Genomic DNA, 137,049 nt, shown 5'->3' on the forward strand with positions numbered 1-137,049 from the left:
GCAAGGGTCACAACTCCAGGGAAGTGGCATGGGGAGCAGAGCCCATTGTCACCCTCCTGAGGGACCACCGCCCACCCACTGTCCTCAGCACAGGAGAAAGAAGGCTGGCTCAGCTGGCGGGTCTGCCACCCTGATGTTGGTATAAGGCACAGCCTGCCTCTCTAGGACCTGAGAACTTGGGATGCCCAGGGCTTCTCTATATAAAGAATTATCTGGAGGGGCTTAAGGGTCCAAGGAGAAGTGGACCTGGTGTTTCCAGAGCAGCCTGTGCTGGGCCTCAGACTGGACAACAAAGAATGGAGGTCTGCCCCAGGCACTGTTCTGCTTCCTTACGTGCCTCAGTTTCCCCATGTGAGGCTATCCTGGGGCTCTGGAAAGGGAGCCTCTGCAGTGGACCCAGCCACTGCTCCCTGGATGTCCTGCCAGGCTCCCTCCCAGCACTGGCCTCCTAGGAATGTGCTTCTCAGCCCCCAATCTGGGCGCCTGCCTTATCGGCCCCCAATCGAAGGGGAGACAGACGCCCCTGTCGACAATGGTGGCCCCTCCTGTTAGCCCCAGCCTGACCCTGAGTTGAGGGCCAGCCAGCGCCTGCTAAGTGCCTGGAGGAGGGATACCTCCCCTTCCCCAGGCTGACATGAAATCCGACCTCCTGCACTGGCTCCTTTGTGCCCGCCGGGCGCCCGCCCTGGCGTCAGAGGCCCTGGGTCCCCGCCCTGCCTCACACTGCGGCTGCCAGGGTGGGATCTGCTCTGCCTGGCCTGCTTCCAACATGACCTTAGCCTGCTTTGTTGGAAAACGAAGGCTGTCTGTGGGAGTCCACTCAGCCTGCCCCCAGCCTCCAACCCCTGAGCGTCTCAGTTCAACCCCTGCAGTATGAGGCCAAACCTTCTCCTCACTCCTGAAGCAAATGCCCATCCTTGCAGCACTCCAGATTCTCCCTGTCTCCTCCAGAGCAGGGAGGAAGGCTCCTGAACCCACTCTCATCAGGCACTGGTCTCACCCCACTCCCCAGGGAACCCCTCTCCGTGCCCTGTGGGACCCTCATGCTGTTGGGATGCACCTGAGAACCTTTTCAGCCAGTCCTCCCTCTTGGCCAGTTCCAGTCTCCTCGGGGCACCTCAGGGCCCTGTCCAGAGCATCCCTTGTCTTCCATGCTTCCCTCCAAGGCTGCACTCCCCTTGCTTGTGAAGGCTCATCCATTTTCGTGCCTTCCTCTCCCTCCTGCCTGTCATTATCCTGGTTACCAGGAGCCTTGGCATAGCTGCAACTCACAGTCCCTTCCCTGGCCACGTCTCCCTTGATTCTCACTGCCTGGCTCCTGAAGCCCTTTCCTGGCTCAGCCTCCCTCGGCCTCCGCAGCTGGGGCTGCCTTCTCTCCCTAGCTACTGCATCAGGCTACCCAGGCCTGGCCTCTTTTCTCCATTGGCCCTTGAGCATCTCACACATGCCCAAAGCTGCAAATGCCTTCGATCTACTACTGATGACGGCACCCACATTTGGACTGTCTGCTCCAACCTCTACCCCAACATCACGTTCATATTTTTCCAAGAGATGTCATGCAGATGCTTCAAATTCAATGAGGCCATAACAGTACCCTCCATCCCCCTCACCTTCTCCCCATGAGCTCTTCAACTCAAAAAGACCACCACCATCCATCCGCTCTGTGGCTCAGGCCTCTGAATTCACTTGGACGCCCCTCTCACAGCCCTGTCCCATCTGTAGGCAAACCCACATCCCACCCTTCCCCATCCTGCAGGTTCCACCCTCCCCAAGTCATCACTGTCCGTTGAAGCCTCTCCCTGCTCATGGATTCCTCTGGCAATCCACTACCCTAACAGCAGACACAGAGGGTTTTTTTTTTTTAAGTTTAGTAACATACACAACATAAAATTTGTCCAAACTATTTTTAAGTGTTCAGTTCAGTGGTATTAAACATTCTTATGCAACCATCCCCAACATCCACCTCCAGAACTTGTTCATTTTCTCAAACTGAAACTGCACTCATTAACCAGTAACTCCCTGTTCCCCTCTCATGTAAGTGGAACCATATAGTATTTGTCTTTTTGTGACTTTTTTTTTCTTTTGAGACAGTCTCACTCTGTTGCCCAGGCTGGAGTACAATGGCATGATCTCAGCTCACTGCAACCTCTGCCTCCCAGGTTCAAGTGAGTCTCCTGCCTCAACCTCCCGTACATGGAAGAGGCCTTACGTACTCCCAAGTAGCTGGGATTACAGGCGCACGCTACCACATCTGGCTAATTTTTGTATTTTTAGTAGAGACGGGGTTTCACCATGTTAGCCAGACTGGTCTTGAACTCCTGACCTTGTGATCCACCTGCCTCTGCCTCCCAAAATGCTGGGATTACCGGCGCGAGCCACCGCGTACAGCCTTGTGACTGGTGTTGTCACTGAGCATAATGTCTTCAAGGGTCATCCATGTTGCATCATAGACCAGAATTTCACTCCTTTAAGGTTGATTAGTATTGTATTGCATGTATTCACCACATTTTGTCTATCACATTGGTGGGTGAACACGTGAGCTGCTTCTGCCTTTTGGCTATTGTGAATAATAGGGCCATGAACATGGTTGTATGAATATCTGTTCAAGTCCCTGCTGTTTATTCTTTGCATATGTACCCACAAGTAGCATTGCTGGATCATACAATAATTGTATTTTTAACTTTTTGAGTAATGGTCATATCGTTTCGCACAGCAGATTAACCATTTTATATTCCCACCAACCGTGCACCAGAGTTCCAATTTCTCCATACCCTCACCAACACTTATTTTATTGTTTTGCTTTTCACAGTCACCATCCTAATGGACACAGGGATCCTTGTAAAGGGACAATCAAACTTCACATCTTCCCAGAGGCATCCCAGGTCACCCCACCTAGCACTGCGGACCCCCAGGTGGCCCCACCCCTCACTTGGGAATATTTTCATCTATCGTCAGCACTAGCTCATTGTATTGACTGCCTCCTGGCTGGACCCTAAGAGACAGTGTCTTTTGCGGGATGCCGTATCCCCAGCATCTAGAACACTGATGGACATACAGTTGTTTAGTAAACTGTTGAATAAATGAATGAAATTTCTCTTTTCCACGAAAATATTGAGGCCCTCTCCTGCCTGTCCACTTGCTCTTGTGCCTCTCAACCGTCGAGCCCCACCCGGGGTTTCAATCCCCCAGTCCAGCCTCTCCCTCCGTGGGCACCGGGGAAGACCCCTGACAGGAGCCGGCACATTTGAGTGGGGCATTGGACGTTTGGGGAGGTTTGGACACTTTCCCGAACGCCTCCCTGCTGTGGGTTAGATGGGCCCGTCTTGGGTTCGCAGCAAGGAGAACGTCGTGGCTAGGTCGTTAGTAAGCTGGAGGCGGGCCAGCACTGTCAGAGCCGCCCCACTCCCTGCCCCGCCCCCACCCCACACCCACCCCTTCCGGTTTTGCCTCGCCTGCTCAGGTCTTTGCACCACCAACCATACACTCTTAGCCCCGCCCCCAAGGTGTCGTAGATCCTCACTATTGGTCCTCTCCTAGAAAGCCGCGAAGTGACCAATTCCTCATTGGCCACACGTTCTCCCTCTCCGCCACCGCAGCCACAACAACCGCCACGTGCTCAACCTTGGCGCCTGCCCATTGGCCACCAGACTTTACCCGCCCACTCCCCCTTTCCGCCCCTAACTTCCCTCTTCCTCCTTCCATTGGCTCAAGGGTTCTCTTTTCAGACTGGGGCGCGCAGCGTGTTGGACGCGGATTGGCCGAAGGCGGGGCCGGGAGGCGGGTTAAAGAGCGGGTTGCCGGCCGGACCACGCGTGCTTGAGAAGGTTCAATGGCGTGGCAGGGACTGGCGGCCGAGTTCCTGCAGGTGCCGGCGGTGACACGGGCCTACACCGCAGCCTGCGTCCTCACCACCGCTGCGGTGGTAAGCGGGCCGGGCGGACCGGACGTCGCCTTAGTTACAGCCTCTGGCGGGGGGTGAGGGTCGCCATGGTTACAGCGTGGCTCCCAGGCAGTTCTTAACTGGCCCCTGGTTCCACAGCAACTGGAGCTCCTCAGCCCCTTCCAACTCTACTTCAACCCGCACCTCGTGTTTCGGAAGTTCCAGGTGAGGCCGCCCCGCGCCGCGCACCTGTGGGCACAGCCTGCCCACCCCGCACCTGACCGTCCGTCCCCCGCAGGTCTGGAGGCTCGTGACCAACTTCCTCTTCTTTGGGCCCCTGGGATTCAGCTTCTTCTTCAACATGCTCTTCGTGTATCCTGAGCCCCGCGGACACGGGCTGGGTGGAGGGCAGGCCCGCCGGGCTGGGAGAGGCCGGGGCGGGGAAACTGAGGCCCCACCTGGTGGCACTTCCTATGCCGACGTCGTAGGTTCCGCTACTGTCGCATGCTGGAAGAGGGCTCCTTCCGCGGCCGCACGGCCGACTTCGTCTTCATGTTTCTCTTCGGAGGCGTCCTTATGACTGTATCCTTCCCGCGGGCTCTGGAGAACTCGGGCTGGGGACCCTCGAGGTTCCGGCCTGTGTTGATCCTGGGGCCTGACATGAACAGCCATGCCAGGAAGGGACAGAGTCGCTCTCTCCAGCTTAGTATGTGTTCAGGGTCCACCATGTGCTCAGCTGCAGGTGCCAGGGCTAGATCTTCAGTGCTGTATGCAAAATGCAAGGCGATGCACAGACGAGTCAGATGGGGTGACAGCCACTAGCTGAGCCCTGAATGCAAGCAGCCAGAGAAACTGGGGCAGGGACAAGCAGTGGTTGGGCCCTGGGATGAGGCTGTAGGTGTGCAGGGCAGATCTCATGGGACCTGAAGCCTGCAGAGTGTCGCCTTTATTGGGCAGGCTCATCTTGATGAGGGAATGGCACATAGGGGCAATGAGGAAGGGAATTCCAGGGGCTTAGGAAATCAGAGGGGACCCTGGGCATGGGCTGAGGCCTGCACTGGAGCACCTTGACGCTGGCCCAGCTGCTGGGACTCCTGGGCAGCCTGTTATTCCTGGGCCAGGCCCTCATGGTCATGCTGGTGTACGTGTGGAGCCGCCGCAGCCCTCAGGTGAGGGTCAACTTCTTAGGCCTGGTCACTTTCCAGGCACCGTTCCTGCCTTGGGCGCTCATGGGCTTCTCGCTGCTGCTGGGCAACTCCATCCTCGTGGACCTGCTGGGTGAGCCTCCCTGTACATCCAGTCCGCCCCAGGCTGGCCACTCCCCTCAGGACACACTGCTTATGCCCTGGGGTCCCCTCTCCCATCTGTGCTGGACCTCTCACAGCTGAACCTCTCATCTGCCTCCCTGCCCCATCTTCCTGCCCTCGCAGCTGCTATGCTCTTACAGCCCCTCAGCCCACAGGATTTGCATCTTCAGGGCTGATCTGCTGATGACTGCCTGGTCCTGATGGGGGTGGGGATGGGCGGGTCACGGCCCCATGGCTCCCACTCCGCCACCATTCTCAAGCCCTCCCTCCCCTGGGTCCTGACTGTTTCTGGGCCCTTTAAGCTTGTCCTTCAGGGCCAACCCTGGCCGGCCCTGGGCTGGCACTCCGTGCAAGACTTTGAGGCATTCATACTCTGGGGTCTGCAGGGGCCTATGGGCCTGATGGGGCCTCCAGGCTGTGGATGGGGGCCCAGGGCAGGCTCTGCTGGTCTAGGACTCTGGGCTGTGGAGCATGACCCCGCAGTCCATGGCTGTCTCACAGGGACTGCCGTGGGCCACATCTACTACTTCCTGGAGGATGTCTTCCCCAACCAGCCTGGAGGCAAGAGGCTCCTGCTGACCCCTGGTTTCCTGTGAGTGTTGAGAGCCCTCCCTCCTTCTCCCCGCCCTCAGATGGCTCCCCCACCCATGGGGACCTCTGCTGGCCTCTGCTCATCATGGGCCCCTCCCCACAGAAAACTGCTCCTGGATACCCCTGCAGAAGACCCCAATTACCTGCCCCTCCCTGAAGAACAGCCAGGACCCCATCTGCCACCCCCGCAGCAGTGACCCCACCCAAGGCCAGGCCTAAGAGGCTTCTGGCAGCTTCTATCCTACCTGTGACCCCTACTTGGGGCAGAAAACCTGTCCTAAAGGCTGGGCCCATTCAAGGACACACCCGAATAAACAGAATGACCTGCAGCCTTTTGGCCCACGGCACTGGTTCCCCACCTTGCCCGGCCACATCCTTCTATGCCTCCCCGTCCTCACTCAGTGTGGCCTCTCAGCCCAACTGTTAGGTGGTGGGATAGGGATGCCCATGGTTGCCCAGCAGAGCTTTGAGCTCACAGGTGACAGGCTCATGGTTCTCGTTCTGGCCCATCCAGGGCCTTGGGCAAGTCCTGCCCACCACAGACCTCTGCTCCCTGCCAGTCTTTGGGGAAGTTCACCAGATTTTGGCTGCCAGGGCCGGGACAGGCCTCTCCTAGGTTGTACCGAGCCAGCCTACAGGTGTCCCTGCCCATGGTGCCTTCAGGCTGATGCTGATCTAGCCTCTCCTGTCCCTCATCAGCCACCTGACAGGTGGGCCTATGTCTCATTTTTCATCTGGTAACACCAAGGCCCCAGAGTCAGGTGCAGGGGAGGGCCAGGACTGGGTCTTCTGCCCCTTCTATGACCCCAGAGCCTTGACGTTTTCACCTTAGCAGAGTCCTGAGACTGTGTGAGGCAGAGACTTCTGGAAGGTTCTGTTCCTGCCCTTTTTAGCTGAGGACCTGTGTAAGCCTTATCTGAACCCTGCAGCTCACTTTTCTCTTCTGACCTGGCAGCTTTCCTTGTTACTCTAGGCCTGTCCGTATGGTTTATGTCTGGATGCTCGGTGGCATGAGGGCTCCTCCAGCTACAGGTTATCATTTTCGTGGTAACAACACTGTTCTGTTGAGTCTGCCCTCCATGTTGTAGCCAGACCTTGTGGAGCAGCAGCTGACTCTGTGGCGGTGTGAGCTGGCGGTCAGGGGTGAGGGCCCAGCCTCCCAGGCACCTCCCAGCCAGGTGGGCCTGCCTGACCTGTGGGGTGAAGCCACCAAGGTTCCTTCCATCCCACCAGTTGTGGGGAGACACGGGGCTGTTTCACCCTTTCACTAACAAGGTTCCTGCCCCATGGACGAAAGGAACAAATACCTCAGCAGTGAAACCTGTTCATGTCCATGGAAGATTCCCCTTTGTTCAAGGGCCTTCCAGTAAGGCCCAGCTGTCCCTTGCTGGGGGCTCTGGGGAATTCCATTCTTTGATGGAGGGCAGAGGCCCTGAGTGCAAACTCCCTGGGAAGAGTCCCATGCTAAGGCTTGCTCAAAGGAGCTCCCATCTCACCTACATCCCAGTGACCAAGAACCCCAATCCCTAATCGGAGCTCTGTTTCTGCCCCTCATGGGGCCCTACCCGACTTCCAGCACAGCAGTCTCTGACCCTAGCCCTGCCCTGGCAGCAAAGGACCTGCCAACAGCTGAGGGTGGCCTGTGCCAGGGTCTGTGCCCATTCTCTTCAGTAAGGCTGGAGCTGCGAGCCAGTTTGCTGCCCTCCTAGATCTTATATCCATTTTAAAGAATGGGGACACCTCCATATTACAGATGAGAACACGGGGGACACGAACTCCTTGGAGACAGAGCTGGGAAGGGGCCCAGGGCTGTGTCTCCTCCCTGCACCATGTCAACCCCCAAGAGGTGGCACCAGGCCATAGCACCTGCTGGGGTGGGGAAAGGGCCCCAGTCGACCTTGCTATGGGCACCACTGGAGCTGGAACAGCCCTCCTGCACCCAGGCTGGCGACAGCCCAGCAGTGCCCACACAGGACCAGGCCTTCCACCGGGGACTCCAGAACAGCAAGGCCCCAGCTGGCAGCAGCCTGATCATCTGGACACAGCAGAAGAGCTCACAGCTCCTTCCTGAGGCTGAGCAAGGGGAGCAGGGCTGTTGCTGAAAGGCAGGGAGCCCCTGCCCTGAGCCCCACAGCCACTCTTCTCAGCTCTCTGGGTCTGGAAGGAGAACAGGCTGAGGGGACTGAGGTGCTACCAGAAGAGCCCCATTCACCCCCACCCCCCACCTGGGAATCTGAGGCAGACAGTGAGGCCTGCCTGCCAGCCTGTTCACATGCCACCTTTGTCCCTCCAGGCCCCAGCCCCGCTCCTGGCTCTCACTATTTTTATGCTAAAACTTTGAAGAAATTGAACATGACCTGTTGCCTTTTATTTAAAAACTGTAACTAGCCCTGCCTGGGGCTCCTATACAAAAACAAAACACAACCCAAAATCAGGTTTCTTCCTGACCCCAGAGACTGGGGAGGGGTGGGGGGACAGGACTGGGGCTCAGCAAATGGAATGTGTGCCAGGGAAGGCCACCTGGAAGCCCCCACTCCACTCCCACCCCAATCCTCAGGATGGTGCTGGGCTGTCCTCTTGCCTCTGTCCTTGCCAGAAGATGGAGGAGAGGTGGCCCGGTCTTCTGAGATGCTCCGTGGGAGCCGCGTGCTGATGGGCTGGTTACCAGGCTGGGGCCGTGTTGGCGAGACGCCTCATCCGCCTGGAGAAGGAGTTGGGGAGGGCAGTGAGCAGGGCCAGCTTCCAACCTGGGCACTGCCCTTCCTAAGGCTCTCCAGGGCAGCCAGGTATGTGGGGGTGGGAACAGAGGCAGGATGTGGGCCCCCAGCAGGGTTGGACCCAGCCTTCTCTCGGCCTCACCTGTCTGTTGCTCAGACCCTGCCCATCACTCCAGGGACCCTGAAGCCTGGATCTGGGCTGTGGTCAGATCCAGCCTGAGGAATTATGTTTATTCCCTGCAGGGAAACATACCCTGGGGCCTGGATGGGGCCTCATCACCCAGGAGCCTGCCTGCCTCTAGCAACACTAGAGGTACCCTCTCTTCCAGAGACCACAGGAGACTGGGAAAGGCAATGGCCCTGTCCCTGCCAGGAAAGCCAGGTGACTATGGGCAGAGCCGGGCCACAGGGCCAGGGGTACCTCGTGTTCCTGTCCTGGTCACGGATCTTCTTCTCCATCTCAGCATCTGTCAGAGTCTCCAGCAGTGGGCACCACTGGTCTGCATCGCCCGTGTTCCGGATGGCAATCTCCACCGTGGGCAGAGGGTTCTCACTACAGGGAGGGGAGGCAGTGAGAGGAATAACTTTTCCAGCTATGGATGAAGGGTCCTCAGAAAGCTCTGGCCAGGGGACTCTGGCCCCTGTCTGTGCCCTGCTTCTCCCAGCAGCACTGCTGGCACCCAGGGATGCTCCTGTCACCTGAACCTCAAGGGAGCTGCTGGAGGTGCCAGGCCATCCCCAGAACAGTGCTGCCACCATGACCCCATGGGCTTCCCTTCAAAGTGAACTTTCCACAAGCCCTTTGTGCCTAGCATCTGTCTCTGAGATGGGGGAGGGGCCGCTGGCTGTGGAGGTGGTCCTCCTTGACAGGACAGCACAGGCTGGGCCATGCTGATGCCACTGGGCCTCGGTCAGGAGGACTGTCTGCTCCACCCAGTGTCCAGAGCCAGGGCCCACCTATCAGGGAAAAGGGATGGATGGCAAATGGGAGCAAAAGAGTCTCCCAGAAGTCCCCAGTGCTCCACTACTGAGGCCACTGCACAGCCTGCTCCTGCTTGTTCCACACACTTGCCCCTCAGCCCACCTCCCGACCAAACCAAACCCCCAAGAGGCTGGTGTGTGCCTAGGGTCAGACGGCTGGCTGGCAGGGAGCTGGACTGAAGCCGTATCCCTGGAGCCACACTCCGCCCTGGGTCTCACAAAGACCACCCAACTCTGCCCCCAGGTACCCTCCTCTTGCCAAGAGGACACAGCGGAGGAGGGGGGCAGCACGGGCAGAGGCTACATAGGCATGGGGTGGGCGCAGGAGCATTGGAGGAGGGTGGCTGGCTGTCACCTCTCTGGGCCTTGATTTGCAAGTCAGTGTGACAGGATGCTAAGGAGACCACAGCTGTGGATGCCACAGGGCCCATGTGCCTCCCACGTGCAGTGGCTCCTGTCACTCCCACCTCTGAGAGAAAACAGCTTTGGGTGCTGACAGTGTTTCCCGGTTGAGTGACACCAAACCCCTGGCCTGGCAGAAAGCCTCAGCGTGAGGTCCTAACCACGACACCTGCTTCCCCTCCCCTCTAGTGGTCCTTTCCTTTCTCCTCCACTTGGGTACCTCACTTGGCTCTCTGTAGGCTCAGTTCCCTGAAGAAGGCCACCCTGCTCTCCCTCAGCCTGTGGCCCTGCAAAACACCGTGAGCTCGGAGGAGCAAGGGCAGGCTGGGCTCAGGGGAGGCGCCAGGCAGACACTGATAGAGTAAGAGAGGACAGGTCGCTGCAGACCTCATCTGGAATATGGAAACAACATTTACTGCTGTGAAAGGCTGTTGAAGGATGTTACTGAAGCAGCCAACACACATCCATTGAGGGAGCTTTCTAGGGGCCAGGGACCTTCTCACAGCCTCCCTGTAGCCAGTGCTTGAGGTTGTGAGACTCGTCAGCTGCAGAGGTCAGCCTGCAGAGCTCCAGCTCCCCACACCCACACCAGTGCACACACACCCAGCACCAGTAGCCTCGAGCCCTTTCCAGGTCAGGCTCAGTGCTGCTCTCCTCAGCCTGGGGTCTCATGGACTGTAAGCATGCAGGGCACTGGCTGCGGCTGGCTCTCCCTGCATCAGGCCTGACCCTCACTGCTGAAGCTCAGACTACCAGGTCCAGGCCCATGAGGCCCAGAAGCTCAAGCTCATGCTGGTGACGCAGAGGCCAGGGCCAGAGGCAGTGCCGGCACCCCACCCCTGTGGCCCTCTGGGGCTGACCCATCGTCAGCAGATCCTGACAGCTGTTCCTCAGCCAGCACCAGGTAGTTTAGCAAGCTAGGGACTGACCCAGCCTCAAACCCCAAACCTCATTCCTCACTGTGGGGGCTCCCAGCAGCCTTCCTTGGAAGGCAGACATGAAAGGCACCAAGCCCACACCGAGGGGAGCAAAACATGTTTTCCTCTTAACTTAAACAAGAGCTGGCGGGTGGGTCCCAGAGGCCCCTTTGTTTACCTCCCCTTGGCTCCGGGAAGATTCCACTCCAATGGGTTTGTTCTAAAATAAGAACTGTTCGAACCAACCATGTAAGAATGGGCCTGGAGCCAGGACTAACCTGCCTTGGGTTTTGGGGACGTGGGCAGGGAGATGCTGCCCTGAGTTCCAAAGGGTGTTGGGGGCCCTGGGAGTCACCGTGCTCCTGCTCCCCACTCCTCCCAGCGAATTCTGATTCATGGGCTTCAAGGCCACCAGGGACTTCTAGACCTTCCTACCACCCAGTGTCCAGGTGTGGACAAAGATACCCAGGCAGGGCATGGTCATGTCTGAAGTGACAGAGGAAGCCAGGACTGATGCCAGTGGAGTATCTTGAGGTTTACTTTCTTTTTTCTTTCTTTTTTTTTTTTTGAGATGGAGTCTTGCTCTTTCACCAGGCTGGAATGCAGTGGTGCGATCTCAGCTCACTGCAACCTCCGTCTCCCAGGATCAAGTGATTCCCCTGCCTCAGCCTCCTGAGTAACTGGGACTACAGGCGCATGCCACCATGCCTGGCTAATTTTTTGTATTTTAGTAGAGATGGAGTTTCACTATGGCCAGGCTGGTCTCGATCTCCTGACCTCGTGATCCTCCCGTCTCCCAAAGTGCTGGGATTACAGGCTTGAATCACCACGCCCGGCCAATGTTTACTTTCGATGTGATCTCACTTTCATAACCTTATGTGATACAACAGACAAGTAAATATCCCCATGTTACAAATGACAGAATGTAGACTTTGAGGGAAAACGACCTGCCCACAGCCACTCAACCAGGAAGGGGAGATGCCAAACTTGGTGTCACCTTATGTTTGCAATCAACAGCTCCGAGGCTACCAGGAGCCTCAACTGATTTTTACAAGGGTGCCAAGTCCACTCAATGGAGAAAGAGCAGTTTTCAACATGGTGCTGGGACAACATGACTCTGGACTGACAATGGATTCTTAGATATGAAACCAAAAGCACTAGCAACAAACTAAAAAAAACCTGGACTGCATCAAAATGAAAACGTTTGTGCTTTAAAGGGCACTATCAAGAAAGTGAAAAGGCAATCCCCCAAATAGGAGAAAATATCTACAAATCATGTATCTGATGAGGGACTTGTAGCTAGAATATATAAAGAACAATTACAACTCTACAATAAAAAGACAACCCAATTAAGAAACTGACAAAACACTTTGTCCAAAGAAGATAAACAGCCAGAAATATATGCAAAGATGCCCAATATCATCAGTCATTAGAAAAATGCAAATCAAGCTAGGCATGGTGGCTTACACCTGTGATCCCAGAACTTTGGGAGGCCAAGGCGGGTGGATCACAAGGTCAGAAGTTTGAGACCAGCCTGGCCAATATGGTGAAACCCCATCTCTACTAAATACAGAAAAATTAGCTGGGCTTGGTGGAGGATGCCTGTAGTTCCTGCTACTCGGGAGGCTGAGGCAGGAGAATCGCTTGAACCCAGGAGGCAGAGGTTGCAGTGAGCTGAGATTGCGCCACTGCATTTCACCCTGGGTGACAGAGGGAGACTCCATCTCAAAAAAAAAAAACAAAAAAACAAAAAAAACCCCCACATATTAGATGGTTCCATTTCTATGACGTACCCAGAATAGGCAAATCTACAGATAGAAAGTGGATGAGTGGATGCTTAGGGCTGAGAGATGGCATGGAGCTTCCTTTTGAGGTGATGGAGAAGTCCTAATATTGACAGTGGTGATAGTTACACAGCTCTGTGAACATATCAGAAACCGCTGAACTGTATACTTTGCATATGTGAATTGTATGGTTTATTAATTATATTGCAATAAAGCTGTTATAAATAAAACCTGGCATCAGGCCAAGGCTGGCGGGCAGAGCTTAGGGAGGAACCTCTGAGGTTCATACTCAACCAGCCCAATGTATCCCTGGCATCCCCCAATTTAATTCCTGATGCTGTGCCATCAGAGGGACACTGCCTGTCTGTCACTCACGCAGGCCCAGCTGCCAAGCTCCCTGACCCTTCGTCTCTCTTCATCCCCACCCTGTACGTGTAGGGCTGCTGGTGTGCAGAGCCCCGCCTTCCTTCTCGAGCACCTGCCTGTCCCTGGCCTCCCCTGGGTCCTTCCTACTTGCTGCAGTCCCCCGTCAGCACCTGCCCTGGCTATCCTCACCCCAGGTTCTACGCCCCCCACTGCCCTTCCTTATGCCCACAGCCTCCAGTGCTTTCTGTGGCGATGGCACACTGATGGCCATGCACATGAACCTGTCTCCTCTGCCAGACAGGGCACTGTCTCCTCTAGTCCCTGGCCAGGAACACAGGGTTGGCCCAGGGGAGGTGCCAGTAACTTTATAGGATCAACTGTCCTCAGAGGCTCTGCCTAGCCGAGCCTCCTTCCCCGTAAGCCCTGTCTTCCTCCTGTCACTGGCCCTCCATCCCATTCCACTGGCTCTGGGACGTCTGTGTCACTCTGGTCCCAGTCTGTCCTCTAGGAGCCTCGGGCTTCTGAGTAGTTTGTCACATGCCCTTGTTTCCCCTTCATGCTTGTCTCCTGTCTGTCCCACTGCCAAAGGGAGCAGCCTATTCTCTCCCCTGGTTCCCCTGACATGTGGGCATAGTGGCCTTGAGCACACATGTCCCACGGCCAGCAGCTTGCCACTGTGCTGTGGATCCAATGTCCCCATTGTGGAGGAGGGTATGGCAGCCAGGCACTGGGCTCTGGCTGGGAGAGATGGAGGCACTGGCTCTTGGGTAATCAAGAGTGCTTCCATCATGGGGTGACCTAGGCCTAGAGCTGAAAACCCTTCTTGGGAAGTCATGTGACACAGACGTTGCCAAGCTTTGTGCATGGCACAGAGACCAGGCAAGGACTCCTGGTCTAGATCTCTGTGGGGTGACTGGCCCCTGGCCCTGGGGACTGAGTGGCCCATCATTTCCCCAGGCAGGACTGACACTGGTCTCCTTGGGGACAGAGTTAAAAAAAAAGTCTCTCCTAAGATCCCATGGGGTGGGGTGGTGCAGTGGGGGAACATGGGTTGGAGTCAGGGATGAGCCAGCCCATCCCTAAGGTCCTGTCCTGTCCTTGCGGCTGTCTTCTAGTGTGGGAAGTGGGAAGACACACGCAGCCCTCCTAATGCTATGAGGCCACTCAGGACACTTCCCAGGTCCCCAGGCCCCTCCCACTTGGCTGCTGTGATGGGGACGTGTGCTCACCCTGGTCCCAGCAGGGTGGCCTTGCCTTTAACCTTAAAGATTTGAAACCTGCACACTCAGCAAAGAGACAGCAGGGGGCAGGGTCTGTGATGTCCCCAGGCTCCACAATTGGAAATCATTAAGTGGTTGCTAAGATAAAGAGGGCATCTGCCTATAAGTCCTGACCTGCCACCACCAGGGACTCCCCAGGGGACCTGCTCTGAAGCCACTCTGCAAACTGCAGAGAGCCCAGAGCTTGGCAAGGAATTTGAGCTCAGGTCACCTTCGGTTCAGAGAAGGAGGGACGGTGCTGTGGTGGCTGAAAGAAAGAATGCTTCGAGGACCTGTCAAGAGGCCCTGGGGAATTCAGCTCCTGAGCCCGTGCTGTGGGAACTGTCAGCGGCTGCAGGGCTGGTTGAGGGTCAACACCGTCAGCACCTGGATGCTGGGAGCTGCTAGTCTGCCACCCGCACCCGCGAGCCCAGAATGAGGGTTCTGACTGGATCGGCCTCTGGGGGAGGAGGTGCTCAGTGTCAATGTGCGCAACATCACTGTCTCCCGGGACCTCAGAGTCAACTCTGGTGGAGTGAGGCCACCCTAGACTGGCTCTCTGGCCATAGGGCTTGGCTCCATGCAGGGTGAATGGACACTACAGCTGCCCTCCCAGGCGGCACCCTGAGGGAACAGGGAGGCAACAGACACTGGCCCCGCAGCCTCCTCTCAGGGCTGCTCTATGTGTGAAGCAGAACCATGTGATTGGCAGGGCTGCTGGGGGCAGGTCACAGGATTTCAGCATGGCTGGCGCTTAGGCAGGGGCTCAGCTGTTTCCCAGGCCCGGGGCCCTCGAGCCTCGTGGGTGGCTCTCATTCCTTCTTCCTTGCTCAGATTTACGGGAAGTCATAGAAAGCTGTCTCTTGGGATGTCTGGGAAAACAAGTTAGACACAAACCTAACAAGCTCCATTAATTGTCATGGCTTTGCAAAACAGACCTTCCTATTTGCTCCTCATTGTAGCATTTTAAGCTGTCATCCCTGAGTGGTGACTGCAGATGTGGATGATGATAGTCTGATGAGCAGACTAAATCTGAACATCCTGTTTTGATGTAGGGATACTCACTGCACCCTCAACCCAACACAGAGGACAGGGTTAGAAACCACAGGGCTTCCCAGTCCTGGAGTCCTGCTGAGCCAGGAGAGCTCAACTTTGCTTTTGTTTTGTTTTTTGGAGACAGGGTCTCGCCCTGTTACCCAGGCTGGAGTGCAGTGGCATGATCTTGGCTCACTGCAGCCTCAACCTCCTGAGCTCAGGCGATCCCACCTTAGCCTCCTGAGCAGCTGACACTACAGGCATGCACCAATACGCCTGGTTCATTCTGGTATTTTTTGTAGAGATGGGGTCTCGCCATATTCCCCAGGCTGGTCTTAAACTCCTGGGTTCTGGCGATCCACCTCAGCTCCCCAAAGTGCTGGGACTGCAGGTGTGACCCACCGCACTGGGCCTTGACGTCGCTTTTAACTCTGAGTCCTACCTCCTACCAGGAGCAGGAGGGCCTCCCCTGGGTCCATCTCCACCCCTTGTACAGAGGACACTGGACCGGAATGTTCTGTCTGCACCTCCACCATCTCAGCCAGCCCGAATGCTACAGGCAGGGATCAAGGTGACCTGTCTCTATCTTCCAGGGCAGCCAGGATGGGGTCCAGTCCAGCGTGGTACTCATCAAATGCTCTCTGACTGACCGAAGGCAGAGACACTGCAGTCAGAAGGAGCTGCTAGGGGACCCCTGACTCTCCAGAGCTGGGGCGGGCCTTTGTGTTTAAGACAGAATGCAAGTTCAACAGATGAACCCTGGGCAGGGGCCATCCTGACCAAGTAACAGTCTGAGCAAGAGCACAGAGAGAGGGTGTGGGGCAGGATGGCTGAATGGTGGATGGCAAGGGTGGGCCCAGGGCTCCGTGGAGGTTAAGGACTTGAGATTCACCCTGACAGAGCTCCAAGTCTTTGCCAGCTATTGTGTTAGGTACTTCTAACCCTACTTGGCACAGTGGAGTACTGGTGAGACATACATGGTGATGGAGGACAGAGCAAACACACAGACCCCAGCCAGATCGTGCTGCGAAGCTTGAGAAAGCCTCGAAGGTATCACCACAAACACAGACAAGTCTTTCTCAAAACAATTTTGCAGGGAGATGAGGGAGGGAAGGAGAGACGCGTGCATGATCCTACCTGAAGGCATAGGTCTTCTGATGCCAGCTCAGCTGTCCCCGGATGCTGTATGCGATGGTGGTGACAAACTCCCCGCCCAACCCCAGCTCCGAGCAGAGCTTCAGGGCAAACTTCTCCGGTGAGTTCTCCTTCTCTGACATGTCCCACTCAAACTGGTCCACCAGGGAAATGTTTCCCACGTGGATGTTCAGCTGAGGCAACAACCAAAGGACACAAGTTAGAGCTTTCGGGACTGTCCCCAGCCCAGGGAGGCCGCAAGGGTAGGGGGGCCTGCCAGACCTGGGATGTGCCCTGCCCACCAGGATCCACCAGCTGATAACTGCAGGTAGCCCTTGTCCTTCCAGTTCCTCACCCCCAAAACAGGGCTGACCCCACAGCCCTCCTGTCTGCCACGAGGGGCTCTGGCTCACGGCCCAGCATGGTCACCCTCGAGAGGCACCAAAGTGGCCCCAGGAGCACCTGAGTCCCACCTTAACTTCATCCCATCCCCTCTGTGCCCCATGCTGGCGGGGACCTTCCTTTCTGCCCTTCACTCCTGCTGCCATCGGTCTTATGTGACTACACTGGCCAGACAGGGCTCAGCTAAGGCATCCCTAAGCCCTCTCTTAAGCCAAAGTCTATGCCCTTTACAGAGCTTTTCCCTCTCAGAAAACCCTGCCTAGCATATTCACAGATGCACTCCACCCTGGGCCAACATGGTTAGGCAGCAGGGCAGCCTTTGGGGAGCGCAATGCTGGGCCAGCTTCTCCCACACTCCCCAGAGGACTCCCGCGGCTTGTGACTCACAGCCAGAGGGCCCAGACCCCGCATGTGCAGTCAGGGATTTTTCTTAAGTGGACACCTGGGAAGCCAGCACCCAGACAGAGAGAACAGACTGTACCCTAGGATCTCCCACCTATACCTGCCCCAGAGACGGCACCATCTTGACTTTGCTCCCCATGAGTAGGTGTGGCTGTTCTGAATAGGATGGACCCTGGGGTCCAGTTTCATTCCCTCTGTGTATGCCTGCAAGGCTCCTCCCATTAGAGTGTGGGGCTGGAGTCATCCCTCACTGCTGTCCAGTGCCCCATGGGGCAAGCAGGTCATGGTGCACCTGCCCATTCACTGTTGGCCCTTAGCTTTGAAGTCAAGGATCAGGGTGGGCAGTTGCATGGAGAACTCACCACTGCCTCAGAGCCCAGCCCTTCTGAGGACTTCTGCCTCCTTTTAGAGAAATGAGGGCACCCCAATCCCCGATCATGTTCATAAAGCCCTGTGCCTCTGAGCCCTGCACACCACCACTTGCTAGAATGTTCTTCCCCTCACTGACAGGACCAGCCTCTTCTTAGCATCCTGGTCTAAGCCAAAGTGCCGGCTCCGGAGAACTCCCTCCCACCAGCCCCTTTCCATACCCTTCTCTCCATTTTCTCCCCCGTTTGGAGAAAGGATCTCACTCTGTCACCCAGGCTGGAGTGCAATGGCATGATCATGACTCACTAAAGCCCTGAACTCCTGGGCTCAAGAGACCCTTCCACCTCAGCCTCCTGAGTAGCTTGGACTACGGGCCTGCGCTACATGTCCAGCTAATTTTTTTTTTTTTTTGGTAGAGACAAGGTGTCTATAAGGCCCAGGCAATACATCAAGTGTTTTGGGTGGAGAAAAGATCTGTGGCTGAGCCCTCTGCTCTCTGCTGCCTCTCTGTGTTGCCAGGACTGGCCCCAAAAGATCCTCCCTTGACAGTCTCCTGAGTAGTCTGGGACTATATGTGTGGGCCATCATGCATGGCCCCTCTCCTATTTTCTTCACAGCACTTAGGACTGTCTGTTTTGCTTTGTTTTGTTTTGAGACAGAGTTGCTCTGTCGCCCAGGCTGGAGTGCAGTGGCGTGATCTCGGTTCACTGCAACCTCTGCCTCCCAGGTTCAAGTGTTTCTCCTGCCTCAGCCTCCCAAGTGGCGGGGATTATACACGTGCGCCACCATGCCCAGCTAGTTTTTTTGTATTTTTAGTAGAGATGGGGTTTCTCCATGTTGGTCAGGCTGGTTTCGAACTCCCGACCTCAAGTGATTGCCCACCTTGGCCTCCCAAAGTGCTAAGATTACAGGCATGAGCCACCGCACCCAGCCAGGACTGTCTGAAACAATCTGAATCATTTGCCTCCAGGAATCCTAGCACAGGCAGGGTGGTATTTGTTCTGGGAATCAAGGAATCCTCACACAGAGGGAGGAAGCCAAGGGGCAGAGCTACACACGTGTACCCTGCACACGGCACACTGCCAGGTAATAGGCTGCAGTCGAGCCCCCATGTCCTTTGCTGTCTCCACGTACACCCATGCCTGGTGATGAATGGAACTGGAGGCACTGGCCCTTCCAACTGGAATCTAATGCCAAGCAAACCACGTGGGTGCTGGGTCCAGCAAGAAAGTGCAGCAGCCAATAGCCCACGGACACACCCACCAGGATCCCATAGGACCATGGGCACATGGTTCCCACCCAGCAAGCCATTCCTACCCTGGGCTCATGCATGGGGTTGCCTGTCCCCTGCCATTCAGTCACTAACACATTCATTTATTCCAAAGTCTAGACTGTGTATCTACCAAGGAGAACCACAGGAGAGACAAATCTTCAAAAGGCTGCTCTGAGAAAGCTGAGGTGGTGCAATGCCTGTAGTCTCAGTTACTCTGTGGAAGCCTGGCTTCCACAGAGGTTGAGGTGGGAGGATCACTGGAGCTCAGGTGTTCAAGTCCAGCCTGGGCAACACAGCAAGACTCTGTCTCAAGGAAAAAAAAAAAAAAAAAAAAGCCGTGCTGGTGGGGGCAGTGACAGACACTAAGCAGGTTAAGTGAGCACATGGGAGTCAGACAACACGGGAGTGCCAGGGAGGAAAGGGAGGGAGGGGTATAAAGTCCGGGCTGGCCTCAGAAGTCAGGAGGCCAGGAAGGCTTCCAGAAAGGTGGGCTTTAGGAAGAACTGAATGTGCCCAGGGAGCAGGAATGTGGCTGCCTGGGGGAGAACAGTCCCAGGTGGGGGACACAGTGATGTAAAAGAAGCCAAGGTCTGGCACGTGGGTTGGCCCAGTGAGGGGACAAAGGGAGGAGATAAGGGTGGTGAGAAACTGTAGCAGAGGGCAGTTAGGGCCCTGAAGCCTTTGGATGGGCCTGGCTTCCACAGAGGGAATGTGGGAAGCTTCTGGAGTCTTAGTCAGAGAAGAGACACCGGCTGAGGTGCCATGCTGAGACCTGTAGTGGAAGGCGAGGAGGGAGGGAGCCATCTGGCAGTGGCCTTGATGGGGTAGTGAGGAGCGCTGGACTCCAGGTGGACTCACAGAGCCAAGGCAGGGCCAGGACTCCCAAGTGGGCACACAGCAGGGCCAGGCCCCTGCCCACCTTCCCAGTCTCGACTCACATCTCACCCCAGGCACTCTCCGGACACGGCCTGGACAGTGCCACAGGGTCTGATGGCTCAAATCTCAGCAGCAACATGTCCCCAACTTCCTCCCCTGTCCCCTAGCCCCCGCTGGAAATGGGCAAAGCCGACCTGGGCCAGGTCCCCTGGCGAGGGCAGCCAGACCTGGGCTTTGGTCCCAGCATTGCCAAGACTATCTGTAAGAAGCCGCTCCAACTGAAGGTTCTCTTTCTGAGCAGAGAGACACTCCTCACGTGCCATGGCTCCAAAGATTCCTGTTTTCCTTTAGCTGTGCTCCAGGATCAAGACAAAGAAGGATGTCCTTACAGAAACACCCAGCTCTGGCCAGGCGTGGTGGTTCATGTCTGTAATCCCAGCAGTTCAGGAGGCCAAGGTGGGAAGTTTGCTTGAGCCCAGGAGTTTGAGAGCAGCCTGGGAAACATAGTGAGACTCCATTTTGTTTTTCTTTTTCTTTTTTTTTTGAGACAGATCAGTGGGATGGGAAGAGCCTGTCACCCAGGCTGGAGTGCAGTGGCGTGATCTTGGCTCACTGCAACCTCTACCTCCCTGGTTCAAGCAATTCTCATGCCTCAGCCTCTGGAGTAGCTGGGATTACAGGCACCCATTACTACACCCGGCCAATTTTTTGTATTTTTAGTAGAGATAGTGTTTCGACATGTTGCCCAGACTGGTCTTGAGCTCCTGAGCTCAGGCAATCTGCCCGCCTCAGCTCTCCAAAGTATTTGGATTACAGACGTGAGCCATAGCGCCTGGCCGCGACTCCATTTTCTACACAAAATTTAAAAATTAGTCAGGCATGGTGGTATGTGCTTATACTTCCAACCACTCAGGAGGCCAAGATGGGAGGATAACTTGAGTCTAGGAGATCAACGCATGAAAAAAAAAAAGGAAGGTAGAAAGAAAGAAATACCCAGCTCTTCTGAGTTCAAGTTATAGATGGGAAACCTTGGGTGTGACCTTCTGTTCTTCACAGGCAAGACATGACACTGTTTCCAGGGTCACTGTACCCAGGATGCCTCTGGCCTGATACATGCAGACTGTCCCACATAACACAGGCTTTCCTGGACCTGCTGTGTCCACGCTGTGATACCTGGTCTGACCCAAAGGTCAGAGCAGGAAACCTGGCTGGGGATGGTCTCTCAACTTGCCAGCTGCCACCATACCCCAGGCAGGAATCACAGGTTAAGTCAGAGGGTCACTGGGGAAGCCTCGTCTGGTGGGGCAAGGGACAGCCCCAGGAAAATTCCAGCTGCTAGGCAACATCTCACATGGTTCTTCCTCAGGCCCCGTCAAGATAACAACAAAAATGGCCTCAATTCTGAGAAAAATGTCAGGGAAGCTGCTGGTCAGGCTCATTAGGACCCTGCGTGTGGCCGATCCCAGTCATTTCGACCCACATGACGGGGTGGGTTAGCCTACATGGCCTCATCCTCACCATGTTCATGTTTACAAGACAAAGACCAGCACAGAGCAGATCTCTCAGGGCTGCCCTCCAGAGCCAGCAGACCATACCCAGGACACAGGCCAGGTACCTGCTTCCGCTCCCACCCCCATCCCACTTCTCTCCTACCATCGTCCCCTTCTTTTCCTGCTAGCTGGCCACAATGTGAAACTGAAACAGGTTATGGGAAACAAATTTATATTCTTCTCAAAATGAAGGTATTAACAAGTAAAAAGACTGAATCAATAACCAAAAAAATCTCCCGACAAAGAAAAGCCTTAGACCTGATGGCTTCACTGGTGAATTCTACCTAAGATTTAAATAGGAGCTAACACACCAATCCTTCTCAAACTATTCTTTTTTTTTTTTTTCGAGATGGAGTCTTGTTCTGTCACCCAGACTGGAGTGCAGTGGCGTGATCTTGGCTCACTGCAACCTCTGCCTCCTAGGATCAAGTGATTCTCCTGCCTCAGCCTCCCAAGTAGCTGGGACTACAGGCACGTGCCACCACGCCCGGCTAATTTTTTGTATTTTTAGTAGAGATGGGGTTTCATCGTGTTAGCTAGGACGGTCTCCATTTCCTGACTTTGTGATCTGCCCGCCTCAGCCTCCAAAAGTGCTGGGATTACAGGCGTGAGCCACTGCGCCCAGCCTCAAACTATTCTTTAACTCACTGCCCTAATACTTAAGTCAGACAAAAAATACTACAAGAAAGAAAACTAAATACCGACACTCCTCATGAATGTTGATGCAAAAATCCTCAAAAAAATACTAGCAAACTGAATTCAGCAGCATATTCCATGGTATGGGATTCCATACCAGGACCAAGTGTGATTTATTCCTGCAATGCAAGGTTCAATATACAAAAACTGATCAGTGTAATATACTACATTAACAGAATGAAGGACAAAAACCAGGGTCAAAAATAAAATGATCATCTTAATTGATAGATAAAAAATATCTGACAGGCCAGGCACAGTGGCTCACATCTATAATCCCAGCACTTCAGGAGGCTGAGGCAGGCAGATCACCAGGTGAGGAGTTTGAGACCAGCCTGGCCAACATGGTGAAACCCCATCTCTACTAAAAATACAAAAATTAGCTGGGTGTGATGGCTGGTGCCTATAGTCCCAACTCCTTAGGAGGCTGAGGCAGGAGAATTGCTTGAACCTGGGAAGCAGAGGTTGTAGTGAGCCAAGATGGCGCCAATGAGCAAGATTCTTTCTCAAAAAAAAAACCATTTGACAAATTCATTACCTTTTTCATGACAAAAATACTCAACAAACTAAATAAATAAAAGCCAGAAATGGAAAACCCGCAGTAACATCATACTTAGTGGTGAAAGGCTGAAATGAAAGCTTTTCCTCTAAGATAAGGAAATAGACAAGGATGCCCTCTTATATATATTCAACATAGTATTGGACATTCTACCCAGTGCAATTAGACAAGAAAAAGAAATCAAAGGCATTTAAATAGGAAATAAAAAAAGTAAAGTAATCCCTCATCAGAGATGATATAAACTTATATGTAGAACCTCAAAGATTTCAAAAAAAACCTCTCAGAACTAATAAACAATTTCAGAAGAGTAGCAGGATACAAAATTAACACACAAAAATTAGTTGCATTTCTATATGCCAATAATGAACAATCTGGAAATTAACAAATAATCCAATTTAAAATAGCATCGAAAATAATAAAACAGGCCAGGCACAGTGGCTCATGCCTGTAATCCCAGCACTCTGGGAGGCTGAGGCAGGACTGCTTAAAGCCAGGAGTTTGATACCAGCCTGGGCAACAAAGTGAGATCTGTCTCTACAAAAAAAAAAAAAAAAAAAAAAGGGAATAAAATACATAAGAACTAAGGAGATATGATACTTGTACAACTATAAAACATTGCTGAAAGAAATAAAAGAAGACACAAATAAGAGATAACCCATGTTCATGGACTTGAAGACAATATTGTTAAGATACCAATACTAACCAAAGCAATCAACAAATAGAACGCCAGCACATATCAAAATCTCAATAATGTATCTTGCATTATTTGCAAACACAAAAATCTATCCTAAAATTCATATGGAATTTCTTTTTCTTTTTCTTTTTTGTCTCACTCCATCATCCAGGCTGGAGTATAGTGGCAGGATCATGGTTCACTGAAGCTTCCACCTGCTGGGCTCAAGTAATCTTCCTGCCTCAGCCTCCTGAGTAGCTGTAACTGCAAGCACACACCACCACACCCAGCTAATTTTTAAAATTTTTTGGTAGAGATGGGGGTCTCACTATGATGCCCAAGCTGGTCTTGAACTCCTGGCCTCTGGTGATCCTCCTGCTTCAGCCTCCCAAAATGCTGGGATTTTAAGTGTGACACCATGCCCAGTAGAATTTCAAGGAACCCCAAATAACCAAAGCAATCTTGGAATTTAGAAAAAAGTTGAGGCAGGGGAGTCTCACACTTCCTGATTTCAAAACTTACTACAAAGTTACAGTAATCAAAACAGTGTAGTGCTGGCATAAAGACAACATACAGACCAATGGAACAGAATACAGAGCCCAGGAATAAACCCTTGTACACATGAACAGATATTTCTCCAAAGAAGACATAAGTGGCCAATACACACATGAAAAGACATTCAATGTCACTAATGAATTAAGGAAATGCAAATCAAGATCACAATGAGATACTACTTTATACCCATTAGAATAACTGTTATCCAAAAAACAGAAAATAACATAAGTTGGCTGAGCGTGGTGGCTCACATTTGTAATCCCAGGTTTAGGAAGCCAAGGTGGGTGGATCACTTGAGCTCAGGCGTTAGAGACCAACCTGGCCAACATGGTGAGATCCCGTCTCTACCAAAAATACAAAAATTAGCCAGGCGTGGTGGCATGCACCTGCAGTCCCAGCTCCTACTCAAGAGGCTTAAGCAGAAGAATCACTTGAACCCAGGAGGTGGAGGTTGCAGCAAGCCAAGATCATACCACCACACTCCAGCCTGGTAACAGAGCAAGACTCTGTCTTAAAAAAAAAAAAAAAGAAAAGAAAAAGAAACTAACAAGTATCAGTGAGGATCAGGTGAAACTGGAATCTTGTGCTTTGCTGGTAGGAATATAAAAGGGTACAGCCACTGAGAAAAGCAGTATAGTGGTTCCTCAAGAAACTAAACACAGAATTACCCTACGACCCAGGAATTCCATCTCTGAGTACACACCCAAAAGAAATGAAACCAGAAGCCAGGTGCGGGGGCTCATGCCTATAATCCCAGAACTTTGGAGGCCAAGGCGGGAGCATCATTGGAGTTTGGGAGGTCGAGGCAGAGTTTGAGACCAGCCTGGCCAACGTGGTGAAGCACCATCTCTATTAAAAATCCTCAAAAATTAGCTGGGTGTGGTGGCGGGCGCCTGTAATCAGCTCTTCTGGAAGCTGAAGCAGGAGATCACTTGAACCTGGGAGACAAAGGTTGAAGTGAGCCAAGATTGCGCCACTGCACTCCAGCCTGGGCAACAGAGAGAGCCTCCATTTAAATGAATGAATGAATGAAAGCAGGGATGCCAATAGATATTTGCACACCCAAGTTCACAGCAGCATGGTTCACAATAGCCAAATGTGGAAGCAACCCAAGTGTTTGTCCTTTAGGGATGAATAAATAAAAATCTAATAGAGCCATACAATAGAATATTATTCAGCCTTCATAAGAAAGGCTGGGCACAGGGGCTCACGCCTATAATCCCAGCACTTTGGGAGGCTGAGGTGGGTAGACGGCTTGAGCCCAGGAGTTTGAGACAAGCCTAGGCAACATGGCAAAACCCCATCTCCACAAAAAAACACAAAAAATTAGTGGGGCACGGTGGAATGTGCCTCTAATCCTAGCTTCCCAGCTACTCAGGAGGCTGAACTGGGAGGATTCCTTGAGCCCAGGAGGCAGAGGTCGCAGTGAGCCGTAACTGTGCCACTGCACTTCAGCCTGGGCAACAGAATAAGACTCTGTCTAAAAATACACACATTTTTAAAAGGGAAGGACATCCTGACATGGTACAACATAAATGAACCTTGAAGACACTCTGCTAAGTGAAATAAGCCAGTCACAAAAGGACAAATACTGCATGATTCCCTTAGGGAATGTATACGAGCCACCTCGAGTGGTCAAATTCATAGAGACAGCAGAATGGTGCTTGCCAGGGACTGGGGGAAGGGAAATGGGGAGTTAGTTTTAACGATGATAGAATTCTGGAGATGGATGGTGGTGATAACTACACAGCCATGGATGTGAATGTACTGCCACTGACTTTACACTCAAGTGGTTAAAATGGTAAATTTTATGTTATCAATGTTATCACAATTTTAAAATATCAATCAAGAAAACAAAGTATTTAGGCCAGGCACAGTGCCTCATGCCTGTAATCCCAGCACTTTGGGAGGCCGAGCTGGGTGGATCACCTGAGGTCAGGAGTTCGAGACCAGCCTGACCAATATGGCGAAACCCCCATCTCTACTAAAAATACAAAAATTAGCCAGGCATGGTGGCAGGCACCGTAATCCCAGCTACTTGGGAGGCTGAGACAGGAGAATTGCTTGAACCTGGGAGGCGGAGGTTGGAGTATGTCGAGATCGCACCACTGCACTCCAGCCTGGGCGACAGAGTGAGACTCTGTCTATAAACAAATAAGTAAGTAAATAAATAAAGATATGTAGTTGTTCTCTACTTGGGGAAGTTGCTGGTGATTACCACACCTTATTTTCCAAAATCTTTGTAAAGTATCACAGAGAAACACAATGGGATGTAGCAGGCCCAGGCTCCATATGGCGGATGGGGCAGAGGCATTCCTCCTCCCAAGGCTCTTCCACTCCAAAGACTATTTTCAGGAACCCTTTGTAACATGGCTTTTATTTTTATACATCAATGTTTTTCTAAAATTGAAACCAAAGGTACGGCATCAAATCAAACCAAACCCCTGACCTTTTTAGGGTCATCACATGTGCCAATCTCACCTACTTCTCATATCCTCCTGTTTTCAAAGCTCCCCTCACCCTCAAGACACAGTCCAGCAGTGGCGGCTCAGCACAGCAAGGATTATGCTGCAGGCTCTGCAGGAGGCAGGCCTGCGCCTAATCACCAGCCCTGCCACTTCTCAGCTGGCCAGTCTGTGACTTCAGCAGGTGATCTCAGCTCTCCATGTGCCCACCTCTTCACCTGTAATGTGGCCGCTAAGGCAGCATCTTATTGGGTTACTGGGCCACCCTGGAGCACTGAGCCTCGCTCAGCCAATCAGCTGCCTTCATCTCCTCTAGACCTCTGGGCTTTGCTCAGAGCCTAGCAGTGCCTCAGAGGCACCCCTTGAATGTGTCCAGAATATAACACTTTACAGAAGTCAGCCTGTGCCCTTCCTGGGAGATTGCAGGGAGCAGAGCCAGGTGCTATGACTTTCCAGAGGACACAGAACCCAAAGAGGGGCTTTTGCTGAGGCCTTGGTATACCCTCAGTGCCCCATGATAACACCCACCCCGAGGACCAGAAAGGCTCCAGTGCTGGGTAAGAAGTCACCCACCTTGATGATGACGCGCTGGTCTGACTGGTCCTCCAGGATGCTGTCCGTGGGGTAGGACTCGATCTGCTGTCTGATGGCAGAGGCGATGGCTGGCACAAACGTCAGCGGGTTCAAATCCAGATCGTCACAGAGGATTTCTGAAAACATCTCAGGCGTCATCAACTTCTCTGAAATCAAGAGAGGGAAGGGATGCCAACAGATTGCACCATGCTTGGGCATGGACCAGCCTCCCCCACCCCTTCCTCTTCAAAGCCAAACATCTCCAGATGGAGGAGACACGAGCAGGGCACTGAGGGTGGCCTTCCTGGAAACTGGAAATGGGAGGAGGAAGCACATGGCTAGCAGGCCCCCAGCCCTCATTCTGCACATACCTCCTGATCCATGCCCTGGGGGTGGTCATGGCCATAAACACTCCCCCTATTCTGGGAGCTCACTGTTGGGTAGGCGCCTAAGATTATCCTAACTAATGAGAAGCTCTGGGTGAGGCCAGCAAAGGCACATGGAAGCTTGCGTGCCCATCTCTCTACTCCCCTCTGTGCTGAACTCCTGGCAACATGATGGCGCAGAGGCTGGGCCAACACCAGGCCTCGGTGTAAGCAAAACACACTGTGCCAAGCCATGGCGACTTTCAGGCCTGCAACTGCAGTAGCAGCAGCAGGGCCTTAACGAGGTCACAAACATGGAGGTCCCTACAGATCCCGGATCCTGGAAAGGTAGCTGTACCAGATGGGAGCTCACAGGGACCATCTGTGGCCAGCCAGACCTCAGCAACGTCCTGCTGAGTTAACATTCTCTCCCTGCTTCACCTAGATCTTACGGACAAGACGCCTTGCTGGGGTAAGCCGAAAAAGCCAGAAAAAAAAAAAAAAAAAAAAGAAAAGAAAAAAAATCCTTCAGAACATTCAGCAGGATTCCAGGATTCCATCATCAAGAAGCACGTCTGCCTAACAGACCACAGCCTCACTATTTCCTCTCTCCCCTAAAGACACACTGGAGACCAGCATCCTAACAGCCCGAGAGGCAGCAATAGCTACTTCGGCAAGCGAATGTGCTTCTCTGTGGAGACTGCAACAGGAACCTCCAGTGCATGGGGTAAACACCCTGTGAATACACTGCCCAGAGCATTTTAAAATTAAGCTTTTTATTTTGAAATCATTGTAGATTCATGTGCAGTTGCAAGAAACAACACAGAGAAATTCCATGCACATTGCACCCAGTTTCCTCCAATAAAGTCAAGATACAGGACATTTCCACCACCACCAGGCCCCCTCCATTGCCTTTTTATGGCCACAGACACTTTCCTCCCACTCCCATCACCCTCTCCAGCCCCTGGAAACCACTAACCATCTCCATTTCTGTAATTTTACCATTTCAAGAATGTTCTAGGCCAGGCACAGTGGCTCACACCTGTCATCCCAGCACATGGGAGGATCATTTGAGCCCAGGAGTTCGAGACCAGTCTGGGTAACATAGTAAGACCTCATCTTTACAAAAAATAAAGGGCTCATGCCCGTAATCCTAGCATTCTGGGAGGCCGAAGCCAGAGGATCATGAGGTTAAGAGATCGAGATCATCCTGGCCAACACGGTGAAACCTTGTCTCTACTAAAAACACAAAAATTAGCTAGGGTTCACTTTTGCAGCCAAATTATCCAGTGATTCATCCAGTTTGTCACTTATTTTTATTGCCAAGTGACATTCTGTGGTGCAAAGGGGCCACACTTTATTCACCCACTGAAGGCTATCATGTCATCTGCAAATGGAATTTTATTTCTTCCTTTCCAATCTACACTTTTTTTTTTTTGAGACAGAGTCTTGTTTTGTCGCCAGGCGTGAGGCTAGATGGCGTGGTCTTGGCTCACTGCAACTTCCGCCTCCCGGCTTCAAGCAATTCTCCTGCCTTAGCCTCCCAAGTAGCTAGGACTACAGGCTCACACCCACGCCAGCTAATTTTTGTATTTTAGTAGAGACGGAGTTTCACTATGTTAGCCAGGATGGTCTCAATCTCTTGACCTCATGATCCGCCTGCCTTGGCCTCCCAAAGTGCTGGGATTACAGGCGTGAGCCACTGCACCCGGCTCTGCATGTCTTTTATTTCCTTTTCTCATCTTATTGGATTAGCTAGAACTTCCAATACTATACTGAATAAGAATAGTGACAACAGACATATTTGGCTTGTTCCTGATCTCTGGCAGAAAGCATGCAACCTTTCACTATTAAATGTTAGTGACAGGATTTTTTGTACTAAATAGATGCTCTTTATTAAATGGAGGAAGTTTCCTGCTATCCTTATTTTTCTGAGCATTTTTATCATCAGGTGTTGAGTTCTACAAAATGCTTCTTCTTCATCAATCAAACTGATCCTGTGATTTTTCTTCATTAGTGTGTTAATATGGTGGATTACATGATTGAGCATCAAATATTGACCCAGCCTTCCATCCCTGCAATAAATCCCACTTTGTCACAGTGTATAATTATTTCTATATATTACTAAATTCTATTTCCCAATATTTTGCTAAGGATTTTGCATATATAAGGGATACTGGTCTGTAAAAATTTATTTTTACTTTTATTTTTTGAGAAGTCTCACTCTCTCCCAAGCTGGAGCACAGTGGCACACTCTCAGCTCACCGCAACCTCTGCCTTCCAGTTTCAAGTGATTCTCCTGCCTCAGCCTCCCAAGTAGCTGGGATTACAGGCGTGAGCTACCATGCCCGGCCTGTATTTTTCCTTTTTTGGTACTGTCTTTAGGTTTGGTATCTGTGTAACACAAGCTTTATAAAATTGGGAAGTGCGCTCTCCTCTTCCATTTTCTAGAAGAGACTGTGTAGAATTGGTGTTAATTCATTTTTCAACATTTGGTAGATAGAATTCTCCAATGAAATCACCTGGGCCCGGGAGGTATTTTTGGGAGGAATTTTTTTTTCCTTTTTAGAAATAATTTTTTATATCTGAAAATTTAATTAGAGATGGGATCCTGTTATGTAGCCCAGGCTGTTCTTGAACTCCTGGCCTCAAGCAATTCTCCCACCTCAGCCTCCCAAAGACCTGGGATTACAGGTAAAAGCCACCATGCCTGGACACTTTTTAGGGTTTTTAAATTGCAAATTCTATTCCCTTATTAGTCATAGGGAAATCCAAATTAGCTATTTGATATTGGATGAGTTGTAGTAATTTGTGTTTTGCAAGGAATTCATTCATTTTGTGTAAGTTGTCAAACTTAAGTATAGAATTGTTTGCAGTATTCCATTCCTTTTGATATTTGCAGGGTCTGTGGTGACATCCCATTTCATTCCTGATATTGATAATTTACGTTCTTTTTATCAGCCTTGCTAGAGATTGTCAGTTTTATTCATCTTTCAAAGAACCAGCCAGGTTTTATTAACTTTCTCTATTGTTTGATTTCTGTTTTCAGTCATTGATTTCTGCTCTTCAAATGTCCTTCCTTCTGCTTGCTTTGGTTTCATTTTTTCTTTCTTTGGTTCTTGAGATAAGAGAGCTTAGATTATGGACTTGAGGAAAGCTTTTCCTGTTTTCTAATGTATGTACTAGTGCTACAGATAATCTGCATAGCACTATTTAGCTTTATCCCACAAATTTTGATATGCTGCATTTTCATTTTCATTTAGGTCCGTATATATTTTTAAATTTCCCTATAGACTTCCTCTTTGAACCACGGAGAAGTCTGTTATTTAGCTTACAAGGATTTGAGTCAATTGCAGTTGGAGAACACAATCTGTATGGTTTCAATTCTTTATTTGTTGAGCCTTGTTTTATGATCCATTAAATGGTTTATATGATATATGTTTTATAGGCACTTGGAAAGAATGTGCATTCAGCTATGCTGGAGTGTCCTATAAATGTGAATTGGATTCTGTTGGTTGATGGTGTTTTTGATCTTTTATCATTTTGCCAATTTTCTGTCCCGTTCCATCAGTTTTTGACAGAGGAATGCTAAGGTCTCCAATATGATTGTGAATTCGTGTATTTCTCCTTTCAGTTCTATCTGATATTGTTTCACATATTTTCCAGCTCTGTTGTTTGCTACATACATAATTAGGATCGTTCTATCTTCTTGGTGGATTTCTCTTTTTATTATTATTTAATGTCCTTCTCTATCTCTGGTCATTTTCTTTGAAGTCTGCCTTACTAATACTAACATTGCCACTCCTGCTTTCCTTTGATTAATGTTTCCTCTTTTTCCATCTTCTTACTTTCTTACTTTCAACCTACTTTTTTCATTATACTTCAAATGACTTTCTTGTAGATAACATAGAGTTAGGCCTTTTTTTTTTTTTTTTTGAGTCTTGCTCTGTGGCCTAGGCTGGAATGCAGTAGTGCAGCGCAGTGCCTCGATCTCAGCTCGCTGCAACCTCCTCCTCCTGGGCAATTCTCCTGCCTCAGCCTCCCAACTAGCTACAATTACAGGTATGTGCCACTATGACCGGCTAATTTTTTGTATTTTTAGTAGAGGTGGGGTTTCACCATGTTGGACAGGCAGGTCTCGAACTCCTGACCTCGTGATCAACCTGCTTTGGCCTCCCAAAGTTCTGGGATTACAGGCGTGAGCCACCATGCCTGGCCTTAAATCTTTCTACATACATTTACAACCACATCAGACACTGTTACAATTTTTGCTTCAACTGTCAAACATAATGTGTTAAACCCAAGAGGAGAGGAAAGTCTACTTTATTTGTCCACATTTTTTGCTTATCATGCTTTCTTTTCTTCCTTCCTGATGTCCCAAAGTTTCTTCTTTTATCATTTCCTTTCTTTTAGCCACTCTTTTAGGGAAGGTCTGCAGGTGATAGTTTTCTTTCATCTAAGAATGTCTTAAGTCCCCTTCATGCCTGAACGCTATTTTCACTGGGTAGAGGATTCTAGATGAATAGTTCTTTTCTTTCAGTACTTGATAAAAACCATGCCACTCCCTCTAGCCTCCAGTTTCTGATGAGAAATCTACCATCATTCTTACTGTCTTTTCCCTAGGAAGTTGTCCTTTTTCTCTGCTCTCAAGATTTTTTTCTTTGTGTTTAGTTTCCAGAAGTTTAATTATGATGTGTCTGCATGGATTGCTTTGGGTTAATCATGTTGGTTACTTGGCTTCTTGAATCTATCATTTGATTTTTTATTTTTAACTTAAAAAAATATTTTTTTTTGAGACAGGGTCTCACTCTGTTGCCCAGGCTGGAGTACAGTGGCTCAATCACAGCTCACTGCAGCTTCAATCTCCCTGGCTCAAGTGACTCTCCCACATCAGCCTCTCAAGTAGCTGGGACCACAGGCACACACCACCACATCTGGTGAATTTTTATAGAAATGGGGTTTCACCGTGTCACCCAGGCTGATCTTAAACTACTGGGCTAAAGTGATCTGCCTGCCTCAGCCTCAGGCGTGAGCAACTGTGCCCCGCCTCATTTAATTTTTTAGAGGCCAAAACAAGCATGTGGATATAAATCTCTAAAAACTTGCCTCCTATAGCCAAGTGTAGACACTCAGGGCCCTAACCACTCCTTTGCCTGTGTGCCAAGGCAGATTCCAAACCTCTTCCTGAGGGGATTCCCTTGTTCCCCTTCTGGGCACAGGTGGCATCTATGTCCACATGTGTTCTGGTTAGGCAACTCATCTTTTGTGGAGGATTTTAATACTTCCTTCCCTCAGCAGGCTGTTAAGGCAGGTGACACCATACTTGGCCAGTGATTCAGAGAAGCCCTACTTCAAGTCCTTTTCAGAGACAATAACCTCAAACTCATCACAACACCTAGCAGAAGCCTGAGAAAAATCCTGATTCCTTTTTCTTTTTCTTTTTTTTCTGAGATGGAGTCTTGCTCTGTCGCCCAGGCTGGAGTGTAATGGCGGGATCTCAGCTCACTGCAACCTTCACCACTCAATTCAAGTGATTCTCCTGCCTCAGCCTCCTGAGTAGCTGGGATTACAGGCATGTGCCACAATACCTGGCTAATTTTGTATTTTTAGTAGAGACGGGGTTTCACCATGTTGGCCAAGATGGTCTTGAACTCCTGACCTTGTGATCCACCCACCTTGGCCTCCCAAAGTGCTGGGATTACAGGTGTGAGCCACCTGCCTGGCCTCCTTTTTTTTTTTTTTTGAGACAGTCTCACTCTGTCACCCAGGCTGAAGTGTAACGCCACCATCTCAGCCAATTGCAACCTCTGCCTCCTGGGTTCAAGCAATCCTTATGCCTCAGGCTCCCAAGTTGCTGGGACTACAGGCATGCGCCACCACACTCAGCTAATTTTTATATTTTTAGTAGAGATGGGGTTTCACCATGATGACCAGGCTGGTCTCAAACTCCTGGCCTCAAGTGATTCTCCCTCCTCAGCCTCCCAAAATGCTGGGATTACAGTCCTGAGCTACCATGCCTGACCAATCCTGATTCCGAAGGTGGCCTGAAGAACATACAGTTCATTCATGCTACTCAAGTAATGCTACATCACATACATAATCCCTCTGTGATAGAGACTCTCATGCCCACCTTTAAGATGATTTGAAATTTCAAAGCAAATCAATAGCAATTTTGGCATTGCCTTCTAACCACCAGTTAAGAATCACAGCTCTTACAAATGCCAAATACCACCCAGAGCTGAGGAAGAGTTCGCAGAACAACACTATTTTGGTTTTCCACCTGTTAAGACTTTGTTCTAGCAGGACGTAGTGGCTCACGCCTATAATCCCAGCACTGTACGAGGCCAAGGCAGGCAGATCACGAGGTCAGGAGTTTGAGTCCAGCCTGACCAGCATGGTAAAACTCTGTCTCTACTAAAAATACAAAAATTAGCCAGGCGTGGTGGTGCATGCCTATAATCCCAGCTACTCAGAAGGCTGAGGCAGGAAAATTGCTTGAACCCAGGAGGTGGAGGTTGCAGTGAGCCGAGATCGCACCACTGCACTCCAGCCTTGGCAACAGAGTGAGACTCTGTCTCAAAAAAAAAAAAGAAAAGACTTTGTTCTAAATTACTTTCCATGGGCATCGTATTTTACATGAAGACTCCCAGGAGGAACAGCCCAGTGAAACTCACTGTGGAGTTCACTGGCAATCCTGGTCTTCCTTACTTAATATACCATGCCCTTTTCCTGAGGGCTGTAGGAAATCTCAGATTTCAGAACCATGTGTGATTCTACTTCTTCGGAGCCACAGGGTGCTGCTAACCTAGACCACACTGAGTGTGCAAATGATCTTCACGTTTCATTCTGCCTGGTTCTAAAAAGGCCCAGAGCGGTGCCCAACTCCCAGCAATGTTAACCAAATAAAATCTGAGTTCGAGCTGCCTCTTATACCACCTAGCTTCATTTTCCTCTTTATCCAGTTTTTCCTAACCACTCCATTTTCATTTGCTTTAGTCATTTGGGCCCAGTGTCCTTATTGTAGGCTTCCTTACATCCTTTCTGGAACAGGGCAGGGGTATAAACAAACAGGAACTTTCTATGTGTTGCCTAAGGAAAGGTAACAAGACAGGGTATGGACTGATCCAATTTGAACAACTAAGTTCCCATGCTGGGCTAGATTCTATGCTAACAGAAAAGGCAGCCAGATGCGTGGCTCACGCCTGTAATCCCAGAACTCTGGGAGGCTGAGGAGGGCAGAGCACCTGAGGTCAAGAGTTCGAGACCAGCTTGACCAACATGGTGAAACCCCATCTCTACTAAAAATAAAAAATTAGCCAGTCATGGTGGCGTATGCCTATAATCCCAGCTACTTGGAAGGCTGAGGCAGGAGAATCACTTGAACCTGGGAGGTAGAGGCTGCAGTGAGCCAAGATTGCGTCATTGCATTCCAGCCTGGGCAACAAAAGCAAAACTCCGTCTGAAAAAAAAAGAAAAATGGCAATAAAAAAACAAGGTCCCTGACCTTAAAGAGTTGAAATGGAGAAGGAGAGACAAGAATTAACAAATAACTACAATGTGAGCCAGCAGAGATAAGCGGGGAGCTCTGCAGAGATAACAGGCATTGTGCAGCACTGGTGGTGGCCTGGTCCCCAAGGGCTGTCCTGTCCCTGTGCTGGGGCATGACCAGTGAACCATACCTGTCCCCATCTACACTAATACAACCTCCTGGAGTCTTTCACCAATGTCCTCCCTCACCCATGGCTCCTCCCACTGGCATCCCCTGTCACTGGCTGGCCTGTGGGCCCTAGGGGACAGGCACCTGGGCACATGGCTCTCAGGCCTTCTTCTCAGGGCTGGACAGAAGCCTTTGGACTCAGGCCTAGCACACCGAATGCCTGCAGATAACCAAAGGAAGCAGCCTAATCCTTCCAGAAAGCTCAAGGCAGCCACACATCAACAACCACTCATACTCTCCTCCCTGAGGAAATCCCTTCTGAGAGAAAAATGCTGCAACTATGTCATCTGCTGTGGAGACATAGAGCAAGGGGAGTTTTAGCAAACAAAGGCCAAACCTCAACCCAACAGAATATGCCAAACCATTTGAAGACTAAAGAAATCAGAGAGAGGCTGGGCAAGGTGGCTCACGCCTATAATCCCAGCACTTTGGGAAGCCGAGGCAGGCGGATCAAGAGGTCAGGAGTTTGACAGCAGCCTAGCCAAGATGGTGAAACCCTGTCTCTACTAAAAATACAAAAAAAATTAGCTGGGTGTGGTGGCTCACGCCTGTAGTCCTAGCTACTCGGGAGGCTGAGGCAGAAGAATTGCCTGAACCCAGGAGGCAGAGGTTTCAGTGAGCCGAGATTGTGCCACTGCATTCTAGCCTGGGCGACAGAGTGAGACTCTGTCTCAAAAATTAAAAAAAAAAAGTAAAATAAAATAAATAAAGATGATATTCACTGCACTTTGTCTGAACATAAAGAATATGTTAACTATAAAAATTCTTTCAGGGCCAGGCACAGTGGCTCATGCCTGTAATCCAGTACTTTAGGAGGCTAAGGCGGGCAGATCACAAAGTTCAGAGATTGAGTCCATCCTAGCCAACATGATGAAACCCAGTCTCTACTAAAAATACAAAAATTAGCTGGGCATGGTGGCGGGCGCCTGTAGTCCCAGCTACTTGGGAGGCTGAGGCAGGAGAATCACTTCAACCCGGGAGGTAAAGGTTACAGTAAGCCAAGATCATGCCACTACACTCCAGCCAGGAGACAGAGCAAGACTTCGTCTCAAAAAAAAAAAAAAAAAAGTTTCAGAGCAGCAGGTGCTAAAAAGGAAAAAAAAAGTTCGGGAGGATACAGATACTAATTAAAAAAAAAATTGCTATGCAATAAGATCTAAAAAAAAAAAAATAGTAATAATAGCTGGGCGTCGTGGCTCACGTCTGTTAATCCCAGCACTTTGGGAGGCCAAGGCAGGCGGATCACGAAGTCAGGAGATTGAAACCATCCTGGCCAACATGGTGAGACCCCATCTCTACTAAAAATACAAAAATTAGCTGTGTGCGGTTGGTGCTTGCCTGTAGTCCCAGCTACTCAGGAGGCTGAGGCACAAGAATCGCTTGAACCCAGGAGGCAGAGGCTGCAGTGACCTGAGAATGCGCCACTGCACTCTATCCTGGCAACAGAGTGAGATTGTATCAAAAAAAAAAGTAATAAAATAAAATTTAAAAATACATTCTAACAGACTTAGAAAAAAATAGAGAAACAAATAAATGCATGCACAATCCTCCCTCCCAGATGGGATAAGCACTCTAAACACCTGGGATGCAGGTCCTTCTAATCTGCTGTCTACATTTGCACAAAGACAGAGTTCTTCAGGCTTTGGAAGCTCAGGAAGAGCCAGAAGAGACGGCATCTGACCCAGGACTTACAGAGTAAGGATGTCCAAAGAGATGACCAGTTAGGGGAGGAGAGAGGCATGGGAGCACACAGGCAGCCTCGAATAGCAGAAGCAGCGTGGCGGATAGGACCCAAGACGGGTGTGTGCAGGGCTTGGGGGCTGAACTGGGTCTGAGTGGCACTGTCATCATCATTCATGCTATGCGGACCAGCCCCCTCCCATGCCAGGCCCCTTGGGCTACGCAACCTCAGTATGGGGAAAGGAGTCCGAGGCTCACATGCCCAATCCACAGTGAATAGCAGCAGAACCGGGACTGAACCCAGACCCCCAGACTCCAAAACTATGCCCTGATGTCCTACGTGTCAGGTCCAGAATCTGCCTGACAGGCAGCTGGCAGGAAAGGGGACTGTTCTACGTAACACACAGGGGCTGGGGCCAGCCCCAGCAGAGCCGGATTGCTTTGTACCATTCATGTTCCAGGTGAAGGCATCTCGCAGCTTCTGCCCGTCGATCTCCATGTCCAGCCGGATGGGAACCAGCACCTCAGGCTGAGATGCATTCTCGTGGATCACAGCAGGGTCATGGTCGTCAAAGCTGAAAGCAAAATGGCAGCAAGTCAGTGAGGGTGTCAGGGCCCTAGGGATGTGAGTTTTCAGCCTCCTTCTCTGCAGAGCAGGCCTCTGCATACCTGTCTGGAGGACAAGGCCACTTGTCAGCTAACAGCTGAGGTAGCAGACGAGCCCAACAGGAGTCCTGGGGCCACAGTCTAATGGGGACAGGTGGGGCCATAAATGACAAGCACCAGTCTGTCTGCAATAGGATCGACTTGGGCAGTGTTGGAACAAAACCTAGACGTACTGAGAAGGTATACTGAAGCCTGAAACTCAGTACGACTTTCATGGAACGCTGTGGGAAAGGAGAAGGACATTTCCAGAGGAAATATTCCAGCAAGGCCAAGGCAGGTGAATGGAGGAACTGCTGAGGATGCGCCAACAGACCACAGAGCACAGATTCCCTGAGGAGCAGTGGTCGGGAATGCTGCAAAGCTAGCGGATGTTGAAGCACCCACAGTTCTCCTCTCAGGCTATGCAAACTGGCCACTGCTGTGAGGGAGTACCAGGAGGATTCCAAGCAATGGAGTTGGGTATTTTGGGAAGATAAAGAGGGAAGAGTCAGGCAGGCAGGTTGGTAAGATGGAGCTGGAGGACAGAAGAAACCTAAGGGCGTCTGGGAGCATGGAGAGGGCTGAGAAGTGCCCCCAGGGATCCTGGGAAGCAGATGGAAGACACGGAGAGAAATAAGCTGAGGGCCAGGCATGAATGAGCTGGGAAACAGACCGGGAAAGGGAGAAGGATGCTGGAGAAAAGGGGTGGCCACTCTAATGGAGAAGGGGACAGTCAACTAGGGATGAGAAAAAGAGATGGAGGGAAGGAAGAGAGAAGGAAAAGGAGGAAGGAGGATGGGAGGGAGAGGAGGAGGAATGACAGAAGGAAGGAAGGACGAATGATGGAAGGAAGGAAAGAGGAAAGGAAAGAGGAAGAGGGAGAACGGGGCTGAGCCTCAGCAGAGGGATCTGCAGGGCAGGAGATCTGGGCGTTCTGACAGCAGTGAGGGTGTTCTCGGGCCTGAGGCAGGGTCAGGGTGGGGCAGAGTGCGGTGGTGGTGGCAGCACCAGGCCGTGAGAAACTGAGGGCAGAGAAAGGGCCCAAGGACTGCGCCCCCAGAACTCCACTTGAAGGGCCAGGGAGGTGAGGAGGACACGGCAAGGTGACAGCAGGCAGAGCCAGGGAGACTGCAGATGACATCCTGGAAGTCAGGGAAACAGCAGTTCGAAGAGGAGGAGGTACTGCAGCATCATGGGGAGCACAAGGTCAAAGCACAGTGTTTTTCTGGGGAGGAGGGAACTGAAATCTGCTGGAGAACTAAGGTGGAATCAGTATGGAGAGTGAGCACAGCGACACATCCGCACCAAAGGGGGAAGGTTCTCTTCTTGTCCCGGCCCATGCGGTTCCTGTTGATGGTCGTGGAGCACGGCACGGCGTCCAGGTGGTGGGAGCTGTTGGGCAGGGTGGGCACCCACTGGCTGTTCCTCTTGGCCTTCTGTTCCCTGGGGAGATATAAGAAAAGTCCCCCTATCAGTCTAGGAGCCTGATCCTGCCTACAAGCATCAACTCATGCTCAGACGATGCCCACTGTACCTCTGTCAGGCTCGAGGCTCCTGTGGGAGTGTCTGTGAACCTGATTTTGCAGGGGCCTGCTCCCCAGGCTGTCATCAGATGATAGAGGTACATGGGCAAGGGCGAAGGTATGGAGGGGCACCAGACACAGCCCAACATGCAGGTCGGCTGCTAACCCACGACTGTGGTGTGCTGCACTATGAGTCGGGCATGGCTCCATGGAAGCACTTCCTGGATGCGGGGAAGTGGTACAAGGAGGAGGCATCCCAGAGGGGTGGACAACAGAGCAGAGCCTTAGACACTGAGTCAGAGTTCACTTGGGGGAGGGGCATGGGCAGAGGCAGGGAGAGACCGAGGGGCGGTCCAGGGAGGAGGATCCCAGGGAGGGGGCTGATCACAGGGCTCACATGCTCCATAAGAAGATGACTTTACTCAGCAGGTGGCTGGGAATCCCCAGGGTTTTGAAGGAGGAGACGTGATCAGCCTATGATTTTAGACTTGCTGGCCATCCTGAGATACACTAGGCAAGGCCTCTGGCCTCTGAGCTTCCAAAGAAGTGAGAAGATGGGTTGATAAATACCTTCCAGAGGTAACATCCAAAGTAATTTAAATAACACATGTCCCATTAAGAGTTTGATCTTTTCTCCCAAATTCTAGGTTGCTTTTACTACTAAGAAAGTATCAAAAGCACCAGGAGCAGTGGCTCACACCAGTAACTCCAGCACTTTGGGAGGTCAAGGTGGGAGGATCACCTGAGATCAAGAGTTTGAAACCGGGCCACACACGGTGGCTCACACCTGTAATCCCAGCACTTTGGGAGCCCAAGGCGGGTGATCACCTGAGGTCAGAAGATCAAGACCAGCCTGGCCAACATGGTGAAACGCTGTCTCTACTAAAAATACAAAAATTAGCCAGGTGTGGTGGTAGGCACCTGTAATAATATCAGCTACTCAGGAGGCTGAGGCAGGAGAATTGCTTGAACCAGGGAGGTGGAAGTTGCAGTGAGCCGAGATCACATCATTGCACTCCAGCCTGGGTGACAAGAGCGAAACTCCATCTCAAAAAAAAAAAAAAAAAAAAAAAAAGAGTTTGATAGCAGCCTGGCCAACATGGTGAAACCTCAACTCTACCAAAAATACAAAAATTAGCCAGGTGTGGTGGCGCATGTCTGTAATCCATCAGGAGGCTGAAGCATGAGAATTACTTGAACCCAGTAGGCGGAGTTTGCAGTGAGCCGAGATCATGGCACTGCACTCTAACCTGGGCAAGAGAGCAACACCCTATCTCGGGGAAAAAAAAAAAAAAAAAAGCTATTTTAAACTAAGGCTCCAGGGATGGCTGAGACAAATGAGAGCATTTGGTGCCCGCTGTGCTCTGTGCGTTCCCGTTTTCCCCAGCAAGGCTGTGAGCAGCAGGCAGCAACTGTGTGTCACTTCCCTGTGTGGTCCCAACACCTGCACAACCGCTTCTGCAACAACTACTCAATAGTTCAGAGCAAGCGATAACAAACGTTTGACGATGCCCTTCAAAGAGGAACCCGGGAAGATAGCATAAAGGTCCTTCTCCTTTCCAGCGGGTGGGGGAGGGCAGAAGCAATGGCCAAGACCTGCCTGGACTCTGGGCCCTTTAACTCTTTTCCCTTCTAAAGTGAGGGTCACTTACATGTCTGATGCTAAGGCCGGGACTACTCGTTGATTGCTGGCAGGGAGAGGGAGAGTTTTGTAGTATCCAATTTGGGGAACATGGAATCAGTTTGGACAGGGACTAAGAGAGGGGACAGCAAGAAAGGGGTCCCCACTATAGCCTATCTGGGTCATGGTTCCTAATCCTGGTCACTCAGACTCAAAGAGCGCAATTTTTTTTTAAATTTTAATTTTATAGAGATGGGGTCTCACTATGTTGCTCAGGCTGGTCTCAAGCAATCCTCCCACCTTGGCCTCCCAAAGTGCTGAGAGTACAGGTGTGAATCACCAAACCTGACCCCAGAATGCAAAATTTTAAGTAGCACATTCCTGAGCCCCACCCAGGTGGAGTGACTTCCCACCTCTGAGGAGGGGCCCAAGAAGACAGGTTCTTTGCAACTTCCATGGGTGATTCCCAGAAAGCTGAGCCCGTATTTGGAAATCACAGATCTTGACCATCTTTCCTTTTTTCTGATTGGTTATGTTAGATCTGGGCTGAGCCCCTGCCCCTCATCCTGCCCTATCTCAGTAGCAAGTTCTCATTTCTAGGTCTTGCTACCACCTCAAGTGGACAATACAAGTATCACCAGACTCAGTGCATGTAACATGTTCAGTCATACACAGAATCTGCAAATCTAAGTCATAAAATTCAACCTTCTAGCCGTGCATGATGGCTCACCCCTGTAATCCCGGCACTTTGGGAGGCCGAGGCGTGCAGATCACCTGAGGTCAGGAGTTCGAGACCAGCCTGGCCAACATGGCGAAACCCATCTCTACTAAAACTACAAAAAATGAGCTAAGTGTGGTGGCAGGCATCTGTAATTCCAGCTACTTGGGAGGCTGATGCAGGGAAATGGCTTGAAACTGGAAGGCAGAGGTTGCAGTGAGCTGAGATCCCGCCACTGAACTCCAGCCTGGGTGACAGAGCAAAACTTCGTCTCAAAAATAAATAAATAAATAAACCTTCCTTCCATTGTAATCCCAGAATCCCTGAGAGAGGGCGCCGAGCCTCTGCTCGAATTGCCCAATGACAGGATGAGGAGGGTGCCAGTCCCCTTACTGGGCTGACTGAGTAGTGTGGAGCCAGCCAAAGCCGCTTCCCTCAAACCTCTGCCAGCCCCCACCCCAGAGACCTGACCTCCAGGATAACAGGATTCCACTCCTGCAGCTGCTCCTCACATGACATGATCACCATGAAACTGTTTTATCGCCCCATAAAAGATTCCCAGCTGACGTGTGCAGAATTAAAGTGCCGTCCATATGTACACAATTTCCTTCTGCAACTTTCCTGGGAAGGTCAAGCCATCCTTATGTTTTTACCACATCCCCTGGGGGAAAAAGAATCTGCAAAGCACACGTCTATAACACTGGCCAGCCTGGAGGCATGCCACCTTTCTTTGGGGGAATCACAAAAAAGAAATGACTTTCCATAGCCACATCACTCTGAACAATAATCCTTTTTCTCCCTTAATGCTCCTTGGGCTTTGTGCAGAGAAATGCATACTTTCTTGAGAGCTGAATGCACAAGGTAGATGAGTACAATCTTGTTTTCTGCACGTCTCACCCACAGGAGCCCTGTCTCAGACCACTGCAGAATCTATTTAATTACATCATGTATGGGTCACACCCTTGTTCATTCAAGTGGCTGACCCATCACTTACCTAGGCTTTCCTTAAGTCTGGATACTTAAGCGACTCCATATTCTCCAGTATTATTCACAATGCTACAAAGAATCTCTGTATATATAGTGGGTTAATCTCTGTATATACAGTCAAGACCCTCCTGCCTTGACTTCCCAAAGTGCTGAGATTCATTTTGTTCTTTAAAAATGTTTCTTTGGGACAAATTCCCAAAGGTGATATTAATGGGCCAGAGAACAAAAAAGTTTGACGTCAGGATGCTTTATAAAAAGAGCACCCCCGGCAGGGCATCATGGCTCACATCTGTAATTCCAGCACTTTGGGAGGCTGAGGTGGGTGGATCATCTGAGGTCCGGAGTTCAAGACCAGCCTAGGCAACATGGTGAAACCCCACCTCTACTAAAAATACAAAAAAATTAGCCGGGCATGGTGGTGTGCGCCTGTAATCTCAGCTATTCAAGAGGCCGAGGCAGGAGAATTGCTTGAACCCAGGAGGTGGAGGTTGTAGTGAGCCAAGATCGTGCCACTGCACTCCAGCCTGGGTGACAAGAGTGAAAACTCTGTCTCAAAAAAAAAACACCCCCAGCACATATGAGTGCAGCTCTATCACACCTTCCCCAGTTTCTTACATTATCAGTTTTTTGGTTTTTTTTTTGTTGTTGTTGTTGTTTTTTGAGACGGAGTCTTGCTCTGTTGCCCAGGCTGGAGTGCAGTGGTGCAATCTCAGCTCACTGCAACCTCCCGGGTTCAAGCAATTCTTCTGCCTCAGCCTCCCAAGTAGCTGAGACTACAGGCACGCACCACCACGCTTGGCTAATTTTTGTATTTTTAGTAGATATGGGGTTTCACCATATTACAGGCGTGAGCCACTGCCTCCCAGCCAGGTTTTTGTTTTATGCTTGGAATTTTTATTTATTTATTTATTTATTTATTTATTTTTTTGAGAGACAGGGTGTCATTCTGTTATCCAGGCTAGAGTAGAGTGGTGTGGGCTGGGTGCAGTGGATCACGCCTGTAATCCCAGCACTTTGGGAGGCCAAGGTGGGCGGATTGTGAGGTCAGGAGTTCAAGACCAGCCTGGCCAATATGGTGAAACCCTATCTCTACTAATAATACAAAAATTAGCCAGGCATGGTGGCGCATGCCTGTAGTCCCAGCTACTCAGGAGGTTGAGGCAGGAAAATAGCTTGAACCGGGAGGTGGAGGTTGCAGTGAGCTGAGATTACACCTCTGCACTCCAGCCTCAGCAACAGAGCAAGATTCCATCTCAAAAAAAAAAAAAAAAAAAAAGAGTAGAGTGGTGTGATCACCACAACCAGCTAATTTTTTTTAACTTTCAGTACAGACAAGGTCTCACCGTGTTGCTCAGGCTCGACTCCTAGGCAACATAGTTAACTCCTGGGTCCAAGCAACCCTCCTGCCTTGACTTCCCAAAGTGCTGGAATTACAGGCATAAGCCACCATGCCCAGTCTTATGCTTGAAATTTTTGAAATTACGCATGAATGCAAATTCCTCCCATGTTTGCTTACTCCTTGTACTTCAAGGTGTGGACCATCTTTTACCTATTTGTTGGGGTATCCAAGTTTGTTGTATAAATCGAGATGTACAGATTCTAGATATAACATCATAACTTTCTAGTTACTTGTCTTTTTAATTATTACTGTAAATACTCTTCTAAAGGTTCTAAGTTTTGTTTGTTGTTGGTGGTGGTGCTTTGTTTGTTTCTGAGATGGAGTTTCACTCTTGTTGCCCAGACTGGAGTGCAATGGCACGATCTCAGCTTACTGCAACCTCCACCTCCCGGGTTCAAGCGATTCTCCTGCCTCAGCCTCCCAAGTTGCTGGGATTACAGGCATATGCCACCACGCCTGGCTAATTTTATATTTTTAGTAGAGATGGGGTTTCTTCATGTTGGTCAGGCTGGTCTCAAACTCCCGACCTCGGGTGATCCGCCCACCTTGGCCTCCCAGTGCTGGGATTACAGGCGTGAGCCAGCGCGACTGGCCAGCTTCTAAGTTTGTATACATTCAAATCTATTATTTGTTTCTTTTGTGAGTTTATGTGAGCCACTAATTTTTCTGACAAATTATTCCCACTATTTGTTTTTTAAGAGATGAGGTCTTGCTGTGTTGCCCCAGGCTTGTGAACTCCCGGCCTCAAGCAATGCCTCAGCCTTCCAAAGAGCTGGGATTACAAGTGTGAGCCACTGTGCCCCACGAGTCTCACTTTCCAAGCATTCATAACTGTTTCCAGAATCCAGGACTTGGCTTATGTTTCTTAGAAATTCCAATGATACAGAAGAAGCTTATAAATCTGGCTAAGAAAATACATGAGCACAGAGGAAACTGTTAAAAAGTGTTTTAATACAAAAACTAGCCAGGCGTGGTGGCAGGTGCCTATAATCCCAGCTACTCAGGAGGTTGAAGCAGGAGAATTGCTTGAAGCTGGGATGTAGAGGTTGCAGTGAGCCAAGATCGTGCCACTGCACTCCAGAGACTCCGTCTCAAAAAAAAAAAAAAAAGTGTTTCAATTCAACTTCAATCCAAGCAGTTCTTGAGTCTGAGAAAAGACCTCACAGGTGTCCCCAGAGATGCCCTGGACAGGAACGCATTACCTGAGGTAGGTGGGGGGCTCCGTGCTGATAGACACAGCCTTGTACTTCTCATCGTTGCCGTCCAGAATCTCTTCCACTTCTGAGGCTTTTAACAGGGTCACACTGGTGGCTAGAGTCGTGTATCCGTGATCTGTAACAGACAGACGTCACTGGGTCACTCTGCTGGTGGCGGTGGCACGCAGCAGCCAGCCAAGTGGATGCAGCACATCAAAGTCCTCGCATGCAGGAGGTGGGAAAAGCAAGGTGTCAAACTTACTACTGCCGAATGCTGGCCTCTTCCAAAAGGGCAACCTGGACTGAGTGCTTTACTTCCAAGTCCTACTGGGTAGAGCCTCCAATAGGACTGATTTGGACTCATCTGCCCCAGGACCACTGGCTCAGGGGCAGAGGGAAGTGCTCAGGGCAGCACCAACAACTACAATACAGCACAGCCAGCAGGGACACTTGACTCCAGAACATATCCTCTTGGTCCTCACTCAGAGGAAAAGAAAAGCCCCAGAGTAACACCCCAGTGGGAAGAGGTCTGACACCACCACAATCCACAACACGATGCGAGGTGGAGAGATGGAATGGAAGATGGAAGAACACTTTTCTTTTAAAACAAGAGCCCAGAGGGTTGGAAAGAGCTGCTTCACACCAAACACGAATTTCCATCCCTGAGCTGGTCCAGACGTGCTGCCTGGAAAGCAGGACAGATTCTAGGCGGCTAGACCCCTAGCTCTTCTGGGGATCCTCCATCAAGAATTGCTACCTGTTTGCAGGCCCAGCCTGGCTTCTCCTGGAGAAATCAATCGCTTATGGGGAAGGTGTCTCCCAAGACTTAGGCCAGGGACTTGCGGAGGGGGAAGCAAAGCTGGGGACTCACTGTTAGCAACTGATGCTCTGCTGGGGGAGGAGGGAGAACAAATAGGAAACTGTTTTAAGCAAGTGAGTGGAAATGTCATTGCAGCAGATCAAAAAGAAGCTCCGGCTCCTGCATTAAAAGAACCACTACTTTCCCACAGTGGACAAAACCACAGCAGCACCTACAGACACAAACACACAGGACAGGACAGACTAGGAAGCATTGCGCCTACGAAGCATTGTGCACACGCTCACAGACACACCCAGGCCCAAGGCAGCTCTCTACAAGGCGCCATTGCCACGTGGGAGGCAGTTTCGCCACCTGGCAAAGGGCATGCTGTGTCCATACCCCAATGTCTCCATGGGAGTGTCTCCCACGGAGCCCCCAGAGTGTCTGAAGCACCCTTTCACCCTGCACAGAGCTGCCGTGACCCAAAGCTCACTAGTTTCACTAGTGTTCGGTGGCTCAACTAGCAAGCCCCAGGCACACACCAGGAGCAGGGACATGCACATGAGCTCTAGCACACTGGCTGCCAGGATGAAGTGCTATGGGATGGATGTGCTCTGGGACGCAAGCGTGAAAGCCCCAGAGGGGAGTGGGAGCTGGGGCCACCACCCGCCACTTGGGCTGCATGGAAGATGATTATGGCGACACACCCACGGCAGATGGCAGAGCATCGCAGCATTCCTAAAACGTTTTGAGACCAACATGTCTTCACAGCACCTGCTAGTGTCCTGGCCCCGGCCCACTCATGTACCCACTGGCCCTGTTGGAAATACCTGACGGTGGACCACCAATGGCTCCCTGGAGCTGCTTCCTCACCTGGAGGGCTCACAGGGCGGCCCGCCCCGGGATGCTCCCTGCCCGACTAAGGCCAAGGCTGCAGTGAAGACACTCTGGAGTGAAAACGTTTTATCTCCATGACATAAGCGAGTGGTTTTGAAACAGGTTTACAAACCCTCGTGAAGACGCACCCTTAGTGTTAGGTTTTGTTTTTTTACCATGTGACGATGCAACTATTTTCTTCCTCTCTTCCACAGTGGCTAGTCGCCTCCAGAGTGAGGGGTATCTCTTGTACAGAGAACCTCGGAACATACGGAGGTAGTTTCCCACCTATGAGTAAAGCAAGAAGGCTCATTATGAGGGTCGCAGCGCCACAGGGAAGGGGAGGGTCCTGGCACAGACTGCATCAAGCAACAGACAAATAGGCCTCAAGGTGGCCCCCAGGCGCCAAGCTTTTCGCGGCATTAAACACATTCTGCTGATACCAAGGGTTCAAGAGCAGTGCACAGCTGGCCAGCATGTGTGTGCATCTTGACAATAGAACCAAGTTCTGAAAGGCCTGGCCAGATGCCTGAGAGGGAGGCCCCCAGAGCTCAGCAAGAAGCTTGTAGTGATTTTGATTTTGGACTAAGGATCTCTGGCATTTTCCAGAAATGCAAGGCCTCTGTGACCTTCTTTTATCTTAAGGACGAGACTTTGATATTTTTACAATGTAATAAACACCAAAAGGTCTTTTAATTTTAGACAGATGCCAGATAATTTTCCCCATGGCCTGTGTTGCTTTGTTTAGTAACAAAACCCAAAGCAGGGACACCAAAGGAATTTTCCAAAGGGTTTACAAAGCACTTATTGGCAATCACCAGACTGCTATATAAATAATCACTGACCCAAACAATGGCTTCAGTTTGCTTGTACCAAATACTGAAAGTGTGATTTCCTTAAGGAAAATAAATCTAGTCCTAAAGTTTTTATGAGAGCACCCTATTGTCTCACTGACTTTTCAAGTATGATCACTTCAGAGTCACACTGCAGGGGATGACTAGTAGATGGGGTGCAGGTGCTGGCTCCGTCTTTAACCAGGGATCACTTGCAGTTTTCTGGGTCTATTTACTCATCTGCCAAATGCTCAGCAACCCTGATTTTTCACCCCATGAAGGACCACTTCTATTATTTTTCCCATTTTATCTACCCAACATAGTAAGTATTTTTAATTTTTAAATTTATTTTTAATTATGATTATTTTTGAGATAAGGTCTCGCTCTGTCACCCAGGCTGGAGTGCAGTGGTGCAATCATAGCTCACTGCAGCCTTGAACTCCCCAGCTCAAGTGATCCTCCTGCCTCAGCCTCCTGAATAGATGGGACTATAGCTGTGCACCACCATGACTGGCTTATTTTGTATTTTCTGTAGATACGGGGTTTACCATGTTGCCTAGGCTGGTCTTGAACTCCTGGGCTCAAGCAATCTGCCTGCCTCGGCCTCCCAAAGTGCTGGGATTACAGGTGTGAGCCACATACCCGGCCTAATTATTAAAAAAAAAAAAAGCATTTGTAGAGGTAAGGGTCTCACTATGTTGCTCAGGCTGGTCTTAAACTCTTGGACTCAAGTGATTCTCCTGCCTCAGCCTCCCAAAGTGCTGGGATTATAGGTGTGAGCCACCACACCTGGCCATACCATTAAATAAAAACGTTTCTCCATTTTTCTTCAGTGATGTACATAATCAACAACCAGGGCTGCTAAACGCAGTGAGAGAAGAGCTGCCACAGCGAGTCACTCGCTTTCCACACAGAGAGCACAGACCCCTCTGTGTTATTTGGCTTGTGCATCAGTATCATCCAGTATCATGGTAAATGTAGAATTTCCATTACGTTTTTGAAAAGAAATTGACAACACCCTCCCCTCTGACTACCTTGCAGGCCCTGCAGGGATCTGAGACTCCTAGATGCCCCGCAAAGCCCCTTCAGAACTAGGAAACTGGGCTTGCCTTCCTGGCTTTCCCCTGAACCAGCCTTTGACCTCTCAGTACCTGGTTTCCTGAATATAAAATGAAGGTGCTGGGCTTGGGTATCTGTTAGGGTCCTCGAAGCTCCATGACTCTGGCTTAGTAAATACAGCTGTCTGTTAATGGCAGAACAGTGACACATACTCATAGTAAATGCAGACGCCCTCCCAAGGCGCAGAGAGGCACTGGGGATGTTGCTACGGCTGGCCCACCTCTCTGAATACAGTGTCTGTTTTCCATAGGGTGGGGGCCATCCATCCACTATTGTCACTGGAGCTATTGATTTCAATAGAGCTCTGACCTCAAACCCTTGCCTAAACTCCAAAGGTCTGATGATTAAGTCAGGCCCAAGAGAACAAACTTGCCTCTCCATCTGAGTCTCTTATAGGCTGGGCCTCAGGAAAACTATTCTTACTAGGAGGCCCAGGAGTGAAGGGGGCTGAAAAACAAGACTGTAATTAGCTTTCTAAAAACTAAAATGTGCTTTGGGGAAGATCCTGGAGACCATCTAGTCTAAGCATCACATTATCCACATGAGAAACGTGACACCAAGGCAGAGGAGGGCTGGAATCAGGCCTCCCAAGGTTCTTCCCACTTGGCCACTTACAGCTTCTCAATTTGCTCCAACTAATAAATAAAAGCTTTCTTTTGAAGTGTCACCCACTCTGAGCCAATCTAACTACTTTTACATCCATTAGATCAGGTAAACAACTTGCTTAGTATCACATGATGAAACTCATGTTTTGCATCCTGTAGTTAGGCAGGTGCCTACTAGCCAATGAGGACAATGCTGAACTGCAGCAGAAGGACAGGCACTGGCTCCATCTCCCCAGCACTGCCATCTTTGAACAGTTGCAATTTAAGTGACAATGTGAAAATTTTATTGCATCCTCCACTTTTTGTTTTATAAAAATTGATGAAGACGAGGTACAGTGGCTCACACCTATAATCCCAGCATTTTGGGAGGCCGAGGTGGGCAGATCACTTGAGCTCATGAGTTTAAGACCAACCTGGGCAATATGGTAAAACCCCATCTTTACTAAAAATATAAAAATTAGCCAGGCATGGTGGTGTGTGCCTGTAGTCCCAGCTACTTGAGAGACTGAGGTGAGAGGATGGCTTGAGCCTGGGTTGCAGAGAGCCGAGATTGCACCACTCCACTCCAGCCTGAGTGATAGAGTCAGATCTTGTCCCCCTCAAAAAAAAAGGTGGAAAAATGCTAACACTAAAGTTCTGATGCTATTGACCTTAGTCTCATCCATGGGACTCAGGGTGACCATCTTGAGGCTTCATTCATTCATGCTATGCTCAACTGTGAAGGCAAAAACCCACAAGTTTAAAAAGTATGAATGGGCCTAGTGTGAATGTGGTGGCTCACACCTGAAATTCCAGCACTTTGAGAGGCTGAGGTACAAGGATCACTTGAGCCCAGGAGTTCAAGACCAGCCTGGGCAACACAGCAAAACTCCATCTCTAAAAAAAAAATACAAAAAGTAGCCGGGCATGGTGACGTACGCCCGTAGTCCCACCTACTTGGGAGGCTGAGGCAAGAGGATCACTTGACCCCAGGAGGTCAAGGCTGCAGTGAACCGAGATCGCACCACTGTACCAAAGCCTGGGCAACAAAGTGAGACCTTTTTTCAATAATAAAATAAAATAAGATAAAACCTATTAATAAGGCCAGGCGTAGTGGCTCACACCTGTAATCCCAGCACTTGGGGAGGCTGGGGCAGGTGGATCATGAGTTCAGGAGTTCAAGACCAGCCTGGCCAACGTGGTGAAACCCTATCTCTACTAAAAATACAAAAATTAGGTGGGCGTGGTGGCAGACACCTGTAATCCCAGCTACTCAGGAGGCTGAGGCAGGGAACTGCTTGAACCTGGGAGGCGGAGGTTGCAGTGAGCCGAGATCGTGCCACTGCACTCTATCCTGGTGACAGAGCGAGACTCCGTTTCAAAAATAAGTAAATAAATGACAAAAAACAAGAACTTAATATACTTGGGACAAACACTCGTTTAAGGGCCAATTGAGGGTTTTTCCAAAGGCAGTCATTCAGTTGATGCAACAAAATACTGCCACTCTATTTAAGGATTAAAGATCCTTGTTTTCTTGCCCTGTAATAATCCAGAATCAGTTCACAGGTATGGAAAGTGTCAATTGCTTAAAGAATCAGCTTAGGCATGGGGCCCTTACCCACCCAAAAGCAAACATCTCCCTCCAATCTGTTTCTTCACTGGTAAACAAAGGTCAAAACACCTCTACTGCCCACCTAAGAGGCAACAAACACAATAGGGATGAACCCTCACTAAGCCCGGGGGTTTCCAGCCTGCCATTTCAGGACCCCACGAGTAGCAATGAGGGGAGGGGTGCACGTGAAATTTACAACATCTAAAAAGAGTCAAAGGCAGCAGTGCGGTCCCCCAAGCGTCGCAGGGGCTAACCCGACATTCCATTTCTTTGAGTCTGGCGGGAAATCAACCCAGCGCGGAACCAGTGGAACCTCTCGCGGCGCCATAAAGCCCTGGCAGCACTGCAGACGGCAGACCTCGGCGAAATGGGTAGGGAAACCCAAATCGATGAGGGGGCGGGGCCACGCCAACACGCCCACTAGGCCACGCCCCGCGCGCGCGCCCGCCCCGATGAATGGAGACGCGCGCTATCGGCGCACGGGCCCGCCCTGGGGCTCCCGCGGGGCCGAGCCCGGGGAGGGCGAGGACGCGCCGCAGGCTACCTCGGAGCCGATCATGTAGAACTCGCCGTCATCCTCCAGCTGGAACTTCACGGGCTTCTGCCCGAAGGTCTTGCTCAGCGCCATCATCATCATTGCGGCGGCAGAGACGGGCGGCCGGAGCCGGTCAGCGAGGGATCCGGTGGGCTGGGGTGGGGCCTGGGCGGGGCTGGGGCGTGCCGGGCCGAGGGAAACCGAAGCCAGAAGGCGAAATGCGCAACGGGCCGGGTACCGGCGCCTCAGCCGGGCTCCTCAGCCGCCGCCTCCGCAGACGACCAGGCCGCCCTCAGTGCGCAGGCGCTGGCGTTGACGCTGACGCGCGCGCCGCCGCTCAAACAAAAGGCCGGGCGCGCCTCCGCGGACCCCTTAAAGGAGTCACGACTAATTTCTTTTCCTCCCAGGCTGCCTCCCAAGTCGTGGTGTAGAAAGGAAAGCTTCTCACGGACAAAAATAGCCACTGCTTTCTCAGTCTTACAGCCAGGACTGGAACGGAGCCCAGGGGAAAAGAAACGAAGTGAGGCTTGAAGGAGAAGGACCTAGTATCTGGAAGCCTGAGTGGTCTGGGCATGTTTGTAACTCCAGGCTCGTGCCTTAGCTTCCCAAACCCTAAAACAGGCAATGCAACTGAGCAGATAGGCGGGCCCCTAGGAACAGATATCCCAGTTCCGGGCCTACGACTGTTTCTGCAGCTGTGGAGGTGGGCAAAATGACAACAGCGGATAAGGACTGGCAATATTCAAAGGCCCAGATGGTATTTGGTTTGGCTGGTGCATCAGATAAACATGGGAGGGAAGGGACACTTTCCACCTCCATTCCTTTCTTAGCTCTACGCTCTGCTTACCTGAGCCCTGCAGTGGGACGGGAAACCAGGCTCCGCCTCTTGGTTCCTACAGCCCGAAGCTAGTGAAACTAAAGAAAGTCTCAAAGCAATCGTGTATCTGATTAAATAATGCAGTGAGTAAAAAAGTGGCCCACCACTGATGATTTCATACGGTTCAGTCTACTGAAATTACAGCTGTGGCTGGGTACAGTGGCTCATGCCTGTAATCCCAACTCTTTAGGAGGCCAAGGCAGAGAGCATCACTTGAAGCCAGGAGTTTAAGACCAGACTGGACAACACAGCAAGTCCCTGTCTCTACAAAAATTTTAAAATAAATAAGCTGGGTGTGGCGTGGTAGTGTGCGCCTGTAGCCCCAGCTACTTGGGAAGTGGTAAGGGGAGGATCCCTTGAGCCCAGGAGTTCCGGGTTATAGTGAGCTGATTGCACCACTGCACTCCAGCCTGGGCAACAAAGGGAGAACCTGTCTCTCTTAAAAAAAAAAAAAAATGCGGCCGGGCGCGGTGGCTCATGCCTGTAATCCCAGCACTTTGGGATGCCGAGGCGGGTGGATCACAAGGTCAAGAGATCAAGACCATCCTGGTCAACATGGTGAAACCCCGTCTCTACTAAAAATACAAAAAATTAGCTGGGCATGGTGGCGCGTGCCTGTAATCCCAGCTACTCAGGAGGCTGAGGCAGGAGAATTGCCTGAAGCCAGGAGGCGGAGGTTGCGGTGAGCCGAGATCGTGCCATTGCACTCCAGCCTGGGTAACGAGAGTGAAACTCCGTCTCAAAAAAAAAAAAAAAAAAAAAAATGCAACTATGATAAATGCTATTATGAAGACACACATGGGGTTGGAAGGTAGGACGAGGCCCTGGAGAGTTGGGAAGGGCAGTAACCGAAACTGATTTCCTCTGTGGCCTCACAGTGGTGGGAAACCAAAGTACAGTCATCCCTCAGTGTCCATGGGAATTGGTTCCAGGACCCCCTGAAGATAACAAAGTCCACAGATCCTCAAGTCCCTTATATAAAATGGTGTCGTATTTGCATATAACATACATATGTTTTCCTGTATACCTTAAATCATCTCTAGATTCCTTATATTACCTAATGCAATGCAAATGCTATATAAATAGTTGTTATATTATATTGTTTAGGGAACAATGACAAGGAAAAACGTCTGTACATGTTCAGTACAGAGGCAACCCTCCCAAGTAGCTGGGATTACAGGCTCCTGCCACCACACCCAGCTAATTTTTGTACTTTTAGTAGAGATGGGGTTTCACCATGTTGGCCAGGCTGGTCTCAAACTCCTGACCTCAGGTGATCCACCCACCTCAGCCTCCCAAAGAGCTGGGATTTCAGGCAGGAGCCACTGCAGCCGGCAGCATCCTTTTTTTAAACATTTTTTTTCTACCAGGGGTTAGTTGAGTCTATGGATGCAGAAACCACAGCTATGTATGGAAGGCTGAGTGTGTTTCACGATGGGCTGGGCTGTGGCAGGAGCAGATAAAATGACCACCACTTTGGTGGATGAACGGAGGGGACAAGTAGGAAAGTGTGGAGCCAGTTAAGAAGCCACTGTAGCAAAATGTGATGTAATGGAGCAAGAGGAGCCCTGAGCACTGTGCCCAGCCCCAAGGGCCAGAGGGTTGGGTTGGGGAACTGCGACCCTGGCTCCCAGGATAGGGCTGGACAGCGGCCAGGCCTCCTGATCCTGGCTGAACATTCACAGAAAGAGACCAAGCAGGCAACTAGAAAACAACTGTGTTTAATGACAGTCCTCAGTTTAAAAAAAAAAAAAGGCTTTGTACACACTGTACACATATTTACAATGGCTTTGGAGGATAGCAGTGCTACAATTAGGGCTTCAGGAGTATCCGGCCTGGGACAGGATTGAGGTATGTTGCAGCCTCCAGGGCCCGGGGGTCTCCTGCAGGAAGAATCCCCCTCCCCAGTTAACTGTGAACTCTTTGGCCTGGATTCTGGAGAACAGATTTCCAGGATTGTCAGCCAGAAGTCAGACAGATGCAAGCACCTACCCAGAGCTGACCTCAGGAAACGGCCCTGCCCTATGGCCCAGTTGCTCAGCCAGGGCTGAAGGCCAGCACCTTGCTTCGGTGCCAGCCCCTGGCAGGAACCTCACAACAGGGATAGAGCAAGGACACTCCAGTTCCCCCAGCCATGCCATGGTACTACCCTGAGGGACAGGGATAGAGACAGGGCAGCCAGGTTTGTCAGGACCTGCATAGCTGGCCCAAGACTGCCCTTCCTCTTAAGTCATGTCAAAACCTCCCTGCCCAGTCTGAGACGGTCATTGGCAGGTAACCACGACCTGCGTGGCCCTCCCTGCAGTTGTCATGATGGTTGTACCCCACCCCATCCCCCCTGAGGAGACATGGGCTCAGTCCCATGCCTGGTGCCTACAGCCACAAAGATGGCCATGGATCTCTAGCCTGATATCCATGGCCTGGCAGGGGTCAGCACCCCTGAGGGCATCCAAGCCACAGTCAGAGGAAAGTGTTGGCAGGCTCGGCACAGCCGAAGAAGTCGGGACCCACGAGACGGGGGAAGCCTTCCAGAGCCTTCACCTTCACAGGGTCAAACTTCCAGTAGAGGCGGCCGCGCAGGAAGTAGGCATAGCCTGAGAAGAGAATGCGGTCAAGCCTGGGCGAGTGGACACTGGGCCCTACTCCTACCTGTCAGGCTGTGCCAGGGATGGGCACTAAGGGAGGGCTGTGTGGGCAGGCCTTGGCCACTGCTGAGTTCCTCGAGGAAGGAGAGTCCAGGGCCAACCTTTCAGAACCTCTCTTCCCTCTAGGGAGCCCTTCTGCCTGCCCCAGATTCTGGGCTGGGTTAGTACTCAGCCTGACAGGTACCCAGAGCCTCAGAGGCCCGAGTCCCACCTCTCAGAAAAGCAAGTCCCGTTGCCCCCACCACCCTCCACATCACGCTCTCCTGCACCCACTAGCCAGGCTCTTGAAGGGCATCCTGGAGTCCTGGAGCTGGAGGCTACCCTAGGATAGCTCTCCCAGCAGGTCCTGATGTGGGAGAAAGGACAGAAGAGGGGCCCAGGAGCAGAGGGAGTACTGAACTTTGAGTCCTGGACCTCTGTGGTTGTGGGAGACTGGGTGGGTCAGTGGTTAGGAGCAGGGACCACCAGGGTGGAAGGCCAGGTTAGGGGCCTCAGGGCCTGAGCCTCTGTTTGCTCCTCCTGAAACTGGGTTGACAACAGGTATCACATCAGAGGGCTGTTCTAGGAACTGGATGAGACCACTAAGGAGCTTAGAGCATTGTTGGCCCTCAGTGCACAGCAGTTGATTGTTCTACTAGCTGTGGCTGAGGAACCAGGGTAAGACCTTGCCCCTCTCTGACCCTCAGTCTCCTCATCTGCAACATAGAATATAGCACCACCCAGCCACTGAGAGGAGGGCAGACGGCGCTGGACAAAGGACCTGTAATGAAGAGCCGGGCAGGCATGTGGAACATGAGGCTGCTGTGCCCACCTCCCACCAGCTGCCCCTCCCCCAACACACCATCAGCATCCTGGAAGGCAGCATCGATCTCAGGAGGTACCCCTCGCCAGTCAGTGGCCCTGCGGGGCACAGGACTGTCTACACGCTGGGTGCTGGGGTGGAAACGCCAGTAGTCCCTGCCTCGGAAGAAGTAGATCTTGTTCTTCTCGGGACCCCAGACCAAGGCAGCATGGACCGGGGACCTCACCAGGCCCAGCTCGGTGAGAGGTGCAGGGCCCAGGACTGGCTTTTCACCGTCGTATACCCAGTACTGAGCACCTGCCGAAGAGGGAAGGCTGCAAGGACCTGCCCAGCCACCACTGCCATGCCCAGCCATGGTGGACCTGCTTGGCCACCACCACAGACTCTCCCAGCCTCAGTTTCCTCATTAGTAAAACATGCAGGCCAATAATGCCTGCTCAGCACCCCACCCACGGAGGGAAGTGGGAGGCCTGGGATAAGCTAGGGCGGTGAATGCTCAGTAAATTGTGTACGGGTGAGGTTCCTCTCTGCCTGGGCTCCTGCTCCTTCCACTGGCATTTGGCTGACCACTTTCTGGGCCTCTGCAGGCTGGGCTGCCCTAGAACCCATGCAGCTTTCCCAGGCTGTGCCTTCATTTGTGAGGTCCCTGGCATCTGCAATGCTCTAGGCTCTCCACTCTGCCAGTTGAAGATGGAAATCCCAGCTCTGGGATGACAGACCTGGATCAGTTTCCTGTCCTGCCTCTTCCCAGCTGCACTCTGGGTGAGTCATTTCACTGCCTCTGAGACCCAGAGGCCTCATCTCTAGAACCCCGCCCCATGCGTAGCTTTGAGGGTTGAATGCACCAACACGCGGCCCCACCTTGCAATCCCTTCCACGCTACTCCTAGCTTAAGAGCCACCTCCGGGGGCCTCCTAGCTGTGCCTGAGGAGTGAGCCACACTCTCTTCCTTGGCTCCCAGGCTTTGGGGAACCTCTCCCTGCCCACTGTGTCCCTGAGGATCCATCTGTCTGTCCCTGCGGATCCATCTGTCTGTCCCTGCCCTTGGCCATGACATTCCTGGCTCTGGGAAGTCTCTCAAGCAGATCCCCAACCCCCACTCACCTTGGAAGAACCAAATGTGGCCCTGGGCATCCTCGAAGGCAGCATTCACAGGGCTGGGCAGTCCCTGCCAGTGGCGAGAGGCCAATGCCGGGTAGCCGGGCTGCAGCTGGCCCCCACGCAGGCGCCACACGAAGCCCGCTTTGAAGAAAAAGAGCTCGCCTCGGATGGTGGCAACCGCGTCAAAGGAGGCCTCACAGGCATCCGGTGGGGCTTCCGGCTGTAGGGGGAGAGAGGGACACATGCTGAGGGCACATGCTACAGCCACAGTGGCCAGGAGAAGAGTGGGGGAACTGCGGACAGGGCCTCACCTCCAGCGGTGCAATCTCATTGGTGTCTATCCCAGCCTGGGGGCCCAGGGCTGGGGTCCTGGAGGAGACAGTGGGCTGGGGCTGGCCATATAGGTGTTGGATGCCCCTGCGGTCATCTAGGCTGAGACTCAGTGGGTAGCGAAAGGTATAGAAGGCGGACATCAGGGCCTTGGCTTCTTTTGTGTGTTGCAGCCCCAGGACATGGCCAAATTCGTGGGCTGCCACCTGCAGCAGGTCTGTGCCTGGAAAAGGGAGGTGGCTCAGCAACCCCCAAACCTTCTACCTAAGATAGGACACCCAGCTCCAGATCCCAGCTCAGTGACCTTGGTGAGTCCCCATTCTCTTTTTTTAATTATTTTTATTTTTTGAGATGGAGTCTCACTCTGTTGCCTAGGCTATAGGGCAGTGGCGCGATCTCGGCTCACTGCAGCCTCCACCTCCCAGGTTCAAGTGATTTTTCCTGTCTCAGCCTCCCAATTAGCTGGGACTACAAGTGTGTGCTACTGTGCCCAGCTGATTTTTTATATTTTAGTACAGATGGGGTTTCACCATGTTAGCCAGGATGGTCTCAATCTCCTGACCTCGTGATCCACCCGCCTCGGCCTCACAAAGTGCTGGGATTACAGGCGTGAGCCACCGTGTCCGGCTGGCAAGTCCCCAGTCTCTATGATCTTCTGTTGCCCCATCTGGAAAAGTGGTCCTCAGCCCATACCCTGGTCGTCCCCGATAGTCCAGGTCTCATCATAGTCGAAGTGGACGTCCCCTTCTCTGTGGGTCTTAGGAAAGAAGGCATGGGCCAGGATGCCCCCAGGCCCATCAAACGGCAGGTTGTCCCCATGCCAGTACCTACAGATGAGTGGGGGTGGGGTCAGTGGCTGCTGGCAGGTGGGGCTGTTCCTGGAGGGGTCCCAGGCTGCCCATTCACCTGGCAAAGTCGATCATGATGTCAGCACGGCCCTCATGAACCTCAGTGAAGGTGAGTGGTGTCACGTCGCTCCACACCCTTAGGGCCTCTGCCATTGTCTGCCGCACTTGCTCCTGCACCAGCTGCCATGGAAACCGGAGGATCCTGGAGGGAGATGGAGGGGCCTAGGCCTCAGGGCAGGAATAGCCCCTCATGGCTGAGGCACCAGGATGCTTGGTGGGTGTGTGAACACTCGGGACACAGGCCAGGTGTGCTCTGGGCCACAGCTGCAGCGTACTGGTCTCCCTGGCCACACATACATGTGTATGTGGTTTGCTCATACTCGGGCAGTGTCTGCATTCAGTGGAAAGAACCAGGACCAGGGGTCCCAAGACCCCCGTCCTAGACCTGACAGTGCCACTCACTGTGGGGAGACCTTGGCTCCTTAAGCCTCCATTGGTTCCCAGGCCCCTACCTAGGAAATTCTGAAGACCCCAGTCTCAGCTCCAGTGCTGTGTGACACCAACCCATTCTTCACTCCCAGGCTGGGTCCCCACCCACAGGATGTGTGAGCCCCGGCTTCCCCATCACCTGCCCAGGGTCCTCCCAGGTCACCCAATGACATGCCCACTTTTGCCTCTTCCTGCTTACCACTGTCTCCACTTGCTCAAAGCCCAAATGGTGATGGTAGAGTTGGACAATGACATGGCTGACACCCACCTCAGACTGACTCAGGATTGGGCTGTGTCTGCCTCATTCACCATGGATTCCCAGAGCCTGGTCCTCACAGGTCCCTAGTAATGGCTGCCTGAGTGACTGAACACCCATCTGCAGGCATGTGCTGGGACTCTTTGCATGATGACAGAGGCACTGCCCCTCTGCTGAGGGAGGGTCTCTTTAGGTGTGTGTGTCTGAGTTGGGGCTTCAGGGTGTTTGCCCATAGATGGCCTCCCTGGGGTTCAGCAGGCACACAGGTCTGTTAGACACGAAGATCTAGCCCTGATGTGTGTCTCAAGTGGCAGCTGTGAGGGCGGCCAGCTCACCCGCGGACACACAGGTGGCATCCTAGTGTCCTGCTCCCAGGCCCCTACCTGTAGGTGAGGTCCGTCTTCTCCCAGCGCCCGCCAGACAGCACAAACCTCTTCTGTCGGTTGCGGGCACTCAGCCCATCGGGTGGGTCAGGCACGCCGCAGCGGGGAGGCCTAAGGCTGCTGGCAGGCCGGGGGGCCTCCTGCGTGGCAGGAGCAAGTGCCAGACTACTGGAGAGGGCTGCATGCCAGGGCTGCGGCCCCCTCCTCTCTGCATGGCTGTGGTGGACATTCTAGACAGGAGAGATGACACAAGGGGCTGGTCAGGCCTAAGGTTCACATGGCCCACAGTTAGAGGTGTGGCCCATCAGCACACCCACATGCAACCCCAGCCCACTGTGTGGCTGGGCAAATGGGGAGGGAAGGGGCCCCGGCACGTGGCAGGGCCCTTTGGCATCTGGCTGGCTCTCTGGTTTCCTGGCACCTTGTTCCAAGGCATCAAGCTGTCCCCTCATGGAGGGGATGATGTCTACCTCCTGGAGGGCCCTGGGCTGCCTGTCACCTACTCCAGCTACTCAGGCCAATGAGGTCTGGGGTGGGGGCACACTGGGACTGGCTATGAGCCACACACTCCAGGAATGGGCCTCAAAAAGCTTCCTCCAAGGGAACACCAGGCGAGCTCCTCCTGCTCCCCACAGAAACTTGCTTCTAGCTCCCTTTCTTCCTGTGTCTGCTAAGTTCAGACACACCTGGGTCACCCCCCATGCTGCTGTCCCCGGTCCGTCATGTGAACAGGCTCCGCCCTCTCTCCTGCCCAGGATTCCCCCACCTCCTCCCCATCATGGAGCCAGCAGTGTGGCCTAAGTCAGTGTGACCTGACTGCTGGGGATGACACTGATTTGTGGACTGGACAAGGTGAGGCATATACAGCACCTAGCACAGGCCCAGCACCCGGAAGAGCACCTCGCCACTGAGGCCTGGCTTCTAGCAGAGGCGGTTTTGCTCACACCCTACCAGGGCTAGGAGTATGGTGGGAGCTAGATCTGTGATCTGCCTGCCCTCTTCAAGCGGGGAGGGTGGGGACAGTTAATAACCAAGTGACCAGCCCCACCCGCCAAAGCCCCAGGACCTCGAATGATGATTCAGACCTGAGCTACATCCTCCTACCCTCTGTAAGTCTCCAGGGCAGAAGTTACAGTTCTCGTACATGAGAAAAGCAGAAGCTCAGAGAGGTTGGGAGACCCTGCAAAGTCACCCAGCAAGGGTGTGGCAAGGCCAGGCCAGGACCCTGGCAGCCCAGGCCTAAGGCCAAGGCCTGGCTCTGGACACAGCACAGAGGCCAAGTCTTCCTGCACTGGAGGAGAGGGATGGAGCTGTACTGTTTGCTGAGAGGCTTAGCACCTGGCTGGGCTGGGCCACTGCAGCCTCCCCACAGCCATATTTGGGCCAGGAGCTTGGCCACTCAGGCCCCGCCTCAGCCTCAGCCTTTGGCAGCAATCCCAGACTCCAGACACCCCAGGGATCTGATCAGCATCCCAGCGTTCCCTGCTCCCAACCCCAGAGCTGGGGATCAAGAACACCCCACCATGAAGGGGAGCCTTCTGAACATGGAGGCTATGGAACTACTAAGGGGGGTGAGGCCTGCAGCAGCTGCCCCCCCAGTTTCCGAGATTGCTCATTGCATAGTTACCTGCCAGAGTGCAGTCTCACTGAGTCATGGGTTCTGGCTGATTCTGGCCTTACTGTTTTTTTTTTGTTGTTGTTTTATTTTTTGAGACAGAGTTTCACTCTTGTTGCCCAGGCTGGAGTGTAGTGGCACGATCTCGGCTCACTGCAACCTCCACCTTCCAGGTTCAAGTGATTTTTCGGCCTCCGCCTCCCGGGTAGGAGGAATGCCTGGCTAACTTTTGTATTTTTAGTAGGTTTTGCCATGTTGGTCAGGCTGGTCTTGAACTCCTGACCTCAGGTGATCCACTTGTCTCGGCCTCCCAAAGTGTTGAGATTACAGCCGTGAGCCACTGCGGCCGGCCTGGGCTTATTGTTAATAAGTACTTATCACTGTTTCGGGCGACGACCTTGGCAACAGCTCCATGGACTTGCTCTTAGCCCCTGAGGGAACCTCTCACCAGCTCCACCATCAACCCCAATGGGCCTCAGAGGAGTTAAGCAGCTTGTTCAGGTAACAGCTGGCAGGCAGCAGACTGTGCTCACAGCCCACCCAGCTCCCTTCTACCTCTGCTCTGCTCTGCAGGGGTTGAGTCACCCTTCCCCTGGAGCAGGGACCCAGGCTGGCCTCACCTTGGTGACGGAAAAAAAGGAACTCCAGATTATTCAGCACCTGCTACCTCCTGGGCACTTTGCAGGCAGGTTCGTTGTGCTTCCAATACCCACCAGGGAGGTGGAGATGCTACATACCCAAGTTCTCCCACGGAGGACGTGGGCTGACACAAGGGCCTGTCCCTCCTCCTGGCCACACTGCCCCCTTGACCTACAGAAGAGACAGATTCCTTTCCCCAGCCTGGCAGGGGTATGAAGACCCTCCCTGGAAAGCGCAGAGCTGTACTGTCCCCTGGCAGCTCCAAACAGCCCAGAGCCCAGCCTGCCAGCTCTGTCTACGCCCATGGCCATAAATCTCCTCTCTCCTCTGCCCTCCAGTGAGGCCTGGTACAGACGGCCAAGGAGGGAGTGACATGGACATGCCCCACCCCCTCCACTGTCCCTTCCTGTCCTTCCCCCATGAGGTACCCAGTCCATGCCCAAAGCCCTAGATCATAACAGTCTTAGCGTAGCAAAAAGAGCCAATCATTGCGCTTCAGAGGGCCTCGTTCTATGCCATGGAGACTCTAGACAAGTCACCTTCCTCTCTTAGCCTCAATTTTCCTATCTGTCAAATGGGGATGGTGCTGCAGCAAAGGACTACATGACATTCTTCTGTAATGCCTGCTGCAGCGTCTGGCACAGAGAAGCACCTCTTACCTGGCCCTGTTCCTCGTCCCCTCCCATGCTTGGGAATCTACACTTGCCAGTCCCTACTGCTACCATCACCCACCAGCCCTCCAGCTCCCCAGCAAAATCTCCAGGCTTTAAATGGTAGAACAGAAGTCAAAGTAGGAGAGAGCTTTCAGGCCTAGAGGAGAAAAGTGCCTTGTGCAGGGTCTCCTGGCATATCAAGGTCTCTTCTCCATGTCCATGTCTCGTTCATTAAATTCATAGAAAGTGAGTGAGCAGGAGAGGCTAGAAACGAGGCCTCTAGCTAGTGAGGTTGTTTTTAGAGCCCATGAGCTCTTGGCCTCAGTTTCTCCGTGGCTGGGATAGGACACACACTCTTTGCCTCACGCCAGATGCCCTAACTACAAGGCCTGGCATGAAGCAACTTGCTACTTGTGAGACAGGTGAGCTTGGTCTTCCCAGGACTCTTGGGACTCAGTGAGGTGACGTGGCAGACATAGGCCACTCCTGGCCTCATCTACACCTCTGGGGAGTTTGAGGAACAGGCAGCTCCCCCATTTCCCAGAGGATGAGACAGAGCCCAGAGAGGTCAAGGACTTTGCCCAGGATCACACAGCAAGTCATGCAAGAGCTGGGCCTAGATCTGGGGCTCATGCCTCCTACCTCCAGAGCTTCCTCCTGTCTCCCTAGCTCTTGGCTTTTCTCCAAAACCCATTTTCCCAAGAAGCATTTCTGCTTTAGTGCATTCCCTCTGTCTCGGCCAGTAGCCTCCCTTGGCCTGCCCTGTGGTGGGTTCTTAGCTCACTCGGCCCCATCCTCCTCTGGCAGGCACCAAACCTCAGCCTCAGACACATTCAAGGAATTTCTCAGCTGACCCAGTGTCCTGGCAGAGCTGAGACTCAGAGTCACCCCCACCCTGGGGGTCAACTTGCAATCCCGAATGTGGGAGGCACCAGATAGAGGGAAGATAAGGGAGGACTCCAGGCTGCCAGGAAGCCATTGAGGAAGGCCAGGCTAGTTGTGTCCCTTTCTGGGTCTCAGTTTGCAGGCGGTCCATTGGGTATAATTAATCATAGTTATGCCTTCTAATGTCAGTGGGAGGTGGGCCTTCAAGGAGGGCACTTGTTAGGCTACAGAGGAAAGTGGGAGCATCACCATGCAGGTATGTAGCATCACGTCCCTGTGAGGCTCAGAGAGGTCAAGCAACCTGCCCAACTCGCACAGCTAGTTGGCAAGCAGGGAGATCTTCTCCCTGAAGCTTCCACCTAATCTTCCTATTCTCACCCCTCTCCTGCTGACTCCAGAAGGGATGGTAGCTTTGTCTCATCCATCGAGCTGCAGGGCTTCCGTCAGCCCTGAAAGCTGGTAACTGGGCTGAATAAATATTTACAGAGCTCTCCAGGCCCTGCTGAAGGCAGCCTAGCAATAAATATATCAGAGGTGACCCCAAATGCTCCCTGCATGTTTGCAGAGTGACAGACCACAGTCCAGCTCAGACCCCACCCCAATCTGGCCCCCAGCTCCAGCGCTGACCCTGCACAAGCGTCAAAGTGGCAGTTACAGGTGGCAGTGTCTCCAGTGTGCCTGGCCTCACCTCATTGCTCAGCAGTGGGCACAGCAGTAGGTACCGTTGCCCCCTCCCACCCTCACCCACATTAGAGATGGAGTGGGTGAGATTCTGAGGCACAGGAGGATTCACCCAGGGTCGCATGGTTCAAACCCAGATCTCTCCAGTTTCCAAACCTGTGGGTTCAACGGCTACCCATGGTGATTCCTGACTCTGTTCCAAGTCCTAGGGGACCAAGAGGGGCAGGTGAAGAGGCAGGACTCCAGACTGAAATGCCCCCATCCACTCTACCCCACCCATCCCATCCCTTTCTGCACCCATAGCCAGCACAGGACAAGGCTGCCCAGGGCAGAGCCGGAGTGGCTGGACAGAGGGTCCCAGCTGGTCAGGCCTCCCTCCTCACCAGACCAGTCTCGAGACTCCTGCCTGTCACCCCCTCCTGCTCCCTTCCCTGCTGGAGCTGTCTGGATGCCTCCACTGTAGGGTGGAGCCGCCCAGGCACCCAAAGAGCTGTGGACCCACAGTGGCCCAGGCTGGGACTGGTGCGCAGAGGTGCCCCAGGGTAGGGGCAGGTTTTGGGACACATGCAAGCTGTCAGGCACACTCCATGGCAGTCCCTGCTCTCCTCACTCTGCTGTCCTCTCTTACCTGGGCTTTCTTATCTCCTAAGCACATATTTTTTTCCCTTTCCTTTCCCTGCTTCTTTCTGACAGCCACCTCTCAGTCACACACACACTGCACTCATACTGTTTCATACTCGTGTACTCCTGGCTCCAAGCCTCCCGAAGCTGCTGCCGGCAGGTGCCCGCGGGGGACATCTCCAGGCTCGGACCCCATTTCCCACAGCACAGCGCCGCCCTCCCCAGCTGTCCCTTTATCCTCCATCCCATCGCACACCTGGAGGTGTGCTAACTTCGGCCACACACCTGCAGGCTGACACCTGCCTGGGACCTGCTCGGCTTTGTCCCTGCGATGAATAGGGGCCCCTGTAACCACTCCCTCTGCTACCTCCCCCAACACATACTCCAGCACCCGTGGCTGGAGCTCAAGGGGCTGGTCCCCATGCTGGGAGCAAGCGTGAGTCCAACGTGGAGTCCCCACTGGCCCGAGCGATGCCGGTGCCTACTCTCCTTCACACCCCCAGGGAACGGAAGCTCGCTGTCTACCACGCCCACAGGGAACCAGAAAGCGTTTCGGGTACCGGGCGCAGGAGGCCACCCGGGGCGCCCCCTTGGGTCCGGATCCGCCGCTGGGCCCAGCCCGCGTGCCCGGCGCCCCCTCGGCGAGGAGCGGCCGGCGGGTGGCGGGCACTCACCAGCGGCCGAGCCCGGACCAGCAGCAGCGGCGGCTGGAGCAGCAGCAGCAGCAGCAGCAACGGGAGCAGGAGGGCGCGCGAGGCCGCGCTGCGGAGCCAGGAGGCCGGAGCCATCCGCCCCGGGGCTGCTGGGCTTGCCGGGACGCGCGGGGCCACCGCCCCTTATAGCCTCCGCCCCACCACCCCCACCCCGGCCCGCCCCGGCCCCGCCCCCCGCCGCCTTTTGTTCTAAACTATCCTAGCCGCCGCGGCTGGGGTGAGGGAGATGGACCGGGAGGGCACAGACCGGCGGGGTCGATAGCCGGAGGCAGGGTCCTACCCCAGGTCTGGCCAAGTCCCTGTCTGGTGCTGGGTTACCCTGGCCAAACCCGTGCTGCTCTGGACCTCAGTTTCTCCGCTGGGTGGTGGGCGTCCAAAGCCTTAGACTTGGCTAGAGTCTGAGAGGAGTCGGGTTTCATGGGTCCCATCCCTACCCCCACCTTTGGAAAGCACATCCCACTGAGTCTCCTTGGTGGCCTGACCTCTGACCTCTGCTACAGGTGGTCCTACCCACAAGCAAGTTATCCCACCCCTCAGAGCCTCAACGGATTTTCTAGAAGATGACACCACAGCCCCTGTGAGAAAAGGGATATTATTTTATTTATTATTACTTTTTTTTTTTTTTTTGAGACACTGTCTCACTCTGTCTCCCAGGCTAGAGTGCAGTGGTGTGATCTCCACTCACTGCAACCTCCGCCTCCCAGGTTCAAGAGATTCTCCTGCCTCAGCCTCCCACGTGGCTGGGACAATAGACATGCGCCATCATGCCTGGCTAATTTTTGTATTTTTAGTAGAGATGGTTTCTCCATGTTGCCCAGGCTGGTTTCGAACTCCTGACCTCAAGTGATCTGCCTGCCTTGGCCTCCCAAAGTGCTGGGATTACAGGTGTGAGCCACCGTGCTCGGCCAGGAAAGGGATATTAAAATGTGTCCCAGGGGAAAGTGAGGCATATGGCAAGGACAGGCCAATCCTTCAGCTTGGGGCAGACCAAAGTTTACAGATAGGGAAACAGAGGCTCCAAAAGGGAGGGGCCAGACTTTTCCATACCAGCAGGCAAGTGGAGGGGTCAGGAGGTCCTCTAGCTGGTTAGCTGGGGGGAAGATGCCGTCAGAAGGCTGTGGGAGGTGTCTGAGTGGAGTACTGGGCCCCTAGGGTGTACCCTTGTCAGGTCCCCACAGGCCCCTGCAGACCGGAGACTTAAAGAAAGGAGGTAAGAATGAAAGGAGGGGGTGTGTCCACATTCTGGAAGGGATCCTTCAGTCTCATCCCTGATTTTTGGCATTACCCAATCCTGCTGTACACCCCCTGAAACGATGAAGGGCCTCACCACCTCACCAGGCGATCTGCTCCATCATGGGTGGCCCTGCAGAGCCAATATCCAGGCAGTGGCTCCCATCCTGGCAGGCAGGGCTCTGAGCTACTCTAAGGTGAGGCTGTTGTCAGGAAGCCTGAGCCAAGAAAGGGAAGCAGGTGGGGAAACGCTTCACAGTTTATCCAAGAAGACTCCATAGAGACTCCTAGAGGGCGAGGAGAAGTAAGACAGCAGTGATTTTTACAGCCTAGACTGTTAGACTGCTGGCAATCTTTTCTTTCTTTCTTCTTTTTTTCAGACAGAGTTTCACTCTTGTTACCCAGGCTGAAGTGCAATGGTGCGATCTTGGCTCACTGTAACATCTGCCTCCTGGGTTCAAGCGGTTCTCCAGCCTCAGCCTCCCGAGTAGCTGGGATTACAGGTGCCCACAACAACACCCAGATAATTTTTGTATTTTTAGTAGAGATGAGGTTTCTCCATGTTGGCTAGGCTGGTCTTGAACTTCCGACCTCAGGTGATCCGCCCACCTTGGCCTCCCAAAGTGCTGGGATTACAGGCATGAGCCACGCTCCTAGCCAGCAATCTTCTTTTTTTACTCATTTTTACTTATTTTTATCATTTTGAGACAAGGTCTTGCTCTGTCACTCAGGTTGGAGTGCAACAGTGTGCCCTTGGCTCACTGCAACCTCCGCTTTCCAGGCTCAAACGATCCTCCTGCCTTGGCCTCCCAAGTAGCTGGGACTATAGGTGTACATCACTAGGCCCTGCTAATTTTTGTATTTTTTCGTAGAGACAGGGTTTCACCATGTTGGCCAGGCTGGTCTCAAACTCCTGGACTGAAGCAATATGCCCGCCTGGGCCTCCCAAAGTTCTGGGATATAGACATGAGCCACTGTTCCCTGCTACAGTGACTCACTTTTTAAAAAGTAGGCCTTTTGCCAGGTGTAGTGGCTCATGCCTGTAATCCCAGCACTTTGGGAGACTGAGGCAGGCAGATCATTTGAGGTCAGGAGTTCGAGACCAGCCTGACCAACATGGTGAAACCCCGTCTCAACTAAAAATACAAAAATTAGCTGGTCATGGTGGTGTATGCCCGTAGTCCTAGCTACTTGGGAGGCTGAGACAGGAGAATCACTTGAACCTGGGAGGCGGAGGTTGCAGTGAGTGGAGATTGAGCCACGGGATTCCAGTTTGGGTGACAGAGTGAGACTCCATTAAAAAAAAAAAAGTAGGCATTTCAATGCTTGCTTCAGTCTCATCCTTTCAGCCTCATTTTCATTTGTGTAACCCACTTAAATGGTCTTGGGTGCCTCTGAGGTGCAAGCCCATGCCTTGTGGAACCTGCAGTCCATCAGCCATGGGAGCTGAAGTAACAGCTCTCTGCAGTTTAGGCCCAGGGGATCACCAAGACAAGAGAGTGTTCAGTTTGTTTGGTTTGGCAAACAGGAACCAGGTGGGCAGGGACTGCAAGAGCAAGGGAGGCTGGACCAGGTCTGGTGAGTCTGCCAGGAAAGAATGGCCCACCCTTTGTGTGCTCACCTCACTGGGAGGCCACCCTCAAGGTGGGTGGTCACCCCCCTTTGGAGAGGAGAAACTGAAGACGGGCTGGGGAAGAGCCCTGTTCACAGGCTGGCTGAACGGACTGCAGTGTGTGAGAGCACAGGGCTGCACACGGCTTCCATGTAGAGCATGCATGGCTGGGGACAGCTGTGTACACACAGAACTGAGCATGCCAGGCAGGGCCAAACGCCTCAGCCACCGCTCCCCTTGCCCCTCAATCTCCTCCTTCCTTACAGAAGGGCCTCCTGTCTTGCGTGGTGACCCACAACCCCACTTGTGGGTGCTTTTGCTCTTGGTGTTGCACCCTACCCACAGTCCCGGTGCCAGGAGTCATCTGCCAGCACAGCAAACAATAATGAGGGACAGTCCCTGCCTTCCCCCACCTAGGAGTAATAATACAGCCACTACAAAGTCACCCAGAAAACTCTATAAAAACCTCAAATTTGGCCGGGCGCGGTGGCTCACGCCTGTAATCCCAGCACTTTGGGAGCCTGAGGTGGGTGGATCACGAGGTCAGGAGTTTGAGGCCAGCCTGGCTAATATGGTGAAACCTCATCTCTACTAAAAATAAAAAAATTAGCTGGGTATGGTGGCGGGCGCCTGTAGTCCCAGCTACTCAGGAGGCTGAGGCAGGAGAATCGCTTGAACCTGGGAGGCGGAGGTTGCAGTGAGCTGAGATGGCACCATTGCACTCCAGCCTGGGCCGCAGAGCAAGACTCCGTCTCAAAAAAAGAAATAAATAAAAATTAAAACCTCAAGTTCCCAAAGAGCAAGAAAGCGTTCTAAATCCGTGCTCCAGTTCACCTTCTTGGCCTGGAACCAAGGTGCTAAAATTGCAAGGCCGCAGGATTCAAACTTGTGCTAGGTTTGACCGAGCCAGGCAAACGCTTCTAGGCCTTTGGGATAGACTCGCTCCTTGGATGTCTCGTAAAGGCCGTCAGTGTCCAGGGCTGCACCCGCGGGGCCTGGAACTAGGTGGGGTGGGCCGGCCCGGGGGTCAGGTGGGGTTGAGGGCCTCGCGGGGGGCCTCATCTCATCCCCCGCAGGCGCTACGCGAGGCTGCCGGGGCCAGCAGCGCATTTCGGCCGGGAGAGTCGAAGACGGATTGGGACGCCCCCTCGTGGGGGTTCTGGGGATGGGTCGCTCCAGGCCTTCCCCAGGGCCGCGCTTTTCAGCTCTAGGCCACCCGAGACCCCGAGGTCACGCGGTGGTCAGCAGACCCTGTCTGGTGGGAGGGGGCAGAGGGCGGAGCCCGGCCTGGAGCCTCGCGTGCCCTCCCTGGCTGGCCCTAGCCCGTCGCCTCCCCGTCTCCTCTCCCCTCCAGGGATCGCAAAACCCCCAACTCCGCTCCTTGCGCTCTGCAGTGGTCCTAACAGAAGGAACTGTCGCCCTCTTAAAGCCCTCGGCGCTTTGCGGCACTGGCCCGTGGTCCCCAGAACCCGCACAGCCTGCCAGGCGCAGGGAGGGAACAGGGTCCCATTTCCAGCCGAGATGGGCGCGGAGATCCAGAGCTGCTGGAAGGGAGCGGTCCGGAGGACGCGAGAAGGGCTACAGGCTAGGGGGCAGGGCCTCCCGCTGGGGGCGTGTCCCTGAGGCCCCGCCTTTTTGCGCCGGCAGTGACAATCGCTGCGGCATTTATCCCCGCGACAGAACCGCTGCCGCCGCCGCCGTCTCTAGATCGCCCGGGTCCCACCGCCGCCACCATGCCTCGGGGAAGCCGCAGCGCGGCCGCCCGGCCAGTCAGGTGTGAGGGGGACAAGGGCCGGTGGGGAGGGGGTTAAGGAAGCGTCGGCACTCCCCTAAGGGCGTCCGCAGAGTGACCTTGGCTGCTGCTGCGCCATCTTGGCGGGGGGAGGGGAGGGGGTACAGCACCCACGTGTGGCGACAGGGGTCGTCCACCTCTCCGGGGGTCGTTTCCAGGAGCTGCAGCCCCCCGGCCTGGGGTCTGGCCAGGATTAACCCTGCTTCCTGCCACCCCCACAGCCGCCCCGCCGCGCCCTCTGCCCACCCGCCTGCGCACCCACCGCCCTCGGCAGCAGCCCCGGCTCCCGCCCCTTCGGGCCAGCCGGGCCTCATGGCTCAGATGGCATCCACGGCCGCAGGGGTAGCCGTGGGCTCGGCTGTGGGACATGTCATGGGCAGCGCCCTGACCGGAGCCTTCAGCGGGGGGAGTTCGGAGCCGGCCCAGCCTGCCGCCCAGCAGGTGAGCAGCGGGTCCCAGAGAAACTGAGGCAGGTCCCAGAGAAACTGCAGGCCATACAGGGAGCTGCCCAAGTGTCCAGTGAGGAGCGTCCAGTGTGTTCACCGTTGTCTCAGCCCAGGACTCTGCCCAGGAAGGGTCCTCGTCCTCTGATCTTGAGTTCATTGTCACTTAAAGGCGGGCTTCCTGGCCCCTTCTGTGAGGCCACAGTCCCTAAGCTCCCAGGCAGAAACACCAACCAGCCCTTTAAAGATGGGAAACCCAGGTCCTGGGGGCTTAGAGACTCGAGCAAGGTCACCTCACCCTAGCAGAAGGGAGGGATGTTGGATTTCCTGATCCCCTGTTCTCCCTACACCTAGGTCTGGACACCGTGACCGCTGGGCCCACGGGCGAAGGTCAGCCACTTCCCTGATGACCTTTCCCTATCTGGGGACTCAACCAGCCCTAAGCCAAATGCGCTCTGTGGCTAGGTCAGGGGTCCTGAGGATTAGTGTGGCTGAACCAGGAAGGTGCTAGAACTTGTGGGGGTGGGGCTCATACTCTGAGATCACGGGCAGAGTACTGGGCTTTTTTAGAGCCTTCTCCTCCCTCCCCTGCCCCCGCCCAACGTGCCCATTAGAAGGCACAGAAACATGCTGTCTGTGGCCACCTCTGCTGCTGAGTCACTCAGCCTGCCTAGGACCCTTGGGACACCCAGGCTGGGGATGTAGGGAGGAGCAGGTGGTCCCCAGCTTTGAAACCCACCTTCAGGTACCAACTCCAAGCTGATCCTGCACCCTCTTGCACTGTACCCTCAGGCCCCCACCCATGCTGCCTCCCAGTCCCTGCAGATGGGGCCCTGCGCCTATGAGATCAGGCAGTTCCTGGACTGTTCCACCACTCAGAGTGACCTGTCCCTGTGTGAGGGCTTCAGTGAGGTCCTGAAGCAGTGCAAGTACAACCATGGTGAGTGAGTGGACCCCGACCCAGGCAGGGAGGGGGAGAGGCAGACCCTCCTCTTGTACCTGCAGGCTGCCCACCAGCCTGTGCTGCCCTTCCCTCCGCAGGTCTGAGCTCCCTGCCCTGAAGATGTCGGTGCACTCAGGGGCAAGCCCTGCATCGACCTCTGCCCCTCATCAACAGCTAGACCACAACACTAGATTGTATGCAGATAGCTGGGATTGCAAATGAAGAGGAGGTTTCTCACCCCACAGTTAACCCAAGACACAAATGTACAATTAAAAGAATTTATTTTAGACCACATCTTGTGTGCCTCTCTCAATGGCCGGTCTTCAGGGAGCTCCCTGGCTGATGAGGTGGGGTCAGGATGGATATCTCACTACAGTGCTATCCGTCACCTTAATTAGGGCCCTGGATGGGGAGGAAGAGCCCTGTTGCCATCTGCGCCATGAGTAGCACAGGACAGATGCCTTGGACAGTTCAGAGTGGTGTGGAGAGGCATTAGTAGGTAATCCCAAGTGCACCTGATTCTGAAGGTGAAATCCCAGGATGAACCCATCATCTCCCCCTTTCCAGAAATGCCTGCCACCTCCACCCTTTTTTTTTGAGATGGAGTCTTGCTCTGTCGCCCAGGCTGAAGCAGCACAATCTCAGCTCACTGCAACCTCCGCCTCCTGGGTTCAAGCGATTCCCCTGCCTCAGCCTCTTGAGTAGCTGAGACTACAGACGCGAGCCACCACACCCGGCTAATTTAACCTCTACCCTTCTTGTTTCTGCTTCTCCATCCTATTCTCTGCACCCACAGCTTCGGGGCCCCCAGCGTCCTAACATCCTGTCTGACCTTGCCTCTCTTGCTGATGCAACTTCTCAGCATTTCCAGATTCTGCAAGAGGAGTCCTGCTGGGTTGCTGTCTGTTTGCACCTGATCACACGAGACAGAGGTCATGGCTAACCCCCTTGGGTCTGAGTCCAACTTGGCTAGCTGGCAGTAGTGTGCCAGGTCCCCGGGCTTGCCAGAACGGAGGAGCAGGACCTTCAAACCCAGTGCGGGCCGTGCTATCACACATATGCTGCCGCCTTCATTGAGTTCGTCCAGCAGTTGTGCGCTGAACTCCTACTGTGTGCCAGGCACTATGCCACATCTGTGAAGCCTGAGGACATTGCTGCCCTTCGTGTGCTGGCACTCCAGTGGGGTGGTGGGGACCTGTCTCAGGGTACAGTGTGTCCCATCTCAGGGCATATGTGCATGGAGTTGGTGTGGAGGGTCTGCCTCTCATCATGTGTGTCTGGCCTGCAGGTAGGGGTCCCATTCTGAGTGTCTCCCTGGGTGTCCATATCTCCTTTATACCTGGCTCCTGGTCCCAGCTAGCAACTCCTGGGTGGCAGGGAGCTCACCTTTCTGGACCTTGAAGCAGGGCTTTGCTCATGGTGGCCATGCCGAGTGCCCATGCGCTTCCTCCGGTCATGGCCCGCAGAGGAGAGGCCTGACAGCCTGCGCAGTTCCTCTGGAAGGCCCGAGAAATCCTGCTGGTAGGGGCTAGGGAGAAGTTGTGCCCTCCTCCTGGGCTGTGCCCTGATACTCACCTGCCAGCTCTGGGTAGTGGTCATCCAGGTTCTCCAGTAGGGACTCATAGCGGGTGGGGGCCATGCCCTCTCCCTCTGGGACATGTGGAGAAAGGATGAAGGATACCTGACTGGCCTGATGGTCCCTACTCTGCCTCTCACCCTGGAACTGTTTGCTAGTCTAGGCTGGGGGCAGAGCATTGGGTAGGGATGGATTGGGGCTAGGTCCCCAGCCAAGGTGGGAGGCTGGGCAGGGTCTTGGGTGGTCTCTGGTCTGCTACGCCCCCCTCTTACATTCTAACATAGCTGCAGGGGAGAGAGCCTTGGGCCACCTTACTGATGATCCGAACGAGGACATAGGTGGCTCGCTCCTTCAGCAGTGAGCTGCCCATGGTGGGGGCGCCGGAAGCCGCTTCCTTCAGGTCCTCCTCCAGGCTCACAAGGTTGCCGTCCTCAGCCAGGAGAGCAAGGGTCACTGGGAGGACATGGAGAGAGGCTGGACAGGGCTGGCACCCCTGCCTGGGATCCCTCAGCCCCTCCTTCTCCTTGCCTCCTTACCATCTGGGAGCAATCCTGCTTTCTTCCTCAGGTGGGTGGTGAGGTTCACCAGCCTGCAGGAGGTGTTCACCAGCACAGAGCTGCCGGCTGTGGAGGAGGAGCAGAGGTGAGCGTGTGGGATCCCAGACTTCCCTGGAAATCTGGGGTCCTCTGTCTCTCCCTCCCATCTCTCCCTTTCCCAGAGTTGCGACTGGGCTTATGGGGCTAGGACTGTCCCAGGCACAACAGCTCCGACATCTGTGGCTTAAACTGCCTTGGAGAGACCCGTCCATCCATCTCCCAAGTGTTGGGTGTCTTGGGGCCTGCAAAGCATGAAGTGCGCGCCAGCCCAGCCTCCCCGCGGGCCCCGCCCATACGGGATCCGGTCCAGCCCCGCCCTCCGCACCCACCGGGTCCCCTCTTCCCCTCCGCTGCTCCCGCACTGGACCGACCCGCCTCCAGCCAGAGGGACGGGGAACCTGCAGCTGGCTAAAGTTTCAGATGTCTGATGCACGTTGAAGTTTGAGAATCACGGATTGAATGGCAAACAGATTGTGCGGTTTAAAAACCTGCTCCAGGGCGGTTTGGCGGGCGCTGGCTGAGAGGAGCCCTCGTGAATGAGTAGGCAAACTCACCTCGGATTTTCTCTGTAAGGGACTCGCTCCAGGTGCTCACTTTGCCTCCTCACAGAGCCGCTTCCCCCACCCCCGCCATCTGCACCCCTCTTTCCCGCCATTGCCTCTCCACCCTCCCCAAGGGCGGAAGGAAGCTCGCCTCTTGAGTGTGCTCATCCCCCTACCCGCCTGCTAAGACAGGGGCCCCCACTTACCCCCAAACATCACCTTGATAAACATAGCTGTAGTGGGGAAGAGCGATGTGGGGGACTTTGATCCCCCAAATCCCGATTCCCCAACTAAAGAAAAACCTGGAGCTGAGACTTGCTCCAGAGCGGGGCTCTGGAAGGAGAAGTGGATGTGTGAGTGTGGATGGGTGGGTGGTCCCAGGGCCAGGCCCCTGCTCAGCCACCTCCGTGGTTCTGCTGCATCAGCCTAGCTCAAACCCTGCAGCTAGTCCAAGACTCCTGGCCTTCTCTTCCCACTGCGCCCTGGGCCACAGCAGCTCCCCTAAGCTTCCAGGCTGGTCTCCATGGCACTGGGGGCGGAGACATCTAGGCAGGAAATGCCTTCCTCCCTGTATCCGTTAATGGAATACTGGGGCCGATGTGGGAGGGGTGGAAGGAGAAGCGGGGGCTGGCATTCCCCGCCTCAGGGATTGGAGCCATCGTTGGGATTGGAGCCTGGCTCCCAGGGCGGTTTCTCCAGCGGCACCCCCCACCCTCTGTGTGTGGTCTCTACCCACTCAAGTTCCCTTCCCCTGCTGGTTTCCTTTCTTTCTCCACCTTCCTCCTCACTCCCAGCCATTCCCCTCTTTTCTTCTCTACTTGTTTCTTTTTCTGCTCTTGCTAGTCAGATTTATTGAGGTATATTTATTTTATTTCATTTCAAATTTGTATTTTTTTTTTTTTTTTTTTTTTTTTTTTTTTTTTTTAGGGAGTGTCTCCCTATGTTGCCCAGACTGGTCTCGAACTTCTGGGCTCAAGCAATTCTCCTGCCTCAGCCTCCCAAAGTGCCAGGATTGCAGGTATGAGCTACCTCCCACTGACTGAAGTATAATTTACATACAGCACAGTAAAGTTCACCTTTTCTGGTGCTTTCAAGTTTTGCCAACTCTCATATAACCACCACCACAGTCAAGATACAGAACATTTCCATCGCCCCCAAATTCCTTTGCCCCATTCATAGTCAGCCCTAGTTGGTTCCAGGTCCATAGCAGGTCCCTGTTAGCCTTCACCACTAGCTAGTCCCTCACACCGTTTCTCACCGTCATTTCCTGTCTTTATTTATTTGTGTATTATTTTTATTTATTTTTTCGAGACAGACTCTCCACCTAGGCTAGAGTGCAGTGGCATGATCTTGGCTCACTGCAACCTCCACCTCCCGAGTTCAAGCAATTCTCCTGCCTCAGCCTCCCCAGTAGCTGGGATTTAAGGCGCGTGCCACCACGCCCAGCTCATTTTTTGTATTTTTAGTAGAGATGGGTTTCACCATGTTGGACAGGCTGGTCTGGATCTCCTGACCTCAGGTGCTGCCTGCCTCGGCCTCCAAAAGTGCTGGGATTACAGGCATGAGCCACCGTGCCCGGCCATTTCCCGTCTTTCACAATTTTCTGCTTCTCCCAGTCTCTCCCCTTCCAGTTCCCCTCCTCTCTGTCTTCCTCTTCTTTCTGTCTAGGTTTCACACTCCCCTTCCCTTTCTTTCCCTTCATTCCCCACTCCTTCCCTCCCTCCATCTCACCCTCTCTCTCTCCTTTCTCTTTCTTTCTTTCTTGCTTTCTTCCTTTTTTCCTTCCTTCCTTTTGTAAGACCCTGTCTTACGGAAAAAAAATTTCGAAGAATTAGCCGGGCATGGTGGCTCATATCTGTAGTCCTAGCTACTTAGAAGCCTGAGGTGGGAGGATCACTTGAGCACAAAAATCCGAAGCTGCAAGTCAGCTATGATCACACCACTCTACTCCACCCTGGGCAACAGAGCAAGTCTCAAAATAAGTATATCAATTAAATAAAAACAAAAGAATTAGCCAGGCATGGTGGCATGCACCTGTAGTCCTAGCTATTCAGGAGGCTACAGTGAGAGGACTGCTGAGCCCAGGAGTTCACGGCTGCAGTGAACTATGATCAAGCCGCTGCATTTCAGCCAGGGCAACAGAGTGAGACCTTGTCTCAAAGAAAAGGAAAGAAAAAAGAGAAGAAAAGAAAGGGAAGTGGAAGGAAGTGGAAGGGAGGGGAGGGGAGGGGAGAAGAAAGAGGGGAGGGGAGAGCAGAGGAGGGGAGAGCAGGGGAGGGGAGGGGCGAAAAGTGCCATTGGAAAGATAGTTTGTGGCCAGACGGTGGCACACACCTATAATCCCAGCACTTTGGGACACCGAGGCAGGTGGATCCCCAGAGGTCAGAACTTTGAGACCAGCCTGACCAACATGGTGAAACCCTGTCTTTACTAAAAACACAAAAGAGTTAGCTGGGTATGGTGGTGGGCGCCTGTAATCCTAGGTAGTCAGGAGGCTGAGACAGGAAAATCGCTTGAACCTGGGAGGCGGAGGTTGCAGTGAGCTGAGATTGTGCCACTGTACTCTAGCCTGGGCGACAGAGCAAGACTGTCTCAAAAAAAAGAAAAGAAAAGATAGTTTGTTACTCAAATTTCCACAAAAAAGGGAGTACACCAAGGTGGGCCACACAGGAAGCACTACAGTTGATGGGCAGGCAGAGGGAGAGGGAGGAACTGTGGGCGAGGGCCTCTGTTGTGGTTTCCAAGGCTGGGCGGGCCAGGATTAGGACTGAATAATTCAAGTGGATTCTGGGGCACAGGCTGTCCCTAGTTGTCTGGTGCATGGCCCTGGAGAGATTAGGGCAGGTGGAGTATAAGAGCAGATTAAAGAATGGGGTTGAGGGGTTTGGGATTATTTGACTTGCATTTGGAAAGCATGCTTTTGCTGGTCAGGTGTGGTGGGTGGTGGCTCACGCCTGTAAGGTCAGCACTTTGGGAGGCCAAGACAAGCGGATCACGACGTCAGGAGATGGAGACCATCCTGGCTAACACAGTGAAACCCCATCTCTACTAAAAACACAAAAAACTAACCGGGCGTGGTGGCACGCACCTGTAGTCCCAGATACTCATGAGGTTGAGGCAGGAAAATCGCTTGAACTCAGGGGGCAGAGGTGGCAGTGAGCCAAGATTGCGCCACTGCACTCCAGCCTGAATGACAGAATGAGACTCCTCCATCTCAAAACAAAACAAAACAAAACAAAACAACAAAAAAAGCATGCTTTCAGAAGAGTTATTTACTATCATGGCTGGATGAGGTGGCTTATGCTTTCATCCCAGCACTTTGGGAGGCTGAGTCTGGTGGATCATTTGACATCAGGAGATGGAGACCAGCTTAGTCAACATGGTGAAATCCCATCCCTACTAAAAATACAAAAAGAATTAGCCAGGCGTGGTGGCACATACCTGTAATCCCAGCTACTTGGGAGGCTGAGGCAGGAAAATCGCTTGAACTTAGGAGGCAGAGGTTGCAGTGAGTGGAGACGGTGCCATTGCACTCCAGGCTGGGTGACAAGAGAGACTCTGTCTCAAAAAAAAAAGAGCTATTTACTATATATAGGGACTGGGTAACCCTGGGAGGGTGAGTCCCTCAATGGTCAACAAGGCCCCAGATTACAGAGCATTGGAATACAGAAAATAAATGACATGGTTAATCCACCCCCTGTGGCCAGCACTGAGCAAACAGGTCCCAACTTTGCATTTTCACAATCCTCAGGCCGACTATGCTTAACTTCAAGTTCCAGATAAGAAAACCGAGGCACAGTTGAGGGAAGTAACTTGGCTGAAGTCATGCAGTTAAGAAGAGCAGGAGCTGGGATTCAAACCCAAGTTCAAAACCACCTCAGCTACTTGGAATCCTGGCAAATTAAAAAGGTTGTGACAATGTCAAGTCCTGATGAGGATGTGAAGTCACTGTAAATTCTCTTAATCTGCTGGTAGAAGCGTAGATTGGTACAAACACATGGGGAACCCTGGCAGACCTAGTAAAGCTAAACGTATTCTTTCCTTGCCATCTGGCAGCTCCATTTCTGGGTGTCTATCCAGCACAAATGCGTGCACAAATAGACCGAAAGACACTGACAGAGACGTTCACAGAAGTTTTATTTGTAATGGCCAAAGACTGGAGAGCATCCAACTGTCTAAAGGAGAATGGAGAAACTGATTATGGTGCATTCACACAATGGATTACACACAGCTATGGCCATGAATGAAATACTGCTGCACACACATGGATCACTCTCATAATGTTCAACAAAAGAAACAGGCACAGAAGAGGACACATCCATTCCATTACAGTTGAAGTTCTAGAGCAGGCAAAAACTAATTAACATGATAGAAGTCAGAATGATGATTCCCTTGAGGGTGCAGATCATTATTAACTGAGGGGGCCTCCGGGGAGATGGAGATGTTCTTTTTTCTTTGAGGTGGAGTCTCACTCTGTCACCCAGGCTGGAGTGCAGTGGTGAGATATTGGCTCACTGCAACCTCTGCCTCCTGGGGTCAAGTGATTCTCCTGACTTAGCCTCTCCAGTAGTTGGGACTACAGGCACACATCACCAGCCTCAGCTAATTTTTGTATTTTTAGTAGAGATGGTGTTTCACCATGTTGGCCAGGCTGGTCTCGAACTCCTGACAGGTGATCCACCTGCCTTGGCCTCCCAAAGTGTTGGGATTACAGGCATGAGCCACTGAGCTCAGCCGAGATGTTCTAAATCTTGATCTGGGTGGAGGTTGCAGAGGTCTGTGTGTGTGTGTACCCGCACGTGCGGGGGCATACATACATATACGTAAAATCACCAAGCTATACACTTAAGATTTATGTACTTTACTGTATGCTAGTTGTACCTCAATAAAAAAGTAGATTTCGACCTGCTGTAAGTGCATGTGAAGACTTCTGGGCTCCTGTTCTCAGGTGGCCTTGTGGAGCCAGGACCCTGATATCTGGGAAGATAGGGCCTGGCCATTGGCCCCAGTTCTGCCCCTCCTTCCTCAGTCAATAGGCTGATTTGCATGCTCTGTTGTGGTCCAGTGGCCTTCCCAGCCCTGTGCCCCAAAGCACCTGCAGCATATAGCTTTGCAGAACTTCTTGCCTGCCTCCCTGCCTCTGGCCATGGCCTGCTGGTGCCTCAGCCTCCTTCTGATGGGGACCTTCATGTCAGGTGAATCCTCCCTGGGCCTCACTCACCTGGGTGTGGGGTGGGGAACCATACTGGCCCCAGAAGATCCCTTCACGGAGGCAAATAGATGGGGACAGTAGCGCAGGTCCTGGGAGGGATATTAAGGTAGAGGGGAGACCTGGCTTCAGGCAGCTCTGCCCTTGACCTGGGGCAAATCACTTCCCTGTGTGGGCCTTGGTTTTCCCATTTGTGAACGACCAGACTACTAGAGCCCTTGACTCTGATTTTGGGGTCTCCTTAGTTTTTCACAGGGGAAGCTATTGTGGGCTGCTCCCTACCCCACAGGGCCTGAGGCAATCTAACCTCCCTGAGAAGGTCCCTGCAGCCAGTTGCCTGAGGCTGAGTTGATGTGTGGGACAGCCCAGGAGGTTCGTAGGGCTGGTTAGTCCGTGTTCAGGGTTTGCAAGAGCTGGAGTGAAGGAGATGAGGGGGAGGTGGGGTGCATTTCTACAGAGAAACATGGGTAGGTAGCAGAGGGACCTAGAGGTTGCTAGTCCAACCCTCAGCTCTGGGCCTTTAACTGAACATGGATCTTTGGGGATGTGGCACTAATGGGGACTTGGGGGCTGCTAAATCCAAACCCCTTACTCAAAAAGGCAGATGGAGGCCCAGAGAGGGCACCCTAAGTCACACAGAGCTAGGCCTCCTGCACCCGGTTCATTGCTAATCCCATGGCACTGGGCTATGAGCCCTTTGGGAGAATCTCCTTGGAGTCCAACCAACCCTTCATAGGGCAGGGGCGGGAGGGAAGGGGCTCAGGCTCGGCCTGAGTGGGTTTGTGTCTCTCAGCCTCCCAGCCAGTCCTGGCGCAGCCGGATGCACTGCTGGTCTTCCCAGGCCAAGTGGCTCAACTCTCTTGCACGCTCAGCCCCCAGCACATCACCATCAACGACTACGGTGTTTCCTGGTACCAGCAGCGGGCAGGCAGTGCCCCTCGATATCTCCTCTACTACCGCTCAGAGGAGGATCACCACCGACCCGCTGACATCCCTGACCGATTCTCGGCAGCCAAGGATGAAGCCCACAATGCCTGTGTCCTCACCATCAGCCCTGTGCAGCCTGAGGATGACGCAGATTACTATTGCTCTGTTGGCTACGGCTCTGGTCCCTAGGGGTGGGGTGTGAGATGAGTGCCTCCCGTCTGCCTCCCATTTCTGTCCCTGACCTTGGGCCCCTTTTTAACTTTCTGCGAGCCTTGCTACCCTTCTGTAAAATGGGTTAATAACATTCAACATGTCAGCAACAGCTATTGTGAGGGCCATGAGATCCCAGCTGAAAAAAGTGACCGTGGTGGGTCTGGGAGTCAACGACCCACTCCTGGGGTGGGGGGGTGCAGTGTTGGGGGAAATGGGGATTCTGGGGACTGTTGTCAAAGAGGAAGCACCTGAGACCCTTGGGGCATGGCCCAGACTCCTCTCAGCCCCCTGGGGACACTAACTGGTGGCCTGACCTTTATGTGACCTGAGGAGCTGGAAGGAGAAAAAGGAACCAGGTCTTGCCTCCCCCAGCTCTGCACGGCTGGTTGTGGTCCAAGTCTCAGGGGTCTAGGGTGGCTGGTCCCCATGGCGCTCAGGCTGTTGGTTTAGGGAGGGGCAGCCACTGCCTACCCCTTGGAGTCTGTGCCCAAGGCCCAACTCCATAGCACTAATGGGGCAGGAAGGCAGGTGTGTGTGGGTAGCATGGGGGGCACTCGAGTGCCAGGGCTGAGGGTGCTGAAGGCGGGTGGGTAGATGGCTGGGGCAGAATCTCTTTCCCCAGGGACAATGGGTTCTCCTGTGACTGGGCCGAGGTCTGAGGAGGGAGGGATGGGGGCCTCGGGCGGAACAGCCCCATCTTGTCATCAGCAGCAAGCCGGGGGCGGAGATTTGAAGAACACATTCCTCTTCCCTCCCGGTGCCTCAGAGAGGTGCTTCCTGTGGAAGTCAGCCCCAGGATGCACACAGTTGGGGGGGGCTCAGGGTCCTGGGATGGTCCCGAAAACACTCTTGGGTCTTCGCCGGCTCCTTCTTCTCATCTCTTTCTGTGGGGGCGAGGAGGGCAGGCAGGACCAGGGCTACCCTTGAAGCAAGTTGAGGGAGGGGGATCCTAAAGGACCCTGGGACCTGTGTAGAGTGACAGGGTCGACAGCTCTGGGGCTCCACTCTGATTCCCCTGAAAACCCCAACCGCCTCAGTGGCTTCTGGCTTGCACCCAGCCCCAGCGCATGTGCCCCGAGTGCCGGCGGCTCTAGGTTGGCCAGCCCGTCCCGATCTGTTTCCTCCTCTGCTCTCCTGCCAACGCCTGCCCACCCCTGTTTTCCTCACGGCCAGCACGCGCCTCGGGGACGGCCAGAGCCACCACGCGGACCGGAGAGACTCTACTGACGGGTCCTTGTGTCCCGGCGCCCGGGAGGCTACACGCAGCGCCACGCGCCACGGTGGGACCACCGAGACGCCGGGACCTCCGCGCAGCCTAGAGTGGTCCCGGAAGTGCCCGCGGGCCGGGGGCGGGGCTCTGGGCGCTCGGGCGGCCGCGGGCTCCGCGTCAGCAGCTGCCGCGGAGCGAGGCCGCGTCGGCCGCGTCGGCCGCGGGTTGGAGCAGCTCAGGTGCGGCCCCGCCCCGCCCGCCTGCGGCCCCGCCCCGGCCAGGTGAGCTGCCCCGCCCTGGCCCAGGTGAGTGGCCCAGCGTCCGCCGGTGTGACCCGAGTCCGCCTGACCACCTGTCCCTCCGGTGGCTCTGGGTGTGCGTGTCCCCGGTTGCGGGGAAGCCTGTAGGGGCGCCACGTCGCCTCCTGGGCAGCGTGTGCTGGTCCGTGGACACTCTTGGGCCCCCAGCCAGGAAACCTTGATTGCACTAAGGGTTTGCCCGGTGCCCAGGCCCTGGGGACTCTCTAGAGGATGGGATCACAGATGCTGGAGGACCTGGGGAAGGCCCGGAGAGAGGTGGGAAGCATGGAGTTCCAGACCTTTGCATTTTCGGTCCAAAAACACTTAACATGTTGTGGGGGACAGATAAAGGATTGCCAACTTTTTATCCTGAGTGGAGACTTCAGCGTGTAAGAGCTACATAGTGGGAATGGAAAGCCTCTACGGAGGGAAGCTTGGGAACACCAGGATTTAACAGGTGGGTGGAGGAAGAGTTGCAATCTAAGGATACCAAGAAAGAGAACTTGGAAGGCATGAAAATTGGGAAGAAAGCTGTCAGCAACCAAGGGAAGAAAGTGAGGGTGGGGATGGGGTTGAGGGGTAGCTCAAAGCTTTCATGCACCCAGGCAGGCAGTGTGGGCGGGTGAAGATTTATTGTCACATCCTCGTTTTTTAAGAGAAAGCCAGACACCTACTGAGTTTTCAGTATTGGCAACTCAGGAAAATGAACAGGAAAAGCCAAACTCTTCGAGAGCCAAATATAACGTAGCAGGATCTCCAGGCTGCCAATTTGCAAACTCGGAAATGAAGGGTTTTGAGAAGGAGGTATTGGAGAGCAGTGCCAGATGGGGTGGGAAGGTGAGGACTGAGAAGAGAGGGACTTGGCAATAAGGAAGTCATCGGATGCCAGAGCTGAGGTCGCAGCTGAAATCGGAAACTTGAAATTTGTCGTGGTGCCATACATAGTTGTATGATTGTTCTTGGCAACATTGAACAGCTTAGGAGGAATTGGCAGAGAAGGCTGGGACTTAGCGGCTGTGGTTGCTGCCGACGAGGAGGTGAGGAGCATGGCGCTGCAGCGTGAGAGTTGAAGTGCCGCGCATAGTTAGACTTACTATAGATAGGGAGGGTCTAAGCTGGATGGAGAGGGAGTGAAACTGGAAGAGGAGAGCTAGGGTAAAAATGGGGGCTTGGATTTCATGAGGGCGAAAACACAAATTGAGTGAGAGAGCTGGAAGGGTTGGAGATTATGGATTGCTGAAGAGGAGGGGGAGGGGGAGGAGTTGATCAAAGAGTGTTTGAAACACTATAGGGCTGGACGAGGGGGCTCATGCATATAATACCAGCACTTTAGGAGGCTGAGATGGGTGGATCGGATGAGCTCAGGAATTCGAGACCAGCCTGGGCAACATTTCGAAACCCCATCTCTACAAAAAATACAAAGATTAGCCAGGTGTGGTGGCACGTGCCTGTAGTCCCAGCTTCTTAAGAGGCCGAGATAGGAGAATCACTTGAGCCCAGGGAGCCAGAGGTTGCAGTGAGCTGTAATCACACCCCTGCACTCCATCCTGGAAAAAGAAAATACTTTAGTCCAGTGCTTTTTTCAGAGCCAGTCTTTCTATTGGCTGAAAAAGCATTTAAAAAAATTATTCCTGGGCTGGGCGCCATGGCTCACACCTGTAATCCCAGCACTTTGGGAGGCTCAGGTAGGCAAATCACTTGAGGTCAGGAGTTAGAGACCAGCTTGGCCAACATGGTGAAACCCCGTCTCTACTAAAAATACAAAAATTAGCCAGGCATGGTATCGAGCACTTTTCAGGAGGATGAGGCAGGAGAATCACTTGAACCCAGGAGGCAGAGGTTGTACTCCAGCCTGGGCAACAAGAGCGAAACCTCATCTCAAAAAAAAAAATAATTTCTGCTAGGCATGGTGACTCATGCCTATAATCCAGTACTTTGGGAGGCAGAGATGGGAGGATTGCTTGAGCCCAGGAGTTCAAGACCAGTCTGGACAACATATTGTCTCATCTCTACAGAAAAATTAAAAAATTAACCCAGTATGGTGAGATGCCCCGGTAGTCCCAACTATTTGAGAGACTGAGGTAGGAGAATCAGTTAAGCTAGGGAGGTCAAGGCTGCAGTGAGCTGTGATTCCACTTCTGCATTCCAGCCTGGGTGACAGAGTGAGACCCTGTCTCAAAAAAAAAAAAATGTTTTTTTTCCAAGTAGAAATGAGTTCTGTTATGACTATTCTGATTAATTTGGTTTTTCCTTTTTTTTTTTTGAGGCAGTTACTAGATTCAGTATAAAGATAGTACAGATAAAAATAGTACTGGGTGCCCAGCCCAGTACTATTATCACCGGGCTGGGTGCGGTGGCTCACACCTGTAATCCCCAAACTTTAGGGGGCCTAGGCAGGCGGATCACATGGTCAAGAGATCGAGACCATCCTGGCCAACACAGTGAAACCCCATCTCTATTAAAAATACAAAAATTAGTTGGGCATGGTGGCACACACCAGTGATCCCAGCTATTTGGGAAGCTGAAACAGGAATGTTGCCTGAACCCAGGAGGCAGAGGTTGCAGTGAGCCAAGATCACGCCACTGCACTCCAGCCTGGCGACAGAGCGAGACTGTCTAAAAAAAAAATGATAATAGTACCTTTGTATAGAGTTCTGAGGATTAAATGAGATGCCACGAAGGACCTATTAGTGCCCAGCACATACTAGGAGCTCAGTGAATATGCACTGTTGCTTTCATGATTGTGTCACCTGAGGACTTTGCCTTTACCTAGCACAGAAGTTTCTGAATAGGGCTCTGCGGGGCTTCCTCAGGGGCCACAGCTCGGGGGAGGGGTGCTGAGTGTGGTGTTCTAGCTTCCTTCCTTGTCCCTGCTAAAGCACCCTCCTTCGACTGGAGCAGCTCTGCTTTTGTCTATTTTGTTTATTTATATCTCCTGGTGATGCCCAACCTTTTTGGCATCGGGGACCAGTTTTGCAGAAGATGATTTTTCCATGAATGGGTAGGGGATGTGGGGGATAGTTTTGAGATGAAACTGTTCCACCTCAGATCATCAGGCATTAGATTCTAATAAGGAATGCACAACCTAGATCCCTCGCATGCGCAGTTTACAACAGGGTTCGAGTTCCTCTGAGAATCTAATGCGACTGCTGATCTGACAGTAGGCAGAGCTCGGGCTATAATGCTCACAAACCTACTGCTCGACCTCCTGCTATGCAGCCCGGTCCCTACCAGGCCACAGACTGGTGCCGGTCCCCTGCCTTGGAAGTTGGGCATCCCTGTCCTAGACAGTTGACTTATTTGAATAAAGTATTCTTTGACCAAAACAGTTGACAGTTCTGACACAAAAACAAATGGCTTTTCCTCCGTTTGATCATTTATTCAACAACTGTGTACACTGGGATTGTGCTTTTGTGCTGGGGGCTGGAGATTCTGAAATGAAGGAGCGTAGTATTTGCCCTTAGGGAATTTTCAAGCTAACGGTGGGGGCCTGAGGTAGTCAAGAACCTGAGGGTGCAGAGAAAAGGGAACATTTGGACGAGTCCTGAAGGATGAGCAAGTGGCAGTCTGAGAATGGCAGAAGGACCTGTTAGGACCAGACAACAACAGTGCAAATTAGTCACCAAGCTGGAAAATTAGAAGTGTTGGGGGGACCAGCCTGGGAAATACCGTGAAAACTCATCTCTACAAAAAGAAAAAAAAAGAAAAAGAAAATTAAAAAAATTAGCAGAATGTGGTGGCACACACCTGTAGTCCTAGCTACTGAGGAGGCTGAGGTGGGAGGATCACTGGAGCCTGGGAGGCAGAGGTTGCAGTGAGCCAAGATCACACCACTACACTCCAGCCTAGGCAACAGGTTAAGAGGCTATCTCAAAAAAAAAACAACAACAAAAAAGAAGTGTATGGAAAGACAGGCAGGAAGTGGATTGGAAGGACCAGGTGTGAAGGAGTTGGGCTGTCACAAGATCCTAAGAAGGGAACCACCATAATCAGGCTTGTGTTTTGAATATTTGACTCTAGTGTTAGTGTAGGGCATGCATCAGAGGGAGAAGTGGAAGCCGGGGATCAGCAGCTAGTTTGGAGGCCAGCACTGAAAAGATCCCAGGAGGTAGCACTGAAGTCTGAGCTGCAGAGCGACAGTGAGGACTGAGAGGCAGAGATGCGGTCCGTGCAACCTCAGGAAGTACATAGGATGGGACCAGTCAGGTGAGAATAAGAGTGGCTATGCTGACTCCCAGGCTGGGGCACCTGGTTGGAGGGAGTGCGGCTGACCTAGTGTAAAGGGAAGAGCTCTCTTTCTCTTTCCCAGCAAAACCTAACCCCCGATGTCACCCAGTAGCTAGTCTTGCTCCTTTTCTGCAGTCCACTTCCTGGTTTTTGTTGTTGTTTGAGACAGTCTAACTCTGAGCCCACGTTGGAGTGCAGTGGCGTGATCTCTGCTCACTGCAACCTCTGCCTCCCATGTTTAAACGATTCTCCTGCCTCAGCCTCCCTAGTAGTTGGGATTGCAGGCGCCCACCACCACACCCGGCTAATTGTTTTGTATTTTTAGTGGAGATGGGGTTTCACTATACAACCAGGCTGGTTTTGAACTCCTGACCTCAAGTCATCTGCCTGCTTCAGCCTCCCAAAGCACTAGGATTATACTCATGAACCACCACACCCAGCCCTCACTTCCTGTTTTAGCTCACCTTTCTGAACATCTTCAGTTCATAGAGTCTAGACACCATGATGTGGCACTTGATTATGTCTGTCTGGCCTTCAATTGTCTCTGGTAAGCAAAACTTGCCTCTAACTCATTTGGGACCATCTTAAGGGCAAGATTGTGTCTTAGGCGTATTTAGTTGTTTCCACCATAGAATCTAGGACAGGAAGCAGGCACATATGAGCTGCTTGACTCCCCGACTTGACAGCACTCCCCGTTTTCTTTTCAGATTGTGAAAACAGTGAGTGTGGCCCAAAGAAGAACATTTTTAAAGAGATAGAACCATTGGAGGTGATAGCAGACTCACAATGGAGGTTCCCCCAGCAACCAAGTTTGGCGAGACCTTTGCATTTGAGAACAGGTTAGAGTCACAACAAGGACTTTTCCCAGGGGATGACCTGGGGGACCCTTTTCTTCAGGAAAGAGGTTTGGAGCAAATGGCTGTGATCTACAAGGAGATCCCTCTTGGTGAGCAAGGTGAGGAACATGGTGATTACGAGGGCAATTTCAGTCTGTGTGCAAGCCCTGTTCAGCATCAAAGTATCCCCCCAGGAACCAGAGTCCAGGATGATGAGCTGTTTGACCAGACCTTCCTCCAGAAATCCAGCTTCAGTGTGTGTCAGATAATCCACGGTGAGGAACCCAGCCCACCTGATTATGCAGAAACAGACAGGGGAGACTCAGGACCTAATGCACCTCACAGAGCCCCACAACCAGCCAAGCCCTATGCGTGTCGAGAGTGCGGGAAGGCCTTCAGCCAGAGCTCACACCTGCTCCGACACCTGGTGATCCACACCGGGGAGAAGCCCTATGAGTGCAGCGAGTGCGGGAAGGCCTTCAGCCAGAGCTCCCATCTGCTCCGGCACCAGGTCATCCACACTGGGGAGAAGCCCTACGAGTGCCGACAGTGCGGGAAGGCCTTCCGCCAGAGCTCCGCCCTCACGCAGCACCAAAAGATCCACACCGGAAAGAGGCCCTACGAGTGCAGGGAATGCGGGAAAGATTTCAGCCGGAGCTCCAGCCTCAGAAAACACGAGAGGATTCATACGGGAGAGAGACCTTATCAGTGTAAGGAATGTGGGAAGTCCTTCAACCAGAGCTCGGGCCTGAGCCAGCACCGGAAGATCCACACCCTAAAGAAACCTCACGAGTGCGATCTCTGTGGGAAAGCTTTTTGTCACAGGTCACACCTTATCCGACACCAGCGGATCCACACCGGGAAGAAACCTTACAAGTGCGATGAGTGCGGGAAGGCCTTCAGCCAGAGCTCCAACCTCATTGAGCATCGCAAGACCCACACCGGCGAGAAGCCCTACAAATGCCAGAAGTGCGGGAAGGCCTTCAGCCAGAGCTCCTCCCTCATCGAGCACCAGCGCATCCACACCGGCGAGAAGCCATATGAGTGCTGTCAGTGCGGCAAGGCCTTCTGCCACAGCTCCGCGCTCATCCAGCACCAGAGAATCCACACTGGCAAGAAGCCCTACACCTGCGAGTGCGGCAAAGCCTTTCGGCACAGGTCAGCCCTCATCGAGCACTACAAAACCCACACCCGAGAGAAACCCTACGTGTGCAATCTGTGCGGCAAGTCCTTCCGGGGCAGCTCGCACCTGATTCGGCATCAGAAGACCCATTCTGGGGAGAAGTTGTAGAAAGAGAAGCCCACACAAAGCTTGAAAGCCTCTGCCAGATGGAGCCCTTATCCACATCGCATGGTCTCTAGACCCCACCTACCTCCCTGATGCTGAATGGAAACCCTCCGACCTAAGCGCTCCTGAACCTCCCGCTAGCAGGAAGGCCCCGCGTGTCCCCGCCAAGACCGCCAGCTCTCAGCAGGTTTCCTGCGTGGAAGGGAAGGCTGGGCAATAGGGAGGGCAGCCGGAAAAGAGAACTGGCCTTCAGTTTCTCCTTCTTGCATTGGACTCCCAAGCCTACAGGATTCCATTTTGTCCTGGCTTCACTTTTCCCAGAATCCAGAAGAAGAATAAATGCCAAGAGGGAGAATGTCAAGTTAAACCCAGGAAAATATCAGATGAACTCTTTAAATCAGGCTGCAGCCTGGCACTTTTAGAAGACAGAAACCACACTCACAGTCCAAATCAGTGGAGGAAAGATGAATTCAAAAGTAGATATGTCAGCAGCAAAGTGGAATTTTCCGACTGGGTTGGGCATTGGTAGGGACGACCGAAACAGGTCAGCAGAGCAAAGGCAGGTCTAGAGGTGGGTCTTGGGAGTGGGGGTGAGGGTGGTGAGCCCCTGGGCGTGGTCTCTTAACCCTCTCCTTAGCCCGAGGTCAGTTTCCCTCAGACAGCTCTGTTACAGGAGGGTAGAGATTTGGTCCTGTTGGCCAGAGGATGTTTGACACCTGGGTGTGACTCAGCCTGGGCACTGGACATGATTGCCCTCCAGGAATAACCCCTCCAGGAATAATCTCTCTCAGATGCAGTGTCCCCAAGACCACAGTTTGCCTTGGACATCAGCAGGGCTGGGTCTGGTCTGGTCTAGCAGTGATGCAGCCCTTCTGTCCCAGTGTCAGGGGACCTGGGAAGCTGGGTGGCTTGTTGGAGGAGGCCGTGGTCCAATCAGAAGGTCTGGGTTCAAGTCCCAGTTCCACCCCCTCCTACCTGTGTGAACTTGAACAAGTCCTGTAACCTCCCCAGGCTCCATTTCCCCATCCAAGAGTTGGGTAATGGGACCCAGCCGTGTGCCTCTAAGGGTTGGTGCCAGGCTGTCATTTAGAACTCGGCCACATGTGAAAGTGCTTTGGCAACTATGAGCAGTCATGGTGACTGAGGACAGAGACCCAGAGTGACCCCTGCCCCACCCCTGTGCATTTCTGCAGACTGAGAGATGTTCCCATTTGGTGTCTGAGCAGTGGGACCTCTCATTAAACAGGGCTTTCCCTCCCTCCGCCCCTTACAGCCTGGGCTGTGTATGCCCTCGGATGCAGTGTCCCACGCAAGGACACTTCCTCTTGGACGCCGTCCTGAGCCTCCTATAGTAGCAGCATCATTCTGTACTTCCACATTCTCTCTGTCCTCCCTGCCTGCCAACTGGAGTTCACGTGGGGCTTGTTTAAACAGTACCATTGCCTGTTTCACCCAGACCAGTTCAGTCAGCCCCGATGGTGGTATGTTTTAAAGCTCCCCAGGTGATTATAACTTCCTAGCATGTGGCCAGGCTGTGGGCCCTGTGCTGTGCTTTTTTTTTTTTTTGAGACAGTCTTGCTCTGTTGCCAGCCTGGAGTGCAGTGGTGGGATCTTGGCTCACTGCAACCTCTGCCTCCTGGGTTCAAGCGATTCCCCTGCCTCAGCCTCCCAAGTAGCTGGGACTACAGACATGCACCACCTCGCCTGACTAATTTTTTGTATTTTAGTAGAGACGGGGTTTCACCATGTTTGCCAGGATGGTCTCAATCTACTGACCTCGTGATCTGCCCACCTCAGTCTCCTGAGGTGCTGGGATTACAGGCGTGAGCCACCATGCCCAGCCGTGCTGGGCTTTCATGCATTCCCTGACAGCTTCCAATGTCAGCCTGCTGTCTTTGGATGAGCAGAGCTTGAAGGCCATTCTGTCTCAGTGCCCCCACTCCTCACTCCACCAACCTGGAGCCTCAGGGATGGGCTCAGGCAGTGCTGGTCAGCTGGGCGCTTCGAAAGTGTGTGTCCCAGGCCTCGGGGATCTCTTTAGTTCTGGCTTCCCTCCGGCTCAGAGCTAGTGGGGAATGAGGCAGTCTAGGCTGTTTTGAAGTTCCCTAAACATTTATGGCTGGGCTAACAGACTTATCACGGTAGCAGTGGCTATTTCAGCTGCTCAGAAGCTCAGCATGGCCCTTATGCCTAGTTTTGATTAATAAATATGGGAAAGCCATAATTGTTACTAAGTGGGGCTTGGTAGGCCAGAGATTTCCAAATGACGGAAATGATGGGCTGGAGAGGTCATGGTGAGAGTTCTGGCCATGCCTCTGTCTAGCCCGTCTTTGCTACATATGTGAAACATTTAATCAGCACTCTATTGTCCACCAGAACCCTCTGCGTGACCAGCTAGACCGACTGGGTGGTGCCCTGGGCATTGCCTGCAAGTGGCCTGTCTCTATCAAGAGTGAAGAGAGAACGCTAGGATGCAGTTGCGACAGCAGGCGACACCAGGCAGGGGCCTCTGAAAGATCTACCTCCTCTTTACCCTGCCCCGCTCTCCCACCGCTATCATCGGGCAAATGTCTGTCACCTACCTTTGGTCTCTTCCTCCCCATCCTTCCTGCACACCCCAGCCAAATTGATTTTTAAAGCATCACTTTGCACAAGTCACCACACTCCTTAAAACCAACTTTCAGGAGCTTTTCTGCATGTAAACCCTCATTTCAGCCAGCCTGGTTTCCCCCACTCTGAGCAAGCCACATGGAGTTCAGGCTGCCCCTGCTCACTCCAGTGTTACTCCTGTCTCATAATTCTGTGCCGTTCTCAAATTTTGAAACATGCACTTTCTCCTCTCCCTCTCTCCCTCTCTTTTTCTTCTTTTTGTGTAACAGGGAGGTGACGATCCCCCTCTCCCCCAAGGGTTAACAGATAAACATGATAAAACCAGGTACTTTTCTTTTTTGGAAGTATGAGCAGAGCCTCAAAATGTTCATTCTGTTCAAATTCTTTCCTTATTTTATTTTATATGTATATAAATTTTTTTTTTTTTTTTTGAGACAGAGTCTCGCTTTGTTGCCCAGGCTAGAGTGCAGTGGCAGGATCTTGGCTCACTGCAAACTCCACCTCCTGGGTTCAAGCAGTTCTCCTGCCTCAGCCTCCTGAGTAGCTGGATTACACGATGCCCGGCTAATTTTTGTATTTTTAGTAGAGATGAGGTTTCACCATGTTGGTCAGGCTGGTCTTGAACTTCTGACCTTGTAATCTGCCTGACTAGGCCTCCCAAAGTGCTGGGATTATAGGCATGAGCCACTGTGCCCGGCCAGCTTATTGGATATTTTTAAAAACCCTCTCATTCTATTTAGATTCTCAAACAGTGTAAAGTTATACAAGCTCATCCCTGCTGGTATTTTAATCAGTTATCTTTTAATTTAGTTGTTCTTTGTTTTTGTTGTCCTGCCTTTTTTCTTTTTATGGCAGTGGTTTACTTAGACGTTGTTGAGTGTTACAAAACTCCAGCTCTTGCTTTTGTTTACTAATCTCATTGTTCTGTCTGCATATATGTATTCTCCTTTTTGTTTGATTACCTTATAATTCTAAAATCACTTAGATATCATTAATCATATTTTAAATATTTCTAGTATGTAGGTACTTTGGTCTATGTTTTTTTCCTCTTAGAGTTACAGCTTTGTCTGCACTTCGTAAGTTTTGCCACGTGGTGTTTTTTGTTACAGTATTAAGAATTTCCTTTTGGCCCAAGTGTTATTATTTAAGAATATTTCTAAGTGATGAATGCTTAGGGTATTGCTGCTTAGTTCTTACTGTACTGTGGTGTCAACATTTCTAAGAGTCCATAGGACTTCTTTGGGCCTGAATATATTATCAATTTTTATAAAAGCATTTGTATAATCTCAAAATGTGTTTTTATTCTACCAGTTCTATTTGTTAACTCAATTTTTTCGTTATTTTATTCAAATCCATACATTCTCTGGCTTTCATTTACTTTAGAGTTCTCAACTTGGGGTCCATGGCCTGCCTAGGAGTCTTGAGCACGCAGGGGTTTGTTGCGGACCCCTAGGGATCAAACAAAGCTGGGTATGTGCAGGGAGATGTTTTGCTGGGACAGGGATCTGTAGTATTTGCCATATTTTTAAATGCCTCTGTGACACCAAAACCGTTCAGAATACTCATTTACTTGATGTAATCATAGTTTGATTTTTGTGTTTTTTCCTTATATATTCCTGTTTCACTTTTTGTTTTTTTTTGAGACAGAGTTCCACTTTTGTTGCCCAGGCTGGAGTGCAATGATTTCAACTCACCGCAACCTCCACCTCCTGGGTTCAAGCAATTCTCCTGCCTCAGCCTCTGCTGGAATTACAGGCATGCACCACCATGCTGGCTAAATTTGTATTTTTAGTAGAGATGGGGTTTCTCCATGTTAGTCAGGCTGGTCTGGAACTCCCGACCTCAGGTGATCTGCCCTCCTCAGCCTCCCAAAGTGCTGGGATTACAGGCATGAGCCACCATGTCCTGCCTCCTGTTTCATTTAGTTTCTGTTTATCTTTATATGTATTGTTCCTATGTTGTGAAGTTTTCTCAAGTCCTTTTTGAGAAATAGGCAGGGTATAAATTATCAGTAAGTATCATGCTGGGGCATATATATTTAATAGTGATATTTTGAAAAACTATGCCTTTTAGTACCCTCTTTGTCTCTTTTACTATTTCTAGCCTTAACTTCTCTTTTCCAAATATTATAATTAAGCCTCTTGCTTTTCTTGAATTTGCATGGTAGAGTTTAGCTTAGCATTTTATTTTTAAATTTGTGTATATATTTTGCTATACATCTGTACATAAACAGCAAATTGTTAGACTTTGTTTTCTGATTCTTTCTGTCAAATTCTTTTTCTGGCTATACAAGATCTATCAACAATACTATTGTTAAGCAAGGCACAATTTATTTTCATTTTAATATTTTAATATATATTAACTAATTTAACCCGTAAAGGCCATGCTTATCCCTCAGCCCCATCTCTATGAGTTATTAACCACATGTGGAGTGGCATTTCTGGATAGACTAGAGGTCTGCCATTGGGCCCACCTGCCTCTCTTCTTGTCACATTTGGGTTCAGTGTCAGGATGTGACCTGGCCCATTTCTCAAGTTACAGCCTCTGACTTCAGGGTTCTTAGCTATAACATGGGTGAATGATGCCACCTCAGCCTTGGGAGGCTCAGAGGTGGACGGAATACAAATATGCTTAGCAAACTGTGAACTGCAGTTGATTATAACATCATTAGTATTTTGAAGTATTTCTTTTCTTTTTTTGAGATGGAGTCTTGCTCTGTAGCCAGGCTGGAGTGTAGTGGTACAATCTTGGTTCACTGCAACCTCCACTTCCCAGGTTCAAGCAATTCCCCTGCCTTAGCCTCCTGAGTAGCTGGGACTACGGGCACGTGCCGCCACACCTGGCTAATTTTTTGTATTTTAGTAGAGACAGGGTTTCACCATGTTGGCCAGAGGCCTCCCAAAATGCTGGGATTATAGGTGTGAGCCATCATGCCTGTCCTTTTTTTTTTTTTTTAATTTTTTTGTGATGAAGTCTTGCTCTTGTCATCCAGGATGGAGTGCAATGGCGAGATCTCGGCTCACTGCAACCTCCGCCTACTGGGTTCAAGTGATTCTCCTGCCCCAGCCTCCGAGTAGCTGGGCTTACAGGCACCCGCCACCAAGCCCTGCTAATTTTTTTTGTATTTTTAGTAGAGATGGGGTTTTGCCATGTTGGTCAGGCTGGTCTCGAACTCCTAACCTCAGGTGATCCACTTATCTTGGCCTCCCAGAGTGCTGGGGATTACAGTTGTGAGCCACCACACCCAGACTTTTTTTTTTTCTTTTTTAAGATGAAGTCTTGCTCTGTAGCCCAAACTGGAGTGCAGTGGTGTGATCTCAGCTCACTGCAACCTCTACCTCCCAGGTTCAAGCAATTCTTCTGCCTCAGCCTCCCGAGTAATTGGGATTACAGACTTGCACCACCGCACCTGGCTAATTTTTTTTGTATTTTTAGTAGAAATGGGCTTTAACCATGTTGATCGGGCTGGTCTTGAACTCCTGACCTCAGGTGATCCTCTGGCCTCAGCCTCCCAAAGTGCTAGGATTACAGGCATGAGCCACCGCTCCCAGCTGAAGTATTTAACTTTTTGTTTTTAATCCCAAAGTTCTTTCAACATAACATAGAGCATTACATTATATTTTACTTTTTAGAAAACACTGCCAGAGCCGGGCATGATGGCTCACACCTGTAATCCCTGCACTTTGGGAGGCCGAGGTGGGTGAATCACCTGAGGTCAGGAGTTCCAGACCAACCTGGCCAACATGATGAAACCCTGTCTCTACTAAAAATACAAAACATTAGCCGAGCATAGTGGCAGGCGCCTGTAATCCCAGCTACTTGGGAGGCCTGAGGCAGGAGAATCACTTGAACCAGGGAGGCAGTGGTTACAGTGAGCTGAGACAGTGCCACTGCACTGCAGCCTGGGCAACAAGAGTGAAACTCTATCTCAAAACAAAACAAAGCAAAACAAAAACAACAACAAAAAAACACTGCCAGATGTAGCAAAGAACTAAACATGACGGATCTGTCCCACCCTCCCTGAGTGAACCCGTATAGTCATTTGAAGAGAGGAGGGCCCTGATCTCATCCTCCCATCCCCATCAGCTGTCTGTCCCTGGTCATTCCTCCCCTGCGTGCTAGCCCTGCCCCCTGCAGGGCACTACCATCTACCCCAGGGAGAGAAGGGAAGCACTGTCACAGCTGCAAAGGCTTGAGAAGATGGTCACTTCTGGCTGCTCCTGATGCATATGGGAAAACAGGCTGATGTCTTACTCAAGGTATGTGGTGATTTAGTGGCAGATCTACCTAGCAGCCATCAGAAAGAACAATTCTGGATGTAATGCTGGGGCCCTGGCCAGTTGCTACTGGGACTAACCAGTGGGAGCATGTGGGTTTAGCCACCATGGGCCAAGGTGAAAACCAAATGGCCTTGGTTCATTTGGAGTTGCTTGACCCTTGGGGACGAGAGGACATTTACTGACATAATGCAAGGTAGATGTATTTGCCAGCATGCCAATGCATCCATTTAATGGGGGTAGGGAAAGAGAAACCCTCTTCCTATAGGAAAACTACACAATTTTCAGTATCTAATAATGTGGGAAACCAAGTCAGAAGGTTACCTAGTGAGTATAGAATTGGGGCGCAAGGTGATGGAGGATCTTGACCCAAGATGCCGTGTGTGGTCCATCCCTCCCACGCCACAGAGGCCAAACACTTGCCTGCCCATCAGAATGCTGGTGAGGGGCGTGTGCTAGAAAACCTTCAGTGTTGGCCGCATTTGCTTTCTGCTGTTGTGGGTACACTGCTGCCTCCCGCTGGTGGTTCACCGCCCTCTGATGGAGGCTAAGAAGCATGTGAAATGTACTTGAGATCTCCCCAAACCCAAAAGGGTCTTGGCTTTAAGACCACACTTCCCCTTGCCACCACCCTCAGTCAGGCAAACTCTCCTTCCACTAGAAATGGCAGGAAGCACCTCTGTTTCTCCCTGCTATACCTCACTTAGGTCTTCCAGCTCCTGGAACTCCAGAAGTGAGAGGGCATCACAAGTAACCAAGTGGTAATGTGCTCCCAGCTTAATCCTTACATAGTCTCATCTACAGGAAAAGGGAGAGGCACCTCATGCTTCTGGATTGGACTTCTGCCGGGACCACAGCCCCTTAAAATTGAAGAGCTATCCTGGGATCATAGTTGGGGAAGACCAGGGAGTACAGTGCCCCTCTTAGGAGCTGATAGGACTCTCTCCTTGTCTTATACAAGGGAGTTTTTTTGTTTGTTTTTTGTTTTGTTGTTGAGATGGAGTTTTGCTCTTGTCATCCAGGCTGGAGTGCAGTGGTGCAATTTTAGCTCACTGCAACCTCTATCCTGGGTTCAAGTGATTCTTCTGCCTCAGCCTCCCAAGTAGCTGGGATTACAGGTGCATGCCACCATGCCTGGCTAATTTTTTTTTGTAGTGTTTTTTTTTTTTTTTTGAGATAGTTTCACTCTTGTTGCCCAGGCTGGATTGCAATGGCGTGATCTGGCTCACCGCAACCTCTGCCTCCCAGGTTCAAGCGATTCTCCTGCCTCAGCCTCCTGAGTAGCTGGGATTACAGGCATACACCACCACACTCAGCTAATTTTTGTATTTTTAGTAGAGACAGGGTTTCATTACATTGGCCAGGCTGGTCTTAAACTCCTGACCTCGTGATCTGCCCGCCTTGGCCTCCCAAAGTGTTAAGATTACAGACGTGAACCACTGTGCCCGGCCTTTTTGTTTTTTTGTGTTTCTTTTTTTGAGATAGAGTCTTGCTCTGTTGCCAGGCTGGAGTACAGTGGGGCAATCTCGGCTCATTGCAACCTCTGCCTACCAGGTTCAAGCTATCCACCTGCCTCAGCCTCCTGAGTAGCTGGGACTATAGGTGTGCACCACCACACCCAGCTAATTTTTTTTTTTTTTTTTTTTTGTAGTTTTAGTAGAGATGGGGTTTCACCATGTTGGCCAGGTTGGTCTTGATCTCCTGACCTCATGATCTGCCTGCCTTGGCCTCCCAAAGTGCTGGGATTACTGGTGTGAGCACCGCACCTGGCCTTTTTTGTAGTTTTAATAGAGACGGGGTTTCACCATGTTGGCCAGGCTGGTCTTGAACTCCCGACCTCAGGTGATCCACCCGCCTCAGCCTCCCAAAGTGCTGGGATTACAGTGAGCCACTGCATCCGGCTGGGAGTCTTACTTAAAGCTTGAAGCCTCTCCCTTCTATCAACAGCCTGCCCCAGAGGTGCCCAATATCAGCCTCTCTGCCCATCTTCCTTTCCCACTATGCAGACTGGGCCCTGGAGGGGTGGGCTCTGCCCCTGAGGAGGCTGTGGAGTAGGCCTCCCAGTAGCACTTGCTGTGTGAACAAGTGACTTTCTGTTGCCTCCTGTGCATATTGATGGTGCTTCTCAGCCCTCTCCACTTCCTGTCCTTCCCTCTTAAGCCTGGAATCAAACACCCACCTCCTCCTCTACCTTCTAATTCACAGAGCCACCCAAGTCCTGCTCCTTGATATAACTAGATGCCACTTCCTTCTCTCTGATCACTCTGCCTTACCTGAGACTGCTGCCATCCCTCTGTTGGCCCAGTGCACAGCCTCCTGACCTGACTGCCCTCCCATCCATTCTGCCTTCGGCAGCCAGAGTGCTTTCTACCCTGCTAGTCTGATGGGGTCACTCTCTTCCTCAAACACCCCCACTGAGTCCCCTGTAAACCAGAGTGTCAAGGCCAGCCTGCAGGCCCTTCCTGATCTGGCTCCCCATCTCTGGAACCTCTGTGCTCCAGCCCCATTGAACTCCTGTTTTTCCCTGAACATGCCTTCCGCTGGAGGGAAGGACGTCCCTTGGGAAACACCCCTCCCATAACCGCAGAAGGAACCTGGGCTGGAGGATCGGGGGAGTCCTATTCCCATGTTAGTTACTCTGAGAGGGCCTGCTCCCCCTCCACGCCCCTCCCCAGCCCTGTGCTGTATTCTGGGTGTCAGGTGCAGCTGAACCAGGGAAGAAGGCCAAATTTGGGGTCAGAGCCAGCCCTTTGGTTAGTGAAAGAGAAAACAGGTTCCAACCATAACTCTTTTCTTCTTGCGTCTCACTGTTACGTTTTCGTGTCACCTTAATGCCTGGCATATTTATGTATTTCCTAACAATGATTTCACAAGTACTCCGGCCATAATTTTACCTGAGCCCATGCTCCACAACCTAGCTCCTGACCAGGAACCTCCAGGCTTCGGACAGACCCTCACAATGGCTGAGGCTCAGCCTGCCCTTGGTTTCTTCCCCGTTTCATGGATGGGGTCAGCAGAAATGGTGAGGGAAGCTCAGTTCACAGAAGAGTGAAGTGGGAAGCACTTGGAGTGTTCCAAGATCACAACAGGAGGCCTTGTCATTTCACGTTCTCAGACAGCAAGAAGGCTGGCAGGAGCCCATTTCCTTTTCGGTGGAGAAAGGGAGTCACAGGGAGGGAGAGGAAGAGACCTACCTGACCGACCCAGCAAGAACAGGGCCTGGGAACAGCGCTCACCTTGTCTGAAGCTCCAGTGTAGTCCTTGAGGGTGTGAGTGTGTAGCGGGAGGCCACCAGGAGGCGCTGTAAGACTGGCCCAGGCTGAGCTGAGGGAGGAAGACCCCCACATCTCTGCTTGGGGCTCAGTGTCTTTTTCTTCCTTTTGCTTCAACCATTCTGAAAGCCAGACCTGTCTAGGAGAGCCCCATTCCAACTGTGGGACTCCTACAGATGTAGAGGTACTCCCAGATTCTTATACATCTCTGTAATTAGTGGAATAAGTGGGCCATGAGAGAAAGGCTAGTGAAGGTTTGAGGAAGACGGTATACAGCCTTATGCCATTGACGAGCAGAGCACACCCTGAGTGCAGGATGCATTCTTTTCAACCAGACATGGAACAAAAGTGCACATATGCCAGGCTATAAAGAATGTGTCCCCAAATATCAAAAGGCTGCCTGGGCATAGAGTCTCACACCTGTAATCCCAGCACTTTGGTAGGCCGAGGCAGGCAGATCACTTTGAGCTCAGGAGTTTGAGACCAGCCTGGGCAACATGGTGAAACCCCATCTCTACTAAAAGTACAAAAATTAGCTGGGTGTGGTTGTGCACACTTGTAATCCCAGCTCCTTGGGAGGCTGAGGCAAGAGAATTGCTTGAACCCAAGAGGTGGAGGTTGCAGTGAGGCGAGATCGCACCACTGTACTCCAGCCTGGGTGGCAGAGCAAACACTCTATCTCAAAAAAAAAAAAAAAGAAAAAAAATCAAAGAGCTGAAGTATAGGTTGCGCTTTTCTAGTACAATGCAGTTGATGCTAGAAATCACTAAAATGCAAACAGAACGCCATTATGTGGCATCATTTCACCCCTAGCCAGGATTCATGGCTCTGGAAATCCACAAGCAAAGATGCTTCCCATCCACACAGCTCTGGGCTCTGCTGCTTTAGAGGCTTTAATTCCTAAGAGACAAACTCTTCCACCAGCTCCACAAGAGGCTGCCCCCCCGGCCACTGTGAGCTCCTTATGCCAGAGAACAACAGACACAGGGGGACTAAGCCAAACTATGAGGGTACTGGGGTGCTGCTACACAGAGAGGGTTGAGGTGGGGGTATGTCTGCAACATTGAGAGCCTCGGGGTCCCTTCATGTCCTGTGGTAACGGTTACTGCAAACTACAGCCACGTAATTCAGGCAGGAGTGTGAATGGCCCAGATCCTCAGGAATAAAGGTTTGAGTCACCCCACCAGATAGGAAACACCAAGGTATCTGCTGAGGGCACAGAGAATACACAATGGGTACTGGAAATAGTAACCACCAGCTGCCACCGTGTGAGAGTGACAGAAAGGACTCTCATAGGAGGTTTCTTCTTTGTTTTGCTATGACCATATTTGCATTTATGGTAACACTAGTAACACTTTCTTTCTCCCCCTTATTTCCCTGTGCTTAATACATCTTATGTTAATGAGTGACCTGCTTTTAATTTTTTTTTTTTTTTTAGATGGAGTCTGGTTCTGTTGCCAGCTTGGAGTGCAGTGGTGCAATTTCGGCTCACTGCAAACTCCACCTCCCAGGTTCAAGCGATTCTTCTGCCTCAGCCTCCTGAGTAGCTGAGACTACAGGTGTATACCACCACACCCAGCTAATTTTTGTATTTTTAGTAGAGATGGGGTTTCACCATGTTGGCCAGGATGGTCTTGATCTCCTGACCTCATGAGCCACCTGACTCGGCCTCCCAAAGTGTTGAGATTACAGGTGTGAGCCACTGTGACTGGCCAAAATTTTTTTATTATATATAAACAATTACATATTTTTTACTATATATATATATGTTTTTGGGATCTTTTTTTTTTTTTTTTTTTTGTGAGACACTGTCTTGCTCTGTCACCCAGGCTGGAGTGCAGTGGTGCCATCATAACACACTGTAGCTTTGAGCTCCTGGGCTCAGGTGATTCTCCCACCTCAGCCTCCCAAGTACCTGGGACTACAGGTGCAGGCCACCATGCCCAGCTAATTTTTGCATTTTTTGTAGAAACAAAGTTTCACCATGTTGCCCAGGTTGGTTTTGAACTTCTGAGCTCAAGAGATCTGCCCACCTTGGCCTCCCAAAGTGCTGGGATTATAGGCGTGAGCCACCTTGCCTGGCTGGTAACCTATTTTGATACCTTTTTTTTTTTTTTTGAGATGTAGTTTCACTCTTGTTGCCCCAGCTGGAATGCAGTGGCACCATCTCAGCTCACTGCAAACTCCGCCTCCTAGGTTCAAGTGATTCTCCTGCCTCAGCCTCCCAAGTAGCTGGGATTATAGGCACCCACCACCATGTCAGGCTAATTTTTTGTATTTTTAGTAGAGACGGGGTTTCACTATGTTGGCCAGGCTGGTATTGAACTCCTGACCTCAGGTGATCCACCCACCTCAGCCTCCCAAAGTGCTGGGATTACAGGCATGAGCCATCACACCTGGCCACCCATTTTGATGTCTAAGTTATAGAATATCAAAGGGGTGTGTGTGTGTGTGTGTGTGTGTGTGTGTGTGTGTGTGTGTGTGTGAATCAGCTGGAAGATTAATAAATGTCACCTGAAGGTGGATGAAGTGATCTATAGACCCGAGTCTTTGGGGGAGGGTTAGCCTGTTTTGGTTATATGAGCATAGTTGCATCACGTTAGGCAGAAGCATGGTGCTGCTGTTGGCTTTATTTGGAGGTTAATATGGTTAGAGGAGGTGTGCAGAAATGCCACAATGACAAAGGTGGGCTGGAGTGGTTTTGCCCTGTGTCCCCCTGGCTAAACTAGAACTAAGTTTCCCACAATCCCCTCCTCCATATGATTTGAGAATTCAAAATCTCAATTTTTAGAATTGACTAAAAAAGAGATTTGTGAGATATCCAGTAGCAGAAAGGAAGCGACAGCCATCACTCACAAAAGGCCTGCTCCATCAGAGGCCAGATGCAGAGGTGCTGGGGCTGCCCAGGACCAGGGTAAGGAGAGCAGGCACCTGTGTGAGTGCAGGGTCAGCACCTGAGAGTGAGCACCCTCTTAGATGGTGGCCCTAGGCACCTGCTGGGCACACAGTAGGGCCCCCTGCCTGGAAGCTCTCTTGGTTCTCAGGAGGAGGGCAGCTCAGGTATGACCTGTAAGAAGGAAGAGATTCTCAACAGACTTCTCCATTGTGGGTTGAACCCTCCCACCGAGTGCCTTCCCAGCTTGTTATAGAAAACCAGAGCTGAGGCCAAGTGCCGTGGCTCACGCTGGTAATCCCAGCACTTTGGGAAGCCGAGGTGTGTGGATCCCTGAGGTCAGGAGTTCGAGATCAGCCTGGCGAACATGGCAAAACTCCATCTCGACTAAAAAATATGAAAAAACCAGCCAGGCGTGGTGGTGGCTGCCTATAATCTCGGCTATTTGGGAAACTGAGGGAGGAGAATTGCTTGAACCCGGGACGGGGAGGTTGTGGTGAGCCAAGTTTGCACCACTGCACTCCAGCCTGGGCAACCGAGCGAGACTCTGTCTCAAAAAAATAAAAATAAAATAAAAAAGGAAAAGAAAGACCAGAGCTGGACAGTAGCAAAAGGGTCAAAACAGATGTTATCAGGAACTACTGCAGTGGGGAAGAGATCCTGGTATGAGGCTGGACTCCTTGCGAATACAGCATGGGCAAGTGGGGATTTATAGCCCTGGAGTAGGGTTGGGGGAGTGGGTCGAAAATGGCTGAGAGGAAGCATCTCAGGGCTAAGCGGGGTTCTGGCTAAACTGACCTCCCAGGATTCCTCAGAACGCAGGCCAGGTTGATCAGACATCACCTGGGGGATTGGGAATTTGATCAGATAGGGAAGGTGATCAGATGTTAAGGTTAGGTGACTGTGGCTAAACCCACTTAGCAGGAATCTTGCTAAAACTGTGCAGTGTAGACCCAATTAAGGTGGACACTGAAGCTCAAGGTCAAAGCCTAGTTGATAAGACTTAGAGGAGCCTGGCTCAAGTTTTTTCAAGGAGAGAGTCTCTGTCACACTGCATGCCCGGGTGGGGTTTCTGTGAGCCCTGACATCAGAGACCTTGGGTCTGGTTCCTGCTGTGCCTTCCGGAGTTCCACCGAGTGTGTCCCGCTTGCTGGATTGTTAGTTGGTTCTCAGGCTGTCCCTTGCCTGGATGGTGGGGAGGGGTGGGTGGTGGTCAGCTGTCTGTCCTAGGCCTGAGGCCTCCACCACTCCATCCCACACTGTGCCCCAAGGAAGGCAGTCAGGCTTGGGCCCTGGTCCTGGTCATCAGGGATGGGCCCCTATGCATGGTCGATGGAGAAGGCCTCTCTGTATCCCCTGGGCTTTTGGTCTGATAAGGCTTCCCGTGAGTAAATCCAGCCAGCTGGGGAAAAAGGGCAGGGAGAAATCCAGAGAAATGGGACCGGGGCTCTGGGATCGGGTGACCCTAGGTGCCCCACGTCTGGATTCCCGGTTATGCCAGGCAATAACTCCCTCCTTGTCTGAGGCCATTTCAGTTGAGTTTCTGGGACCTGAAGGATGGCTCTCTGACATGGTCTGCAAGAGACACTGCACATGTGTTCTGGAATCATGGTGGGAGAGGCACCTGGCAATGCTATCCCAGACCCAATAGTGCACAGAAAAGGCCTAGCGATCCTGTCATAGAGATGCAACTGAACTTGGAAATGCAAAAAGAACAGACATGACACTTGCACAATATAAGGGCACATTTAAGTCTTTTAGAGAAGAGCTCCCATGTGCAAGTATGGGGGGCTAGGATAGAGAATGGCTGAAAGTAAACTGATGGAGAAAGATACCATGAAATTCCTACTCAAAAGAAAACTGGTGTAGTTATATAGATATCAGACAGAAGAAAATTTAAGGTAAATGTATCATTTGGAATAAATAGGGCTATTTTATGCTAATAAAAGTTTTATTTCGACCGGGCACGGTAGCTCACGCCTGTAATCCCAGCACTTTGGGAAGCCAAGGCGGGTGGATCACGTGGTTAGGAGTTCGAGACCAGCCTGGCCAACATGGTGAAAGGCCATCTCTACTAAAAATACAAAAATTAGCTGGATGTGGTGGTGGGTGCCTGTAATCCCACCTACTTGGGAGGCTGAGGCAGGAGAATCATTTGAACCTGGGAGGCAGAGGTTGCAGTGAGCCAAGATCATGCCATTCACTCCAGCCTGGGCCACAGGGTAAGACTCTGTCTCAAAAAAAAAAAAAAAAAAAAGGGTTTATTTTGGCTGGGCGCGGTAGGTCATGCCTGTAATCCCAGCACTTTGGAAGGCCGAGATGAGTGGATCACCTGAGGTCAGGAGTTCAAGACGAACCTGGCCAATATGGTGAAAGCCCGTTTCTACTAAAAATACAATAATTAGCTGGGTATAGTGGTGGGATGAGCATCTGTAATCCCAGCTACTCTGGAGGCTGAGGCAGGAGAATTGCTTGAGCCTGAGAGGTGGAGGTTACAATGAGCCAAGAATGTGCCATTGCACTCCAGCCTGGGCGACATGAGCGAAACTCAGTCTCATAAAAAAAAAAAAAGAAAAAAAGATTTACCTCATCAGGAGGTCATAAGTATTTTTTGTTTTTGTTTTGAGACAAGGTCCCACTCTGTTGCCCAGGCTGGAGTGCAGTGGTGTGATCACGGCTCATTGCAGGCTAGACCTCCTGGGCTCAGGTGATCCTCCCACTTGATCACCACTGATCAGGTGATCAAGTGATCACCTCCCACCACTCAGGTGATCCTCCCAAGCAGCTGGGGCTACAGGTGCAAGCCACCATACCTAACTAGTTTTTAATTTTTTTGTAGAGATGGGGTTTCACCATGCTTCCCAGGCTGGTTTCAAACTTCTGGACTCAAGTGATCCTGCTGCCTTGGCCTCCCACAGTGATAGGATTATAGGCATAAGCCACCAACCAGACCAACAGTTTTAAATCTGTATACACCTAATAATGTAGTCTCAAAAAACATGAAACCAAAAACTATTGAGCTATGGGGACAAATAAAGAAATTCACAGTCCCTGACGGAGATGATCGCCTTCCCAGCATAGAAAACAAATAAACTATCCCTAAAAACAAAAAGTAATAGAAGGTTGAAAGACAATAGTAAGTACCTAGTATAGAAACACCGCATTCAAGAGTTACAGAGTATACAGTCTCTTCAAAGACAAACACAGACGAGAATCATTGACACAAATTAACTATATATCCAGTCACAAAACAAGTCTCCATAAGGCAAATTTCAAAGTCCTGAACTTATTCAGAGCATGTGCCCTAAACACATACAGTAAACTAAAAATCGATAACATAGATATGGCCGGGCACACGGTGGTTCATCCCTGCAGTCCCAGAACTTTAGGAGGCCAAGGAGGGAGGATCATTTGAAGCCAGAAGTTTGAGACCAGCCTGGGCAACATAGTGAGAACCTGTCTTTATAAAAAGTAAAAAAATAAAGTAGCTGGATGTGGTGGCATGTGCATGTAGTCCTAGCTACTCGGGAGGCTGAGGTGAGAGGATGGCTTGATCCTAGGAGTTGGAGGCTGCGGTGAGCCATGATCACACTATTGCACTCTAGCCTGGGTGATAGTGAGACTGTCTCAAAAAAAAAAAAAAACCCACAAAATATCCCCCTAAACCAAATATATAGCTAGAACATCCTCATATATTTGGGAATTAAGAAATCTGCAGCTAGGCTGGACATGGTGGCTGTAATCCCAGTACTTCAGAAGGCCAAGGCAGGTGGGTCACTTGAGTTCAGGAGCTTGAGACTAGCCTGGGCAACATAGCAAGACCCTATCTCTTAGCAAAACATTTAACAAAATTTAGCTAGGTGTGGGGGCATGTGCCTCTAGTCCCAGCTACTTGGGAGGCTGAAGTGGGAAGATTGCTTGAGCCTAGGAGTTGGAGGCTGCAGTCAGATCCGATCGCACCACTGCACTCCAGCTTGGCTGAGAGCGCAAGACCATGTCTCTAAAACAGAAAGAAGGGAAGGGAAGGGGAGGGGAGGAGAGGGGAGAGGAGGGGGAGAACAGGGGAAGGGGAAGGGGAGTAGGGGGAAGAAGAAAGAGCCCCAAGGTGGAGGAGGAGGGAGAGGGAAGAGAAGGAAAGGGAGGGGGAAAGGTAGAGGGAAAGGAGAGAGAAGGGAAGGGAAGGAGGGGAGAGAGAGAGAGAAAGAGAGGGAAGTGGGGAGGGAGGAAAGAAACTGCTAAATTAGCCAACAGTTGGAGAATTCAAAAATACAAAATTAGGTAACTTTTTTTTTTTTTTTTGAGACGGAGTCTTGCTCTGTCACCCAGGCTGGAGTGCAGTGGTGTTATCTCGGCTGGCTGCAACCTCCACCTCCCAAGTTCAAGCAATTCTCCTGCCTCAGCCTCCAGAGTAGCTAGGATTACAGGTGCCTGCCAGCACACCTGGCTAATTTGTATTTTTAGTAGAGACAGGGTTTCTCAATATTGGTCAGGCTGGTCTCGTGAACTGCCCACCTTGGCCTCCCAAGGTGTTGGGATTACAGGCGTGAGCCACCGCGCCCAGCCAAAATTAGGTAACATTTAAAACTGAACAATGATGAGCCCACCACATAGAGGTAATTGAATGGGGCACTCACCTGTGCTCTGAGAGAGGCGGGCCAGGCAGGACCCAGAGGGCTCTGCAGAGGCACCAGGAATCCTAAAAAGGGAGGCCACTGAGCAGGACAGCAGGACGAAGCCTCCCCTGCCCAGGCCTGCATCCAGCCCTCACACGTCTCAGTCCAGGAAGGGGCGAAGTGGGCCTGGGTGGTTAGAGCTGCAGCTACACCTGCTGAAGAGGCCCCGCCCAGCCCTCGAGGGTTCCCAGTATCAGCTGGACCCAGATTTCCCACCACAGAAACATGCAGTCTGAGGCTGCCTCTGTCTAGAGGCCGTGGCAAGTGCAGGGTCAGGCGGGGGCGAAAGGGAGCGGCGGGGACACTACATTTAAAAACAGTCCCTTCTCCCAAGACCTGGGGCTGTCCTTGGGGGAACCACAGTTTCTGAGTCCCAGGCAATGATGAGCGTCACACTCAAGAGGTGTGCTGGGGAGGGAGCAGCTTCAGGCCAGCCCCAGGATAGATGTTGCTCCAGCCCTCAAGGTGACAGAAGCCAGAGTCAGGGGCAGCGGTGGGCTAACCCTCCCAACTGGGGAGAAGCTGGACTGGACCAGGGGCCTCTCAGGGGCCTCCCCTGTACCTGCATCAGTGTTTCTTGGCGTCCACATGCCATTACTGCTCAGCGCCTTGCCCATCTCCCCGAGGACCGTGAGCTCTCTGGGATGCAGCCTTTGGCCCTCAGGGGACTCTCAGTCAGTGTTTGTGGGACGCTGGGATCTGAACATCAGTCCATACAGCCTGACCTCACTGTGGCTCTCATGATCTCCATGAGATAAGGTGAAGTCTTCCTGTCTGTCTGTCTGTCTGTCTGTTATGGCATTCCACAACCATGGCTGGCTAGATGCCAAGGGGATGTGCAAGATAGCCCAACTCCAGGACGGGCATGTGGCACCCAGGAAACTCAACTTGGGGGAAGTGGCCAGGCACAGTGGCTCACACCTGTAATCCCAGCACTTTGGGAGGCCAAGGTGGGTGGATCACCTGGGGTCAGGAGTTCGAGACCAGCCTGACCAACATGGTGAAACCCTGTCTCTACTAAAAATACAAAAAAAATTAGCTGGTCATTGTGGTGGACACCTGTAATCCCAGCTACTCAGGAGGCTAAGACAGGATAATCGCTTGAACTTGGGAGGCGGAGGTTGCAGTGAGCTGAGATCGTGCCACTGCACTGTAGCCTGGATGACAGAGCGAGACTCCGTCTCAAAAAATAAAAATAAAAAATAAAAAAGCAAAACTATTGGCCAGGCACTGTGGCTCATGCCTATAATCCCAGCACTTTGGGAGGCCAAGGTGGGTGGATCACAAGGTCAGGAGTTCGAGACCAGCCTGACCAACATGGCAAAACCCTGTCTCTACTAAAAATACAAAAATTAGCCGGGTGTGGTAGCGGGCACCTGTAATACCAGCTACATGGAAGCTGAGGCAAGATATCACTTGAACCCTGGAGGCAGAGGGTGCAGTGAGCCAAAATCATGCCATTGCACTCCAGCCTGGGTGACAAGAGCAAGTCTCCGTAAAAAAAAAAAAAAAAAAAAAAAAAAAAAAAAAAAACTCGGGGGAAGCTGGAGAGAGCCTGACAGAGCTGGACAAGCCATCAGATGGCACTGCCCCCAGGGACACACCCGGCGGTGCAGACAGGGATACAGAGGACCTAAGGGAAAGGGTGGCTTCAAACATGACAGCAGATCAGCCACTGGGGAAATGCAAGAGCGGATTTGACAACTGGGCCAGGTGTCCCAGGACAGCACTTTTCAAAAGATTTTCCATCCAAACTTCCAGCAAGAAGCAGATCTTCCATCATTACCCAGAGTATATCTATGCGTTTAGATAACTGAAGCAACATTCCAGGAACCCTCACCATCCCTCCCCTTGAACGGCTCGCTCTCCAGCTGGAGTCGGCTCTAGGCTGCCTCACTTCAATAGCTGGTTGCAGCTATTGGAATGAATTTCACACCCTTTATGAGTTGCAGTGCAAAATGTGAAGCGTGGCTGTTGAAGCTCAGTATCATCAAGGATTTATTTATTTCATGATGATTAACACCATTTTCCAGGCCACACCAGCTGGGCCAGCTGGTAATGAAAATGATAATGATAATGATAATGATAATCGGCTGTGTGCGGTGGCTCACGCCTGTAATTCCAGCACTTTAGGAGGCTGAGGTGGGCAGATCGCCTGAGGTCAAAAGTCTGAGACCAGCCTGGTCAACATGGTGAAACCCCATCTCTATTAAAAACCCCAAAAATTAGCCAGGCATGATGGCAGGCACCTGTAGATCCAGCTAGCCAGAAGGCGGAGGCAGGAGACTCACTTGAACCCGGGAGGCAGAGGCTGCAGTGAGCCGAGATTGTGCCATTGCACTCCAGCCTGGGCAACAAGAGTGAAACCCCATCTCAAAAAAAAAAAAAGTAAGTGATCTGAAGATGGATGGTGGTGATAGTTGCACGACACTGTGAATGTAGTTAATACAGCTGAACTGTGCACTTAAAAATGGTCAAGATGGGCCGGGCATGGTGGCTCATGCCTGTAATCCCAGCACTTTGGGAGGCCGAGGCGGGTGGATCACGAGGTCAAGAGATCGAGACCATCCTGGTCAACATGGTGAAACCCCGTCTCTACTAATACAAAAAATTAGCTGGGCACGGTGGCGCGTGCCTGTAATCCCAGCTACTCAGGAGGCTGAGGCAGGAGAATTGCCTGAACCCAGGAGGCGGAGGTTGCGGTGAGCCGAGATCGCGCCATTGCACTCCAGCCTGGGTATCAAGAGCGAAACTCCGTCTCAAAAAAAAAAAAAAAAAAAAAAAAAAAAAAAAAAAAATACGAAATTAGCCAGGTGTGGTGGTGTGTGTGCCTGTAATCCCAGCTACTTGGGAGGCTGAGGCAGGATAATCACTTGAACCTGGGAGGCGGAGTGGCAGTGAGCTAAGATGGCACCACTGTACTCCAGCCTGGGCAACGAGAGTGAAACTCTGTCTCAAAAAAAAAAAAAAATACAAAAATTAGCTGAGCATGGTAGCCCGCACCTGTAGTTCCAGCTATCCGAGAGGCTGAGGCAGGAGAATCACTTGAACCAGGGAGGCAGAGGCTGCAGTGAGCTGAGATCATGCCACTGCACTCCAGTCTGGTGACACAGCAAGACTCCATCTCAAAAAAAAGAATAAATAATAATAATAATGTATTATAAGCTGGAAAATTGCTAAGATTAGATCTTCCATGTTCTCACTACAAAAGCACAAGTCTGTGAGGTGACAGCCGTGGGAATCAGCCTGATTTAATAATCTTACAGTGTGACAAAACGTCACATTGTATATGGTAAATATATACAATTTGTCAATTATACCTTTAGAAAGCGGGGTGGTGTTTCTATGTTTATGATGTGTTTCTATGTGTCTCTGTGTGTCTGTGTGTGTGTCGATGTGTGTGTCTCTGTGTATCTGTGTCTCTGTATGTGTGTCTCTGTGTGTGTCTCTGTGTGTCTGTGTGTGTGTCTCTGTGTTTGCGTGTCTCTGTGTATGTGTGTCTCTGTGTGTCTCTGTGTATCTATGTCTCTGTACGTGTGTCTTTGTGTGTGTCTGTGTGTGTCTCTGTGTGTGTGTCTCTGTGTGTGTCTGTGTGTGTGTGTCTCTGTGTGTGTGTGTCTCTGTGTTTGTGTGTCTCTGTGTATGTGTATCTGTGTTTGTGTGTCTGTGTGTGTGTGTGTGTGTGTCTGTGTGATGTGAGGTCTGTGAGGTGCTAAACATGGTGCATTAACCATCATTTTCATTCTTATCTCCTGATTCCTGGACTTGAATCGTGAGTGGCTTCTGGATAAACTCAAACCTGTTTCCTCCTCCCTCACCACCCCTCCCTCCAGGGCTGCTGGAAGAGCCCACCCCAGCCCCCTGAGCTCAAGCCCTGGGGGACTCCTACTGGGCAGCTCTTTGGACCCTAGGGAGATGCTCCACAGACTCAGTATGCCCTAGAGGAAGTGGGGAAGGAGGAAAGTCAGGTGCATCACCTCCTGGGACCAGGACCCAAGTCCATCCAGGGTGCAGGTGCCTCCAAAGGAAAGGCCTAGGGGAGGGTCTTGGGGGGCCGTGGTGCAGCCCACTTCCCTGTGTGACCTCAGCCCTTGCCACCACTCTGCCTCTGGTGGGAGGTCCCTGAACAAAGCACCCAGGGCCCCAGGGGCAAGGCCAAGCTAACAGCTGTGGTGAGAGGCAGTTAAGCCCTGGATCTGACCACAGCAGGGCGGTTGGCAGATGTGCCTCTGTACTCAGGGGTAACGGCCATGGACCCTGGAAGGGGCTGGTCTGGGGGCAGGGATCGGAGGATGAGGATGGGGCCACATGGGTTGGGTGCACTGGGACAGCTGCTGCCAGCGAGAGGGACCAGGGCACCACTCTCCAGGGAGGCCACGCTGCAAGTCAGGCCACAGGGCCTCTGACCCTGAGGGCCGATGAGGCCTGGGACAGGCCAGGGGGGCCGTGAGGCCCCTGGTGAGCCAGGCGCCGACCCCAGGCAGCGCTGGCCCCTGCTGCTGCTGGGTCTGGCTGTGGTAACCCATGGCCTGCTGCACCCAATGGCTGCACTGCAGAGCCGGACCCTGGGCCCTGGAGCCCCTGGAGGAAGCAGCCGGTCCAGCCTGAGGACCCGGTGGGGCAGGTAAGGGGCGAGCAATTCCAGGGGATGTTGTGGGGGCGGCAGAGACAGGAAAGTGTGACCAAGGAGAGACAAGCCAGAGAGGTGAGGAGGAAGGTTAACCCCTGGAGGGGAGCCAGAGAGACACTTGCGTTTTATTTTTTTTTGAGATGGAGTTTTGATCTTGTTGCCCAGGCTGGAGTGCAATGACGCGATCTGCAATGGCTCACTGCAACCTCCGCCTCCCCGGTTGAAGTGATTCTCCTCCCTCAGCCTCCTGAGTAGCTGGAATTACAGGCATGCACCTCTACGCCCTGCTAATTTTGTATTTTTAGTAGACACGGAGTTTCTCCATGTTGTTCAGGCTGGTCTTGAACTCCCGACCTTAGGTGATCCACCTGCCTCGGCCTCCCAAAGTGCTGGGATTACGGTCATGAGCCACCATGCCCAGCCTGACACTGGCTTTAACTAAAGGGTTGATATTTTGTCCATGATGGATTTCTTTGAATTAATTTTTATTGCTTAATGTCATATTAAAATATTATTTGTCTTGATTCCTGAGATTTCTCTGCACCCCCCTCCCCCCCTTACATTTGGCACCAAGGCCAATGTCTCCCTCACCTCCCCCTAGTCCTTGGGGTAGGGCAAGAATGGAGGCAGGGGCAGGATGTCCACAGGGAATGGTGGTCGCTGTCCCTGAAGGGTGCCCAGACATATTCCCCACCTCCTCCTTTCCCCCTGGCCTACGTTGCCTGTGCACTCCCACTCTCACTGGGCAGGGCCACTCTCTGGAGCTCCAGCTGATGTGTGGGGGGCCTTTCCTGGAGTCCCTGGGTCACTAGAACTCAGCCAGCATCGCCTTCTGGGACCAGCCCCTAGAAGATCCAAGCTTCTCCAGGGTGCAGGTGCCTCCAAAGGAAAAGCACAGGGGAGGGTCTGGGGATGCCACATCTCCCCGTGTGACCTCAGCCCTTGCTGCCTCTTCGTGTGGTGGGAGGTCCCCGGACAAAGCACCGAGCATCTGGGTTCATTTATGACCATCTGGGACACAACAGCCTGTTCATCACTGGTGCATGTTACACCCCATAATTATTTTAGAGGCAGAACCACCCTCTCTGTGGCCCAATAGGCAGGTCCCGCTGTGATCCCCATTGTGCAGATGGGGATAGAGGCCAGAGAGGCAAGGCGACCCACTCAAGTCACTCTGCCCACGGGCACAGATTCTAAGGCCCAAGTTGGACAGCCTCCAGCTCTCCCCTGTCCCATCCTCTAAGCTGATGGAGCTGACATGTGCAACTCTGGAGCCTGAGTTTCCCTTTTCTCCCTCCCTTGATTCAGAGTTTCACTCTTGTTACCCAGGCTGGAGTGCATTTGCGTGATTTTGGCTCACTGCAACTGCCGACTCCTGGGTTCAAGTGATGCTCCTGCCTGAGCCTCCCGAGTGGCTGGGATTATAGGCGCCCGCCACCACACCAGGCTAATTTTTTGTACTTTTTTATTAGAGATGGGATTTTACCATGTTGGCCAGGCTGGTCTTGAACTCATGACCTCAGGCGATCCACCTCCTTGGCCTCCCAAAGTGCTGGGATTACAGGCATGAGCCACTGTACCTGACCTGAGTTTCCCCTTCTGCAAACTGAGGGGTCCTGACTGGTGAGGGCCTTCAGCCTCTCACTCGCCCAGACGATGCTGGGGTGGCCTTGGTGAGAGTGCCAGCAGCGGGAGCTGACCTGACCCACGCCAGGAGCCCAGCCATGGAGGCAGGGTCAGCACCTGTGGGTGGCAGGCCGGGACCAGGTCTCTGTGTCCTGCAGGGACTTCTGGGCAAGGAGTTCCCATCAGGGTCAGGCTCTTGCTGGGTCTGAGGTCCCAGAGGATAGAGGATCTAGACTCAACCCAATTCAAGTGTACAAGGATTGGGGACTGGGTGAGGCAACAGCCACCTGCAGGGTGATGCCTGCAGAACAGGGACTGGGTTGGGGAAGGCCAGAGGGGTCCCCACAAGGGACGGTGACAGGTGGAGGGAGACACAGATAATAAAAATGGTGTTATGTTGGGGGATATTAATATAAGTTTTTATATTATAATATTTAGAAATATATATATTTTTGAGACTGAGTTTCACTCTTGTTGCCCAGGCTGGAGTGCAGTGGCGTGATCTTGGCTCACTGCAATCTCCGCCTTCCCGGGTTCAAGCGATTCTCCTGCCTCACTCTCTCAAGTAGCTGGGATTACAGGCATGTGCAACCATGCCCAGCTAATTTTGTATGTTTAGTGGAGACGGGGTCTCTTCATATTGGTCAGGCTGGTCTCGAACTCCTTACCTCAGGTGATCTACCCTCCTCGGCATCCCAAAGTGCTGGGATTACAGGCGTGAGCCACCACACCTGCCAATTTTTAGATATCTTATAGAAATACTATGGGTGGGGTGCAGTGACTCATGCTTCTAATAATTTTATACAACTTTGGGAGACTGAGGCAGGATTGTTTGAGCCCACGAGTTTGAGATCAGCCTGAGCAACATAGCAAGACCCCATTTCTAAAAAATATATACAAATTAGTTAATCGTGGTGGCACTTGCCTATAGTCCCAGCTACTTAGGAGGCTGAGGTGAGATGCTTGCTTAAGCCTGGGAGGTTGAGGTTGCAGTGAGCTGAGATCCCACCACTGCACTCCAGCCTGGGTGACAGAGGGAGACCCTGTCTCAAAAAAAAAAAAAAAAAAAAGACTGATTATTGTCAAATTCTGGTAAATATCTCCTATCAAGTAAATATCTCTTCTATTCATAGCTTATTAAAAGATATTTTCATTGTTTTTAAGAAATAGATTGTGTACCACTTTTTATATTTAGTTTTAAATTTATTTTATTTTATTTTTTTAGAGATGGGGGGGTCTCTCTATGTTGCCCAGGCTGGCCTCCAACTCCTGGGCTCAGGCAATATCCCTGCCTCAGGGACTACAAGCATGCTCTACCACACCTGGATAATTTTTGTAGAGATGGGGTTTCGCCATGTTGCCCAGGCTGGTCTTGAGAACCCCTGGGCTCAAGTCATCCATCCACCATGGTCTCCCAAAGTGCTGGGATTCCAGGTGTGTGCCTGGCCTGTACTACTTTTAATAGGTCTTAATAGTTTTGTTTTTTTTTTTGAGATGGAGTCTTGCTCTTGTTGCCCAGGCTGGAGTGCGGCTCACTGCAACCTCTGCCTCCTGGGTTCAAGTGATTCTCCTGCCTCAGCTGGGATTACATGTATCCCCCAGTACCCCCACCTAATTTTTGTATTTTTAGTAGAGACGGGGGTTTCACCATGTTAGCCAGGATGGTCTCGACCTCCTGACCTCAGGTGATCCGATCACCTTGGCCTCCCAAAGTGCTAGGATTACAGGTGTGAGCCACCTCGCCCGGCCAATAGGTTTTAATTGTTAATTATCTTTAAATTAATTTCAAAAATCTTCTACAACATGGATGAAACCTGAAGACATTATGCTAGGTGAAATAAGCCAGACACAAAAGGACAAATGCCATTTGATTCCACTTTTATGAGGTACCTAGAACAGGCAAATTCACACAGACAAAAAGTAGATCTGAAGTTAGCAGGGCGAAGGAGAGGGAAGAACGGGGGCTGTAGCTTAATGGGTATGGAGTTTCTGTTTGGGAAGAGGAAAGTGTTCTGGAGACGATGGTGGCGATGGTGGCACAACAGTGTGAATGTACTTAGTGCCATAGAGCTGTACGTTTAAAAATGGTTAAAGTGGAAATATTTGTGCTATGTAAGTTTTACCACAATTATAAAAAAGGAAATGGGACTCTATGGAGCAGTAGCAGGAGAGAGACGGAGAGATCAATATTATACTTCTCTTTTTTGTTTTTTGAGATGGAGTCTTGCTCTATCACCCAGGCTGGAGTGCAGTGGCGCAATCTCGGCTCATTGCAACCTCCGCCTCCCGGGTTCAAGCGATTCTCCTGCCTCAGCCTCCCAAGTAGCTGGGATTACAGGCACCCGCCACCACACATGGCTAAGTTTTGTATTTTTAGAGACGGTGTTTTGCCATTTCGGCCAGGCTGATTTTGAACTCTTGACCTCGTGATCTACTCACCTCGGCCTCCGAAAGTGCTGGGATTACAGGCATGAGCCACTGCCTCCAACTATTGTTTCTTAATTATGTTGAGACTTTTTGTTTGTTTGTTTTTGCTTTTGAGACGAAGTCTCGCTCTTGTCCTCCAGGCTGGAGTGCAATAGCTTGATCTTGGCTCACTGCAATCTCCGCCTCCCAGGTTCAAACCAAAGTGCTGGAATTTCAGGTATGAGGCACCAAGGCCAATGTTGAACCTCCTTTTAGCTTTAAAAAGGAATGTCACTGGGCACTGTGACTCACACCTCTAATCTCAGCACTCTGGGAGGTGGAGGTGGGTGGATCACCTAAGGTCAGGAGTTCGAGACCAGGCTGGCCAACATGGTAAAACCCCATCTCTACCCAAAATACAAAATTAAGGGCTGGGCACGGTGGCCATGCCTATAATCCCAGCACTTTGAGGGTCCGAGGCAGGCGAATCACGAGGCCAGGAGGTCGAGACCATTCTGGCTAATGTGGTGAAACTCTGTCTCTACTAAAAATACAAAAATTAGCTAGGCATGGTGGCACTTGCCTGTAGTCCCAGCTACTCAGGAGGCTGAGACAGGAGAATCACGTGAACCCATAGGCAGAGGTTGTAGTGAGCCGAGATTGCGCCACTGCACTCCAGCCTGGGCAACAGAGCAAGACTTTGTCTCAAAAAAAAAAAAGTTAGGGCTGGGCGTGGTGGCTCAGGCCTGTAATCAAACCTTTGGGAGGCCAAGGTGGGCAGATCACGAGGTCAGGCAATATGGTGAAACCTGTCTCTACTAAAAAATACAAAAATTAGCCGCATGTGGTGGCACACGCCTGTAGTCCCAGCTACTTGGGAGGCTGAGGCAGGAGAATCGCTGGAACCAATGGGGCGGAGGTTGCAGTGAGCCGAGATCGCGCCACTGCACTCCAGCCTAGGTGACAGAGCGAGACTCCATCTCGAAAAAAAAAAAAAATTTAGCTGGGTGTGGCTCATGGCGGTAATCCCAGCTATACAGCTACTCCAGAGGCTGAGACAGAAGAATCGCCTAGAACCCGGAAGGCAGAGGTTGCAGTGAACCGAGTTCATACCAGCCTGGGTGACAGGCCAAGACTGTCTCCAAGAAAAGGAATGTCTAGATGTAGTATCTAAGAATGCAGTATGTAGAAGCCATTTCAGTGTTGGAGGCGAGGTGACTGAGTCCAGTGACTCCAGGTTTCTGGCTGAGGGATTGAGAGAGCCCAGGGTCACGGTGATAAGATGAAGACGGAAAATGAGCTGAGCTGGGGAAGGTGATCATTTCCTCTGGAGGTGAATAGTTTGAGACTCCTGTTGGGTAGCCCACTGGGCATGGTCAGCAGGCAATTGAGGTGGAGCTGGGAGGGTTTGGAGCTGGGATAGGCTCCAGCCGTACCACGTGGGCAGTAGTAGGGGTCCACAGAGTGTGAAGATGGCCAAGAAAGAGGTTTGGGTGGGGGTCTGGGGAGTCAGCAGCCAGGCATGGGCCACGAAGAAACGGATGCCAGAGGAAGAGGAAAGGGGAGTCTTTTCCCCCAAAGGGTCACTGGAAAGAGGGACCAGCCCCATGTCACATCCAGCAGAGACACAAGTACAGCAGAAGGACCTTGGACATGACCATGAGGAGGGCCTTGTTAGCCAAGACGTGAGAGAGATGAGTGTGAGAGCCTAGGGGATCACACCATGTCCCCAGCACACGAAACAGTGCCTGGCAGACAGGATGGATTTATGGATGGACGGACAGAATGAATGATCTGAGAGATCGGAAAGGCTTTATGAACAAAGTGAGACTGGGCTGCATCTCCACAGGACTCTCCTCCTGAGTCAGGAATGACTCAGTGTCCTGGTCCAGGGAGGAAGTTAGCCTGGCTTGACTGGCGACACTTGTGGTGAATTTCAGACTCCCTTAAAATGAGGCCAAGTGAGGTTGGACAGTTCCGAGCCAGCTCAGGACTCCTCAGCCACACTGCACAGCTGTCTGAGGGGATGTGTCACTTAGGGAGTTGCTGGAACCTACGGGGCCCAGTGTTGCCATCAGCACCAACGGCTTCAGAGAAGGGAATACACACTAGGGTGACCCCAAGGCTGTGGGCAGCACCTGCCTCAGACAGGGGACAGGCACAGAGATACCACTGGGAGACTGGCTACCCCCTGCCCTGTGCCCAGGTCCCAGCCTGCATGCGGCAGCCCTGTGCCCCTCACACCCAGCAGGTTTCTGCTCCAGCACGGCTCCTGGGCTGGCCCCAGGTGTTGGCCTCGGGATGTTCAATCCAAGCAGAATTCACTGAGGCACGTGTTTGGCAGTGGGACCCAGCTCAGCGTTTTAGGTAAGTGGCTCCCATAACCTTCCCCAGACTGTCCCACCCTCTCCTGTCTCTGGAAATCTGTGTTCTCTCTCTGGGGCTTCTTCCCCTCTGCCTCCCAGCCTTAAGCACTGAACCTTTCCTTTCTCCATGGGGTCTGGGGGAAGTAGGCTAGTCTTGGGGTAACTGGCAGGAAGGGCCCCACAGTGGGAGCAGACACCTTCAGGTTTCCAACAGCGGGATGCAGCCTGGTCGCGGGGCCTGGGCTGGGATTAGGCAGGGTCAGGCTCCTCCCCTCTTCCAGGCCAGAGGTCTGAGTGAGGGACAGAGGCTGGTTCTAACGAGGGCCCTGCAGCGGCCTTAGAGACAGTTCCCAGGACCCCAGGGTCTAGGCTAAGGGCTGGATGCCCATCCAGCCTGTGAAGGCCACACAGGGGTCTGTGGACACAGAGCTCACCCCAAGGGGAGACCAATGGAGGGCACAGAGATGGCTCTGGGTCTAGGCTGCAGCTCTTTGGCCTGTGCTGGGTCATGAGGACAGGAGGACAAAGAGGGATGGATGAGACGGGGTGAGGTGCCAGAGCCCAGCCCTCCCAGGATGGTCACCAGAAAGGAGAGGGTCTCTTAGGGCAGAGATGTGTCTGTCTCTGGAGCCCCGTCACCCCGGGGGCCCGGAGTCTCTCTGTTCACGGGTCGGCTTCCCATCTTCATTTGAGGAAGGGCACCTTAGAACCAGGAGGAAACTAGGGGGACTAAATGGGGTGCAGAGAACTCCACGGCCACCAGGTGAAGTCCAGGGGCATCAGAAGTTGCTGGGGTGGGCATGGGGGCTGCAGTGCCCCAAAGTCTGGGGGAGCAGCCCCAAGAACATAGCCAATGTGAAGGGTCCTGTGGTCGGGCTGGTGGGGACAGGGAGATGGCAGAGCCCCAGAGCGTGTGTGTGTGGAGCCCACGCTTCACCAACAGAGCTGCGTGGGCCAGGCTGGGGCACAGCCTGGTGTCCCAGGGGACAGGAAGCTCTAGGCCATGCCAGGCTTGGGCCTCCCCACACCCTGACAAATGGTTTTGTGTGCTGTCTGGGGGACCCCTAGATTCCAAACTCAGACTCCAGAAACCAGGAAGGAGGGAGCAGCCTGCCCTGAGTACACATGGGGAAACTGAGGCTGCAGAGGAAGGGCTGGGCCAGGGCACCAGGGAAAGGTGACTTGGGAAGGGCTCCTAGGAAGGTACAGGGCTGTCTGCTCTCCAGAGGGCTCCAGTGGAAAGGAGGGGGATGAGGAAGGAAGGAGAGGCCCAGGGTGGACCCGACAGCCCCACCATGAACCCTCCCAGAGACTTTAGATGGAGAGACGCGCTCCACGACGCCCCACACTACCTCTGTCCTCTCTCACCCCGCTCTGTCCACACAGGTCAGCCCAAGGCCACCCCCTTGGTCACTCTGTTCCCGCCCTCCTCTGAGGAGCTCCAAGCCAACAAGGCCACACTGGTGTGTCTTATGAATGACTTCTATCCAGGAATCTTGACGGTGACCTGGAAGGCAGATGGCACCCCCATCACCCAGGGTGTGGAGACCACCACGCCCTCCAAACAGAGCAACAACAGATATGCAGCCAGCAGCTACCTGAGCCTGACGCCCGAGCAGTGGAGGTCCCGCAGCAGCTACAGCTGCCATGTCACGCACGAGGGGAGCACCGTGGACAAGACAGTGGTCACTGCAGGATGTCCTTAGGCCCCCAACCCTCACCCCACCCACAGGGGCGTGGAGCTGCAGGTTCCCAGGGGAGGGGTCTCTTCCTGCATCCCAAATCATCCACGCTTCCTCCTGTACCCAGTAAACCCTCAATAAATATTCTCTTTGTCAACCAGAAAGCCTGCTCTCTCTGCATTTCTTCTCTCATATAATTTGATGCTTCTCCCGGATTCTCAGTGTGGAGTTGGGGGCATCCTGGCACCAGTGGGAAAGTAGCCTGGGGAAGAGGATCACAGCCTCCAAGGGGTGTCTCCTGGGGAAATAGGCCAGGATAGGAGTCTGCTCACTCAACACCAGTCCCTCCATTCTCTCCCTCCTCCCTTTCATCTTTGCAGCTCAACTCCCGACTCGCTGCCTGCTTTCTGGAGGGAGTTATTTCTGGGTGAGCCTCCAGATACGCCCTCTGGACCCTCTACCTGCCCACGGCCTCTCTTTCCTCAGCCTAGAAATCCTACTCTGGGCCTGGAGCCCCTCTGCTTCTGGCCCTGGGCCCTAGAATGTTCTCCTTCCTTTCTGCCCAACTCCCCACCACTGAGAGCTAGACTGTCCCGGACACTCCAAACACCATCAGATTCATGAGCTCTTAAATTCTGGGCCCACCTTGATTTTTCACCTGACAGCAGGTTCAGAGGTGTGAGAAAAATAGGAGAAAGCCAGGAAGGAAACACACATGAAAGGCCTACAAGAGGCTCAGGACACTTGTAAAAAGATAGGCTCTGAGCGACCCAGGAACCAGTGCAAGAAGGGTAATAGGTGCTCCATTATTTCTAAGAGGTTAAACAAGTCTTTGCTCAAGGGAAGTTGGTGTTCTGCATGCTGAGGGCTGAGGCCAGTTATCTCATCATAATTAAAAGTGGGGATGTGTTTTACCCAAGGCCTCGCTATCGATGGGATTTGTGCTCCAACACGTGCACAGGTATCTGCCTGGCAGCCCTAGGACATGGAGATTTTCTCAGATGCTTGGCACAGAATGTCACTGTCACTGGCCATCTTTGGAGGAAGCATCCTTTTTTTTTTTTAATTGTACTTTGGGCTCTGGGGTACATGTGCACATCCTGCATCCTGCAGGATTACTGCATAGGTACATACATGCCATGGTGGTTTGCTGTCTCCATCCCCTCCACCGGCCCCTACATCAGGCATTTCTCCCGGTGTTAACCCTCCCCATCCTCCCCACCCCCCACCCCCCCACTGTCCCTCCCTTCCCCTCCCCTTCCTTCCCCTCCAGCCCCAACCTAGCCCTGCGGTGAGTGCTGTTCCCTGGGGGAAGCATCCTTTTTGGGAAACACTTCTCCATTGGATCCTGGGCCTCAGGTGGAAAACCAGGTCCTGCATTGAGACTTTCTCTGTGAGACTCCCTGGGTCTGGGGCTCCAGCTGCTCTCTGAGAGAAAGGTGTGGGGGAGGGAACACAGCCCAGCCCCTCCTGCATGGTTCCTGCTCAGCAGGGGTTAGAGGGACGGGGGCACCAGCAGTGGTCAGGCCTGTGTCTCCGTGGGTGGAGCCAGGGAGGGGTCCTCCAGGCATCCTGGGGAGTCTCTCTCACGGCTGCTGTTTGACTTTCCGGTGGCTGCTGTCACAAATGACCCCTAAGTTAGTGGCTGAAAACGTCACACACTGATTCTCTCCCAGGTCTGAAGGTCTGAAGTCCAAAATGAATCCTAGAGTGCTAAAAGCAGGACGCAGCAGGGGCGGCCTCCTTCTGAGGGCTCTGGCGAAAATCCACTTCCAGGATGTTTTCAGCTTCCAGAGGATGACCTGGGCTTCTGGCCCCTTCCTCCAACTTCAATGCCAGAGTAGCATCTTCAAATCTCTCTCCCACTCTCTCTCCCCCTCGCCTCACTGTCTTCTCTCATCCTCCCTCCTTCTCTCCCTTTCTTTCCCTCCACCCCCACACCTTCTCTCACTCTGACCCCCCTACCTCCCTCTTTCCCTTATAAAAACCCCACCTTGGACCCATGCGGATAACCCAGGATCATCTTCCACCTCAGGCTCCTTAACACTGTCACATCCGCAAAGTCCCTGTGGCCACACAACACAGCACATGGACAGGTCCCGGGACTGGGACACAGGCATCCCTGGGAGGTCCTAACTCAGTCAACCACAGCTTCTGTCCCTCCTTCCTCTCTCCTTCTCCAGGTATGAGAAGGGAATGCACAGAGGTTGGTCAATGAATCCTCACAGATTCAACGAATGTGTTCTAATGCTGGATAGCAGAGCAGAGTGACTGTAGTTAGCAACAATGTATTTGCACTGGTTCCTGGGGAGCTCGAAGCCTGTCTTTTGCAAGTGTCCTGAGCCTCTTCCAGGCCTCTCATGTATATTTCCTTCCTGGCTTCCTCTTGGCCTTGGCCTCCCAAAGTATATTTCAAACTAGCTACAAGAGAGGACTTGAAATATACTCAACACATAGAAATGGTGAATACTCAAGGCCATACCGCAGATACCATGACTTGATGATGACATGTTGGATGCGCTGAACCAAACATCACACGTACCTCCTCGATAGGTCCAATATTATGTATCAGTATAATATTTTCTATTAATAAGAAAGGTCAAAAAAAGAACTTAAGCATAAATTAGCCATTTGACCTAGGAATCCCAGCCCTAGAAATTTATCCAGAAGAAATAAAAGCACGTGTTCAAAAAAGATGTGTAGGCTGGTCACAGTGGCTCATGCATGTAATCCCAGCACGTTGGGGGGTGGAGGAGGGTGGATCATGAGGTCAGGAGATCGAGACCATCCTGGCTAACACGGTGTAATTCCGTCTCTACTAAAATACAAAAAATTAGTCGGTCGTGATGGCACACGCCTGTAGTCCCAGCTACTTGGGAGGCTGAGGGAAGAGAATCTCTTGAACAACATGGGAGGCAGAGGTTGCAGTGAGCCAAGATCGCGCCACTGCACTCCAGCCTGGGCGACAGAGCGAGACTCCGTCTCAAAAAAACAAAACAAACAACAACAAAAAACGTGTCCCCGGCTGGGCATGGTGGCTCACGCCTGTAATCCCAGCACTTTGGGAGGCCAAGGCAGGCGGATCGCTTGAGGTCAGGAGTTCCAGATCAGCCTGGCCAACATCGGGAAACTCTGTCTCTACCAAATATATTTATATAAAAAAGCTGGATGTGGTGGCGGGCCCCTGCATCCCAGCTACTCAGGAGGCTGAGGCAGGTGAATCGCTTGAACCCTGGAGGCAGAGGTTGCGGTGAGCCGATATCGCGCCACTGCACTCTAGCCTGGGCGACAGAACAAGATTTGGTCTCATAAAAAAAAAAAAGACATATACATAAATGTTCCCAGCAGTCTCATTCACTACAGCCAACAAGTGGAAACAACCCAAGTGTCCATCAGCTAGAGAATGGATAGACCCATGTGGCATAACAGTACCGTGGAGTGCTGCTCAGTTATACAAAGGAAAAAAAACTAGGTAGGGATGAACTTCAAAAACATTACGGTAAACAAAAGAAGTAACATTACACGACGGAAGTTGGTGGGTATGAAAATATTGAACTGGCAAAATTTTACTCTGTTCATTGCCATATTAGGTATTGAGTACCTACTGACCAGGTACTGTGTTAGTGTTAGGTGCGGCCGCTACAGAGATGAGAAGCAGACGCCATCTTCATTCTGAGGAGACTCACCAAATCAGCTGTTTCTGATGAACATTCAGGTACCTCGACTCTCACTCCTCAGATTTTCAGGGTTTACTTAATGCCACTTAAATCACCCTATTACCCAAGTCTCCTTTCTTCTTCTTCCTTTTTTTTTCCTTTTTTATTGAGACAGAGTCTTGCTCTGTTGCCCAAGCTGGAGTGCAGCGGTGCCATCTTGGCTCACTGCAACCTCCATCTCCTAAGTTCAAGCAATTCTCCTGCTTCAGCCTTCCGAATAGCTGGGATTACAGGCATGCGCCACCACACCCAACTAATTTTGTATTTTTAGTAGAGACGGGGTTTCTCCATGTTGTCAGGCTGGTCTGGCAACAGGATTGTGAGATTGGAGGTGAGACTTTTAATGGGCCAGTGGAAGGAAAAAGTTGTAAGGTGATTCCTTCAGCTCGTCTTTCTCACGTGAAGGCTGGAATGTGTGAGCAATGCCTTGTTGAAGACCTTTGACTCCACAGAGCCCAGGGAGAGTCTGAGAACACCGAGGAAAGGGCAGGGTGATCTCGTGTAATCCAGTGTGACCTCACCTGGAGTAGGAGGGTGGGTGAGTCACTCACTGAAATAACTTCTTGCAGAGATTTGTGTCTCTAAGGATTGGCCAGTGGACACCATCCATGAGGGAAGCTGCAAGAGCACAGTTTCTGCAGGTAGAAATGATACCCTGGGAGTATTTCTGGGAGCAGTGGGGTTACACTGGTTGCTTTGGAACCTGGGAAGGGGGCTATGAAGTCAGAATCAAAGAAATGGTTGTAGAATCTGACTTGTTCCTGTTGTATTTTAAGAAGACAGAGATGAGAGGATGTGTGTCCATGGGCTTTGTGGGCTGCGTTTGTAACCATCCTTTCCCCGCCATTGCCAGCAGGCGTCTTGTGCGCATACCTTGCCCCCTCCACCGACATTGCCAGCAGGTGCCTCTCGCGCACACCTTGACCCCTCCCCGCCATTGCCAGCCGGTGCCTTGTGCGCATACCTTGCCCCACCGAACCGTTAATGTCTCCCGTGCTTTGTGCGCGTGCCTCTCCCTCCAGTACCTATTTCCCGCGCCCCGCTCCGGGCCCTCCATTTTCCCGCGGTTGCCAGCGGGTGCCTTGTGCGCCGTCCCCTCCGTTATCCCACGCTTGCCAGCAGGCGCCTTGTGTGTCGGCCCCTCCATTTTCCCACGGTTGCCAGCAGGCGCCTTGTGTGCCAGTCCCTCGATTTTCCCACGGTTGCCAGCAGGCGCCTTTTGCGCCGGCCCCAACATTTTCCCACGGTTGCCAGCCGGCGCCTTGTGTGTCGGCCCCTCCATTTTCCCACGGTTGCCAGCAGGCGCCTGGTGCGCCGGTCACTCGATTTTCCCACGGTTGCCAGCAGGCGCCTTGTGCGCCAGTCCTCCATTTTCCCACGGTTGCCAGCAGGTGCCTTGTGCCCGTGTCTTGCCATGCCAGTTCGTTAGGGTTCTGGGTCTTTTGTGCTGGCCTCTCATCCAGTACCTATACCTGCGCTGCCCCCCACCCTACCACCGCGCCCCCTGTCCCGCAGTTGCCAGTAGGTGCCTCGTGCCCGTACATCGCCCCGTCCGCCGCCATTGCCAGCAGGCGCCTCGCGCACACACCTTCACCCCTCCCCGCCATTGCCCGCAGGTGCCTTGTGCGCATACGTTGCCCCCTCCCCCGCCATTGCCAGCAGGTGCCTCGCGCGCACACTTTCACCCCTCCCCGCCATTGCCCGCAGGGGCCTTGTGCGCATACGTTGCCCCCTCCCCCGCCATTGCCAGCGGGCGCCTCGTGCGCACACCTTGACCCCTCCCCGCCATTGCCAGCAGATGCCTTGTGCGCATGCCTTGCCGCACCGAACCGTTAATGTCTCGCGTGCTTTGTGCGCGTGCCTCTCCCTCCAGTATCTATTTCGCGCGCCCCGCCCCGGCCCCTCCAGTTTCCCGCGTTTGCCAGCAGGTGCCTTGTGCGCCGGCCCCTCCATTTTCCCACGGTTGCCAGCAGGCGCCTTGTGCGCCAGTCCCTCCATTTTCCCACGGTTGCCAGCAGGCGCCTGGTGCGCCAGTCCCTCCATTTTCCCACGGTTGCCAGCAGGTGCCTTGTGCCCGTGTCTTGCCATGCCAGTTCGTTACGGTTTCAGGTGTTTTGTGCTGGCCTTTCATCCAGTACCTATACCTGCGCTGCCCCCCACCCTACCATCGCGCCCCCTGTCCCGCAGTTGCCAGCAGGTGCCTCGTGCCCGTACATCGCCCCGTCCGCCGCCATTGCCAGCAGGCGCCTCGCACACACAACTTCACCCCTCTCCGCCATTGCCAGCAGGTGCCTTGTGCGCATACGTTGCCCCCTCCCCCGCCATTGCGAGCGGGCGCCTCGTGCGCACACCTTGACCCCTCCCCGCCATTGCCAGCAGATGCCTTGTGCGCATGCCTTGCCGCACCGAACCGTTAATGTCTCGCGTGCTTTGTGCGCGTGCCTCTCCCTCCAGTATCTATTTCGCGCGCCCCACCCCGGCCCCTCCAGTTTCCCGCGTTTGCCAGCAAGTGCCTTGTGCGCCGGCCCCTCCATTTTCCCACGGTTGCCAGCAGGCGCCTTTTGCGCCGGCCCCAACATTTTCCCACGGTTGTCAGCCGGCGCCTTGTGTGTCGGCCCCTCCATTTTCCCACGGTTGCCAGCAGGCGCCTGGTGCGCCGGTCACTCGATTTTCCCACGGTTGCCAGCCTGCGCCTTGGGCGCCAGTCCCTCCATTTTCCCACGGTTGCCAGCAGGTGCCTTGTGCCCGTGTCTTGCCATGCCAGTTCGTTAGGGTTCCAGGTGTTTTGTGCTGGCCTTTCATCTAGTGCCTATACCTGCGCTGCCCCCCACCCTACCACCGCGATCCCTGTCCCGCAGTTGCCAGCAGGTGCCTCGTGCCCGTACATCGCCCCGTCCGCCGCCATTGCCAGCAGGCGCCTCGGGCACACACCTTCACCCCTACCCGCCATTGCCAGCAGGTGCCTTGTGCGCATACGTTGCCCCCTCCCCCGCCATTGCCAGCAGGTGCCTCGGGCGCACACTTTCACCCCTCCCCGCCATTGCCCGCAGGCGCCTTGTGCGCATACGTTGCCCCCTCCCCCGCCATTGCCAGCGGGCGCCTCGTGCGCACACCTTGACCCCTCCCCGCCATTGCCAGCAGATGCCTTGTGCGCATGCCTTGCCGCACCGAACCGTTAATGTCTCCCGTGCTTTGTGCGCGTGCGTCTCCCTCCAGTATCTATTTCGCGCGCCCCGCCCCGGCCCCTCCAGTTTCCCGCGGTTGCTAGCAGGTGCCTTGTGCGCCGGCCCCTCCATTTTCCCACGGTTGCCAGCAGGCGCCTTGTGCGCCGGCGCCTCCATTTTCCCACGGTTGCCAGCAGGCGCCTTGTTTGCCAGTCCCTCCATTTTCCCACGGTTGCCAGCAGGTGCCTTGTGCCCGTGTCTTGCCATGCCAGTTCGTTAGGGTTCCGGGCCTTTTTTGCTGGCCTCTCATCCAGTACCTATACCTGCGCTGCCCCCCACCCTACCACCGCGCCCCCTGTCCCGCAGTTGCCAGCAGGTGCCTCGTGCCCGTACATCGCGCCCTCCGCCGCCATTGCCAGCGGGCGCATCGCGCGCACACCTTGTCCCCTCCCCGCCATGGCCAGCAGGTGCTTTGTGCCCGTACATTGCCCCCTCCGCCGCCATTGCCAGCAGGTGCCTCGCGCGCACACTTTCAGCCCTCCCCGCCATTGCCAGCAGGCGTCTTGTGCGCATACGTTGCCCCCTCCCCCGCCATTGCCAGCAGGTGCCTCCCGCGCACACCTTGACCCCTCCCCGCCGTTGCCAGCAGGTGCCTTGTGCGCATACCTTGCCGCACCTAACGGTTAATGTCTCGCGTGCTTTGTGCGCGTGCCTCTCCCTCCAGTACCTATTTCGCGCGCCCCGCTCCGGGCCCTCCGTTTTCCCGCGGTTGCCAGCAGGTGTCTTGTGCGCCGTCCCCTCCATTATCCCACGCTTGCCAGCAGGCGCCTTGTGTGTCGGCCCCTCCATTTTCCCACGGTTGCCAGCAGGCGCCTGGTGCGCCAGTCCCTCGATTTTCCCACGGTTGCCAGCAGGCGCCTTTTGCGCCGGCCCCTCCATTTTCCCACGGTTGCCAGCAGGCGCCTTGTGCGCCAGTCCCTCCATTTTCCCACGGTTGCCAGCAGGTGCCTTGTGCCCGTTTCTTGCCATGCCAGTTCGTTAGGGTTCTGGGTCTTTTGTGCTGGCCTCTCATCCAGTACCTATACCTGCGCTGCCCCCCACCCTACCACCGCGTCCCCTGTCCCGCAGTTGCCAGCAGGTGCCTCGTGCCCGTACATCGCCCCCTCCGCCGCCATTGCCAGCGGGCGCCTCGTGCGCACACCTTGACCCCTCCCCGCCATTGCCAGCAGATGCCTTGTGCGCATGCCTTGCCGCACCGAACCGTTAATGTCTCGCGTGCTTTGTGCGCGTGCCTCTCCCTCCAGTATCTATTTCGCGCGCCCCGCCCCGGCCCCTCCAGTTTCCCGCGTTTGCCAGCAGGTGCCTTGTGCGCCGGCCCCTCCATTTTCCCACGGTTGCCAGCAGGCGCCTTGGGCGCCCGTCCCTCCATTTTCCCACGGTTGCCAGCAGGTGCCTGGTGCGCCAGTCCCTCCATTTTCCCACGGTTGCCAGCAGGTGCCTTGTGCCCGTGTCTTGCCATGCCAGTTCGTTACGGTTTCAGGTGTTTTGTGCTGGCCTTTCATCCAGTACCTATACCTGCGCTGCCCCACACCCTACCATCGCGCCCCCTGTCCCGCAGTTGCCAGCAGGTGCCTCGTGCCCGTACATCGCCCCGTCCGCCGCCATTGCCAGCAGGCGCCTCGCACACACAACTTCACCCCTCTCCGCCATTGCCAGCAGGTGCCTTGTGCGCATACGTTGCCCCCTCCCCCGCCATTGCGAGCGGGCGCCTCGTGCGCACACCTTGACCCCTCCCCGCCATTGCCAGCAGATGCCTTGTGCGCATGCCTTGCCGCACCGAACCGTTAATGTCTCGCGTGCTTTGTGCGCGTGCCTCTCCCTCCAGTATCTATTTCGCGCGCCCCACCCTGGCCCCTCCAGTTTCCCGCGTTTGCCAGCAAGTGCCTTGTGCGCCGGCCCCTCCATTTTCCCACGGTTGCCAGCAGGCGCCTTTTGCGCCGGCCCCAACATTTTCCCACGGTTGTCAGCCGGCGCCTTGTGTGTCGGCCCCTCCATTTTCCCACGGTTGCCAGCAGGCGCCTGGTGCGCCGGTCACTCGATTTTCCCACGGTTGCCAGCCTGCGCCTTGGGCGCCAGTCCCTCCATTTTCCCACGGTTGCCAGCAGGTGCCTTGTGCCCGTGTCTTGCCATGCCAGTTCGTTAGGGTTCCAGGTGTTTTGTGCTGGCCTTTCATCTAGTGCCTATACCTGCGCTGCCCCCCACCCTACCACCGCGATCCCTGTCCCGCAGTTGCCAGCAGGTGCCTCGTGCCCGTACATCGCCCCGTCCGCCGCCATTGCCAGCAGGCGCCTCGGGCACACACCTTCACCCCTACCCGCCATTGCCAGCAGGTGCCTTGTGCGCATACGTTGCCCCCTCCCCCGCCATTGCCAGCAGGTGCCTCGGGCGCACACTTTCACCCCTCCCCGCCATTGCCCGCAGGCGCCTTGTGCGCATACGTTGCCCCCTCCCCCGCCATTGCCAGCGGGCGCCTCGTGCGCACACCTTGACCCCTCCCCGCCATTGCCAGCAGATGCCTTGTGCGCATGCCTTGCCGCACCGAACCGTTAATGTCTCCCGTGCTTTGTGCGCGTGCGTCTCCCTCCAGTATCTATTTCGCGCGCCCCGCCCCGGCCCCTCCAGTTTCCCGCGGTTGCTAGCAGGTGCCTTGTGCGCCGGCCCCTCCATTTTCCCACGGTTGCCAGCAGGCGCCTTGTGCGCCGGCGCCTCCATTTTCCCACGGTTGCCAGCAGGCGCCTTGTTTGCCAGTCCCTCCATTTTCCCACGGTTGCCAGCAGGTGCCTTGTGCCCGTGTCTTGCCATGCCAGTTCGTTAGGGTTCCGGGCCTTTTTTGCTGGCCTCTCATCCAGTACCTATACCTGCGCTGCCCCCCACCCTACCACCGCGCCCCCTGTCCCGCAGTTGCCAGCAGGTGCCTCGTGCCCGTACATCGCGCCCTCCGCCGCCATTGCCAGCGGGCGCATCGCGCGCACACCTTGTCCCCTCCCCGCCATGGCCAGCAGGTGCTTTGTGCCCGTACATTGCCCCCTCCGCCGCCATTGCCAGCAGGTGCCTCGCGCGCACACTTTCAGCCCTCCCCGCCATTGCCAGCAGGCGTCTTGTGCGCATACGTTGCCCCCTCCCCCGCCATTGCCAGCAGGTGCCTCCCGCGCACACCTTGACCCCTCCCCGCCGTTGCCAGCAGGTGCCTTGTGCGCATACCTTGCCGCACCTAACGGTTAATGTCTCGCGTGCTTTGTGCGCGTGCCTCTCCCTCCAGTACCTATTTCGCGCGCCCCGCTCCGGGCCCTCCGTTTTCCCGCGGTTGCCAGCAGGTGTCTTGTGCGCCGTCCCCTCCATTATCCCACGCTTGCCAGCAGGCGCCTTGTGTGTCGGCCCCTCCATTTTCCCACGGTTGCCAGCAGGCGCCTTGTGCGCCAGTCTCTCGATTTTCCCACGGTTGCCAGCAGGCACCTTTTGCGCCGGGCCCTCCATTTTCCCACGGTTGCCAGCAGGCGCCTTGTGTGTCGGCCCCTCCATTTTCCCACGGTTGCCAGCAGGCGCCTGGTGCGCCAGTCCCTCGATTTTCCCACGGTTGCCAGCAGGCGCCTTTTGCGCCGGCCCCTCCATTTTCCCACGGTTGCCAGCAGGCGCCTTGTGCGCCAGTCCCTCCATTTTCCCACGGTTGCCAGCAGGTGCCTTGTGCCCGTTTCTTGCCATGCCAGTTCGTTAGGGTTCTGGGTCTTTTGTGCTGGCCTCTCATCCAGTACCTATACCTGCGCTGCCCCCCACCCTACCACCGCGTCCCCTGTCCCGCAGTTGCCAGCAGGTGCCTCGTGCCCGTACATCGCCCCCTCCGCCGCCATTGCCAGCGGGCGCCTCGTGCGCACACCTTGACCCCTCCCCGCCATTGCCAGCAGATGCCTTGTGCGCATGCCTTGCCGCACCGAACCGTTAATGTCTCGCGTGCTTTGTGCGCGTGCCTCTCCCTCCAGTATCTATTTCGCGCGCCCCGCCCCGGCCCCTCCAGTTTCCCGCGTTTGCCAGCAGGTGCCTTGTGCGCCGGCCCCTCCATTTTCCCACGGTTGCCAGCAGGCGCCTTGGGCGCCCGTCCCTCCATTTTCCCACGGTTGCCAGCAGGTGCCTGGTGCGCCAGTCCCTCCATTTTCCCACGGTTGCCAGCAGGTGCCTTGTGCCCGTGTCTTGCCATGCCAGTTCGTTACGGTTTCAGGTGTTTTGTGCTGGCCTTTCATCCAGTACCTATACCTGCGCTGCCCCACACCCTACCACCGCGCCCCCTGTCCCGCAGTTGCCAGCAGGTGCCTCGTGCCCGTACATCGCCCCGTCCGCCGCCATTGCCAGCAGGCGCCTCGCGCACACACCTTCACCCCTACCCGCCATTGCCAGCAGGTGCCTTGTGGGCATACGTTGCCCCCTCCCCCGCCATTGCGAGCGGGCGCCTCGTGCGCACACCTTGACCCCTCCCCGCCATTGCCAGCAGATGCCTTGTGCGCATGCCTTGCCGCACCGAACCGTTAATGTCTCCCGTTCTTTGTGCGCGTGCCTCTCCCTCCAGTATCTATTTCGCGCGCCCCTCCCCGGCCCCTCCAGTTTCCCGCGTTTGCCAGCAGGTGCCTTGTGCGCCGGCCCCTCCATTTTCCCACGGTTGCCAGCAGGCGCCTTGTGCGCCGGCGCCTCCATTTTCCCACGGTTGCCAGCAGGCGCCTTGTTTGCCAGTCCCTCCATTTTCCCACGGTTGCCAGCAGGTGCCTTGTGCCCGTGTCTTGCCATGCCAGTTCGTTAGGGTACCGGGTCTTTTTTGCTGGACTCTCATCCAGTACCTATACCTGCGCTGCCCCCCACCCTACCACCGCGCCCCCTGTCCCGCAGTTGCCAGCAGGTGCCTCGTGCCCGTACATCGCCCCCTCCGCCGCCATTGCCAGCGGGCGCCTCTCGCGCACACCTTGACCCCTCCCCGCCATTGCCACCAGGTGCCTTGTGCGCATACCTTGCCCCACCGAACCGTTAATGTCTCGCGTGCTTTGTGCACGTGCCTCCCCCTCCAGTACCTATTTCTCGCGCCCCGCCCCGGCCCCTCCATTTTCCCGCGGTTGCCAGCAGGTGCCTTGTGCGCCGGCCCCTCCATTATTCCAGGCTTGCCAGCAGGCGCCTTGTGTGCCGGCCCCACCATTTTCCCATGGTTGCCAGCAGGCGCCTTGTGCGCCAGTCCCTCCATTTTCCCACGGTTGCCAGCAGGCGCCTTGTGCGCCGGCGCCTCCATTTTCCCACGGTTGCCAGCAGGCGCCTTGTTTGCCAGTCCCTCCATTTTCCCACGGTTGCCAGCAGGTGCCTTGTGCCCGTGTCTTGCCATGCCAGTTCCTTAGGGTTCCGGGTCTTTTTTGCTGGCCTCTCATCCAGTACCTATACCTGCGCTGCCCCCCACCCTACCACCGCGCCCCCTGTCCCGCAGTTGCCAGCAGGTGCCTCGTGCCCGTACATCGCCCCCTCCGCCGCCATTGCCAGCGGGCGCATCGCGCGCACACCTTGTCCCCTCCCCGCCATGGCCAGCAGGTGCTTTGTGCCCATACATTGCCTCCTCCGCCGCCATTGCCAGCAGGTGCCTCACGCGCACACTTTCACCCCTCCCCGCCATTGCCAGCAGGCGTCTTGTGCGCATACGTTGCCCCCTCCCCCGCCATTGCCAGCAGGTGCCTCCCGCGCACACCTTGACCCCTCCCCGCCGTTGCCAGCAGGTGCCTTGTGCGCATACCTTGCCGCACCTAACGGTTAATGTCTCGCGTGCTTTGTGCGCGTGCCTCTCCCTCCAGTACCTATTTCGCGCGCCCCGCTCCGGGCCCTCCGTTTTCCCGCGGTTGCCAGCAGGTGCCTTGTGCGCCGTCCCCTCCATTATCGCACGGTTGCCAGCATTCGCCTTGTGTGTCGGCCCCTCCATTTTCCCACGGTTGCCAGCAGGCGCCTTGTGCGCCAGTCCCTCGATTTTCCCACGGTTGCCAGCAGGCGCCTTTTGCGCCGGCCCCTCCATTTTCCCACGCTTGCCAGCCGGCGCCTTTTGCACCGGCCCCTCCATTTTCCCACGCTTGCCAGCAGGCGCCTTGTGTGTCTGCCCCTCGATTTTCCCACGGTTGCCAGCAGGCGCCTGGTGCGCCAGTCCCTCCATTTTCCCACGGTTGCCAGCAGGCGCCTTGTGCGCCGGCCTGTCCATTTTCCCACAGTTGCCAGCCCGTGCCTCGCGCGCATAGTTTGCACCTCTCCCCCCACCGCATTGTCAGCAGGTGCCTGGCGCGCATACCTTGTCGCGCGAATCCGTGAAGGTCGCCCTTCTGGCGCGGATCTCTCACTTGCGCCCGTTTTTGCACGCGCCCCCACTCGCTCACGTTAGAAGGATGCGTTGCCCGGCAACAGGAGCAACCGCTCGCTTAGTCTTTAGCCGCGTTGGCAGCTAGAGGACGACGCTCAGAGCCTGGCTCTCGAGAGTTTAAGAATCGGAAATTTCCCCGCTGCTCCCAGAAGGGGCTACCTGGGCACTCTGTGCCCCTTATCCCTGTCCCGGCCCGAGTGTCGGGGACCTGCCAGTAGGGCTCAGTTGCCTTGAGCCCGCTCTCCCCATCCCTCCGTTGACTTTGCTTGTGGGATCTCCTCCTTGCTCCTGCCCCTGGGTGGAGTAGCAGGTCATCCTACAAGGGCCCGGACACTTGGAATCAGCAGTGTGTCCAAACAACTTCAAGAAGGTTTTCCAGCGATCCTGCCTCTGCCTTCAATTTGGATGCACAGGTACCATAGCGAGAGTCCAATTCCACCCAAAACTCTCTGTGGGGCCCAGGAGCAGGGAGTCACCCCTTTGGGGCCCACAACACCCAGCTGTGGCCCAGACTCCTGTCCGGAGGAGATCATGTTGAGAGCACAAAGGGAGAGTGAGGCAGCGATGCCTGAGCAGGACGAGGACCCCAGAGTCCAACAGAATACTGACCATGTCCAAAGGGGCCCCGAGGGCACCAGGGATTCACGGTCTGCATTTAGGCCCGTACCGGATAATGGAGACCCCTTGCCCTTAGTGCCCAGGCCCGGGCCTCGGCAGAGAGACCTCCATGCCCAGAGGTCAGAAGGCAGACAGGACCAGAGATCCCAGCCTTGCAGGATGAGCCCCTGTCCCAAAAGGAATGCCATTTCCAGCTCCTACAGCTCCACGGGAGGCTTCCCGTGCCTAAAGAGGAGGAGGGGGCCAGACTCATCCCACTGCCATGTGACCGTGTCAGGAGTCACATGTCACAAGACATCCCAGCCTTCTGGGATGAGCCCTGGCCCAAAAAGAAATGCCCTTTCCAGCTCCTACAGCTCCACGGGAGGCTTCCCGTGGCTAAAGAGGAGGAGGGGGCCAGACTCATCCCACTGCCATGTGACCCTCAGTTCCTCAGAGACAGTGAGTGAGGACAACTCTCAGACTGTCTCTCAGGCTGTCATTCACACCCAGGGTGCAAAGGCAGCAGAGGCACCACCAGGGGAGAAATTGGCCCCCAGGAATGGCTCCCCCACATCTCAGGAGTCTAGGCCTCGTAGAAGAAAGTTTCCTCTGCTGCCACGCAGGCGAGGGGAGCCTCTGAAGCTGCCATCTCCCTTACGGCTGGGGTTCCGGGTCACTGCTGAAGACCTGGACCTGGAGAAGGAGGCGGCACTCTGGCGCATTAATAGTGCACTGCAGGGTGAGGCCAAGGCCGTCTCAGATTGTAGAGCCCCACGGCCTTCCCAAGGTTTGCCCTCACCTGCAACAGGGACTTCTTCTCCGCCTGCTGTCCCTAAAGCACCCAGCATGGATGCACATCCGGGGACTCACATGTCCCAACAGTACCTGGGCCGCGTGTCCCTCCTAGCATCTGCTGCAGGGGCCCCCTCTACACCTGCCGTGTCTGGGAGGAAGCGCCGCGCCTCCTAAGATCCCCTTCCTGACACCTCTTCACACTCCCGGGACACAGCCCAGGTCACCTCGCTGATTCCTGCCCCCTTCCCAGCTCCAAGTGTGGACTGCAGCCTGAGAAGCCCAAGGCCTGGCACTTGTGCTGCTGCTGCAGCAGCCGCAGGGGCCCTTACCCCTTCTACTTGGGACCCCATGTGGGGGGCCCCACCGAATGGAGGGCAAAGAGGCCCCTCACATCCCTGGGCCTCAGCCACAGCTGCAGCAGGTGCCCAGTCCGCCTTTCCTGCCTCTCCCGGCAGCAAAAGGATGAAATCCCCAACCGCAACGTGTGTGCATTTCCCTGTCCCCTTCACACAGGGACCCCTTGTTTCCACTGACCCTCTCTCTCCTGGTCTGCAGATCGCTGTATCTGGATCTGGTTCCAGTTCTGCAGCCAGCACATCTGCTAACCTGGCACCCAAGGCGGCAAGTGACTCTGAGGTTACCCCCTTAGATACCTGTCCCTTTTCCCAGCCTCTCTTTCTGGGGCCTCCTGCTGGCTCCAGTGTAAGCTTCCTCCAATCTCCTCAGGCCCATCTGATGCCCCTCAGGCACAGCACAGCCTCAGGAAAGGACACCAGCAGCCCGGCAGGATGAAGGGTCTGTGGTCCCAGCCCAGTACTGAAACTCCCTGTTACCGCTGCAGCCACCGCCCAGCCCAAACCTGCGGTCCTTCATGGGCAGCAGCCGGGAACCCGCACCTTGAAGCGCTCTCTTTTGTCTTCCGATCTGGCAGCTCCAGCTGCAGCCCCAGCCTCATCTGCTCCAAGACAGCCAGCCCAGGGCACCACAGCACACTCAGCTGCATGGGGTCTCATTCATTACCCACCACTTGCAGCTCGAGTCCCCCCGCCAGAAGCAAGTCGGTCTGGGCTGCTGGCTCAGCTGGGTCCCTTCCTGAGGCATCCGCTGCCTCTGTCTGTGAGGTGCATGCTGCCTCCTCACACGGTGCCTCTGCCAAAACTAGGCGGCCCCGCTAACGGTTGAAAGCAGGGGCCCAGCCCCCTCGAGGTTGGTGGTTTCTGCAACACAAATGGGCCTGGGGAGCAGAGAGGCAGCCCCAGCTCTGAGTTCCAGAAATGGATCCCTCAGCAGCAAAGTGGCAAAGAGAAAGGCCCTGAGCACCACACCCAGCAATTGGGTATGAGGGGGCCTGAACACCAGGGGACCCCCAACCAGGCAGAGCACCCACATGGTGACCGGGGGAAGCAACACGAGGAGCGATTCTATTGGCTGGCACTTCTGTCTTTCCTTTCCATCATATTTCTGGGGGACCATTTAAGCAGTCACCCCCAATTGCAAGGCGGGAACTCAGTGCCACTGCAAAACAAGGCAGGCTTGAGGTGCATGTCTGGGCCAGCTTCTGACCCTGGCAACCCCACTTCCCACGTGGGCACAGCAAGGAGGAACCTGGCCTTTAAGGCTTCTTCGTTTGCTGTCCAGGGTTCTGCTGGACACAGGTCCGCTGGGCCATCCTCCAGCTCATCCTTCTTAAGGTCGAGCTTTTGAGATCTTCCTCACCGATTCCTTGCCTAGAGCGAAGTCCAGAAGAGTTTTCTCTAGGTTTTCTTCTAACATTTTTGTAGTTTCATATCTTACATTCAAGTCTTGGATGCAGCCGGAGGTGATGTTTGTATATGGTGAGAGATAGGGGTCCAGTTTCATTCTTCTGCATGCAGCTATCCAGCCCTCCCAGTGCCATTCATTGAAGAGGGCCTCCTTTCCTCTAAGTGTGTTTCTGGTGGCTCTTTTAAAGATCAATTGGCTGTCTGAATCTGTGACTGTCTTTCTGGACTCTCTCATGTGTCTGTCCCATTGAGCTATGTGTCTATTTTCATGCTGTGATCACGCTGTTTTAGTTACCACTCACTTGTCAAAAATTTTGTTGTTCTGATTTGTAGTAAAATGGGATGCCTCTAGTTTGTTTGTTTGTTTTTCTATTTGCCGAGGATGACTTTGGGTCTTTGAGCTCTTTTTTGGTTCCATATGAATTGCAGGATTTCCCAGTTCTGTGAGTGATGACATTGGTATCTTGGTAGGGGTTGTATTGAGTCTCTAGACTGCTTTGGGCAGTATGGTCGTTTTAACGCTCCGAATTCCTTCCATCCATGAGCACGGGATGATTGTCCATTTCTCTGTGTCCTCTTAAACTTTTTCATCAATGTTTTGTAGTTTTCCTCGTAGAAATCTCGTACCTCCTCGGTAAAATTCATTCTGTGGCATAACGTCTCTCATTTTGTTGCTATTGTAAACGGGATTGCCTTCTTAATTTCTTTCCCAGTTAGACCATTATCGGTGTATAGAAATGCTGACTTTTCTATGTTGATTCTTTATCCTGCTAATAACTGTATTTACTTATTTATCAAGTCTAGGAGATTTCTGGTGGAGCCTCTACATTTTTCTAAATCCAGGATCACATCTTCATCAGACGAAGATAATTCGATGTCCTTGTTTCCGTGACTTGGGTTATGCAAGGCTCTGCCTGTCAGCTGGGCATCGCAGACCAGCTCTCTTCTTTCCCAGTGAGAACGCCCAAGCTCTTCCACCCTTGCCCCAGGTGTGACCGTGCTCCCCCTCCCAGAAGTGACCTCCAACCCGATCCTGCTCCCTGTCTTGTCTTGTGGCATCTGCTCTGGGGAAGGGCATTTTGGCCTCAAGGGCTGAGCGTGTCATTCCCTGTTTTCTGTTGATCTTTCCAGAGCTGTGTGGGAGAGCCTGTGCATTAGTCCGTGTACTGCTTCTATGGAGGCAATCACGGCTTTCTTTCAGGGGTGGCTATAAAAGATCTTGTGAGGCTTCTGTATAAACTCTGCCTTCACCACATGGAAAGGACCAGCACGCTTCTGCTACACGACTGCGCAATCTGCCTTTATTTATTTATTATTTATTTATTTATTTTTACCAGGGCCTCAGACATAGATGGTTGTTTGACATTTATGTATTTCTTTTGAGACAGAGTCTCACTCTGTCACCCAGGCTGAAGCATAGTGGCGGGATCTCGGCTCAATGCAACCTCGGCTCCTGGGTTCAAGTAATTCTCCTGTCTCAGCCTCCCGAGTTTCCGGGACAGTAGGTGCACGCCACAACTCCCCAGCTAATTTTTGTATTTTTACTAGAGACCTGGTTTTGCTATATTGGTCAGGTTGGTCTCGAACTCCTGACCTCAAGTGATGTATTTGCCTCAGCCTTCCGAAGTGCTGGGATTACAGGTGTACATTAATTAATTAATTAATTAATTAATTTGATAGGGAGTCTTGCTCAGTGGGCCAGGCTACAGTGCAGTGGTGCATTCTAGACTCACTGCAACCTCCGCCTCCTCGGTTCAAGCGACTTTCCTGCCTCAGCGTCCTGAGCAGCTGGGGTTACGGGCGCCTGCCACTGTATGTAGCCAATTTTTGTATGTTTAGTGGTGATGGGGTTTCACCATCTTGGCCGGGCTGGTCTTGAACTCCTGCCCTTGTGATCCACCCTCCTTGGCCTCCCAAAGTGTTGGGATTACATGGGTGAGCCACCACACCTGGCCACATTTGTTTATTTATTTAAGACAGGGTCTCCCTCTGTCACTTAGGCTGGAGTGCAGTGGCACCATTTCAGCTCACTGCAGTCTCTGCCTCCGGGGTTCAAGTGATTCTCATGCTTCAGCCTCCTGAGTAACTGGGACTACAGGTGTGACACCATGCAGGGACAATTTTTTCTATTCTTTTTGTAAGACGGGGTTTCACGATATTGGTCAGGCTGGTCTCAAACTCCCGACTTCAGGTGATCTGTCTGCCTTGTCCTCTCAAATTATGAAGATTACAGGTGTGAGCCACTGCGCCCTGTCTCTTACTAGGTTTAAATGATGCAGTGACTCACGCCTGTAATCCCATCACATTGGGAGGCCAGGGCAGGCAGATCACCTGAGGTCAGGAGTTCGACACCACCCTGGCCAACATAAGGAAACCCCATCTCTACTAAAAACACAGAAATTAGCCAGGTGTGGTGGCGTGAGCATGTAGTCCCAGCTACTTGAAGGCCGAGGCAGGAGAATCAGTTTAACCCGGTAGGCAGAGGTTGCAGTGAGCCAAGGTTGTGCCACTGCACTAGAGCCTGGGTGACAGAGTGAGACGCCGTCTCAGAAAAAAAAAAAAAAAAATGGGGGGTAAAATACATGCTGCCTGGTTATCTCAGTCTGAGTGCCTGCATGAGCACAGCCACGTACAGGCCAGGGCTGCCGGTCGACGGCATGTCCCATCTTGTCCAGCAGAAAGGGAGTGAGCTTGTGGGGAGGCTG

The 137,049-nt window shown here is 52.9% G+C and overlaps 8 protein-coding genes and 1 long non-coding RNA gene across 21 annotated transcripts; 6 read left to right on the forward strand and 3 right to left on the reverse strand.

Moving 5' to 3' along the window:
* The first annotated feature begins 3,786 nt into the window (after positions 1 to 3,786).
* DERL3 (derlin 3) lies at positions 3,787 to 8,124 on the forward strand. 3 transcript variants are annotated; one of them, XM_064371868.1, is made up of 7 exons: positions 3,787 to 3,922; positions 4,040 to 4,105; positions 4,179 to 4,252; positions 4,369 to 4,462; positions 4,963 to 5,158; positions 5,689 to 5,779; positions 7,722 to 8,124. In XM_064371868.1, exons 1-7 carry the CDS (start codon positions 3,830 to 3,832, stop codon positions 7,807 to 7,809), a joined length of 702 nt encoding a protein of 233 aa, XP_064227938.1. In that variant the 5' UTR covers positions 3,787 to 3,829; the 3' UTR covers positions 7,810 to 8,124. The 3 variants fall into 3 exon arrangements, with proteins under 3 accessions (XP_064227938.1, XP_012309533.1, XP_021529602.1); XM_012454110.2 differs by lacking the exon at positions 7,722 to 8,124 and adding an exon at positions 5,882 to 7,608; XM_021673927.2 differs by lacking the exons at positions 4,369 to 4,462; positions 7,722 to 8,124 and having other exon boundaries at positions 4,963 to 5,049; positions 5,689 to 7,608.
* SMARCB1 (SWI/SNF related, matrix associated, actin dependent regulator of chromatin, subfamily b, member 1) lies at positions 8,125 to 51,089 on the reverse strand. Of its 2 annotated transcripts, none has more exons than XM_012454109.3 (9): positions 50,982 to 51,089; positions 46,466 to 46,577; positions 44,621 to 44,750; positions 38,476 to 38,613; positions 36,973 to 37,100; positions 26,764 to 26,930; positions 16,377 to 16,567; positions 8,917 to 9,048; positions 8,125 to 8,479 (listed from the first exon to the last, which is right to left on the reverse strand). In XM_012454109.3, the coding sequence occupies exons 1-9, from the start codon at positions 51,072 to 51,074 to the stop codon at positions 8,440 to 8,442; spliced, it is 1,131 nt and encodes a 376-aa protein (XP_012309532.1). In that variant the 5' UTR covers positions 51,075 to 51,089; the 3' UTR covers positions 8,125 to 8,439. The 2 variants fall into 2 exon arrangements, with proteins under 2 accessions (XP_012309532.1, XP_012309531.1); XM_012454108.3 differs by having other exon boundaries at positions 46,439 to 46,577.
* On the forward strand, positions 50,944 to 57,579 carry LOC135273037 (uncharacterized). The gene is made up of 3 exons (XR_010340929.1): positions 50,944 to 51,104; positions 55,201 to 56,058; positions 56,901 to 57,579. It is a non-coding gene; the product is annotated as an uncharacterized LOC135273037 (long non-coding RNA).
* On the reverse strand, positions 53,555 to 64,585 carry MMP11 (matrix metallopeptidase 11). The gene is made up of 8 exons (XM_064371869.1): positions 64,472 to 64,585; positions 58,704 to 58,933; positions 57,634 to 57,777; positions 57,421 to 57,554; positions 56,709 to 56,950; positions 56,401 to 56,617; positions 55,336 to 55,593; positions 53,555 to 54,443 (listed from the first exon to the last, which is right to left on the reverse strand). Exons 1-8 carry the CDS (start codon positions 64,583 to 64,585, stop codon positions 54,310 to 54,312), a joined length of 1,473 nt encoding a protein of 490 aa, XP_064227939.1. The 3' UTR covers positions 53,555 to 54,309.
* Positions 64,586 to 69,364: 4,779 nt separating this feature from the next.
* CHCHD10 (coiled-coil-helix-coiled-coil-helix domain containing 10) lies at positions 69,365 to 70,822 on the forward strand. The gene is made up of 3 exons (XM_012454118.2): positions 69,365 to 69,585; positions 70,380 to 70,527; positions 70,629 to 70,822. Exons 1-3 carry the CDS (start codon positions 69,457 to 69,459, stop codon positions 70,646 to 70,648), a joined length of 297 nt encoding a protein of 98 aa, XP_012309541.2. The 5' UTR covers positions 69,365 to 69,456; the 3' UTR covers positions 70,649 to 70,822.
* Positions 70,634 to 73,841, reverse strand: CUNH22orf15 (chromosome unknown C22orf15 homolog). 4 transcript variants are annotated; one of them, XM_012454115.2, is made up of 6 exons: positions 73,451 to 73,841; positions 72,643 to 72,729; positions 72,422 to 72,559; positions 72,106 to 72,180; positions 71,917 to 72,026; positions 70,634 to 70,932 (listed from the first exon to the last, which is right to left on the reverse strand). In XM_012454115.2, exons 1-6 carry the CDS (start codon positions 73,473 to 73,475, stop codon positions 70,921 to 70,923), a joined length of 447 nt encoding a protein of 148 aa, XP_012309538.1. In that variant the 5' UTR covers positions 73,476 to 73,841; the 3' UTR covers positions 70,634 to 70,920. The 4 variants fall into 4 exon arrangements, with proteins under 4 accessions (XP_012309538.1, XP_012309536.1, XP_012309537.1 ...); XM_012454113.3 differs by having other exon boundaries at positions 72,417 to 72,559; XM_012454114.2 differs by lacking the exon at positions 70,634 to 70,932 and having other exon boundaries at positions 71,690 to 72,026; positions 73,451 to 73,534.
* A 1,660-nt stretch (positions 73,842 to 75,501) lies between these two features.
* VPREB3 (V-set pre-B cell surrogate light chain 3) lies at positions 75,502 to 79,702 on the forward strand. Of its 2 annotated transcripts, none has more exons than XM_012454105.2 (2): positions 75,502 to 78,439; positions 79,326 to 79,702. In XM_012454105.2, exons 1-2 carry the CDS (start codon positions 78,291 to 78,293, stop codon positions 79,567 to 79,569), a joined length of 393 nt encoding a protein of 130 aa, XP_012309528.2. In that variant the 5' UTR covers positions 75,502 to 78,290; the 3' UTR covers positions 79,570 to 79,702. The 2 variants fall into 2 exon arrangements, with proteins under 2 accessions (XP_012309528.2, XP_012309529.2); XM_012454106.2 differs by having other exon boundaries at positions 75,507 to 78,439; positions 79,247 to 79,702.
* A 1,457-nt stretch (positions 79,703 to 81,159) lies between these two features.
* On the forward strand, positions 81,160 to 92,308 carry ZNF70 (zinc finger protein 70). Of its 4 annotated transcripts, none has more exons than XR_010340928.1 (2): positions 81,160 to 91,533; positions 91,711 to 92,308. XR_010340928.1 is itself a non-coding variant. In XM_012454102.2 (2 exons), exon 2 carries the CDS (start codon positions 86,116 to 86,118, stop codon positions 87,454 to 87,456), a length of 1,341 nt encoding a protein of 446 aa, XP_012309525.2. In that variant the 5' UTR covers positions 81,160 to 85,876; positions 86,037 to 86,115; the 3' UTR covers positions 87,457 to 92,308. The 4 variants fall into 4 exon arrangements, 2 of the variants coding, with proteins under 2 accessions (XP_012309525.2, XP_012309524.2); XR_001107768.2 differs by having other exon boundaries at positions 81,160 to 88,024; positions 89,830 to 92,308; XM_012454102.2 differs by having other exon boundaries at positions 81,160 to 85,876; positions 86,037 to 92,308.
* Positions 92,309 to 109,466: 17,158 nt separating this feature from the next.
* On the forward strand, positions 109,467 to 118,052 carry LOC105718445 (immunoglobulin lambda-like polypeptide 1). Of its 3 annotated transcripts, none has more exons than XM_012454103.2 (3): positions 109,467 to 109,802; positions 116,089 to 116,207; positions 117,593 to 118,052. In XM_012454103.2, exons 1-3 carry the CDS (start codon positions 109,597 to 109,599, stop codon positions 117,910 to 117,912), a joined length of 645 nt encoding a protein of 214 aa, XP_012309526.1. In that variant the 5' UTR covers positions 109,467 to 109,596; the 3' UTR covers positions 117,913 to 118,052. The 3 variants fall into 3 exon arrangements, with proteins under 3 accessions (XP_012309526.1, XP_012309527.1, XP_021529601.1); XM_012454104.2 differs by having other exon boundaries at positions 116,092 to 116,207; XM_021673926.2 differs by having other exon boundaries at positions 117,698 to 118,046.
* Positions 118,053 to 137,049: the final 18,997 nt, after the last annotated feature.

The sequence above is a fragment of the Aotus nancymaae genome, unplaced genomic scaffold, assembly GCF_030222135.1.
Source record: "Aotus nancymaae isolate 86718 unplaced genomic scaffold, 86718_ANA_hifiasm-v0.15.2.pri h1tg000210l, whole genome shotgun sequence".
In the NCBI taxonomy this organism is placed as follows: Eukaryota; Metazoa; Chordata; class Mammalia; order Primates; family Aotidae; genus Aotus; species Aotus nancymaae.

Excerpts from the sequence above, each read along its gene's own strand:
- DERL3 (XM_012454110.2), top strand. The coding sequence starts at position 3,830 with ATGGCGTGGCAGGGACTGGCGGCCGAGTTCCTGCAGGTGCCGGCGGTG. Across the intron at positions 4,106-4,178 it reads TCGTGTTTCGGAAGTTCCAG|GTCTGGAGGCTCGTGACCAA; the intron begins GTGAGGCCGCCC and ends CGTCCCCCGCAG. Across the intron at positions 5,780-5,881 it reads CTGCTGACCCCTGGTTTCCT|AAAACTGCTCCTGGATACCC; the intron begins GTGAGTGTTGAG and ends CCCTCCCCACAG.
- SMARCB1 (XM_012454108.3), bottom strand. The coding sequence starts at position 51,074 with ATGATGATGATGGCGCTGAGCAAGACCTTCGGGCAGAAGCCCGTGAAG. Across the intron at positions 37,101-38,475 it reads AAGAGAACCTTCCCCCTTTG|CTTTGACGACCATGACCCTG; the intron begins GTGCGGATGTGT and ends TTTTGCTTTCAG. Across the intron at positions 26,931-36,972 it reads CTTCACCTGGAACATGAATG|AGAAGTTGATGACGCCTGAG; the intron begins GTACAAAGCAAT and ends TCTTGATTTCAG.
- MMP11 (XM_064371869.1), bottom strand. The coding sequence starts at position 64,585 with ATGGCTCCGGCCTCCTGGCTCCGCAGCGCGGCCTCGCGCGCCCTCCTG. Across the intron at positions 57,778-58,703 it reads AAGACGGACCTCACCTACAG|GATCCTCCGGTTTCCATGGC; the intron begins GTAGGGGCCTGG and ends ATCTCCCTCCAG. Across the intron at positions 55,594-56,400 it reads CCACATTTGGTTCTTCCAAG|GTGCTCAGTACTGGGTATAC; the intron begins GTGAGTGGGGGT and ends CCTCTTCGGCAG.
- CHCHD10 (XM_012454118.2), top strand. The coding sequence starts at position 69,457 with ATGGCTCAGATGGCATCCACGGCCGCAGGGGTAGCCGTGGGCTCGGCT. Across the intron at positions 69,586-70,379 it reads CCCAGCCTGCCGCCCAGCAG|GCCCCCACCCATGCTGCCTC; the intron begins GTGAGCAGCGGG and ends CTGTACCCTCAG. Across the intron at positions 70,528-70,628 it reads GCAGTGCAAGTACAACCATG|GTCTGAGCTCCCTGCCCTGA; the intron begins GTGAGTGAGTGG and ends TTCCCTCCGCAG.
- CUNH22orf15 (XM_012454111.2), bottom strand. The coding sequence starts at position 73,475 with ATGTTTATCAAGGTGATGTTTGGGG. Across the intron at positions 72,730-73,450 it reads TATCAAGGTGATGTTTGGGG|CCGGCAGCTCTGTGCTGGTG; the intron begins GTAAGTGGGGGC and ends CCTCCTCCACAG. Across the intron at positions 72,181-72,416 it reads TCGTTCGGATCATCAGTAAG|AGGGAGAGGGCATGGCCCCC; the intron begins GTGGCCCAAGGC and ends CACATGTCCCAG.
- VPREB3 (XM_012454105.2), top strand. The coding sequence starts at position 78,291 with ATGCTCTGTTGTGGTCCAGTGGCCTTCCCAGCCCTGTGCCCCAAAGCA. Across the intron at positions 78,440-79,325 it reads GATGGGGACCTTCATGTCAG|CCCCCAGCACATCACCATCA; the intron begins GTGAATCCTCCC and ends TTGCACGCTCAG.
- ZNF70 (XM_012454102.2), top strand. The coding sequence starts at position 86,116 with ATGGAGGTTCCCCCAGCAACCAAGTTTGGCGAGACCTTTGCATTTGAG.
- LOC105718445 (XM_012454103.2), top strand. The coding sequence starts at position 109,597 with ATGAGGCCTGGGACAGGCCAGGGGGGCCGTGAGGCCCCTGGTGAGCCA. Across the intron at positions 109,803-116,088 it reads CTGAGGACCCGGTGGGGCAG|CAGGTTTCTGCTCCAGCACG; the intron begins GTAAGGGGCGAG and ends CCTCACACCCAG. Across the intron at positions 116,208-117,592 it reads GACCCAGCTCAGCGTTTTAG|GTCAGCCCAAGGCCACCCCC; the intron begins GTAAGTGGCTCC and ends CTGTCCACACAG.